This window comes from Panulirus ornatus, chromosome 16, assembly GCF_036320965.1.
Source record: "Panulirus ornatus isolate Po-2019 chromosome 16, ASM3632096v1, whole genome shotgun sequence".
Lineage (NCBI taxonomy): Eukaryota > Metazoa > Arthropoda > Malacostraca > Decapoda > Palinuridae > Panulirus > Panulirus ornatus.
The window spans coordinates 2,764,903-2,904,700 of record NC_092239.1 but is presented as its reverse complement, the minus strand read 5'-3'; the positions used below and the strand labels follow the sequence as shown (position 1 = coordinate 2,904,700).

General features: G+C 39.8%; 5 protein-coding genes across 8 annotated transcripts in view; 2 read left to right on the top strand and 3 right to left on the bottom strand.

Moving 5' to 3' along the window:
- Positions 1–2,997: 2,997 nt before the first annotated feature.
- On the bottom strand, positions 2,998–16,680 carry LOC139754037 (uncharacterized). The gene is made up of 11 exons (XM_071671022.1): positions 16,377–16,680; positions 12,645–13,693; positions 12,242–12,478; positions 10,312–10,482; positions 10,065–10,168; positions 9,192–9,350; positions 8,730–8,840; positions 8,173–8,323; positions 6,797–6,961; positions 5,266–5,454; positions 2,998–4,457 (listed from the first exon to the last, which is right to left on the bottom strand). Exons 2-11 carry the CDS (start codon positions 13,666–13,668, stop codon positions 4,300–4,302), a joined length of 2,469 nt encoding a protein of 822 aa, XP_071527123.1. The 5' UTR covers positions 13,669–13,693; positions 16,377–16,680; the 3' UTR covers positions 2,998–4,299.
- A 29,344-nt stretch (positions 16,681–46,024) lies between these two features.
- On the top strand, positions 46,025–68,272 carry LOC139754036 (uncharacterized). The gene is made up of 6 exons (XM_071671020.1): positions 46,025–47,435; positions 47,614–47,843; positions 63,282–63,462; positions 64,619–64,799; positions 65,715–65,844; positions 66,104–68,272. Exons 1-6 carry the CDS (start codon positions 46,085–46,087, stop codon positions 66,284–66,286), a joined length of 2,256 nt encoding a protein of 751 aa, XP_071527121.1. The 5' UTR covers positions 46,025–46,084; the 3' UTR covers positions 66,287–68,272.
- Positions 68,273–72,292: 4,020 nt separating this feature from the next.
- Positions 72,293–101,199, bottom strand: LOC139754035 (mediator of RNA polymerase II transcription subunit 24-like). Of its 2 annotated transcripts, none has more exons than XM_071671018.1 (22): positions 101,105–101,199; positions 99,456–99,611; positions 99,171–99,296; positions 98,607–98,708; positions 98,084–98,167; positions 97,659–97,809; positions 96,313–96,415; positions 95,946–96,120; positions 94,105–94,261; positions 92,894–93,080; positions 91,620–91,755; positions 89,732–89,863; positions 89,188–89,292; positions 86,894–87,060; positions 84,617–84,794; positions 82,680–82,789; positions 82,249–82,338; positions 81,316–81,550; positions 80,153–80,294; positions 79,672–79,775; positions 76,559–76,774; positions 72,293–75,568 (listed from the first exon to the last, which is right to left on the bottom strand). In XM_071671018.1, the coding sequence occupies exons 2-22, from the start codon at positions 99,564–99,566 to the stop codon at positions 75,215–75,217; spliced, it is 3,165 nt and encodes a 1,054-aa protein (XP_071527119.1). In that variant the 5' UTR covers positions 99,567–99,611; positions 101,105–101,199; the 3' UTR covers positions 72,293–75,214. The 2 variants fall into 2 exon arrangements, with proteins under 2 accessions (XP_071527119.1, XP_071527120.1); XM_071671019.1 differs by having other exon boundaries at positions 74,751–75,568; positions 81,316–81,517.
- Positions 101,200–103,870: 2,671 nt separating this feature from the next.
- On the top strand, positions 103,871–132,902 carry rb (adaptor related protein complex 3 subunit ruby). Its single transcript, XM_071671016.1, is given in 18 exon segments — positions 103,871–104,067; positions 105,231–105,314; positions 107,988–108,063; positions 108,629–108,647; positions 108,650–108,798; positions 110,995–111,155; positions 112,610–112,712; positions 114,484–114,630; positions 114,843–114,995; positions 116,153–116,305; positions 117,994–118,071; positions 119,255–119,370; positions 120,135–120,208; positions 121,179–121,399; positions 122,348–122,606; positions 123,086–124,233; positions 124,480–124,619; positions 127,023–132,902. Coding segments are annotated over 18 exon segments (3,342 nt in total). The 5' UTR covers positions 103,871–103,963; the 3' UTR covers positions 127,180–132,902.
- A 3,420-nt stretch (positions 132,903–136,322) lies between these two features.
- The window catches only part of LOC139754033 (protein FAM169B-like), a 10,957-nt gene continuing 7,481 nt past the window's right edge, over positions 136,323–139,798 (bottom strand). For 2 of the 3 annotated variants that reach the window (XM_071671013.1, XM_071671015.1), the window contains one exon: positions 136,323–139,798. This exon is cut by the window's right edge and continues 18 nt beyond it. In XM_071671013.1, coding sequence (XP_071527114.1) covers positions 139,524–139,798 — 275 coding nt within the window. In that variant the 3' untranslated portion in view covers positions 136,323–139,523. The other variant, XM_071671014.1, reaches the window with a different exon arrangement.

Below are 139,798 nucleotides of genomic sequence, written 5' to 3'. Positions count from 1 at the left end.
TAAAGGTACATAAACAATTCATGATTTAAGTGGATAAATTACGTTGTAAGAAAGAGACCTTAGTTTCTGTAATGCTTCATGAGTAGGCTATCAACATTCAAAGGAAGATAATCTATGCAACATGAAATGGTAATACTTATATAAATGTTGCAAAGACAACCCATCCAAAGTCTCATTCTTACTAAGGATATGTAATAGCATTGAATATCCTTAAATTTTTAATCACTTTCAGACATGAAATGGTGCAGTCTCTTCAAAACTTTCAAAGTTCAGCTGTCAATCCTATAGGAGGTTACTAATAATTCATTACCATATTTTTTTTTTTTTTTTTTTTTTATACTTTGTCGCTGTCTCCCGCGTTTGCGAGGTAGCGCAAGGAAACAGACGAAAGAAATGGCCCAACCCCCCCCCCCCCATACACATGTACATACACACGTCCACACACGCAAATATACATACCTACACAGCTTTCCATGGTTTACCCCAGACGCTTCACATGCCTTGCTTCAATCCACTGACAGCACGTCAACCCCTGTATACCACATGACTCCAATTCACTCTATTTCTTGCCCTCCTTTCACCCTCCTGCATGTTCAGGCCCCGATCACACAAAATCTTTTTCACTCCATCTTTCCACCTCCAATTTGGTCTCCCTCTTCTCCTCGTTCCCTCCACCTCCGACACATATATCCTCTTGGTCAATCTCTCCTCACTCATTCTCTCCATGTGCCCAAACCATTTCAAAACACCCTCTTCTGCTCTCTCAACCACGCTCTTTTTATTTCCACACATCTCTCTTACCCTTACGTTACTTACTCGATCAAACCACCTCACACCACACATTGTCCTCAAACATCTCATTTCCAGCACATCCATCCTCCTGCGCACATCTCTATCCATAGCCCACGCCTCGCAACCATACAGCATTGTTGGAACCACTATTCCCTCAAACATACCCATTTTTGCTTTCCGAGATAATGTTCTCGACTTCCACACATTTTTCAAGGCTCCCAAAATTTTCGCCCCCTCCCCCACCCTATGATCCACTTCCGCTTCCATGGTTCCATCCGCTGACAGATCCACTCCCAGATATCTAAAACACTTCACTTCCTCCAGTTTTTCTCCATTCAAACTCACCTCCCAATTGACTTGACCCTCACCCCTACTGTACCTAATAACCTTGCTCTTATTCACATTTACTCTCAACTTTCTTCTTCCACACACTTTACCAAACTCAGTCACCAGCTTCTGCAGTTTCTCACATGAATCAGCCACCAGCGCTGTATCATCAGCGAACAACAATTGACTCACTTCCCAAGCTCTCTCATCCCCAACAGACTTCATACTTGCCCCTCTTTCCAGGACTCTTGCATTTACCTCCTTTACAACCCCATCCATAAACAAATTAAACAACCATGGAGACATCACACACCCCTGCCGCAAACCTACATTCACTGAGAGCCAATCACTTTCCTCTCTTCCTACACGTACACATGCCTTACATCCTCGATAAAAACATTTCACTGCTTCTAACAACTTTCCTCCCACACCATATATTCTTAATACCTTCCACAGAGCATCTCTATCAACTCTATCATATGCCTTCTCCAGATCCATAAATGCTACATACAAATCCATTTGCTTTTCTAAGTATTTCTCACATACATTCTTCAAAGCAAACACCTGATCCACACATCCTCTACCACTTCTGAAACCGCACTGCTCTTCCCCAATCTGATGCTCTGTACATGCCTTCACCCTCTCAATCAATACCCTCCCATATAATTTACCAGGAATACTCAACAAACTTATACCTCTGTAATTTGAGCACTCACTCTTATCCCCTTTGCCTTTGTACAATGGCACTATGCACGCATTCCGCCAATCCTCAGGCACCTCACCATGAGTCATACATACATTAAATAACCTTACCAACCAGTCAACAATACAGTCACCCCCTTTCTTAATAAATTCCACTGCAATACCATCCAAACCTGCTGCCTTGCCGGCTTTCATCTTCCGCAAAGCTTTTACTACCTCTTCTCTGTTTACCAAATCATTTTCCCTAACCCTCTCACTTTGCACACCATATATAATGCTAAAATCTTCTCTGCATGCTCTCTTGATGTTTTTTTCAAGGCCCACAGTGATACCCATGGTAAAACTGGAAATAGCTGCTTGCATTAGCTTTGTTCATACCAGTAAAGATGATATGGTAATTATATACTCCCTTATGCCACTTTATTCATGAATTTATGGAATTATTGCTCATGATCATTATTTCTCTTTCAGTATATGGTTTGACAAACTTTTCCCCATATTCATTTGCACTAGAAACCCCATTTTCCCAAACTATTCTCTCCATTGCTTCAAGACCCTTACATTCTGATACCTAGACACTCTGATTTGATATTTTACATCAAAACTGTCAAAGCATTCCCTCAGGTCCTCCCATAATGAATTTTTCTTCTTGACTTTTCTTTTTAGTGCTTAAACACTAACAATCACTTTCACAATATATTTTCATTCCAGCCCACATCAAACCACAGTATAATTCCTCGCATAGTCCTCATTCTACATCAGAAATGCCACCCTATCCTAGACTACTGGCCTCTTACTAATCCTGGATATCATTCACTGAACATTTCTGCACCACTCCACCTCATTAGTTTCTGTCAGAGATAGAATATCAGGTTTTCCTCATCAAGCATTTCTGCCATCTCCCTTCTTGTCATTTTGGTTACAACCATGCTCATTCACAGCCCTCACCCTGACCCCCCCTGAGGAAAGATCCTGGTTTGGCTCCTTCCTGAACTCCTACTTTTAAAAGTAACAATATAGAAGAGGATGATTTTTGATTCCCCCCCCCCCCCCCCCCAACCTCCTGCCCTTCACAGTCACCTTCTACAACATGCAGGTGACAAGTGAGTAGCATTCTCTCCCCCCTATTTCTAGGGTAAGTGTGAAGTGTAAAATGGATATAATTGACACAAAAAATTAATGTAATAGGGAGCAATTTAATCAGTTTGATTCAGTTAATGTTATGTAAGTTACATTCCATAGATTATTGGTTCTATCTGTATTTAAACTAGACTTTCTGAGTTATAATACATAAATCTATAGTTCGATGCAAAAATGTTTTCAATGGAATCAGCAGCACAGCCAGAGTTTTTCTGTATAGGGGAAGGTCCAAGACAAAACTTTCAAACAAGTTAATCATTACAATTTTCCATATTTCTTCCAAGTTTTAGATAAGGAGAAAAACCTTTTACATGAATGAATACTTTCAGTTAGGGAGATTCCATGCCATTCTGTGGTTAAATATGATCCCCAGTTATTCTTGGATTCACCACAGGACCTCTTTCTTTATATTCAGTATCCAAAACAGAATAAGTTTGTTCATGCATTACCCTGCTTCCAGTGCAGGAAAAAGGTGAACATTGTAAAAAGACTTGAAAACTTCCCTATGTAATACTACACTCAACATTTTCTTGCATTTTGTGGTATTCACCAGATAACGTTTAACATTTATAAGATGTTCTGAACAAGATATAGGAAGCTAGAATAATTTCAAAACCCCTACCTGCGTGTTATATGTAAGTTATTCAACACTCATCAAACATCATTCCAATTTCATAATCCTTTATCTAATTATGGTTGGAAAAGTTTTGATACTAAACTTGTGTTTGAGATCCTTCACTTAATGAAAAATTCTCACTATATCAACGATGAATATATAATTTCAAATAATCATATACTAACAAAACAGTAAGTGAATCATTATCAACACCAATTTGTAAATGATAATCCACACTGCATTCATCAGGGATACAGTTCTTCACTGAAAATATATATAATTTCACCCTGTAACAGTGACAACCAAATGAAAACCTCACCCACTCTGTTAAGAGTGAATAAGGTTTGTACCTGAACCTGAAATATTTGTTCACCAAACATTCTTCACCACCATCACTACACAGTAGGATGGTTTTCTAAGGTTATGGGCCTATTGGATTCTAAACAGCAATATCCCCAAAATACTAGATGCTTCTCTATTGACTCATAAGACTGGTGCATACACAGACACTGCCAGTATGTAATAGGCACTTTGTTTCTAACCTTGTCATTATGTCATTACACATGTTTGGTCAAGATAAGGAGCTTAATGTCTGTGTTAACTAATTAAATCCATTAGTTACTGAGGCAAGAAGAATCATCTGCAAATCTTCTCAATGCATAGTGGGGAGGTGAACCACCAACAACTAACCATACAAAAGTTCATGTTCACCAATCTACATATTAGTAAGGCCAGGAACAACAGGAACCCATCTTGACACAAACAGAGGAAGCTGGTCGTGCTCTCAATGACAGCCATAGCTGCTGATTTGGGACATACATTTCTGCTGGGATGTCATCATTATCTGGACTTAGTTTGACTTCTTTATCATGTTTCCGTCCTGAAAAAGAAACGTGTGGTATGTATTTGGTTGCTATTTTCAATAAAAATGGTTTCAAGTCAAAAAAATATTTTCTGGGCCTTAACAGGCTATCAACCACACCCTAATAATCCTGATCCCTCTCAAAGACCCTGGACAATACATTATATGGCATATCTTTTGCATATTCAAAGCATTACTAATGATTGTGTAAGTTTAATTCCCCATATTCTAAGCTGCATTCAATGTTGGTTAGCTGAAGAAGAATCTTCCCCGTACATTTCTATAACACTTTATGTCACATATTCTTGATCCCCATCTACGTGTTGAATCTAATAACAAAACTAATCATATCTATAATATGCAGAGCTCAATTTTCTCTGATTAAGGAGCTTTTGATACATTAATTGTTAATACTAATAAGGGAGGCAATGAAAAGCATATAGAAGGAATAATCTTCAAGAAGTTATGAGACTAAGGTGGGAATGGTCAACAAATTTAAAGATGGAGTAACACCTGTTTTATGGAGATGCTGAAGTTCGGTAAATGATTAAGATCTATGGTTAAAACAAAATGTTAAATGGTTTTAACTGAAACTCTGTTGTTAACAAATTGGATATAAAAACTCACAGAAAGTACATGTAAAATATGATGTGCAAGTATATCACCCAAACTTGGAATATTTTCCAAAACCAACATCTGGCACACCAAATGGTCAAGGTTTGATTAGTAAGACTGTATTCTGACCTAGGTTCATATTCATTTATCAACCACAGTTCAGATGGTAGTAGTTAAAGTGAAGGTAAAGAAAGAAGATTAATGTTCTCACCTGCACTGATAGGACCCATGGGTGCCACTTGGTTTTGTGAGGTATACCCTACAACTAAAGGAGGTTGTCTCATGAGTAACCTTGCCACACCCTCACATTCTCGTAACACATCCACTGCTAAGACCTGAGTACGAGCTTCCGGTGCCAGACCTGGGTATTTCTGCAACCATTCTGCTAGTGCATGAAAATCTGAAAAAGAACAGAGAGCAAGACAACCACATCTTGAGATCAGAGACCAGGATTATGACACACTAGAACAATACAACTGAAAGTGGTAAACATGAATGCAGTGGCAGAGAACTAAAGTTCAGAAACTGCACAGACAAAATCAAATCAGATATTGCTAGGGTGTCAAGACAAAACTTATCAAAAAGAAGAAAACACACCTGACTTTTCATGAATTATAAATCCTGACAAGAAAAGAAAAAGAACAGAAAGGATGATGGGGTTTAGCTCTTGTAATAAGGGATGACTTGATGGCTCAGGGACTAGTAGCAGATAATAATCCAGTAAGAAGTATGCGATGGGAAAAGAGACTGTATCAAAACAATGCACTATGGTTTTGATGGTAGACTCCATTAAAAAGTATTCAACTACATCCATTATAAAAGCTCTTCATAGCATTCAAATGTCTCCCGTGAACATATGTAAAGTAAAAAAACTTTCCTGTCTTCCTATTCACTTTATCATAGGCCTTTCCTAAATCCATAAATGCTGCACACACCTTCTATCTATGTAAGATTTATCACACTATCTTTCCATGTGCAAACATCTGATCTACGCACTCTTCCCTTCCTAACCCTCAGCGTTCCTCCACAGGAAGGGATCCTTCTTAAATGATCAATCAATATCCCACAAGACACCTTGTAATTGGCACTGTGAGACAATCCTCTATACAGTAATACTTATACTCTCTTTTATTCCACTTTCCTTTATACAATGTGACAACTATGGCCTTTGTCCAGTCATCATGCACTTGACAACTTTTTTCATGCTTCCAAACACACTTTCCAGATCCATTCCACAGCAGTTTCACCATCTTACCCATCATACCATCTATACCCTAAGATGTTCCACTCATTTAATGCTTTATTGTTCTTCTTGCCTACACCTTTGTAAAATCATTCTTACCATGATAGCTATTAATCTTTCTCCTTACCTCTAATCTTAAAGCACCAAAAGACATACATGTCTGCCTAAATATCATTTTCAGTCACCTCAGGATTATTCAACGGCATTGCAGCAGAGAATCTATTAAAATACTATTTATGACATATTGTAAACTGCTTTCATGGAATACAGCATGAGACTAATGATAAATAGTTACTTTCTAATAATACCAAATAATATTCAAAAACAATGTGGATTGGGATGGTGAGTAAACACAGGAGAGGTTTTGAGTTTTACTCTTCTAATATTTTGGCTTATACATAAACTTTTTTCAGAGAAACTGTTTCTCTTTTAGTGGAAACCAAAGTGTTAGAAGACTAAAACTCAAATGCCCTTACTTGTGTTTAAAATATTCACATACCTTTCAACAACTGTTGTGCACCCCAAAGGGAAAACTTTATCTTCTGAATTCTAATGTGTTCCAACCATGCATAACAAACAACTTTTAATATGGTAGCTCCTGCACGTCGCTGCAACACCACACCGAGTTTTGAAACAGCATCCAGTACTGGTTCTAATACTGCAGCTGTGGAAGATGCTTATCATAAGGGGAAAGCATATTAAATCATAGAGGTGCTTGTTAATCAATATGTGTGAGAAAACTCCAACAAAGGCATTTTACTTTGAATACATAAAAAGGTGAACATGATACAAAAGCTGAAAAAATTTATGTTGCTGTGAAACTAATCTTTTAAAATTTTTCAGTTGCAGTGTGGCGAGTTACAAGTGGAGTATGGTTATGCTTACACATACAAAGGAGGCACAGGAATTTATGTATTTGGGAGCTATCTAGTGTCAGTTAGGTGATTTGGACAGAGTGATACGAGAGAGAGAGCAGTACAGAGTAGAAGAGCTGATGGGTCTCTTAATAAAATATTGAAGGGAAGAGGTGTAAGTATGGAAGTGCAGAAAGGACTAAGGGACAGCAGAGTCCTCCTGAACCTGACCTATGAAGCCAAAACACAGACATGGGATGAGTCAAAGACGTCAAGAATCCAGGCTGTGGAAATGAGTTATTTGAGGGGAACATAAGGTAAGACTAGATGAAAATGAAGAAAGCAATTAAGGGGTGTAAGAGAGATTGAGTATGGCAGGGAATGCATAAAGAGTGTGTTGTGGACTGGTATAGTGGGTGAAACATAATACTTTGTGGAATTATTCCAACGAGCACCAAAGAGCCACCCCCCCAACCCAGTCTTACACACCACTACCCCAGACATACATATGCCTGACACTATACTCATTAGACATGTGCAAGTTACTGTTCCTCATCTGCGTCCTGAACACCACCCACCTCAAGCATTACAAACAATGATTCAGCATAACATAATACCCCCTCATGCCTCAGATGCAACTTCCCCACTGAACACTTAAACCTCAGCTGTCCTGTGCTCACTCCACATGAACATGCACACAACTTCACCATACATTTTGACCTGTGGTCCAACCTGATGGATGAAGCCAGCTTCCTGAGTGCTGCAGAAAAGGGAATCCTGGGGCAGAAAGGTAGAGGTAAAAGTACATATATACATCCTAACCTACATTAAATACCCATTCATCAAAGAGCCCGAAGAGAAAGATGAACAGCTAGTTTGGCTCTGAATTAACAGTCCTGTCCAAGATTCATACCTTGGCATGTCCGCATGTGATTCATTATCAGCGATACTAACTACTACATCACAAAAGCTCACGAATACATCAACACATAATGCCTTAAAACACTGTCAGAGATCATACCAATATATTCATAGACATAGAAATGTGGTTCATGAGGAATACGGCCAATTCCCCGCCATATCTGTGGTTTGGGCATGGAATTTTGTAACTGGGCCAGACTCACAGTTCGACAGACAGCACTAACAGCTTCCACTGTCTCTGCTTCATAGTCCTGAAGATAGAATAAAGTAATAAGAATTATTCTTTGTAATATCATGGAATTTCAAATCTATCACAAACTATATTTCTCACTTGTAGACAGACCCCTAATGAACATCTGAGAGAACTCTTGCCACAAGGGGGTTACAACACTAGTTTTACCACAGAAAATAAGACATATCCATGAGAATTCATCCTCTTTGATCACCTTTAAACATATGAAGTAAGCAGATGCTCATAACCAGTGACTAAATGACTTAAGGTAATCTTGGAGGTGGCCTCTCCATATAGGGAAAACAAAATGTAAGTGAATTACTGAGATAAATGATAGATGACATTATCTACATAATAAAAATGGTGGAAAACAAACAACACCTGCAAGTAACACTGAACAAAAGAAATGCAAATGAAATTCCTACCTTTGTCTTCTCTACAATATCTTCAATAATTTTCACAAGTTTGTCACGAGACATGGCATACAGTAGCCGAGCCATATCATCTGTCTTGATGAGGTTATCTCTTTCCTGGATCTGTAACATTATGAGTAATACAGTTGCAATAAAAAATCCACAAGATGTTAATTCAATGTCATCCACACGAAAGAGTCAGCTTTAAGCTTGTGAAAAGAGACCGTCATTGTCTGATTCCTCATGTCAAAGATGCATTTACAGTAGTATCTCCATAACTAACAGGAAAAGTTAGAGTATATTTTCCTAAGCTTTTATCTATTTTCTAAGCCCTCTTTGGGGCAAGCTGAAAATAAATGAAAACTTGGGAGAATGGGTTTAACTCTTCTAGTGAGTTGTCTACTCACAGAACAATGAGGATCAACACTATCATTAGAGTATTGTTAAACTTTAATACAATTTTCATCCACTTACCCTTAGCTTCTTTAGTTCTTCTATAACTCTAGGTAAGTCAGCTTGAGTGAGGAGGTAGTAGGGGGCTGTGTTCCAGGTGTGCAGAAGGTGAGTCGAATGAAGCTGTAGCCAACAAAGCATTGAATTGACTGTTGCTCCTAGCCTAAGAAGCAGCCCTACCTGTTGAACGGAACTGTGAATTTTAAAAGCTGTTCTACATTATATGTACAAATGAACAGCAAAGAGGTCATGAATAACAAATTTTCAACACATCTGTAACAGAGTAAGCACAAGTCTAGTTAAAAGAAATGGAGAAGTGGATTTCATGTTTTTGGATTGCTAGAAGACATGTGATACCTTCCCATAAAAAAGATGATAAAGAAATTGGACTTCCAAGCAGGAACAAAAGAGGTTCTTTACTGTGAACCAAGTTAAGCAGGATGTAAAAGAATAATTTCTAATTGTTAAATAATCTGGAAAGAAAATATTTACCTTTACTTTAGGGAAAAGCTATTGTAACTTTCAAATGGAATTTATAGAAAATCCTAAAGTTCTTAAAGGGTAATAAACTTCCGCTACAAAGTTGCAATCCCTAAGCCTCAAAACACCATACCATACTAGGAACTTGGATGGAACAGTGGTTTCTGAGACTCGACTGATGATATCATACTGTAGGTTTGATTTATTGGAGGGATCATATTTCTTTCTTTACATCTCAAATTAGCAATAATGTTATCCTTTTCATACATCTTTCCCTAGTTCCTCTCATGAAATCTTCATATTACAACCAAAAGATGCAATCAACCTAAATCAGAAAGTGATATCTTTTATGAGACTGTTACAGACTCCCCCAACCAGAAAGTTACAGCCTATTCCAAACACACAATCACTTACTTCATCCCCTACAGGCCAGTCTTTGGGTTCCTTCTCCACCTCAGTTTTTTCTATTTCATTAATTTCCCAAACTAGTAACTGAACTACATCTCCAAAGCCATCACCTGTACAAAAAAAAAAGTTACTTGTTGCATCTCAAATATTTTCTGTTTTTGGTTGTCTATATAAATATTACATGATCATAAGCAGGCCTCACTGATCTTATGACATTTTAAGAATTCATGGAAGTAAAAATACAACCTCTTACCACCTACAGTACAGAAATTCGCATCAGGTAGTTGGTAAGGTTCAGGGGATGAGCGAGCATATGCACCAACTCCCCTTACCATACCCCTGTCTATAAATGAACTTGTGGCTAAGTGTCGACACTCATCTACCACGCCCTCACAACTTGTAAAACAGGATTCAGGTATAAGAGCTGAAAAATATGCACATCATACAATATGATAGGAAAATAGTGTACAATTGGTATAACAATGAAAAGGGTATATAGCAGAATCTGTTCAGATATCAAAAAGTTATTTACATACTTACAATATTGAGTGTACAGTTTTCAGATACAGATAATGCCATCCGTATACACTGCAATGGTGATCATGAGTAAAAATCACTTATGAACTGGGTCCTCAAGAATAAATAAAAGCATAAACCTCCTTCATATTTCATTTAGGTTAAGGTTCAACTGGATGTATGAGCTACCCTTTAAACCAGAAACTCAATCCTACACTACATCTAACATGAGACTAAGTGAGCAGTTTTTGTACGAAATTTTCTGTAGAGTCCTTAAAAATGAGAGAATCTTCAGGCTGTATTCTTCAAGAGTTAATGGGAGGTCATATAAGAAGACATTGAAGAGGGTTGGAGAAACAACTGCTCCTTGGGCGACTCCAATATAGACCTTAAAGATTCTAGACATTAAGCTTTTGTGAGTGATTCCGGCTTTATTGCCAACTACAATTTGACCACCTGATTTTTTTTCTATAACTGTGGAGGGTGGTGTCAAGAATCTTTTTTATGAGAGGATGTGTCAGTGAACAGTGTAAAACAATTTACTGTGCGACAGTGAGGCTGTGGTTGGTGGAATCCACCCAAGATATGTTCTGTATCATCTACCGTAATGTGGTAGTGGAGTGATTGAGTACAAAGCCAGTTGTGTGGGGGGAGAGTGGGATATTTTGCTAACATTTATGTATCTATTATACTTGATTGCCGTTTCCTGTGTCTGCGAGGTAGTGCCATTCTTATCATCTCCTCTCAGTCATCATTTTTAAATAATTACTTGATCCTTCAAAATCTTATGCATAGTATCCATCATTCTCTTACAACAAAACATATCCATCATTTGTTTCTCTGCCCTGAGATCTCTATACAGGGAAAGCTTTATCATCCAGGACTTTGGATCACGGCAGTTGAGTATGTTACCGTGCCAGTCACAAGATCAATTCATCAATACTGTATATACTACAAATATTTTTTCAACATCATGCTCCTGTTCCACAGTACCGTATTTCCTTTGCTTAACTTGTTCTAATTCTGTGAAAAATTTGAACCGTTGTCCTTTACTTTGGTCATGATATTACTATTGAGTGATTAACAACAACTGTATTCTCTCATCAATCTGGTACACCTTTCAACTATCTATGTGCAGTATGAGTACTACTGTTTACATTTTTCTCCTTTGTCAGAAGATACGTCCATTGATAAATTACAAGAACTGAATGCCATAACTGGATGATGCAGAAAATATCCAAAGATAAATTAAGTCCATGTGATGAGTGTGAATTACTGTGGAAATCAGGAACTGAAGCTTGGATAAGAAAACTGTAAACAACATAGCTAAGCAACAATGGTGGGAACTACTGCAGTATTACGAACTTTCAACAAATACCAAGAGTAGGCTAAGATATGCTGAATAAAACTGTACTGAGATTTTGGATATTCCAAACATAAGAGCTTTATGTTTAGCTGAATGCCAGATAAAAAAACTGTACTGATAACTAATGCAGCTTACCTAATCCCTCACAAATTCTGTACCAAGGTCAATACTTTAATGTATTGTCTTCTAACAATAAAAGGAATATACATTTTCCACCCTGTCTTCTCTGTACATAATACACTATGTTTCAGGACATCCTTGCAGCACTCACCTAATATCATAATCTAGACATGTGACATACCTTTACTGCAGTACTGTTGGAAGATAGTCAGTACTTGGAAAAGCTTGAGAGGCATTAGGAGCGCTGGAGGTGGGAATGGTGGGGGTCTGACTGGTGGTGGAACCCACAGCACCAATTCCTCAACAAACTCTGATCCCTCACCCCAAACTCTCTCCACATAGTATGTTTCAATACGGGTTCTAGCAGCTTTACTTAGACGTTTCTCCCCAGACTTACTTTGTTTGACCATTCCTTTAACTGTAAGACCACATTCATAATCATATTTAGAACATATATACTGTAGTTTACATTCAAGCATCTTCCAAACTTGTTGAGTATTTCAAATAACTGATGTAAAATGCAGTATATAATAACACTGTATTACAGAGTGAAGGAACTAAAGTACTTTACATCCAACACTTACCAAGGACTCCAGTAGTCTTTGTAAACTTTTCAACCAGTAAGTTGAGTAGCTCAGAGTTAGTCTTAATTAGACAATCGACTTTAGAACAACATACAGGTCTTGTAACATCTCCAGCATCATTAGCGGGAAGATAATCTGTGCCTGGAAAGTCTTCTCCAAACTCCATCCGCAAAGCTAAGTCTAACTTTTGCTGATTTATCTTATTTTCATCTTCTTCCTTAGCAATTGCATCTTCAAATATATCACCACTAATCAAACCTGATTTACCACTATAATTCACAGGCTTCCAAGGCAACAATGTTCCATTTTCAGTTGGCATTTTGAATTCAAGCATTAAGGTATCTGCAATGCACTTAGTTACATGAGGTGCTCTCTCTCTACCTACAATCTGAAGAATCTTAGATGCTGTCATTTGTTTCAGACATGACAGTGGAGGAATCAGATTATCTGGCATTACAGTTCTATACATTGAATCATCATTTTCTTCCTCATCTTCAGCTTCATATTCATCATCTTTCTTAGGCTTGATGTTCTTTAGTTTTATAAGTATCTCATTGTATGCTGCTATAACTTCGAAAACACCGGCATCTGACAACACTTTTGATTTTTCATGGAAATTTCCCCCCATAATTTTTAACTGAGCTTTTATCATACTTTCAACTGAGAAAAGAATTGTGTCCCGTTGTACCTCTACTTCAGTATGTCTCTCCTCTACTCTACTAAAATGAATTTTACAGAACTTACTCCTAGATTTTAAGAGTTCTCTATACTGTTCTTCCATTTCCAAAAAGTTTGCTGCATAATCTCTAAGGCCCATAACAACTTTCTTTAAGGCAGCTTCATGTCTAGCCAACACTTTTGCTTGTACACTTGACGTCTTTATATTTCCCTTGAGTTGCGCATGCTCTACTTTTATTCCATGATGTATCCTTCGAATTGCTTTTACCAGCACTCGCGTCACTTTGTGGAAGTTGGCCCATTCTGTGCAGAACTTTTTACACTCAGCATTCACATCTTCCATCATCTTTACTTAGCACTTTTATCTAAACCTGTAAGATGTAAAACTCAACAGCATTTAGAATTTGCCACATTAGATCAATGACAAAGAACCACCATAAACATTACATATTGAACAAAACTAGTATGATTTTTCAAATCTATTATATCTAAGCTTTGACATATTAAATCAAGACTCATCCTTGGATACTCTTTCCTTAACTGGATTTACTCCTTCACTCCTCTTCATTCCCATGCTTATCAAAGCCTCACTCCCATCCTTTAATGCCATTAGCCCTCTCAAGTACTCCACCCATTGATTAAATGCTTCACCTGACACTCAAAAGGTATCCCCCAGCATTTCTTCTAATGCTACCACTTCTCTCTCTCTCTCTCTCTCTCTCTCTCTCTCTCTCTCTCTCTCTCTCTCTCTCTCTCTCTCTCTCCCTCTGCATTTCCTTCCAAAAGATTTTGTTGTTTTCTACACACTTTTCACACATCACTCCCCTAAAGTTTCCATCTTCCGTTGTTTTTTTCCTTGTAGTATCATCCTCTTGATTCTTATCTTTTAGTTATTCTCCTGCTTTATCACATCCCTAACTTGCTTGGGCAAAAAACTCCTTTACAGACCTCGTCTATATCCATTCAACTTTTTCATCCCAACACTCTTGTAAAGCACATCCTCTACTGCCTTCATTATATGCCTCCCAGAGGAACCATTCCAGTCCTTCCACAGTACCCTCACTTCTGACTCCACTATCTACCAATTTTCCATACCTTTTTCTAGTATTCCAACCTCATTTCCTGTTCATTCAGTCTCTCCACTGTTACCCTTATCTCTTTCATTTCTATTCCCTAGATTTATATACCCACTTTATAGTGGCATATGCATACATACCGTACATGTGTGTTCCAGTCTTACAGTGCAACTAAAAAATCCTAGAATTTACACATCTATACCACATAATGCCATTTTAGTCAAACTCAGTCACAGTAAAAGGGCCTCACCTTCCTAATCTTCCCTTAAAAGCCTCCTTCCAGCATTAATCACATTTATCCCCCTCCCAATCATTCCTACACCTTGTCATATTGTTTTTCAACCTCTTCCATGCTTAACAAAAGAATCCATCCTCCTATCCTTGAACCCCTTTATGAATTTTTCTCTCTCTTCTCTTCTTCTCTCATGTCACTCACATTAAAGGAACCTACCCTTATAACCTCCTTTGCTCCTCCCCTTCCCTAATCCTGCCCATGAGACCTTACTGCTAAGTGAATTGCAACTAAGTGCACAGTATCTCAAAGGACAGCAACGTCAGCTCTTCTGGCAAACACAACAACTATACATTTAAGAAATAAGATATGAAGTACATAATCTTTTACAATAAAAAAACTTGAAGCAAGTTTAAAGGATAAGACATAAAAACTAGTAAAGGTAAATATTTGAGAGAAAGAAATAATAACACAGTAAAAGATAAAGGTAACAAACTGGGAATCCCTGCTTGTATTCATTTCATTGGTTCCACCCTTGAAGAGGTGTACAAACAAGTTTACCATGAGAAGGTGGGGTCAAAATTGGCTACCCAACCATTCCAATGTGCTTTTCACTTGCATCATCTAATACATAAAGCTTTTATACAGTAACCTTTCACATGACCTCACTGGTCACAATACAGCTACTGCAATGTACATCGAGTTTCAAGCAGACATATGACATTAGCTTAAAGAATAGACAATCAGCTATCTACTGACAAAAACTACTACACATTAATTGTCCTATAGATATAGGAATTATGCATACTGACTCAGTAGTAATTGGATATGCCACTGTAGAACAATTCATTCCAATACATATTATATAACTTGTTCTACACTATGATATAAATAGTCACTGAGGTTACTATGTCCTAATTTTGGCTACCATTTTAACAAACCTACATTCAATAGTGCACTGGTTTCGATAAGCCGCTCTGACCTATCTTCACCTTTGTTGGTGTATAATAACCTCAAACATATGAGTAAGGATTCTGTGACATTTGGCCAAACTGCAGTGTGATATACTGCTGCATATCCCTGAATTCTTTCACAAAGCATAATAATGGTGGCACTAATCTATGCTTGAAAATACTCCTCAAAATCAGCTAGACAGATCAAAAACAAGAATCATAAGTCAGCACAAACAAGTTCTAGTGACATTCACATTTCTCATGAAAAAACAGCAAAAGGTATTGGTGACTACAGGATATTCATAATGTTCATCAAAAAATCATTTACAGCATTTTGTTATCAAACTGTTCTAAAAATGGGAGAGCATGGCAATCTCTAGGAAGAGAACCCTTCTAACACGAAATCACTTGCTCCAAATTTACATATCCCATAATTCAAAAAATTTAACTCCGTATACATCAGAAAGACTAATACCAGCAACGAATGTCCCATGGCATGCATTATTTACAAAATTTCTGTTGACATACGAACATGGCAGGACTGATTATTTCCTCAGGAAGCTACTGAATATGTTCTTTTAGATATCTCAGTTTACTAGCAAACATATATGAATAATGACATGAAACACTACAAACTTTATCATTAAAATGCACCAGTCGGCACATCTCAATTACCATCTTTGAACAATGGTATCTGATTTCGTAAAACTCTACAAGAACTACAGTTTAAACAGAAGTATATGAGAATGTCTTTCTTTACCTATATCATCCATAGGACAGCAATATAACCTACCTTTGACTGCTAGGATATTCCCCTATATGGAGCTGAATATCTTTCTGAATAAGGCTGGCTGATTACGGTCACCAATTCAACGAGGAAGGCGCCTTCCCGCTTCTCTTTCTTCTCCACATTTGAGCTTTCCATGGCGAGACCCACATGCATTTTAACATTACTTGATAAATTTTCACTTATATCACAGCAGTAATATATATATATATTAGGCCTACCCTTCAATATGAAACATTATCATTTGATACATTCCCTGAGATAACATTGTTGTGTTGCCAGCATTGTTGTTTACAGTGACGCAGCTACACCGTTGCCATAGCAACGCTTCTCTACCAGCATTCATATCTGCTGGTTATTGCGTAATGAGAAATACTAATTGGAAAAAAAAGATACGATTTCAAGTATAGGGGAAACATACAATAATTGCAACCCTGTAGAATGATTGGGGCTGGAAATTGAGAACTCAATCTATATTCCATATCAACATTTCATTTAATCTAGGTACGATTTCGTCAATTCTACCTGAAACTGCCTTTTCTAAGAAAGTTTCTCTTTCTGCAATGGCTAATGAAATTGTACATAGAGAGTGCGTCACTCTGTAACATTATATCAGTGCTCTTAGTCTCAGTTATCTGAAAACACTTAAATTCCACGTTCCATTGTCCGCCACAGGGTTAATTCGTTTGTTATTAATCAAACTTATCATAAATCAACCCGGTTCCTGGCCAAGTTAGTGTCGCAGAGGCCAAGGCCTACACGTATACCTATATTTGTCTCCTGGGGTTCTGTCTTCAGTTCAGCAGGTAATGTGTCAATACACCATTTCTGGCGTTGACAAAATGAAGAAGCATTAATGCTTCCATTGGATCTATGTACGGAGGACCGATGGTATAAATAAACAGGTGCTTGGCCACTGCCATACAGTCTAGTATAAGATCAGCTTCAGCGTGAAAGAGAACGTGATAGGGAACGTAATATACAGCGAATCCCGCCAATCAGTATATAATTTTGGCTTTTTTTTAATGTCATAATGATATGCTCCACAAACCCAGCGGGAACGCTTTTCTCCTGGTCCATTACGGACATTTTTGAGGATAGTGTACCTCCCTGACCCCGAGCCCGGAGAACCAGTACAGATGCAGACGGATGAGTGGTAAATGGTTCAAAGGTGGAACTGTGCCCGATGATGTTAAGAGATGTGAAGACCAATGTTACTCGATAGATAAGATCTCATCCTCTGACCAGAAGGATTCACGGTGACAAGGGAGGAAAAGGGAAGACAAATCAGGAGGAGGATTAACTCTCTTAATAAGAGACAGCCTCAAGTTTAAGGAAATAATGGAACACGACCTGTTCAAACATTACCTATGAGGAAGAGCAACTGTATAAAAGAAATGTATAATTGCTTTGATGTTATGCAACCCTCTAAGGAATTTTAACGAACCAGAACGAATAACAGTGATAACATTAAAGGAATAATCACCATGGCATAAGCAACAGTCAAATATGTACTTCTCACAGATAGTGTAATTAAAAATAACGGGCATTTCTGTCATAAAGAAACAAGACTGAGGGAATCTGGATGCTTTTGAAGACCAAAAATCATGCAAACACATGTTTACAAAAGAAAATCTTTCATACAATTATGTTACTGAGCACCCCAGAATGGGAGGGAGTAATACACTAACATTACAAAACTTAACACATAGTAGCATGGAACAGACTGTATTTGATTTCATGGGAAGACTAATATTAGTCAAATTATATTAACATACTTCTTGTACTTTCATTTGAGTCTTGTTTTAAGCTTGTCATTATTATCTTAGTACGTAATTCACCCTCTCCCCCCCACTAAACTACATCCTGGTTATGCCCCTGTAAGTATAATTTAAGTAATTCACAGACGTGTACACTTGTTATCCATCATACGTTGCAGTAAGTTTATTCTAAAAACTGTGAACTATATATCTTTGATATAATACAACAAGCCACAAACATATTTGTTTTTAAGTGCGCAGTCGAAAGTAAGCATACAAATAGACTTCCTCTCCATCGCCAGCATGAAACCATGCATTTTGTTCTCTCTCTGCATAATCTACAAGAAATCGCGGACACTCATAAGCTTTTATAGCAGTGAAGACATAAACTTTCCCTAAATGAGCTCATCTACCCTCCTCACAATATCTTTATTCTCTCTCCCGAGCCTGTGAGAGGGGAGCGCCGTGGAAGGTTGACGCATGCGCAGCAGGGCAGCAGCTGCCGCCCTGTGGCCGCGGCGGACGGCCGTACTGAGTGTGTGGTGGTGTGCGCGAAAGTCCGTCAGTGCTGCTGGTTCAGTGGCGCGCTTCACTGGGGTGCTCCCTTGGGATAATTACAACGGGCTGGAAGCGAGAAGGTAAGGCATGGTGTGTTATATAAACTGTCCCTACACTACCAAATACATGTTGGTATGAGTTCATGGCGCGAGTCAGGAGTGGTCGTGGAGCGAGCGTTTGTTTGGAAAGCGCGGGAACAGATCCACATCGATCGACCGCTGGAAAACGCGCCAAAACAGATCTCATCCACGGCTAACTCCTGGGGCATTTCTATTTGTCTTATTCTTACAAACAGACGAGATCAGTTTGGGTAATGTCTGCTGATAACACTATACACTGTCTCCTACTACCGTGTCATGATGAAGGGTCACTGCGACACTCCTCGGATATCATGAAACACGACCCGGGACAGTAAAGCCTCAAAACAGGGTTTCTGAGGAGGCGCGTCAAGTGGCGTCGAGCACAACACCGCAAGGGGGGAAAGGGGGGAGTGGGGGGTCTGTGATGTTAAATTTACTGCGCGTCGATATTCAAGGGGATGAAGGTCGCTTTTATATTACTGGGAACATGTTCAGTACGTGCGCTGAATAGCGATGCATGTTGTGTCGACTGAACCTGAGATTTGAACAGGTGGATCATAACGCAGGTCTTGTCTGAATTGACGATTTTTTTCAAATTCAACCCAGATTATCATTTTTTCCATCGATATCAGTTTGGGATATTGATATACATCGTACCTTTCAATTTTAAGCGCTTCCGGGAAAATACCCGACTCAGTAACGGGATTAAGAAGGATTTACACATATATACTGGGTTGGTTGTTTATCGTAGCTTTAGGCCTATCAAATGCCAGGGGTCATCAAGGCCGACAGCGTCAGGTTATAAACACCAAATCGAAAAACCTTGAACATTTGTTTTCAACCCTTGCTTGGACGTTGGGCTCTTCCCCTTAAACTTCCACCTCATCTGCCTTTCATCCAGCCTTTTGAGCTCGCACAAATATTTATCTTTTATTTGCATATTCAAGGGAAACAAACTCACTTTTTTTTTAGACATTTATGCAGCGTGTGTATAAACATGATCAGCTTGAGTGTGTGTTAAACTGTAGGTCCTGACTACTGGAGGGAGGGGTTGTGGTTACCCCCACATTACTAACCACTATTCCTGACTCTTGATGATGACACTGGTGGACTCCCGTTGATGATGACAATGGCGGCTAAACCTCAAGAGTTTGACTCACAATCCCCCATCAACCTATAACGGTTTTTTTTAAACAATCTATGACTGAAGATCCTGACTGAAGACGCCTTATTAATCGCTTAGACATTCACCACCGCTTTCACCTTTGGCCAACCAGTAGGAGCATGACGCGGGCACGGCTCCGCGCGGCTTGCGTCACCACCTGTAATACCCTCGCTGACCTGACGCTGAGGAGGCGGGGGCAAGGTGAGGCCACACCTGTGTACTGATAGGGGAGACCCGGGGGTACTGATAAAGGTCATCTATGAGCTGATAGAGGGGCGTCCGTGAGGTTTGTGGTGCTTGAGTGATAAGGAAATACGGCACGCTGCAGCGGCTGAGGTGATTTAAATAATATGGATGGGTGGTACTGTTTGACTGACAGAGGTGCTGGAATTGTGTCATGACGGACGGGGGGTCGGGAGGTGGTAGCATGGCGTGGGGAGGTGAGTCGGTAGGTCAGGGTGGAAGTAGATGTGTGAGGTTGTAAGTGGACGACCTATCTGCTCAGTGACAAGAGAGGTGGTACGTAAATACTCTGTATCGGGAGGAAAAGTGGACACCAGGAGCACAACGGTACGACCCTCGAGCACGACGATACGACCCTCGAGCACAATGGTACGACCCTTGAACACGACGATACGACCCTCCAGTATGAAGGCATGGTCTTTGTCCTCATCCTGAGGTTTCAGGTCAAGAGCTAGGATATCATACCCAAAGGTCGTACTGCCGTGTCCGGAAAGTTAAAGTCCGGCAACACCGTCTCCATTTCCAGAGGAAACAGGCATGATATAGTGTGGCATGAAAGGATATGGTAGGATACAGCATGGCATGGTATTTTACTGCATGGCATGTTATAATATTCAGCATGGTATGATGTCATGTGTATTATTGCCTATAACATAAATCACATGATAAATTGTACATTCTGATATAGTGTGGCACTATATGATATAAATGTATCAAATGGCAAGGTATGTAATATAATATCGTATATTGTATAGAGTGCAAAGTTGATATAGGACATGGTAAAAGCTATGGTGATATATATATATATATATATATATATATATATATATATATATATATATATATATATATATATATATATATATATATATATATATATATATATATATATATATATATATTAATGATATACGGTATAAGACAGAATAAATACCTCTTCGTTTGCATTTATTTCAACAAACTATAATAAATCATGAAGTTTTCCACTTTGTAGCAAATTTAAACACAGTTTCAGGAAAGATCTTAACAAAACGCAACGAGGCTGCCTCCTGACCCTGTTGATGTTACGAAGTGTGTTTAAATCACAGAAGAGATGTTGTACGAGGTTCTCAGAGGTGCACGTCAACCGTAGACCAATGTACAGCAAACCCGTGACGGAAGGAAATCTTCTCATACTGGGGTTGGCGAGGCCACCTGGCGAAGGCAAACCCCTTTAAATCCGCTTCGTGATACGGCTTGTACGCCGAGGGCAGCGGAGAAAATAGAAAATATCTTGTAAAATCCATGATCTTCATCCTCTCCCCTTCTCTTTACTTCATGTACATTCTCTCTCTCTCTCTCTCTCTCTCTCTCTCTCTCTCTCTCTCTCTCTCTCTCTCTCTCTCTCTCTCTCTCTCAGTTACAGCGTTTCATGATAACAGTCAAGGATTGGGTGGCGACCGCAGAACCACCCGTCCGCCCGCCTGCCCGCCGCCGCAGAACGCGCCCACTCCCTCCTTCCCTCTCTCCCTCCCAACCTTACGTTCGTTTGTTGCATCCTTTGCGTAATTTCCTGTATAAAGTCTCCCCACCGCCCCTAGCATGCATAGGATCTTTTAAACTATATATAACGTTCGTTCCTCATGCCATAGCTTTGTATTTCCTTGCATACTCTTACTTATCACCCCCGCATGCATGCATACCTATGCTAGCAGCCTTTCGAGCATTCCTTCACAGTTGTGCCAAGACAGCCATGCGCTTATCTTATTCATTCCATCAGTGTTCGTGACTCTTCATGGAGTCCATGTGCAAACCCCTTTCTACCCCCTGTGTTCATGACTCCTTTTGTGTGTGTGTGTGTGTGTGTGTGTGTGTGTGTGTGTGTGTGGCAATTGCTATCCTCGGCGTGCGTGCCGTCCGTTGGGGTTACGGCTCTTTAACTCGCCTGTGTTGACATGTTCCGGGATTTCCTCGCCAGCACGCGACCCTCGCTAACTGACCCGGCACGCCACTCTCTCTCTCTCTCTCTCTCTTAGAGGAAAAGAAATATCTTACATCCTTAGGTTTATTCATCACATAAGCCTTCACCCAGGAGGAAATATTAGAAGACTCTTCCTCTGGAAGGTTCTTCACCTCACCAGTGCCGGATATCGTCTTTCGAAGCGCGACGGTACGACCCCTGGGCACGACAGCCATCGACAGGCGATCATCCTTAAGGGTTTCGTCCCACAGTGATCAAGGGTCGTACCGTCGTGCTTGAGTGTTGACACATATTTACCTATAGACTCATTGTATCAGTATTGCTTTATTGAGCAAAGTTTAATATTACAGAAGTAGGAAGAGGAGGAGACGTGATCTGGAAGGGTTGTGCTGTACCACAGCATAAGGTATGATGCTCCTCACAATCTATAAATTCAAGAATTAGCATCTTTATCTTGATCATGCAATCTGTGACTCACAGATCACGTTCTCTTAATTCTCATGTATTACTTAGACATTAAGGAGTTTGGGTGAACACTATGAACAACACGGGCGGTGGTTGTCGCTTATCAAATCCTCGTTAAGATAAATACCTGAAAATTAATTCGACTGTGGGCTCGCCACACGCCCGTGTCCTTCCCCACCACAGACAACAACCGTGCTAAGAAAAAAGGTAAACAAAACGCCCCAGCTGGAGGCCATATTCCCTTCCTTGGTGAGTGGGCGCCTTGGTAGCTGCCAAGTGTCACCTTCACAGAACTGAGGAAAGAAAAAAAGCCCCTCGCGTCTCTCAGCAGGTATGAAAATTCATGAATTAAACTTTTACTTTCACAATTAACATTAACCTCCCCCCCTCCCCTCTCCCAACCCAAATAAATGACAAAATGCACCGGAAATTAACTGTCATGTTGTGTACTAACTGAATATATATTAACTCGCCGGATTTTCCCCACAAAGTACCATTATAAACAAATGATTTAGTCAAACTACACATAAAGCTCGTGCGGATCAGAGGCAGATGAAGCAAGAAAGAAATAAAAGCGGCAGCCAGGGGTGAAGATTTAGTCTATAATTTAAAGGTAATGTAGCGGTTGTGTCGCCTACCGTCAGTACTCTGCCGCACCTACACATTCTCAACGTACACTACCGACGACCTACACATTCTCAACGTACACTACCTACGACCTACACATTCTCAACGTACACTACCTACGACCTACACATTCTCAACGTACACTACTTACGACCTACACATTCTCAACGTACACTAACTACGACCTACACATTCTCAACGTACACTACCTACGACCTACACTTTCTCAACGTACACTACTCAAGACCAACACATTCCCAGCAAACAATCAATTATAAATTTCCAACTTAAGTAAGACCTACACCTTCCTGACTTACCACTAACCTAACCCTAACTTACCAATGCATTCCTCACCGTCAACCTACACATTCCTACCTCACCTACAAGCAACACAGTCCTAGCTTTCCCTGCAACCTGCACATCCCAAACTTATCACCAACCTGCACATTCACACCTTCCCGTCTCTCCTACCCTCAACATCCCTTACCCATCCTGCTCCACATTCTTCCCACAACAATGTAACACTTCCGGGAAGTAGAGAGGGGCGGGGCTCGATAATTACAAGCTTTGCCCTTCGTCCGTGTTTAATTACAACTGAATGAGACGTCATTGTCAATCTGTTGGTGGGGTCTGGGGGCGGCGGGCGCAATACATGCAGCCGCCATGTTGACACCATCTACGGGGATACTCAGTCAATGACGTCATGAGCTTCATTGCACACAAGACGAAGAGAATGGTGTTGTCACGATGAGAGTCAGGCCATGAGGGATGACATGCATGTACGCCATGTCAGGTGGTGATGCCGTCAAGGGCTCAGGTGCAACTTTGAAAAACTTGTCAAGTCACGCATCTCAAGTTGTCCTGGGAGACCGTGGGCTCTGGAGTTGGGTTCAACTCTCGTCTGGTTTTATATTTACCCAAAACTTTTGTTGTTCTGGATTTACTACGGTGGGATTTGCCACTCTATTTAAGGACGTTTCAAGGACGTAACGCAAAGGTTACCTTTTAGTTACTGATGCTGGGCTATTCTTCCCTTATTTCAAGCCGAAGACCGTATATGATTCAGACAGACAGACTGGTAGACACGCATCATGTCGGGAAGATATATAGTCTAGTGTGTGTGTGTGTGTGTGTGTGTGTGTGTGTGTGTGTGTGTATGATATTTCTGGCGTGCTGGGACTCCCGCTCGTCACACTCTTCCTCTTACATTTTCATTTGTATGACATTCTTTTTAGCCTTATTCAATGCGTATTAGTGTTTAGTTTCCCCCTCTTAGTTGATCCTGTGTCTCTATATATATCTCTCTTCTTTTTTTTTTGGCACGTATGTTTGTTAAAGTCCGCAGCTTTAAGGTATCTTCTTTCTTCCAGTGTGGGTAATACCATGGCAGTTGGCCACTTCCCGTGGCTCAGCTCCCTCACTTTTGGCACAGCGTTGGTTGCCTTCTCCTGGACCCTCTCCAGCACATTACTCCGTTCCTCCCCGCCCACGGGGGCGGACCAGACTGGTGCTGCTCCCACGGCTGTGTGGGTCTTAATATTTCCTGTAAATCCTTTCCATAACATCCACGCACATGAATATTTACCTGAGGGAGATTCTGATTCTAATCAGAAATTTTCCTCTCTGAAAATTATCATAATATCCCATTCTAAAGACAGGTTGGGCTATATCAGTGACTTAAGTCTTTCGTATGCTGATACCTGCAATTTATATCCCACAAAGACGGCTGTCATGACTAAACCTTCCTTCACTTTTGTCTCGTCCTCTTCATCTTACATTTGGTTGGGTTCCACTTCACCCGCTGTGTATATGAACACACTCGGAACCTGTTTCGTACAGGTTGAGGAGAGAGAGAGAGAGAGAGAGAGAGAGAGAGAGAGAGAGAGAGAGAGAGAGAGAGAGAGAGAGAGAGAGAGAGAGAGAGAGATACACTAGCACCTTAGCCACGCATGTATTTCAGAACCAATCGTCCAATCTCCAAGACGTCCACTTTTGTCTGAGGTAAACAGAGACGTGTCCAGCAATGCTCCTCCTCTCCATTTTCTCCAATGATCAGAGAAGAAATAATGATTACAAATTATCATATAATCATTGTATTTAACCCTGATATAATCATGTTCAGAGGGTCCTCGGTATTTCTCTCCTCAGATTAACAAAAAGAATACCTTTTTACAGACTTTTTGCGTGGTTGTATTCATAAAAATGTTTATGGATCTGTGAGTAATGATATATCATTAGAGAAGTCGAGTGATATTTGGCCAGACAGACTTCACTAATGGAATTTTATGAGCCCCTTGAGCACGACGGTGCGACCCTTGAGCACGACGGTGCGACCCTTGAACACGACGTGCGACCCTTGAACACGACGGTGCAACCCTTGAACACGACGGTGCAACCCTTGAGCACGGCGGTACGACCCTTAAACACGATGGTACAGCCTTAAACACGGCGGTGCGACCCTTGAGCAAGACGGTACGACCTCTGAACACGACGGTGCGACCCTCAAGCACGACGTCGAAGTCTAATCCTCCTTAACCAAGGTCCCTTACTGCCGTGCTCTAGCGCCGCCCGTGCTCCCGCCACGCCACAATCCCGGGTGATTACCAGAGGAGATAAGGGGATCCCAGGTGTCATAGGAGGGTTGTCATTACCTCTGTCACATGACGAGAAAATTAAATCACCACCAGAACGAGACTTAAATTATTGTAGATGTCGATGAAAAGCGCCCCCCCCCTCTCTCTCTCTCTCTCTCTCTCTCTCTCTCTCTCTCTCTCTCTCTCTCATACCATGTCAGGGAAGGGTATTCTTCCTCCTTCTGAAGTGAGAGGGCTTTAAAGGGTTTTACGTTCTTCTCGCAGGGTCTGTAGATCAATGGTGTGCGAGGGCTGTAGGAATGTATGGCGCCACTGCATTGTCGCATCGTGGTTAAGCATCGTTTTTCTTTTTGACATCATAGGAGAGTATGATTTAAACTGCTTCTTGGGTACACTATATGATAACAAAAGCACAACAGTGCGACCCCTGAGGACGACGGTACGACCCCATGAGCACGACGGTACGACCCCCTGAGCTCGACGGTACGACCCTCGAACACGACGGTACTACCCTTGAATACGACGGTACGACCCCCGTGAGCACGACGGAACGACCCCTGATCACGACGGTACGACCCTTGAGTAATGATGGCCTGGCCTTTGACGTGACTGTAAAAGGTTAGATGAAAGGCCAGACCATCATACCGAAAGGCCGTAGTGTCGTGGTCAAGGATCGTACCATAATACCCAAGGGTCGTACCACGGTGCTCGATGGGTCGTAAAACGGCACTATCGTGCTCAAGGGTCGTACCATCACGACCAAAGGTCGTACTGGCGTGCGAACAACTCGCGACTTCTGGGACCCACGTGAGTCCACCAGGTGTGCGCAGGAACAGGTGTGTCGACCAGGTGTATACTGTACGCACGGGTTGTTTACCAACCCCCCCCCATCACTCCTCCCCACCCTCCCATCCCCCCCTGCCCCCCTCACCCAGGGTCCCCCATACCTCCCGCCCTCCTCCTCCTCTCTACCCATCGACTTATACAAGAGAAGACTGGCTTCCCCCGCCCGCTTCCCTTGAGTTCGGGGTGAATGAACGTAATTTAGGAACCGTAAGTGAAGGACCGCAGCCAGGTTGTGCATCTCTCTCTCTCTCTCTCTCTCTCTCTCTCTCTCTCTCTCTCTCTCTCTCTCTCTCTCTCTCTCTCTCTCTCTCTCTCTATCTCTCTCTCCATTTCCTACACAACTGATATCTCGTTTTTCAACTACTTTCAAAGCTCAACCGTGTCCTATATATTATTCAAATATTTAATACACCTTATAATCACGCTCCTACGTGCCTAATCGTATATTAATTATAACCATTATTATCCGAGCGAGACATGACACGCCAGGAGAGAGAGAGAGAGAGAGAGAGAGAGAGAGAGAGAGAGAGAGAGAGAGAGAGAGAGAGAGGTGCTCAGGTAATTCAGCCTTGTATGTCATGCCTGTCAGACAGACGTGTGTACACTTGTGTAGCATCGGCCGGGTGTTGCCTCACCAAGGGATGAATGGCTCGAGTGTGTGTGTGTGTGTAGATACACACGTTGTCTGGGGTGAGCAGCGGGACGTGCACCTCTGCGGGAGCGGAACTGTCGTTGACGCGACCAGTCGTCTGCATCAGGGAAGGTCTAGGAACTTCTGTTCTCCAGGATATATAATGTGTTCCATACTGGCAGCGCCAGTTGACCTTCCGCTTCGTCTCCTAAGATCCCGTATGTCTGCCAATTCACTGTTTTTAAGCCGAGTTTCACTGTTGGGGCGTCCATACGATCACTGCCCGCTGCCCCTCGCAAGGGCTCTGTCGTTCCTCGGTGCCACCCGGATCATCATCACCTCTGTCGTCTCAGTGCCTCTTGCTTGCGCGGTGTCCAAGCTTCCCGAGGCTGTTCACTCCACAAGGCGTTGCCTGATGACCTGTACAACAGAGGGGCCCCTCTCCTCCGCCTGGAGCGTCAGGCTGGAGTCATCAGCGAAGGAAGGGCTTTACGCACCAGATTTAGAAGGTGAGTAAATTAGGAATTCCAGAACATGGGGGGGCCCAAAGCAGACCCCCTAAGGGACGCCACAACCTTTTGGTTAGGTTTCAGACACCGTCCCGGTCAGCATGACCTTGAGAAGACGTCTATGAAAAGGCTGTCGCCATCGAGGTGCCCACAGCCTGAAGGGTTCATGACGGGGCACGTCGGCGAAGAGACCATCGAAGCCAGTGACACGGGTGACTTACTGAGTCAGGCAGCGAACTGAGTCAGTCACGGGTGAGACTCGCAGACATCACCTCAGCTGCTCACAGTTCCTTCCTGGCTCAAGAATGTCGATACTGAGCCGACAATGATCATTATAGATCTCTCTCCAGAGATGTGTAAGATTCCTGGACGTAGAAATATGGGAAGTGCTTTGACTATTATTTTGAAGTGGAGTAAAGCCTGCTAGATACAGTGGGGATGGGATGGCCACAGTGGGATGCGGGGAGGGCTATACCAAGTGACGAAAACGCACAAATTCGTAGCTGTAGTCTGTTCTAACTTAACCAGGATCTTTAACTTGGTGATATCAACTTTACAAGGTCTCGTAACTTGGTGATACCAACTTTACAAGGTCTCGTAACTTGGGTGATATCAACTTTACAAGGTCTCGTAACTTGGTGATATCAAACTCGTCAGTTCCTGTAACTCGTTGACAAAGCCCTGTTGACTCCTTGACGTCAACCTTATCAGGCCTCGTAGTTTGCATGAAGTCAGCTCTTGTCAGGCTGTTTTATCAGCTGCTTATCTCTCTCTCGTGTTAAGGAGGAGCAAGCCTGCTCCCGGCCTGCCCGACCGTCGGTAGTGTCAGCTGGGACGTGGTCAGTGCCGGTCGGGGTCTGCAACCTACGAGTGCTGGCTGGAGATCGACGCTGTGTGAGACTGCACTTTGTACTTGTTCTGCCAACCGCAAAGCGAATAAGGTTTGTGTCTATGTGTGTGTGTATATATATATATATATATATATATATATATATATATATATATATATATATATATATATATATATATATTTTTTTTTTTTTTTTTTTTTTTTTTTTTATACTTTGTCGCTGTCTCCCGCGTTTGCGAGGTAGCGCAAGGAAACAGACGAAAGAAATGGCCCAACCCCCCCCATACACATGTACATACACACGTCAACACACGCAAATATACATACCTACACAGCTTTCCATGGTTTACCCCAGACGCTTCACATGCCTTGACTCAATCCACTGACAGCACGTCAACCCCTGTATACCACATCGCTCCAATTCACTCTATTCCTTGCCCTCCTTTCACCCTCCTGCATGTTCAGGCCCCGATCACACAAAATCCTTTTCACTCCATCTTTCCACCTCCAATTTGGTCTCCCTCTTCTCCTCGTTCCCTCCACCTCCGACACATATATCCTCTTGGTCAATCTTTCCTCACTCATTCTCTCCATGTGCCCAAACCATTTCAAAACACCCTCTTCTGCTCTCTCAACCACGCTCTTTTTATTTCCACACATCTCTCTTACCCTTACGTTACTTACTCGATCAAACCACCTCACACCACACATTGTCCTCAAACATCTCATTTCCAGCACATCCATCCTCCTGCGCACAACTCTATCCACAGCCCACGCCTGTATATATATATATATATATATATATATATATATATATATATATATATATATATATATATATATATATAGACAAGCAAGGAACTTACATATTTCTTTCTCCTAATGACCCACATGACTGCCCATCTTGTCAATGGTATTGTTGTTGGAGTCATCCCCGAATACAATCTGGCCCGACCACACAACCCGACATCCTCCTCCTCCTCCTCGACCTCATTTGCCACGCCTCATTCAGGTAGTAATACTGGCCACCTTGTCATGGTTACCAGGGGTCGTTTTATCCTGTGACTAACAAGTGCAAAGCTTCCAATTCGTTAACTTATACTTTTTCATATAAAGTGGGCAGACTTAGTGCAACCCTCCTCATACATTTTTCATATAAAGTGGGCAAACTGAGAGCTACCTACCCTCGCTTTGTAGTTCATTCCACTTAGGTCCGGTACAATGATTGTTGTTGCGTTCCTTTGGGACCTTCCTGCAGCTGTGTGTGAGTGGCTCCCCGAGTGAAGAGACCAGACCTATGCGGTATATTCCAGCCTTGGATGACTGTCCGTCGTTCACATGTTCCTGACCGTCAGACTGTCTGTCTACTACGGTAGTTTCCTCACAGATGAGTCGTCTCCTCCTCATCAACTGGTCTTGCCTCTCAAGGGGTCTTTTGATGCGGCAGTTGTTTTATTGATCTGGCCTCAACACCTCCGCGCGTCCCGGCAATGTCCACCACGGCCCCTCGATCGCCACAGTCGTCACCCTCCCTCATAACCTCAGCCGCTATTACACAGACCAGCGGCGTGTGGCGTACCTCACCCCTGTAGGACAGGTCCTGTGGCGGGAGGCCCCGCTCTGGGAAGCAGCATATCTCCCACACAAAACAGTAAACCTACACCATATACCATGTACTCTCTGACTCTCCTTTCCCACTTCATAACTATTTCTTCTGACTGATCACTCTTTTTCCCTAACCACAGATAAAAGAACAAAAAAATGATGTTAGGTGTGATGGTGGTAAGCGGAAGAGTGGTGGAGTAGGTGGCGATAGGGGTGGAAGTGGAGGTGCTGGTGGCACAAGGTGTGGTGGAGGCGGTGTGGCAGGGGCAGGGGTCGTGTGCTGGAGGTGGTGGTGGTAGCGAGGGGAGGGGGGTAGGAGAGGTACATGCTGGTGGGGGGCGCGGGCGGGGTGTTGGTGGCAAGGGGAGGAGGTCTGGGGGTCCAGCAACCCAACCTATGGTAAACAAAACAATAGAATATAAATGCGTATTGACTGTAGGGTGGGCCAGCTTGACGCGCCATACCGAACACTATATCTGTACACCCATGAAACTTAACTGACTCGAAGGATACCCCCCGAAAAAAAATCATACAAACAAAGACTTAGCTACATCAATAAAAGTTACCATGAGAACGGCACCATAATAAACAAAGAACGTGTGTGTGCAGACAAAAGAAAGACACACACTACTCACACACACACACACGGGCCTGGTGTTGCCAATGTATTCGTTCATCAAAAGTCACGAGGAAATACCTTTGCAGTGTGGCACACGCTTATTAACAGTGTGTCTCTTGTCTTCCCACATTCCTCTGACACTGAACCAGAACCAGGTGTAAACAACAGACAGGCAGGAGAGACAGGCTCCCTCCCGACTAGTGACTGCGAGACATTTTCTTCAAACAACCATCGTCTGGAGAAGTAACGACCTAATTACTAACTTGATATTTACGACGATATTTTGCCAAATGGCTGGGCTAGCGCGTTGCGCTCACCTCTGCATGGATTTAATATCAAAATTGCTAAATAACATCTCTCCTGTAATGGATTCTCTTTGGAGAAGCAGAGATAGGTAATTCTGGTCACCGCCCGTGAACAACCCCTGAAGCAATGTAGAATATTCCCGGTATATACTAGTCTTAAAGAACGTCAATGTGGCACAGATTACATTATAAAAAAATACAATTACCAAAGAAGACAGGCCTTGATATAACTCAGATTACCTTAAATTGACCCAGATTTAATCCTGCCTATTTTCCTGTTTTGCATATCAGGATCTTTTTTCTTTCTTATTGTGTGGCGAAATCTGCTGCTTCTACTGCTGCAACACTGACTGCACAGCATATCATTATTTATCACCTTACTGCACGACGTCCCATCTGATAACATATTATCATCACACAGATGATGAACTCAGACTCAAAACTGTCGCTGCAGATTCAGGCTCTGTGTTTAGCTCACATAAATAAAGACATGTCTCGGAAACACAGACGCAGACTAAACCCGGCCACATAATATCCGGCCCCAGTGACAAACACTCTCCCAAGAATACAGATTAAAATTCTATATAAACGAAGCGTTGGTGAAAGATAAATTGAGTCGGTGAAAGAGAAATTGACGAGAAATTGCCGTTTTTTTTTTTTTTGCCTTTCTTTCGCGCACCATATTCGTGAAGATTTTCAAGAGTTCGTTTTCTTTACTGTTTCAGAATATATCGCACCGATTGTTACTGTACGTTCGTTCTTTCGACGTATAGCACGCCGATCGACAGTCACGCTATGTCGACGTATACCGCGCCGATCGACAGTCACGTTATGTCGACGTATACCGCGCCGATCGACAGTCACGACGTCAATGCTAAAGATCTGAAGGGTGGATGACGATGACCCACATGAATAAGTTAATTGGAAAATATTGATTGTGAGAATATTTAAATAGAAAAACATCATTACGATGTATATGTTACGTATTACGGAAAAAAATATAAACAATACTGCCATCATTTTTGTAACAGGACATCAATAGATTACGGCAGGTCATTGCACTTAAGAGGTCATGTCCAGATTGGGACAGGTCATCATCACTCCTGTAACATCATCAACAGGTCATAACGGGTCATACCACTAGTAACACAGGTTAACAGGGTATAACAGGTTAACTTGCGAGCGACCAACGCCCCTGCCTTACCCTGCCCGCCCACTGGGTCAAGGATCGTAATGACAACACTGGTGTGAGTTCCACTTTAACTCTGCCATGAGAGGTATTGACAACTTTAAAAGGAACAATGGCTTTACAGGAGACTGCTCAAGATGAATTCGGAAATCAATGGTGACATAATAGACCGATCATTCTCTAAGGAACAGAAAGATAGTTAGAAAAAAAGAAGACCTCCAATGATAGATTACAAATGAGATTGTATTTTATGGGAGGAAAAACGTAGTATGATCCGTGTGTGGCGGCCAGCCAGGAAGTGCGGCGCCTGCGTCCCATGTTTACATGTGACGTCATGGTCGACAGCAGGCTGGCTGTACGCATCTGGTGTATAAATACTGCCTCAACCAGCGGTTGCCTCTGGCTCAATCTTCACCACTTTCTTATCTGGTGAACAGCCAGGGTGTTATGGAAATAAGAAATTTACCCATAATTTTGAATGGTACGTATCTATCAAGAGGATTTGTATAGTTTTGGGTCAACAAGGAGGGGTGAGTAACCTTTGGTACTGCTGGTAGTACTGACGCCGCCAGTGTTACCAACAGGACGCGCTGGGTGCCTGTTGAGAAGCGTGTGTGTGAGTGTGTTTCTGTCTGTACCGTAACTCAACAATGGCTTTCATTAAATTCAGGCCACAGTCAGACCATTTAATTTTAGAAGTTTAAAATTAGTCACCGGGTCAGCTGGTGAGTTATAGGATCCTCTGTATTACTTAATAAAACTCCAGAGTTGTTTCAACATGCCTTTTGACTTTTTCTAGCCCCTGACTAACTTAACCGTCCTGCTTTAAGGATATCAGGCCAAGAGCTAAGGCTGGTGTGTGAACAACTACGTTTTGTGGTCTTGCTCCTGTGTTAAACCTGCTTCTCCTGCTGCCATGCATAGCCTAGTTCTTATCATTACTTGTTGCTAGCGATGCTCGAAAGCGTCGTTGTAGTTTGTGTGTTATAGGGAGAGATACCAACACTCGTGTTGTCCCCCGTCTCTCATCCTTGTATATATGTCTCACGTCTTTATTGCTCCGTGTAAACACATCATTCATACAAATCCCAGCCTACGCTGGGTACCCAGTCATCAACTAGCCCCGAGGGGAGGATGAACACAAAGGTTGGGTGTGGGGTGATTGCCGCGGCCAGGATTCGAACCCAAGCGGGCCCATGGTGACTCATGATAAGTTCCGCTAATCGCTACAACATGGAGGCGCGCATGTGTGTCTCTTTAGCCTGGCGGCCCCACGCGCCCCCTTAGCGACAAATTATGATATAATCACAGTCCTTTAGGCACCTCTAAAAGTGTATATATAATTCCATCATAGACACTGTCAGCCCAAGGAAGTATTATATTCCTGCCTGGAACCATCGTACATACTTCACAAGACATGACTTTCCAAATATCTTTTCCATACATACATCACAAGCTCACACACATCCACATTTACCCCGACGTATTTTTCTCCTGATCCTTCTTTTTCTTCCCTTAAGTTTGGTCTGTTTTTTAATCATTCCAGACCTGTGCTTAACGAGGACTCTATCCGTAGTTGGAGACTGTGTGAAATATCAGATCTGGAGGTACAGTATAGCCCCCTTGACGAATGATAATAGCTAGAGCACCTGGAGGGAGGTCAGTTATAGGAACCGAACGCGCAATGTTGGCTAGAACGCCAGGGAGGAGGAGGGAGATAGCTTTTAACCCCCCCGCTCAAGCCCCCCACACAACCCCTGATGTCATCACTGACAATGGCCTGGTGTGTTTTGCTGTCAACAATGATTTAATAAGAGTACCGACGCCCAACGTTATCAGCAACAGCGCCCAACGCGACCCTTCCTCTCTGTCATGACTGAGAACATATTCCCGCTAAGGGTCACCGCTGCTACAAACCGGTGAAGGAGAAATACTTCTGCAGCGGAAACGGGGTTTAAGAAAATAAATATGACGATGGATGAGACAGACACTAATGTTGCTATTTCTGGTGCCTGACTAATGATAAGTTATCATAAGTGTGTGGGTGCCTGTGTGTGAGCAGGAGGGGTAATACATGCTTATAAGATACTTCACCTTTAAAGAGATATAAACTAAATGGGGAATATGGTTATGCCTTGCAACTGGGATGTCAACACTTACAGCTGAAAATGGCCGCTGGGTAAAGTGTACACAGATGCGCGCGCATGTTGAGGGTATGATAACCTGAAAGAGGAGCCTGATGAGGTAACCTCTGTGGCGGGGAACATCTGATCATCTGGGTGTGCTTTCGTCACGTGGACACAGTTAACATGTGGGACATTACCATCATTACTGTGTATAAGTTAGAGAGAGAGAGAGAGAGAGAGAGAGAGAGAGAGAGAGAGAGAGAGAGAGAGAGAGAGAGAGAGAGAGAGAGAGAGCACTAACCTTCAAGGAGGCTATATAGTTTGCCGACATAAAAGAGTATAAACATGGTTGAGTATCTTACTACCTTGAACCTACCTTACTCTTCAACCACGTGGAATATATATATATATATATATATATATATATATATATATATATATATATATATATATATATATATATATATATATATATATATCTTTTTCTTTCTTTCATACTATTCGCCATTTCCCGCCTCAGCGAGGTAGCGTTAAGAACAGAGGACTGGGCCTCTGAGGAAACATCCTCACCCGGCCCCCTTCTCTGTTCCTTCCTTTGGAAAAAAAAAAAAGAAGATATATATATATATATATATATATATATATATATATATATATATATATATATATATATATATATATATACATATATCATTAAAGGTATATGCATATTGTCTATGTATCAGCAACGAGCATATAATGAAAAAAAAGACTATAATAGTGAAAAGGAAATCGAATTTCCGTATCTTCCGTACTTCCGCCTCCCCATACATAAAGGCGATGGCACGCTTACATTTAAGTACTCTGTCATCTCTCCTCTGGCCTTGATTACCAGCTGCAGATGTCCAGGCATTAAAGTGACGATGTTCCTGGAGTATTATACGTCCATGTTTTGGGTCCACAGGGTCTTGATCTGAATGAGGCGACGTTCTGATAAGGTGCTGAAGGAAGCAGCCGCCTGATTGAGCGTTCTGAGCGCCCAATGAGTTTAGAAATCTTATGTGTACCCATATTTTCCTGCTTCCAGGAGATAATTCTAGCTTCCCATATTTTCCTGCTTCCAGGAGATAATTCTAACTTCCTTCTCCTTAGGGAAATAAAAGCCAACCATCTTGAAGCACTGGTGGAAGAATACGGCTCCCAGAAGTGCCATTTCCAATACGAAGTGACGGCCTAGAAGAGTAACATAAATAATACCCTTTCCTCAAGATAGCCTGAGGCACAGTGAGGCAGGATGCTGGTGCTCACACCGTTAGGAACACTAGTCTCAGAAATTATTTGTACGTTGATTTCCTATTTAACCCTGAAAGTCATGTTTGTATCCATAATAAACCTAAACCATGTGTCGCCTTTTAAATTATAAGAGGTGGGGGGGGGGGGAGCAGACAATGTTTTTGTGGACACTATATATATATATATATATATATATATATATATATATATATATATATATATATATATATATATATATATATATATGCTAGTTTTCGTAAAACGGTAAAATCCCATTTTCTGTCATCATCGACTTCCAGTTTTCTGTAAAGACGTACATGATAACCTGGTGTAAAAGAGTATTTTTAAATACGGGTCACAAGGGAGGGCCAGGTGAGTGGTGGGCTGTTGTGGGCGGGGCGCCGGGATAACAGGCAGGGGTTGCTAGGAGACGCATGATAAACACTCGGGTACTTCACCATGATTTGATCAGTTCTCGTAATGTTCCATTACTTACGTGCACATCTCTCGCCGTGAACTCCAATGCCGACAAATAAGGCAGTGGAAGTTATAAACATGTATCACTTCGCTAATTAAAGCAATTAACTTAAGTGGAGGACTTCATTATTAGAGGGTGAACAAGCAATTTTCAGTTCTTTTTTATCTAGACATATCTTCCCCGATATATCTATTTATACGACAAATGAAAACACCGCCTGAATATAAGACTCAAGACGCCATCCTAGAAAGAAAAATGAATACAGGTTTTTTTTTCTTTCCCCCACTTATTCATTTCCACGAACTTAGATGCCCTACATTATCATAATACATTGCCCACCTGAGATTACCTGTGGACTATCTTTTTGCACGGTACGTGACCGAGGCGCTGGACACGTTCTTCTGGTCTTCGTGATGGCGAAGGACCAATTATAAAGATGATGGCGATATCCACTTATCGTGGAGTTGCCATCTATGTATTAATATCATTTCTATCCCTCTTTTTTTTCATCCCCAGCCCTCCCCTACATTGTGTATTTCTTTGGTCAATAAATTTGGCGAAGCTTTGAAAGATACAGTTATTACCCAAGCAAGACCAGTCATTAGAGCGGGAGGAGTGTGTGCCCTAATTAACGCCAGCGTCCGAGGGTCATCATAGCCTAGTCTCCCACTCTGCCACCAGGGGGTCAACAGGGATAGTTCGTCCTCCGGCCACCAGGACTCCGCTGCCCAGTTTTTATCGTGAGGGGCGTGAGGCCGGAACCCCCGACCTAGTGAATCACCAGTTTCCTGTGTGCTAGTGGAAATAAGGAGATCTTTGGTGCTGATTATAATTAATGATATGTTCGCTCGCGCCGCTTACGCGTCTAAAAATATATTAGTAATTAGTGATATTAACGTGAGACTGAACGCAAGTTCGGCACAGTGTTGGAACGTCGAATTTCAGTGTCAAGATACTTATGAAAAGGAAAGTTTATGACGTTAGCTTACAAGAAAGTTTACAATGTATCGGCCTTATAAAAAGTAATTATATGCTTTATGTAATCTATTACTGAGGTTATCTCTTTTGATACTGTATCAATATATATTCATATATATATATATATATATATATATATATATATATATATATATATATATATATATATATATATATATATATATATGCTCGTCCTTTTTGGTTTAGTGAGGTAACTACAAGAGCTGTGTCTCTCAAGAAAAAAATCTTCGCTTTGCTCCTTTTTCTCTACTACTACTACTTGAAGAAAGTAATAATACAGAAGGGAAGGATATCCAGACCCCATGTCCTGCCCAATCACTGGCTATTTTTTTTACGACACACAGAATACTTGGGTCGTATTCTGTCTCTCCTATTCCTAATGGGTTTGTCTGCATATACCAGGCATAAAAACCTCTAAGACACCCACTATGTAGAGTAAGAGGAAATAGTATATACATTGCAATGTGTTCAGGAATCAGAAATTTATATAATGCAACGACAGTGTACCAATTTCTATTCAAATCTGACCAGAGTAATTAGAAAGAAAAAGAGGGCATGAGTGTGAAATTGCGAAATATCAAAAAAAAAAAAAAAATTGGGAGATGATTCCTAGCAATGTGGCTGATAAGTCTGTCTAATCATTTCAATCAGAATTGAAAGGACGTGTTCCATACAGAGTACTGCTGGTTGAGCTTGTTTACTTCACGGTCAGGTGAAAGGTCAGGACCCGAGATGAAGCCAAGGGCAGCATCTTCGTGGTCTAGGGTATGCATGTTGTCGTGCTCAAGGGTCGTACTTTCGTGCTCACAGACCGTACCTTTGTGTTCAAGGTCCATTCCTTCGAGCCCAAGGATCTTATCTACTTCCTCAAGGGTCTTACCATCGTGCTCAAGGGTCGTGCCGTCGTGCTCATGGGTCGTACCATCGTGCTCAAGGGTCGTGCCGTCGCGATCAAGGATCGTACCGTCGTGCTCAGGGGACTAATATCCTTACACAAATCCCCTAAATCTTCTTAAGGAAAATCCACTTATCCACTTCTGTAAGTCCCCTAAATACGGCTTTACTATTCCTGACATATTACCTATGAAAACATGGAAATATGTCTTTACTGACATTCTGCTCTATTTATGGTCATCACTTTGCTTTCACTTATGGTAATTACTTATTTCCAATCACGGTAATTACTCTGAATGGTTCCCGTTTTGGCAATTACTTGGGTTCAAGTTACGGCCATTATTTGGGTTCAAAGTTACATTAATCCCACTGACTGAATCAGGTTATGTTAATTACACTTAACTGGTTTAAGTTAAGGTAACTGAATTGACTTCAGGTTACGTCCATCACAATGATTGGTTCCTTACGGTAATTGCAATCATTGATTCAATGTCTCACGATTGCTTCGACGGGTTCAAGTTCCAGTAATTACTCTGGTTCATGGTATGGTACCACACTCAACACGAAGCACCCAACCTAACCCTGGTGCTGTGGACACCTTCCCCAAAGGGCTACAACATGATCACCTGGACCATGCAGAGGATAACACACACACACACACACATACTACATACCCTACACTCTATACATACCCACATATGCAACACCGACCCCATGTGCATCCACAACATAACCTTGTCAACCATGTCTTGCACACTCCCACACATGTCCACGCAGCCGCTACTGTAATACACCGCTAAACATTCCCAGACAGGCAGAAAATTAAGTTGAAAGCATCGCAACATCGTATAATTCCCCTAACAGTTAGCAAGGACAAGGTTTTTACTTGTTTATGTCCAGGAGTGACATGTCGTGGCCTGGGGCACGCTTGCCATTGGTGGGAGGTCCACAGGGCGTGTCCTAGCGGGTTTCCGAGGTCGCTATTGGTTGATCCAAGACTACTAGTATCGTTCAAAACTGCTGGCGACATTGGCCCACTCGCCATCAGTCTTCGTGATCATTTCGTCTGTTTTCTGGCTGCCTGGAGGGGGAAGAAACACAGTAAGCAAAGGAGAACAACTTCTTACGCTAGGATGAATAATGAAAAAAATTAACAGCCGATTCCCTTCGAAAATGTGTCGGTCATGAGTGAGTGTTCGTCTGGGAGTTTAATGTCCCTACGTCTGCGAGATGGATCATCTTTTCGTTAAACGACTGTTGACCTGCAATGGCCTGGAAATGTTACAAGTGTTGTTCCGCAGCGTCGACTGTTAACAAGCGATGATTCACATACAAATAACAGTGTAGTGATTCTCTGAATAAAGTCGATAAACGATGAACACCCCAACAGTGTAGTGTGTCTGTGGACAGATTCCCAGCAGTTCTACTTCAACAAAGGTGTTGCGTCGATGATTCTCTGGAAAAGTGAATGTCACGAAAATGGCAGAACAGATCCCCTACAGCGATGAATGATGGTTCTGTGTCACCGCAGAGGGTCGATGAGTGATTATTTCTCGACAGCGTAGAGCTGACTGCCGATGACTCTCCATAACCCATGTGTTGTTGATGGTTGTTCATCCTTTTATAACGCCGTAGTAGATCGATGTTCACTAGCGCAACATGAATGAACAATTATTCTCCATCAGCTCAGTATGTGAATGAGCAATGACTTCTCCCACAAGCATAGTGTTAATGAACAGTGATTGTCATAAAGCGTCAGTGTATCAGTGAACGACAGTCCCGCTCACCCTCCGTGATACAAGCTGTTCAGTAAAGGAAGATTAGGATGCGACTCCTGACCAGCAGCAGTGGCGGTCGGGTAGCCAGCCTAGCCCGGGTGTGCCTTAAACCCCTTCGCTGTGCGTGTTGCAGCCAAGGGAGTTTTTCTTGTCATCTTCCTTCTCTGACCTTGACCCTCTGATTTACATGATAATCAATACGTTTCCATCAAACACAGTTTTCAATATAACTTCTGGATTCACACGAACGGATTATTCATTTTTTACTACAAATGTCACACGAATATAAGTGCCTTTAAACCTACATATTTTCAAACTGGTCGGTTATTTAGGCTTGAGGCCTGTTGACTGCCACCGGGGCCTATATGGTCGTCAACGTCGGTGTAATCACTAATCGAAATTCTTCAACACCATCAGGTGCTGAAAACAGAAATATAAGACAATTGGATATGCGGCCTCTCATGTTCAAAACGGTATAGAAACAAGGTTTTAAAGTCATGACAGTTCTTGGAAAAGCTGAGTGCGAGCAACAACGGTAGTATACCTCGGCTCTTCCAAGTACCACACAACTCTTAGGAGGAAAGTTGCGGGTCCTTTTTCCCCGCCGACACTCGACACGAGGTCAACAGACGCCAAGGACAGACCGGGAGACACAGCCCTCCGCCACAGCGGTTAGCTGGCACGGGAACCTGTGTGTGTGTGTGTGTGTGATTACTATTTGTGGCCCCCATCTCTTACGGCAGGCGCCCATTTATCGACCAACCCCAAAAAGGGGAAGATGAATAAGCTGAGCTGGCTGCCTTGTCTGGGACTCGACCAAAGACCCGCGGGACTGTTGGCTCCTAACACGAACCACTACACCACGGAGCTTTGTGCGTGTGTGTGTGTGTGTGTGTGTGTCTTACACAACCAGGTGTGGTGATGCCAACAATAGTAGATTGTTTTTTCAGGGGTGTCTAAGTAAATTCCAAAAATCATACAAGCTTTTTTTTTCCACACGCCAGGTTTCTGACGAAAAAAGAAAAAAATGAAAAATATATTTGTCCTTTTCACGGATACAGGAAATTTTATTCACTACGATGTTAACATAGATATTAAAAAGATATGCAACTGATAATGACGTGAAAACAGACTTCTTTCTTTGACAGTTTACGAGAAAGATATAACAAATTTATTGTAGATAAGTCACAGTTACGTGATAAATGATATTCTAGCGAAGATATATGAGAAGATAACTGGAATAATGTTCATTTGTAAGAAATTTCGTACGGGCTGCATTTGGGGGGAAAACAAATATATTCCACGTTGATTTTACATAACAATAAAGATAAGTTGTAACAGAATAAGAAAAATGGAAAAGCTTTCAATTAAAATGAAAAATATGACGCATCAACTATAACAAAAGTCCCTCAAAAATTCTTGATGTATTCCTATCAAATATTCGGGTCCTTTCCCCTGTGTTTACGATCAAAAAGGCACTTGAACCCCCCCCCCCCAAAAAAAAAAAAAAAAAATAATTGAATGAATAAAAACAGGAAGCAAAGGGAGGGCAGAAGGGTTTTAGAACTTGATAAAAGTAAATACGTCTCAAAGTCAAATATGAATAATACAATAAGAATGAAAGGACTGAAAATAGAATTTTACTCACTGACATTAATGTAAATGGACTTATACATTTTTCAAAGGAAGCCAAATTGTATGATTTTATCTAAATTGTTTAAATATTTCAGATCTCTTTTATCTTTTAAAGGAAGACAATATACTTAATTCTTAGTTTTTAGATATCTTTTTCATCCCAAAAAGCGCCTTATTAGTTCTACCGTTTTACGAAACCACTAAATTGATTCAAACACTTATTTCTAGATGATCTAGAAATGAAAATATGAATTAATGTCAGCCTAACAGGACCAGTGGAACTAAAAAATACTGAACTCCACTTCCAAAAGAACTTGCGAGAACACACACACACACACACACACACACACACACACACACACACATACACACACACTACACTTCCTTGCACCAAGTGGCGTCCCATACTAATCTTGGGTGATGTTGGGATGGAAGATGGAACAAAATTCCTCCACACTCGTAGGGTGCCTCACCGACGCGAGCCAAAACAACTATATTATTTATTCTCCATAAATAATAGAAACGATATTAACTAGTAACGTATCAGACGAAGAGGACCCTTGTGTCTAGGAACGGTTTTCTAATGTGATCCGACAACGTAACCATTCAGACCTGAGCTACGGCATTCGTGTGGCGTAAACTGGAAATAAAGAGACAAGATGCGTGACCCAGTTTGTTGTGTATACGAAGAATATTTCTTTTGGGGAGGGAAAGAATAAAGTGAACCCCACGCTCGGCCGGAGACGAAAAGGAATGATGTATAATGGCGCCGCGTCTGCAGGAGCCTCGCTGACTAGGTTCGCCGGTCAGAGAGGAGCGTTAGCGACAAGTCCTCCGCTGCGGCGGCGCCCCGGCGTCTGCTGCAGGGGAACCACACCCTCCTGGTTCCTCCCTGCCAACTCTCTCTCTCTCTCTCTCTCTCTCTCTCTCTCTCTCTCTCTCTCTCTCTCTCTCTCTCTCTCTCTCTCTCTAACGTCTTACTAAAATATCAGTAAGAATAACGTGTCTCTAAACCAAAGTTTCGTGTAGGAACTTTAAATTCTTTTTTTTCTCGTAAAAGACTCCAGTCATGGAGAGGTCTCAATTGAGGCCTGGCGCTAAATGAGGAGAGCAAATAACGAAAACAAAAAAAAAAATACAGAGAAAAAGTGAATTCCATGTCTAAAAGGAGGAGGAAGAAAAGGAAACAAAGTGTGAAGACGAGGATACGAAGGACAAGTGGACAGTGTAAGAGAGAGCCGTCAACTCCAGCCCGGGGGGAGAGACAGTTTTTAGTGACAGGGAGTAAGGCCGGCAATCCTGACCCGAGAGAAAGTGTTAAGATGTGTCTGGGCCGTCACTGGCACACTCGTAAACCAAGGACAGTTATGTATGGAACCTGGGTGCAATGCTGACATTTGTAGGGCAATATACCACCTCTCTCTCTCTCTCTCTCTCTCTCTCTCTGCTGGTTTTTGGGAGGAGGGAGGGAGGGGGGAGGGAGAGCCATCCATTCACCACACTCTGGCCTAGGCTGGCAGGTCCCGGCTCCAGCCCTCCGCCAGACTTACGAGCATGGGACCGCAAGATGTCTCTTTCAACGTTCTTAATCTTATGAAGACGACGTCACGACTCTTGATGACAACGTATCTAAGGGTCGTCCTGAAGTGTTCAGGGGTCGTGTACCAGTCATCTACCTCGATCATTCTCCACCAGGGTTATTCTTAAGACTTGTGATGGTTCAACTCGTAGTCGCTAGTGTTGCTGGTGTGTGGGGTGTTCATGAGGTAGATGTCTGTCTGTCTACTCTGATCTCGTGTGATAGTAAACATTTTCATCAATTGGCACATAAGGGATGGAAGGTTTACGCCCGTAAGGTCCCATGTCTTATGTCTACATTTATATGAAATATGGTTTTGGATTTTCCCGTAGAAGATGCATTGACTTGTTCTTAACTTGGTTCGTTCCATGGGTCCACTCACAACTGTTGCTGAAGAAATGCTTCCTCACGTTCCTCCGTACACTCCTCTTGCACATCTTCCATTTATTTCCTTTTCTTCTGTACTCTTTTTGGACTCCAAAGAACTATGCTAATGTTGTCATTGTCTCTTAGGAATTCATACATAGTTCTTATCACTTCCTTTATTATTCCTTCCTTTAGTCTGGGCAGATTCAAGGCTTCTCGCTTCGTCATCATTCCACTCGGGTCTGGCGCCATTCTTGTTGCTTTCCTGTGTGTACCCCTGTCCATCAGATGTACCTCGGCCCTTCAAAACCAAAAATGAGACGAGCATCAGATCTAATTTTCTCCTGCATGTCCAGACGAAAGGCACAGTACCATAATTTCTCACCAGTGTACACTCGTACGGTGAAACATAATGCCTCAAGAGCTTAGAAGGAGAGGCTAGGTGTGTGTGTGTGTGTGTGTGTGTGTGTGTGTGTGTGTGTGTGTGTGTGTGTGGACGAAGCCCCAGCCAGCCACGAGCCACTTCACGAGTGGAAGCGGATCATGATACGAGGGAGAGTGAGAGAAGCAATCAGATGTCTCAAGCACTGGTAGCGGCGGCGTGAGGGATGCCCCTCGCCCACCAGGCTCACGACCAAGTCATGTGTCTGGCTCTACACGTGATATTCATGAAGCAGCTTCTCATGAAAAGGTCGCAACTGGTCCGGTTCCGAGATGAGCTGATCTTTATCCACACCTGACCTCCTCTGATGGTGGGTCCGTACTCTTAAGAGGTCTAATGGTGGAGCCAGTGCCTGCACCACATACGCACAAATTATATGTATATTTCTTACTAAAAATAAGACCAGCCCTTTCTGTGCGTGCTGAGCATGAGCCACTTGGATGAGTCGGGTTGCGAGGGCCATTTCCTAACCACTCGCCTGCTCTACTGACACGAGAAGGAACTGCTAAAACCTATTTGTATTAAGATCCTCAGCCCAGCGCCGCCCCTCCCTGGTGCCCCTACTGTGGGACAGTATCATACACCATCTTCTCATATGTCGTATTATAATCCATATCTTTCCTCTGACGCTGACGTTACTGAGGAAACAACGTGCATGAAAGAATGCATGCGATGATAATGTTTCTCATGTGTTTAATTTTCTATACGCCATGCTGGACATTATCTCCCCGGGTAGAGACTTTCTCGTATATTCTCTCGGGCGAGACGTGTGTAAGCCCGATTTCGACTTGCGATGATATTACGCTGGACTGTAGATGAGCGAGGCGGTGGTGCGGCCGCTTGCAGCTTAACACAAACGTACTGAAAATTGCGTGTCAAGCTGGTCGTCTAAGCTGGTGCCGGATTAGTGGGGGCGATGGCGGATCCATACTTCTGGCACGACGATGTGGCGGAAGCGGCGGGTCACTTCAGGTCACGTTAATACCGAGTCAATGACCTCTCGTGACATCCCCCCCCCCCCCCCCAACCCTTCTCTCTTACCCAATATCTTTTTCTTTCACGACTCAACTCCTCCTATATTCTTCGCGTCGTCCTGCATGGCGCTCTTTACTCTTACCTGGCCGCACTCAGTAGCGTCGAGTCGTCTGACATTTACGTCTCTTTCTTCTTCCTTCCCCACCTGAGGACACACACTTTAGGCCAGCTGCCGCCGCACCCAGCTATAGGTGACGTCATGCGGGGAGATGAGTGGCAAGAGCCTGTGGGGGTAGAGTGCGTTCCTTCCCAGGAGTGTGGAGCTGCTGGGGGTCGCAAGGGAGGAGGGTGGGTCAGGTGAGGCAGGTGATCCACTGGCAGTATCACCTGCATCCCTCACGAGAGACGGAGACGAAGGCAAAGGGATGTGGCGAGTCCCCAGCTCCTCACACACCCCGGCCTCTACAAAAGGCAGTGGTTGGCTCGTACTGTACATGACAGAACGTTGGCTTTGGTGTAATTATGTACAAAGTATAGTGTGCGTGAGGCGGTGTAGTGCGGTGTGCGTGGATGGTACTGTAGCCTTGGACGCTCCTCGAGTAGTGTGCCTGAGGAGGCCAGGCCGTGTGGCTGGTGGGGAGAGCCAGGTCCTGCAGCTCAGGGCGCCAGGCTGTGTGGCTGGTTGGGTGCTGGAGGACCCACGCACGAACAAGACCAAGGCTGCGTGTATCGGTCGAGTTATATAGTTTATCGCCACATCTGGGTCAGAGACAAGGAGGGCGTCAAGCCTTGGTACTATAGGGTTTAAAAGTAGTGAGTGTGGCGGTATCAGCCAGGATCTGCCCTAGTGGTTGTATAACGGGGATGTTGAGGCAAGTCTCTAATACACAAGACTTAATGTACTCGAGACGTAAAAGATATTCGGTCGTATGTAATCGTTAGGCGGTAGTTAAGATCCTTATCTCGTGTGGTACGCAACTAGCAAGGTGTGGTGGAGTATCCCTCCCGCCACCTGTGACACACCACAGCCACAATTTTCCACCGAGCCGATCAACACACGTGTACACCTGCCGCCCAAAGCCTCTGTCCAGGCAGTTAAGTTTTAACATCATCTTTCAAAACCATATCATTGCGCCTGAAATATGGATGTAGTAGAGTATGTAGATGTGGCGCGTGATGACTTCCAGTGCCAAGTCGGTCAGGTCTGACATCATCAGTGCCATCAATCGAGACGATCGTGTCCGGGGTATCGTGGAGAACGGGCCGACGCGCGTCGGAGGGTTCGCTAGCAAAGGCAGCGCTTCAAGGGCCGATACTCCCGACAGAAGCATCACCGATGACGGCATCGGTTCCCTTGGCGAATCGGCGGCGTCCGCGACGATGCTCGACGCCTCCCTAGTCCAGACGTCTGGAGAGGCCGACGTCGGGAACAGCAGGTTCTGCTCGGCATCTGAACCCAACATCCGGGAGGCCTGCGAGTTGCAGGGTGACCGGCCCACGCCCCGCCAGCACTCACAGCTCCTGCCACCGGAGGAGATCCACTCCCCAGGCAGGGCCGGAGAGGCCCAGCCGCCGCTCGCGGTCACCAGTAACAAGCCGGAGGGTGATGATGCGACCACCTCCCACAGGAGACACGGAACAAGGTCAAGGTCAATCAGGAGAGAGAGCAGTGTGCCGGTGAAGAGTGAGGGGCAGCACCTGACACCTGAGGCCGGCCAAGGAGAGGGTGAGGGACTCCGGGAACACCGTAGCCCCCGGGAACACCGTAGCCCCCGGGAACACCGTAGCCCCCGGGAACACCGTAGCCCCCGGGAACATCGTAGTCCCCAGGAGCACCGTAGTCCCCGGGAACACCGTAGCCCTAACAGGTCACAACCTAGTGTCCGTGGCGATCGCGACGTTCTCCCAACCGCTGTCGCAAAGTCGAAGGAACCAGACGACAGTACTGAGCCGATCGCCACGCCTGAGGTAAAGGACGAGGGTCGGACGACTACACAAACAGCGACGACAGCGCCTGGGGATGACGGCACGACCCCTGGCCACGACCCCCTCCATGCTGACTGCCACTCTCGCACCAGCAACATCGACATCGAACTTGATATATTTGTCGAAAAGTCAGTTGAAGAGAACCCAGGGCCACAAGACTTGTCTGTAGGAGACACAGCTGGCGAGGGCGCCGGAGATGAGAAGCAGGACCTCCAGGAGACACCTGGTGACGCTCGGGAAGTGGAGGAATTCAAAGAACCTCCTGCGTCGCAGCCGGTAGGCTCCATCCACATCTCCGGCTCGGAGGCCGAGCAGGGGAACCTCGAGGACCAGCTATTGACCTCTGTTTTGCGCTCGAGGGAGGGGCGGAAGGTGAGGTCCTCTTCCGTGGGCCACAAGGTCAGGTTTGTGGGTCAGTGTTGCATCGGTGAGCCGACGTGTGACCCCGTGTCACAGGAGGTGTGCCCCCCGCTGTACCACACTACGCCCAGGAGAAGCCGGCGACTCAAGAGGAAGATCTACAGATCAGGTTAGCTTCTTCGTCTGTTGTTCCCATTGTGTCGTGCAACACATGTGCAGTACTTGTCTGTCTCTCTGACGGTGAGTTAGTAATGTGAAGTATTGGCTCATATAGACGCGGGAGTGACCACACCCCGTTAAGAGGGTCGTGGAGGGCGTCCACTCTAGCTAACCCGATCTGGACGCAGCTAGTGTGTCCAACATGGCGGCGGGCGTGGGCAAGGACGAGGAGGGTCGCCAGGACTACTCGGCGCTGCTCAAGGAGATCCACGCCCTCATGGCCGAAGTCCAGCGACAGCGAGAGGACTTCCGCACCGAGATGCGCTCCCTGGCCACCAGTATCACCAGGAAGCATACCTACATCCCCAAGAACTGCGTCTGTTCCGCTGCCAGGAGGACCTCTCGCCTCCCCGTCATGGTAGGCCAGGCACCTCCTACACACACACACACACACACACACACACATGGCGTCCATGGTTCCTCTTGATAAAAGGCAGAGGAAAAAAAAAAAACCTACTCCCTCCTTGTGAACAATCTGCTTAGTTCAAGTCATCAGCGATGTATGGGCGAATATTCTCGTATCTGCCACCCATTTCTGACTGTTTCACATGGTTTCTACATTGGTTCACAATATAGCATCCGTTTGGGTTTGGTCAACACACGAGGGGTCTGCCCCCCACACACAGCACCTGCACGTCTCATATCGTCATCCTCCCTGCTTGCCTGCACTGCACTGCATGTCCACTGCAGTTCGACCGGCCCTGCAACTCCACAGGTATGCATATTGCAAGGAACTGAATAACACATATATTGTCCGTCAATATATGTCCCACCACCACCACCACCACCACTGAGCCAGACATTCTCGAGTACTACAGGAGGCTGCCGACCAAGGTCGACTTAGGTCAGCCATCCGCTGCTCTAATTAGTGACCGGAGGGACAAACGCCAAATGTCTGGTTAGTGGCTGACTATCAGAGCACGACAGTACGACCCTTGAGGACGACGACAGTACAACCCGTGAGGACGACGACAGTACGACCCGTGAGGAGGGCGGTACTATCAAGACCCGAGCCAACATACCTCAGAGAAGGAAAGTTGTGGTCAGTGGTTGTACCGTTGTGCTTAAAGGTCACACAGTTGTGCTCGAGATTCAAGTCGGTTCAACCGTGTACACTCCTCTCTCTCTCTCTCTCTCTCTCTCTCTCTCTCTCTCTCTCTCTCTCTCTCTCTCTCAGCTCTTCCCGCTGAACCGCAAGACCCCGTAGCACACCAGGAGTCTGATGTCATAACCCATTCGTGTCGTCAGATGCGTCTCCCTCCCCTCCTCCCCCTCCCTCCAACACACAACCATGTAAAGAAGCTTTCACTCAAAACGGAAATTAGCTTTTCGGGTTTTCCATCTTACTAGGCTCCCCTACTCCCCCTCCACCCCCGCACTGTGGACCCCCACAATCAACCAGACCCCTCACACCCCCCACACACACCCACCCACCCTCCTTACCCACGAGGCCCCCGTACTCATCACTCACCACAGCGTTGCTCGCTGTCCTCACCTCCGGGTACACCAAGCCCCGGATATATAAATATATACGTTTAGGTATATGAAGTCAGAGAATCGCACGCTCAGGTAAGAGAACGGTACGTCAGGCTGAAAGAAAAAAATAGGCACAATAGGGTAACAAAAAAAAAATGGCACAGAAGGATAAGGAAAACGGAATGGTTCAGTCGGTGTACGCTGATGATGCCGTCGAGATGGGACACGGAAAATCGGGAGTCGGCGATTTCTTGGGATGAATATACGAGCACTGTTAGAGAGAGAGAGAGAGAGAGAGAGAGAGAGAGAGAGAGAGAGAGAGAGAGAGAGAGAGAGAGAGGAAGCAGTTGATGACGTGAGCCGGCCCGGTCTAACCAGCTTAGGAAGGCACACACGCACGCACGCTCCCCTTGCCCCCCACCTCCCTCCAGCATGTCTGTCCAGAAACAGAGGAGGGAGGGAGAATCTTGGTACCTCCCCTCCCCTGGATCACTGGCTCCACCCCTTCACCTGTGGTTGACCAAGGGAGGGGGACTCCGTTCCCCTACCTTGGGTGAGGAGCTCCGCCCCTTCACCAATGGTTGACCACGAGGATCGATGACCCCCCCTCCCCCCAATCCTTCCCTTGGTCACTAGCCACGCCCCCTTCACCCGCGCTGACCTTGGGAGAGTCCCGTGGAAGGTGTGTGAAAGCGTCGGTGGTGTTCAGCCTGACCTCAAAGCTGCCAGGTCATGGGTCAGACATGGCGGGGGAGGGGGGGGGTTTAACCTTCTCCACACCCCTGGATAATAACTGTGACTTTGACCCACCTCAACTTGATGTTAACTCCTCGAGCACGACGGTACGACCCTTGAGCACGACGGTACGACCCTTGAGCACGACGGCGTGACCCTTGAGCACGACGGCGCGACCCTTGAACACCGTGGAACGACCCTAGTGCAACACAAGACCCTTAAGAACGACGGTGCGACCCTCGAACACAACGTTACGACCCTTGAACACGACGGTACGACCCTTGAGCACAATCCGTACAGGTCATGTCTAAGGCCAGGCGATCACACCCAGAGGTCGTACCGCCGTACCTAGGGTGGTGCGAGCGTACCCAGGGAGGTTAAGGATATACAGATCATCATGAAATTATTTTGAGTCAAATTATTCGAGCGACTAATTATTGTTGGCCCCAAAAGAGCACTTACTTACCGGTAGTTACGATGACGTTTTGCCAGAAGGCAGACAGAGCTGGGGGAAAGGCTAGGGCTAGGGCTAACGCTTAGCGCTCACCACTAAAAATATATATACAATTCTGAAGAACGAGTGTCGTGTGAGTTGCGTGTTATCCAGTGTAGGATGGAGAGACTCTCTCTGTGTTTGTGGACTGAAAGCCAGCAGCCCACGTGTTGGGTGAGACAGAAGGGGAGTGACGCTCGACAGCCACTGAAGTGCTAGGCTCACTGCGCGTCCGTCACTTGCCCTTCTGTCATCCAGGCGAGCAGAACCGGTAATATACCTCCATGGTCGGTAGCTGCCTACCACCCCACCTACCACGAGAGAGAGAGAGAGAGAGAGAGAGAGAGAGAGAGAGAGAGAGAGAGAGAGAGAGAGAGAGAGAGAGAGAGAGCTATCGATCAACGAAAAATAACATCATTCATTTACTAATTCTTCCGTAATTATATACCTGATAAGTCCTGGGAGAGGTAATGTTTTGTTCTCTGCAGGAGGAAATGTTGATTCTTCCGTTATCTACGTAATTATTACCAAGCCAAATTTGGTCTGTAATTGACTTGATTCTGGTAACATGTCTTGTTCAAGGACGTGTGGTCAGTCTCTGGGAGCACGACTGTCTGTACGACCTTCTCAGCACGAAGGTACGACCTCACCAGCACGACGGTACGGCCTTTGAAAAGGCATGGGTCAAAGATCACCTCATCATACCACAGGACTGTATCGTCGTGCTTAAGGGTCGTACCGTCGTACTCATTGGGTTGTACAGTCGTTATCAAAGGTCGTATGGCTACTCACTTCCACCAAACTCCCTACGAGCAGTTATAGGATCCCCCAACCACTACGCTCCCACTGTACAGTATTCGTGAGGTTCCTCCTCCACCACTGCGATACCACTACACACCGACGGCAGTGGGCGAACGTCTCCACAGTTCGTCCAACCAGTTTATGACGACTGATAATGACAACGAACGACCTCTGTAGCGTTTGGATAATTTCACTTATCGCGATGGAAATCATCTTTATTGGCGTTAACAAAAGTAACAAGGGAAGGACTAGTTATTTCGTTAGGTTGTATATAATTTGTCCCACACTAAAGAGTAATTCTGAAATGTAATTATGGAGTGGCGTAACTTTAATTACCTTCCTTACTTTTTCTGGCGAATGATACAAATGGTCAGGAAAATAACAGAACGGTGAAAATAGGATGTGATTGCCAGATTGTGCGAGCGGTAGATGGCAACGTCACTGGAAATCGATTGATGGTCAATTAACACATAAACAAATTCCAATTATGTAAGTACGGAAGGTATGGGGATGAAACTGGCATTTGTGGTGGTAAAAAAAAAAAAGTCGGTCTTTTGCACATAATACTACCAGTCTATGAGAGAGAGAGAGAGAGAGAGAGAGAGAGAGAGAGAGAGAGAGAGAGAGAGAGAGAGAGAGAGAGAGAGAGAGTCAAATTACTTCCAAGAGAAACGAGGAAATAACACGTAAAGAATACAGGAAAAGAATTACATCGTCCCATTGAATTACACTGCACGTGACGGTACGACCTTTAAATAGAACGGAACGACCCATGAGCAGGACGTTACGACCCTTGGGTATGATGACCTGGCCTTTGACCAGACCCTTCCCAAAGGTTGCATCATCCTGCTGAAAAAAAAACAATAATATCATAACAAAAATATGTACTTCAAACACGGACACAATGAAGAATTTATTCAATACCCTGTTTTGAGAACGCAAGAGTTTGACAACTGCCTGAAAATAACGTAATAACTGTCTGTGATAAGTGTGATTGAATGCATGATGTCGTGAATACTTTACATTACAGTAGATATGATCAACAGTGTAAAAAAAAAAAATGTTACACATTATTAATGACTTCTGGCGCCCTTGAAGAGCTTACGTAACCTTGGGTGCTCTTATTGAGCAGGGAATCCGCGCAGAAATCAATAACCATCAGGTCAAGAAAGTTTAATGTATATAAGAATTGAAAAATTATACCCATCTGATAAATTGTCAGCCAGTTTCACGTTCATGTAACACAAGCCGGATATAATATGACGCCCCTGGCGAGAACAGGTTCCAGGCGTGTGTGCCACTTTGTTGCTTTCTTTTGTTTAGCAGTCGATGACACTTGTTTAAAGAGACAATAAGCGTTACATTACCAAATCAATACACGAGGTATTCTAAAAACAATTTCTTTATATCGACTTTGATGGTATTCATATTGTGGAAAACGACCCCGTGAGGGAGAAAAGGGGTATTTAGCAACTCCTAGCCGTCGCTTTGCTGTTTGTTTATGTTGACGTCACACCTCACAGTCTTTCATGGCACCTTATGAAATATGTACGAGAAATGTGCCATATCTAGTTGGCTGCCATTCATCATATCAATATCATCTGTTCTCCCGGTTATGTACCGAGCAGTGGTACAATCTGCTTCGCCACGTTCGTGCTGGGAGATTATATTTCAACTCCCGGGTGATGTGTTACAATGAACCACTGTTTATCGAGAATATCCCTCAAGAATAGCGCTACGATCCTTGAACACGTAACATTGTATTCGGAGATCGTACATACCGTCGTGCTAGAAGGGGGTAAAACAGGAAAAGCAGCAGACTAACGGAAACTCCACACAACAAGTGGGGTCCGGAAGAGGGTAGCGGAAGCGGCCTTTGCTCACGTTGCTGTCACGGTGGGCAACCGACCCGCCGGGGATCAGGTTCATACCCGACTCCACTTTGATTAATGCTTTAAACTTGAAGATAATATTATCCCGCAAATACACGTTAACGAAAGGTATTATGACGAAGAAAATTAATTCCACGTACACTACTTTCAGTTACATAACAATGTACAGACGTAATCGTGTAATGTTTTCCGAATATACTCGTACGTTTTCAGAGGGTATATCCCACTCGCTGTGCATTGATTTCCGGTTTCCTGGCCAAATAAGCCGTCGGCAACCATTGAATACAATAACGTGGATATTGTGTAGCGGTTAGCGTTCCTGATCGCGGTGCATTCACACGCCGCACGGGGTCGAGCGCAGAGGTTCCAATCCTGGTTGCGGCAGTCGGTTCACAGTCAACCCAGCGGTTCATCCACCCTTAGTGGTCGGTCGATAATTTTGTGGGAGGGGTTTTGTCAGAGGGCTCTCAAACATTCGTAAATACTTTCCCTTGTCCTTCCTCTTCCCATTTCATAATATTCTATATTTCAAATAAGGCCTGGCCTTGATGTGGACTTTTATCCGTGACTGGAGCCTTCAACATAAAGAACAACAAAAGGACGGTAACAGTTTTTCGGGTTCAGCGTAAGTGTTACATTGTCCATCACTCGTCACATTCCTCTTTTCTGCTTCAACATTACCAAAATGTCTTCACCAACGGTACACTTACGTTGTGTTGCTTAAGGGTCAGGTCACAGTGCCAAGTCGTCATATACCCGAGGGTCGTGTCGCCGCCGTACTCAGGGTTCGTATCGTATTGTTCAAGGGTCGTACCGTCTGGTTCAAGGGTCACACCACTGTGTTTCATGGTCGTACGTCCTTCACAGGGGCTCAACACCACTGCTGCTCCTCCACAACGAGTGCTGGCGACCCCGGCCGGAGCCAAGCAGACGTTCTGATTTTCCTGTCTTTTGTTTTTGTTCTTTCTCTCGTGAGGACAAATGCTTTTTTTTTTCTTTTCTTAAATGGTTTGTCTTCCTCGTGCCGATCGAAATGTAACTTGCCGAGGGATATTATTTCGACTAAAAGACACGCAGACAACTGGCGGTACAGGATCTGAATTGCTGGGAACGACTGAAATCTCTAAGGCTGTACTTATCTGTAATGCAAGACGGGAGAGAGATACATCCTAACCTACAGTTGGATGATCCCAGAAGTGATGTACAACCTACAACCCAAACACAGTTCCTTATCAGCACAGCAGGCATGGATGACTCAGAGGCATTATTACTTATGGTCGAAAAGGGGTTACAGCAGTTTGATACTCTACCAGCAACAGTGAGAGACACTATAGACTGCTGAATACAGAAAGATGAAAAAAAAAAAAGAAGATATAGACAAGTACCAGCCAGAAGGCGGTGGTTACGTAAGCTTACGAGGCGCGGGCCCTAACAGACTGATTGAGCAGAAGAGCAACACGGTGTCTGGGGGACTTGCCGGTGCTGGTGGCAGGGGAGGGTCGGTGATTTGGCCCCGGAATATGGACACATGGACGGGGTGAGGAAGGTTAGGGAGGAGGGGGGTCGTCTTGGGTCATCAGGGGGTCGGTGGCGTGTGTGGCCTCGCAAAAGCTGTCTTGCTGATTATTTTGACGATCGGTAGTGGCGCAAGGGTCTGGTGGAGTGTGTGTGTGTGTGTGTGTGTGTGTGTGTCGAGGCTTTAAAAGCTTTATGAGTGTGATGGTTTGTCCCTTGAGCATAAAGGTTAGACTGCTGGGTATGATACGAAAGCCTTTGATAATGATCATACCGTCGTGCTCAAGGGTCGTAGCGTCGTGTTCAAGGGTCGTCCCGTCGTGCTCAAGGGTCGTACCGTCGTGCTCAAGGCTCTAAACTCACAAATGAGGAAAAGATACAAAAACAGCTTCTTTCCCAGACAGCATGAGACAGAAGTCAAGAAATTTCGATCCTAGACAGACTGTCACAGCGACTAGACAGACGCCAAATGACACTGAATGACCAATCATAGATCCTTCTTACTCGGGCAGGAGCGGACAATAAAAAGAGAAAATAACTCGTATGTAAACCGTAATAACAGCTGGCAAGAAAAATGGCTCACTTGCCCCCCCAAAAAAAACAAGGCAAGAAAGAGCAATACAAAGATTGGAAAAATTCTTAAGAAAATATAAACTCTGATTTCAGAAATTGTAATCTTGACTGGTCAATGTAATCCTGATTCAAGACAATATAATCCTGATCTAAGACAGTATCACCTTTCTTCGTGGTATCATAATCTTGATTTAAGACAATAAAATCCTGATTCAAGATGCAAAACACAACATAAGAAAATGGAGGTCCTGATTTAAGGGTTTATTACCCTGATTTAAGACCTAACAGCCCTGATCTACATGGAGATGCAGTCTTCGGATATGAAGACCCTGACCTCTACGGTCAACACTTGTCAGTTACCTTCGATGACCTTAATTTCGACTGACCCATTTTCTTTTTTCCACACTGGATGTGCAGGTTTATGTTGCCCATCGTGCTGTAAACTAGGTGGGAGGTGAAGCGTCTTGAACAGGCTTCAGAGCAAGCACTAGTATGCAGGTTAATATCTAATATAGTGACAGTTGATGGTGTTCACAGTGACTGGGATGAGGCTGTTCTCAGTAGAGGTGTTTACCATAGTGGCAGGGATGAGGCTGTTCTCAGTAGGGGTCTGTACGAGTTCGAACGAAATCGATGTGGCTATGGTGCCGCACGTGCAACTCTGGGACGAGGGATCTTAAGCGACGGGAGATGACGGTGGACAGGTGGTTCAGAAGGCGCATCTCGAATTGTCGGTTGTGTTCCATGTATTACAGCCTCCTGATACATGGTGTACGAGGACTGAATATGATCTAGTAACTCCTTTTCTGTACCTCCCCAGCAACCCCCAATGTGTGGGGATGCAGAGGAAGACCAGGCGGGGGAGGCGTATGTGAGGCTGGTAAGAATGACAGTGGTGCATTTCATTTAAGCTCAGGTGATGGGCGTCCAACACTGATGCTGGTACTGGCGTGTTCCATCCAGTTCAGGCTATTATCCGGGGTAACTACCACGAGGCTAGGCGGACTGGACAACCTGAAGGGAGCCTAATGGGACAGGTCTGGCTGCTGTTTTAGCCTCTTAATGCGGGGTGTGACCCAGGACTCGTCAGGAGGGTGTGTAGTGAAGGTGACGTCTACGCTGTAGTGAAGGTAAAGCCAGTGAGAATGTGATTTGGAATGGAGAGATAGTGACAAGTAAAGGTATTGAGGTGGGGGTCAGTCGTCCGGCTTCCCCAGCTCACCACACCCTGGTGGGGGAGGCTGGGTAAGGCAGCACACCCTGGGGGAGGGAAAGGGGTCAAGCGTTCCCCATATATTGACATCCAGGATAACTAATGTTCCCGAGGTATAGGGAGAGGGGGAGGGTTGGCCACATTACCCTTCCCTCCCCACTAACCTAATCGTCTATAAATTTCCAGACACTGGTCCCCAGGTAGTGCCTGGTCCCGGCACGCTGCCTGGATATGGGGAGGGAGAGAGAGAGAGAAGAGAGAGAGAGAGAGAGAGAGAGAGAGAGAGAGGAGAGAGAGAGAGAGAGAGAGAGAGAATACTTAACGTTACCCTTCAAGACGCGACCCTTGAACATAATAGTACGACCCGTGGATATGATGATGTGACCTCTGAACTGAGTATGAGAACAACACACACACACACACACACACACACACACACACGAGCTTCCGTAGTGTGGGAGTTTGCGACCCATCAGTCTACCGAGCCTGGGATCGAGTTCCGGAAAGGGGTACCGCTGGCTCACAGCCAACTCAGCTGCTCATCCTTACCTTTGGGGTTGGTCGATGAAGGGGTAACTGGCGTAAGCTGGTGTGTGTATTTGTTTAAGTAAACATCAAGGTAAAATATGGTCTACAAATAAGGTTAAAAGATGGGGGGAAACAGCAATGTAAAATTCATTCAATAAAAAAGTAATCACAAGTAATCACAAACTGGTGAGAAAATAAGAAATTAACGCAATGATGCTCTGTTATTCTCCTTTCTCTCTCTCTCTCTCTCTCTCTCTCTCTCTCTCTCTCTCTCTCTCTCTCTCTCTCTCTCTCTCTCTCTCTGGAGCTCCCCAAAGCGGTAAAGTAAAAGGCGAGGACCTGCAAGAGGAAAATGTAAACAAGAATTGTCGCACGGAAAGGTGGAGTGGAGGACAAACAAAGATCCACAGACCAGTCACACGCTGGCGCCATGAAGTCGGAGAGATATAAAGAAAATCACAAATAACAATACTTGCATACGTTTCCTGGGAAGGTTTCCGGAAGACAAGTCAAAGCAGGTGTCTTGATCAAGACATTAAACCATCGAGCATGAAGGTACGACCCTATTATACGAAAGCCTGGCCTATGATCTAACCCTTGAAGCTAACGACAAGACCAGACCATCATGAACAAGGGTCGTAGTGTTGTCAAGAGTCGTACAGTCGTGCTCTAGGCTTGTACAGTCGTGCTTGATGGTTGAATCTCCTTGTCTGAGTGAAGTGATTAAGTTTATCATGACGTATGTTCAAACCATTACCCTCTCCTTCACGACCAAGTATTCTAGGAACCTTGATATCTTATCTATCCGGTAGCTACGACGATGACGATGAAACTTTTATAGTTGTGTACATTTGATTTGGCAGTAACATTATAAGCGGTAGGCAGTCTCAAGACAAGCAGGTTAACGTCCACCTTGAGCGCTTTTCTCAGTATAGTAGCGCACATTTCCATGCAATCGACTGAAAACATTATAAACCTATCTAAAGTAGATGAGCGTCACATATAACCTAAAACCACTTTGTATCAATGTGGCGAAATTCCGAAAAAAAAAGATTATTGTGCCTACTGTTGTCAACACACGCTGCCGGAGCACGATGTCGGCCGTACGATTCACTTTTAATTGACAATATAACGATAAAAACAAAAATTCACGTACTTCATTACTTAATTTTTTGATAAGCTTGTGCAATGACATCTTATCCATGGAAAAGTATAACGTAATGTCAAATAAACGCATAATTTCCTATCCACGCCCAAGCCTAATTTGGCTAAATTTCCAAGAGAAAACTAAAATAATAATAAATATAAATACGAGGCCGGGTATCTTTATGCCTACATAATTCAGTTTGTTCTAACAACCGTTTACACAATCAGAGCAAGTTTTCCGTAAACCTAGTTAAGTCGAAAAACACAGAATTATCGGATATCGGAAGCGCTGGCAACTAAAAGATAAATAAATAGTGATGTCATCAGCGCCGTGGGAAGGATGAGGTGATGAGACTGGTGGTGGCTATGGGCGTGGCATATGAGGCTTGTGGTAGTTGGGCAGTTGTACGGTAGGGTTAAAGAGAGGGAGGTCTTGGCGGGGAAGGCTGTGGCTTCATGGATAGGGTTTGTCGAGAAGGATGATGGTAGGGTTAAACAAGGTTGATGGCAGTATACGTGGGAAAAACATAACAGGAGTCTTAGTGGTACATGATTTTGTCTGTTGGAGTACAGTAATATGGTCCTGAGATCCTACTCTTATTACAGATACAGACAGGATAGTAAGACATCTCGAAATAACCACTCCCAACGCCACAACAGCTTTCAAAAAGGAAATTTCATGAGTGTCAATGGGAAAAATAATCCTAAGCCAGTCTTCCTATAAATTAAATTTATTTCCAAATTTCGTGTCAACAAAATTTGAAAATCTACTGGTGAGTATTGTCTTAAGTACATTGACAAATATGAAAAGTATAGGTCAAGGCTACGATTGAGCCTCGTACCCTGCAGGTCACAGATGCTGCTCAGTTAAATACCACTCGTCATTTCTTCTTTCGTTCTGCCAGTCTGATACCCAAATACGGATTCGATTTACTATGACGTAAGCTTTACTTTTCCGTAACAATCTCTCCTGTGATAATTAGTCGAGGGGATCTGTAGGGGATGGAGAGAGGGGTGATGATGTGGAAAGATAAGTAAGGGTGGTGAGTAACGCATAGTACGAAAGGGGTTAGAATGCAGTGGTTGGAGTGATTAGGTGTGGCAGGCAGTCACGATCACCTGTATGTGGGGAATTACGTGGGGTTGGTGCTTACCTGTACCTCAGGTAAGTCCTGGATCTGGCTAGTGAGGCTCCCTGCCCGACGTCCCTGGTGACCGTTACCTTAGGTTACCCCACCAACCGTCCCTGGTGAATCAAGCCAAGCCGGCCAGTGAGGTACAGGGTTTAGCGTTTGTCGATAATAAAGTAGTTGAATAAACCGTTTGAAAGCCAACTTGACATAGTTACCATGGTGTACAGAATCAATGCAGCTATATTCCATTAACGAACTGATGGGTAATCTAAAAAAAATAATTTTCTAATCACTAAATTGTTGCATTCTAATATCTACTTCGCTATTTTCCTTCCCCTTAAGCAGTTGTTATTACTACTCAGTTAATCTTACCTAAGCACCTAACATTGTCGCTGGGTAGGCCACAAAGTGTCAATTAACCGCACACACAAAAAAACTGACCTTTAACGTTGCCAACATGAAGATAGTTTGCATTTTTGGCGTTGAAGTTCCTTGAATACCATACTAATGAAAATAATTTACCTAAAAGCAAATGCTGAAAATACGAGTTTTTTCACAACATTTATGGTGTTGACATAAACCCAATAAGGCTAATGAGGGGGTCAATCATTACTAATTACAGAATAATTAAATACAACAGCCAATTTTCAATGTATATGGAAAAATAAAAGTGAGATATATAAACACACCTTTTGGCAGCTAATCAATTACAAAACCTCTGGCATTTATTAGTATCATAGGATGTATATCATAATAATCGATGTCACTGAAGTGTAATATAACTCACCGTGTTCCCGAGCGGTTTAAGTGGCCGGCTTCCTGGGCGCTGCAGGAACATCATGTAAAGGTTCCTTGGGCTGGAAAGTAAGATGAGGTATGTATCTCACTCATGAACCAGTAGAACAAATTCAAAACACTGAATAAAATGACGTCGACCTCGAAGGCAGTCAGCTAGGGAACGTAAACATTACGTTGGTAACGTTACACCAAGTTGCCCACAGATGGCAGCACACACGGCGGTATGTCGAATCCACTCCAATTGCGAATTCTTTTTCTTTTACTACAACTGACAATATGCTTATTTCAGTTTAAACTAGTCTTACTGGCTTATTATGTAAACCACAGCTATTGTATTTTAGCAAGACGAAGCAGCAGCCGGTTGTATATTGTTGTTGTATATATATCCGATACAGTCCATTTGTACAGAACTTCTTCAAATAATTATTACACCTCTACAAAATATTGTACACTTAAACTTGTTTTACTATCGACAACCTTTCAGCACCAAACCAGTTACTGTTAAATACGACATTTACTGTACGATGTACTTCGCTCCAAAAGTTCTTTGATTCTTGTACTTTGTAGTAAGCAACTTACGAGCACGGCCACAATTGTGATGTACACTATTTTCCAGTTATCACACGTTTGAATGTTATAATATTTACCAAAATGAAGTAAATACATTAATGTCATTCAATCTACGTCTGGCTAGCGGTCATGGTAGCAGGGAGTCACCTCTCCCGTCCAGTCTCTCCAGACTTACGGCCAATTGTTTTGACGTGTGACCGAGTGTACTTGACCAACTTACTTCCTCCTCTTTGATCAAGGCTGGCTGTAACTGAGAGGGGGGGGGGGGGGGGATTTGTGTAGTCTTAGCTTCTGCGACGCGCAGGAGATACATGGGTTCGATATCAGTCAGGTCAGCCGAGATCGACTTAGGCTGGGAGTCAAGAAATTACCCACTATTGGGGTTAATTAGCTATTGGTAGCGTGCTGGCCCAGGGGCAAGTCGGCCAAGGGGAGCGAGCCTCCAATATCACCATATCTTGGCTGCCACTCTTCTCTCCATGTACTATACCGTCCTATGTTCTTTACCTTTTGTAAGTACTACACCTGTCGTAATGATGCACATTCCTTTGTGATTTTGTGTACAGCCTAGGTACAATCCCGCACATGGAATTGTACGTTCCCAAATACAGCCCATGAGTACATTCGTTACTGTACTGCGTGGCATCCTTGTATTTTTAATATGGCTGGATGTAACCGTAGACTTTACCATGCCAATATGGTAGGTAGCTATTGAATGGTTGTATGATGGGTTCCTGCATGTATGGTCACTCATGTATCATTATATATTTATGTACGTATACTTATGGTCGTTCATGTGTGGCATATGAATTATCAAACATGATTGGTCAATCATGGGTGGCTATTCATGTATGAAAATACACTCATGTAAGGTCAATCATCTGTAGTCGCATATGTATATGTATGTTTGATTATGATAACATGGTTGTAGTTAAGTGTAGCCTTACTGTACGGGTATACATGTATGCTTAGTATGATCACGTATGCATTATGTTGTGTATGCATGGTGCAATAGCAGTTGGAGGGAGGGAGACACCGCACCTACATTAGCCCATTCAACTATTCCCCGTCATCACTGACATCACTAGTGTTTATTAAACTAGCACATAGTGGGATCCCACTAGCCTTTCCCTGGCCTGACTAACTGCACAGGAATTCCAGTAATGGCCTCGGGCCTCCTATGGTGACATTTCAAAGCGTTAAAGTGACCTTTCAGGTTCGCGCAGAGGCAAGTCTGCCTAAAACTCTGTCAGAAAATTTCTCACTTGTAAATGTTCTTGAATGTTCGCATTAAAAAACAAGGCCTTAAAACTCGAGATTCCTTTTCCAAACATTAGTTTCATCTAAAAATGTCATGTTGTATGTTTCAGATTTGTTTTCAAGACATCATTCCGAAAATTATACTCGTATATGTCTTTAAAGCATACTTTTCTCTCAACAAACACATGCACCGTGCATTCTTATAATCCTATTAATGTTTACAAAAAGATGGATCTGTGAATGATAACCTAATGCTTTATCATCGCACCTGCGTACCTTCTATTAATAAATTAATCCAACTATTCGAGTAACATCCGCAGGGAATAAAGAGGTTGGAATAATGAGAGTTGTGTGAAAGGCGGCCACAGGGATAGAGCTCTGTAAGATGCCAGAAGTTACCTACACTGACCTGCCTGACTCCCACTGTTGCTAGACGTTGACAAGGCCAGCCTGACTTCCACTGTTGCTAGACGTTGACAAGGCCAGCCTGACTCCCACTGTTGCTAGACGTTGACAAGGCCAGCCCAACTCCCACTGTCTCTTAGATGTTGATGAGACCAGCCTGACTCCCTCTGTTTCTAGATGTTGATGGGGCCGTCCTGACTCCCACTGATGCAAGATGTTGCCGGGGCTAACCTGATAGACCTTAGATTTTGACGAGGCCATCTGACTCTCACTGTTTCTGGATCTTGACGAGGCCGGCCTGACTCACACTTCTGCCAGATGTTGCCGAAATCAGCCTTGCTCACACTCTTGACGAGGGCGACCTGTCTCACTTTGTGCCAAAAAAGGCCGACCTGACTCCCACTGTCACCAGATATTCACGAGAGCAGTCTAATTTCATTTGATTCTTCTTCTACAGTGTATTCACTTGATATTCACCAAATGTAATTCGTTTGCAGCAATAAAGCTTATTTCGGTTTATGTAAATGCAAGAGATGCGGAGCATATGTTAAGAGGTATGTTTTGGCTCAGTCCGTAAATGGGAGAAGAGGGCACATACGAGTATGACAGGATTATCCAGAAGCCACCAATCTTTTCAGAGAAGTTAAAGCAACATTCTTCGTTTTTGTTCGTCATCGACCTTGACCCACCGCTGCTGCTGCTTCTCGAAGATCTTATCTCTCCTCCCACGTTCCATGAGCTCCATAATGCATCGGTGGTTTGCTTAGACACCACAGACCGGGGAGTTCTTGAAGGCTCTACTTGTAAGGAATATTTCTTTCCCATACAAAATAAAATGACAATTACTTTATTCATATATGTTTTGATTTTGGATGAAGCCTTGGTGTGTCTCTCAAATAAGTAGATGCAGTTATGCTACGAATGATCCTCTGGCCTTTCATCTTTTTCTTATGGTTATGGTTTTAATCACATGCCAGGTTATCAAAGGGTCGTACCGTCGTGTTTAAGGCTCGTAACGTATTGCTCAATGGTCGTATCGTTGTGCCAGGTTTCATACAAGAACCTTTCTCGCTAGATTTCTTAACATTGCTCATTTACTGCAGTGAACATTCGATTCGCAGATGTCTATATACAAATATTTTACGTCGTTTAAATAAATCAGTTCAATGTTTCGGGACCAACACACTGCAATATTGTACAATATTGTGGGCCAAGAAGTTATTTGATGTTTCTTGTAACTTTTTAAACTCCTCCCTAGATGTCGACGGATCAAGAGGCTGCGAAGGAAGTAAAGGAGGAAGTGAAGGAAGAAGTGAAGGAAAAGGATACTGCAGAGAAAGAAGAGAAGGAAGAGAAAGAAGAGAAAGAAGACGGCAGGACCTCCGCCGAGGCCAATACCCCGGAGCCCAGGCCTCAAGAAAACGGTGATGACACGCCAGGTAGGTCCTCACAGGCCACATGCAAAAAGGTGTTAGTGAGACACATAGAGAGTCTGTTTTTAAAGTATGAAAGCTGCATACCACATGAGGCTTTCACAGGTCACACAGAGGCTGTTACAGGTCACAGAGGCTATGAAGGTCTTAGAAGGCTGTTATAGGTCACTGAAAAGCTTGTGCATGTCACAGTTTGTAGAAGGCTGTTATTAGTTCCCCATACACTGCTGCATGTTACAGAAGGGTGTTACAGGTCACAAACGCTGTTACAGTTCTCACAGGTCACAGCAGAGACTTATACATGCTGCAAAGGGGTTATAGGTCACAGAGAAGGCTGTTAAAGGTCACAGGTTGTTACAGGTTACAGAAGCTGTTCATGTCATATAAAGGCTGTTAACAGATCAAAGAAGCTGTTGCAGGTAACACAAAAGCTGTTACAAGTCACAGTGATTGTCACAGGTCACAGATAGACTGTGACAAATCACAGGAGACTATGGCAGGTCACATAGGCTGTTATGCATCACACAAGAGGTCAAAGTTGGATGTTTTATGTCATACAGGTGTTACTGGTAACAGAAGGATGTTACCTGTCACCCAGAGGCTACTATAAGTCACAGGAAGATTTACATGTCACAAGGTGATACAAATCATAGAAGGTTAAGACAGACGAAGAAATGAAATATATGCTCAAATTTGATGAATGTTAGTGTTTAATGTACAACAAAAAAGTCCATAAATGGATAACAAGCATAAAAAGAAAGAGTATCATGAGATTTTGTGAATACTTTCTCAATGACATAAAATGAATGTGAATAAAGAAAAGCAAAGACTAAAGAAACTGGATGAAGAAGAGAACAATTAGCTATAGTTAAATGATAAGACAATCAAACAGATGGGAATAGAATCATATAAATACACTAACCATTTAAGCATCAGAAATATGTTGTAAAAGTTAAATATGATAATCACAATAAAACTTTACCTATCATACAAAATGATATAGGTTATAAACATCAGGGAATACCTATAGCACCCAGTGGGAGGAAATAATATGGTATCCACCACAAAATTGTACCTAAAATGGGTCAAGATGTTGGATGTTAGCTTTAAACAACACTTTTAGTAGTACAAGGCACCTATGACCGACCGGTCTCATCGGCAGGCACACCTAAGGCCCTCACCCTGCGTGAACAGTTCCGAAACTTCAGTAAGTTTGGCGACACCAAGAGTGATGGCAAGATGCTGACCCTCTCCCAGGCAGACAAGTGGTTCAAGCAGGCCAAGGTTATTGATGGGAAGGTTATAACCACCACTGACACTGCCATCACCTTCAACAAGTTCAAGTGAGTTGCTAACAAACATGTTGAGAGAGACACAGACACAGTTGCTGAAGACAGATGCACATTGAGACAGAAACAGGCCCTACAGACAGGTGCTCTGAAAGAAATGTAATAGCCAACAGATAGATATACACAAGACATTTACAGGAACTAAAAACATGCACAGACAGAAAAAGTAACTGAGAAACAGATACATTGTGAGACAAAAATAGAAGATAAAGACAGTTATACAATTAGACAGAAACTAGCTAACGACAGGTACAAAAAGACACAGAAACATCAGCTAAAGACAGATATACAAAGAGACAGAAAAAAACAGCTAAAGAACAAATACAAAGAAATTTAGATAGCAGTAAAAGACAGATACAGAAAGACACAGACACAGCAGCTGAAGAACAGATGCACAGAAAATCAGACAGTAGCAAAGAGAGATACATGAGAAACAGAACAATAAATAAAGACAGACACAAAATGAAATTGAGAATAGCTATATGAAAACAGTAGTTAAAGACAGATACACACAGAAATAGAAGCAATTGCTAGTAGACATATACCAAGACACAAGTATCTTAAGACATACATGGAGAAACAGATACATATTGAAAGACAGAAAGATGCTGTTAGAGAATTCTTTCATCACTATTAGATGTATTGAGTGGTTTAAACATCCTTAAATACTGTGATATATCATTCTTTTAGGAATACTTCTACATACAAGAAATCAAATAGTAACAGTTGGAAAATACAGCACATTTTTGGTTCACAATAATTTTCATGCTTAACCTGAACAATCACTTCACCTTTACAAGACATGAATCAAGTACAGGTGCCTGTAGACATTTTAGAAAAATAGTTTGCTTTCACTTATTGCTGAAAAAAAAAGATGTATCAGTTATTACACTCACTTATTTTTTGTAGAACGAAGAAAATCACATTTGTTGAGTTTGAGAAATACCTGGACGAGATTGCCAAGTCTAAAAAACTGGAGTCAAAGGACATCAAGACGAAGTTGAAGGATTGTGGGGCCCCAGGAACCTCAGGCACCACGGTGCGTGAATATTATTTGTGTGTCACAAGGAGCAAGTCTTACATTCCTGTTGTCTCATCCCTTAACCTTGCATATATGTATGTGTATATGTATGTGTGGATATCATACCCTATCCAAGTACTGGATACTTTCATTAGTTGAAATTATAACCAGCAAATAATACATCATTTTAATAAGTTTACAAACATGTAGGTAGGGAGGGCATGCGTAGTTAGAACTGCCAAAGTCATAATATCTGATCACCATATCATCATTACAGAGTGTCGTGAAGAGCAGTGCAGTCAACCGCCTCACAGACACAAAGAAATTCACTGGTTCCCACAAGCTACGTTTTGACTCAACAGGACGGGGTAAGGGCATAGCTGGCCGTAAGGACCTACCTGACTCTTCTGGCTATGTGAGCGGTTACAGGAACAAGAACACCTATGACAAGACCCACTGAAACACCTAAGAAGAATTATTTAAACACTTGAACACAAGGATATGATCATTAAGCATAACAATAGGAACCTTGAATACAACAATATGACCACTGAGTGGATGGATTAGCCTCTAACCTGAGCAAGGGTCAGGTCAAGACCTAAGGGTCATTTTACCATGCTAAAATGGGCGTACTGTTATGCTCAGGAGTCAAACTGTCATGTTTAAGGATCATACTTTTGTGCTCAAGGGTTAAACCATTTACATCTAGTTTCCCTGAATCTGTCAACCAAAATTATTTGCATTTTTCAAGTACTGTATAGGGACTGATAAAAAAGTCCAAGATTGGCAGAATTCACCAACTATGAGGCAGTGATACAGATCTATCCTTTTGTCAAACCCATTCATATCACAGATTCTAACTAACATCACAATTTACTCTTGGCTCCATTTTCAAGCACTCAACTGGTCAATACATCTTATATATTTATTAAGCATTCAAATTTTAAACCTGTGCACTGCACACATTGGAATATATTCTTTGCCACACTTAGTAACATATGCAATGAGGGGACTACATCTACATATTTACATTTAAATATTGTAAATACCTGAAAAGTTACATTTCAGCTTTAGGGACTGGTAAACACTGTCAGCACTTCTTATTTAAATCTTGTAATTTTTTCTGACATTATTAACTGGAGCACTATGATATACCATTAATCACTGACCAATTTACATGTTCCAGAGAAAAAATTCAAGACGTGTTTATGTGACTGTTTTCAGTAAGAAATCAGATTACAAGTGGAATTTTACTAATTCAAGTTAAAAATATTCTTAAAAAAGGGCCACCTCTTATCAATAAACTTTAAATAAGGAAATATGTGGCAGTGACATTATAATCAAATGCTCCTTCTTTATCAGGATGTAAGTATATATTATACTAAATATCATTCTTGGTTATAAACAGAAGTGGTGTTGGTTATTTGTTTGTGGTACTGCCACATGAGAACAAGACACGGTAAACTGTAAACCTTTGGTAAGTATGAAGATCTGACGGGATTGTATCATCTACCCAAACCATAGATGATACAATAAAATACAATACTGTACTGACAGCTGGATTGGCTGTTAGCTGCATTCTGCACAGTGAATGTGCTTTTATATGTAATGTGGGACTTCATAGAGTATTTGCCTATACCGTACAAGGTGCCTACTTGTGATTTTTCCATGAAGCCTTTCTTAAGCATTAGTATAGTGAATGGATAAACTGTACTTCATAATTCAAAGTCCCTTTACACTGTCATATACACTTTAGAGTATATGACCATGTAGTAATGTCAAGACAAGCTAAAATCATGCATCATAACTCAAACCACAGTACAGTACTGGGAGTACTATATGCACATGTTTCCACAGACTGTATCCTAAATGTACTGTTTAACCCATTGAGTACAATGGCATGATCCTTGACCATTACAGTGAAACTTGAGCATGATGATGTGACCCTTGCATATGACAATGTAGCTTTGACATGAGCATTAAGTGTCAGGCTGAAGGCTAGGCCATCACACCCAAGGGTTACACCATCATGTTCAAGAGCCATACTGTCATGTTAAGGGGTTGTAACATTGTGCACAAGTAGTTTTACACAGAAATTCTTGGCTGAGTCTCTACCAGTCATCAAGCTTTTGCATGTGTGGATATTTTACTCTATATCTGTAAATGTAGTTTAAGAATAAAATTGTGTGAGTTACAGAAAAATACTAGTGTTGTATTATACAAATTTCTTGAAACATACACATACTTATGTCTGTAAAGTTTCCCATCACAGAGCTTTAGTTTATTACTCACAGGACAAACTGACACAAAATGTTCATAAATGAATAATTTCTAATAGTAATAAACCAGTTATATAATAAAAATTTAGGTCACATACATAATATTGTCTAACAACCTATACGCAGTACATCTCATATATATATATATATATAACAGAAAAATCAAACATGCAATAAGCAACTGAATAATAATTATAAGTGATGTTTTCTTGTAACAGTCTTCACTGCCCTTGATTCACTACCACTTAACAATCTACTAAAGGGTTAAAAAGAAAAAATAAAACCTTAAGTACAAGACCACCAGCTGTTTACATGACACCCATTCCATGGCACAGACAGCTACTACACTGTATTACACATTATTCACTGTCATATAACCTAAATAACCACAAACTATGGCTTTAATTTGGTTGACTGTTCTCTCTAGTTATAAAAAACATGTTTCATATGGTGATAAACTAATTTCTTTTATAGTACAGAGAATTTTGGCTAGATGAATGAAATATGAACCATTTGAAAATGAAAGTATGAATCATGAGCACAGTAGTAAAACCCTTGAGCAAAATAGTATGAGCATTAAGTAAGATGTCTTGGCCTATAACTTGACCCTTAAGGTTCATACCATCTTACCCAAGGGTCATTCCATCATGCTCAAGGGCCATGCCATCATACTCAATGGACATACTTTCACACTCAAGGGGTTGAGTATATATATATATATATATATATATATATATATATATATATATATATATATATATATATATATACATATATATATATATATATATATATATATATATATATATATATATATATATATATATATATATATTATCAGTACTCTGTAAAATACAGAAAATGCCAGTACCAGTAAAGATAACAGCATATGAAAAGGTAACTTCTTTCATCAGTTTTCTTAGTTCAGTCTAACCTAACTGGAAATACTACTTCAGTAATATTATGCTGTGATTCATCCAGTAACCACCCCAGTTTGCCCAAGATCTTGTAGCTATTCCCTTGCCTATCAGGCTAGATTAATTAGAAAAAGGGTTATGTGAAATCAAAGCTGCACCCTCCAAGATACTCTCCTCATCTGGCACTAAACTTCTTCATTTCCTCTTTATCAGAAATATAACCTGTACTGATAGAGTTAAGAATCAGGATATGTATATAGAAAGGTGGAAAGCACAGAGCAGAAGAATGATAATAATTGATAAAATATAGTAATGGCACAAATAAAGTTCCTTGATATAATAGGGTAGTGGCTGCATGTGAGCTGGGGATGACTTAACAGAGTCTATATCTATCTGCAACCTCCCAACTCTTGCTATCTTTTCATTTACGTCACTCCACAGTTCTCCTGCTGGCAGATGCATGTAAAGGCTTTGATTTGCAATTATTAGCAAAAACACAAAGATTGTGATATAAATTTGATCTCAATTACTTTATTCCATTTGACAATTTCTTATTGATATATATATATATATATATATATATATATATATATATATATATATATATATATATATATATAGCAGGGAAATGAAGACTCCTTTAAAAAGTTCTTTGATGAAACTGTACTCCCTGTGCTTTGCCTCATCAAAGTTGACTTTTCACTTGTAGTGTAACCTCAAGCAAGTGGAATCCAGTAACATATATATATATATATATATATATATATATATATATATATATATATATATATATATATATATATATATATCAAATATATATTTCTCATTAACTGAGCCAGCATTGGCCTAATATAGAACAGTAGCTTCTGACTGCCCATGGCAGAGGGATGTCATATATTTTTGCTTGTTCAGCTCTAAATACATACATTATATATATATGTATATATATATATATATATATATATATATATATATATATATATATATATATATATATATATATATATATATAAATATATATATATATATATATATATATATATATATATATATATATATATATATATATATATATATATATATATATATATATGTAACCACTAGACCCCTTTAAAGGGGCTCCTGCAGCTTCATTGCTGCACTCATTGCAGGAAATGGGATGTGATGAACACCTGGATGATACTGCACTCCTTTCCATACATCAACAATGATGAAGCTTCAATAAGGGTGAAACTTTAGTGTCATCAGTTGATGAGAGAGAGTGCAGTCATATCAAAGAACTTCTTGCTTCAAAGCAGTCCATCCTGTCTCTGTTACTGAGTGTGTACTGTAGACTTGGAGCCGCAGGAGCTCCTGGGTTATATATATATATATATATATATATATATATATATATATATATATATATATATATATATATATATATATATATATAATGTGCATATCTGTCTGTAAGCATATGTGTGTGTGTGTGTGTGTGTGTGTGTGTGTGTGTGTGTGTGTGTGTGTGTGTGAGCATCATAAGCTGAGCTAGAGTTGGCCAGCTACAGAGCATTAGCTTGGGACTCCCCTGGGCAACAGGATGTCAGTATATTTTTACTTGCTCTACTACTATGGTAGTTATATTGTGTGTTAGATATAGCTATGTAGGCTGGCATGAGCATCACCACAACCATCATGTATAATATTTTTGCACTTGGTCACCATTGCCAGTTGTTGTCACTCAAGTCTTTATGTTCATCCATTTAATATATTTTTTTTTAATCTAGACCTGAGATAATTCTAATTACAAGATTATATACATGTAGCTGAAAGACAAATGTGTAATAAAAGATTTAATCTCCAACAGAGGAATTAACTTTCTTTACTTCCCGTAAGAACTATAGCTATATATTGATGATGCACAATTTGTTATGGGTGTTTTATATACTGTACGTGTGCTTTCTATAGCTATATATTGATGATGCACAATTTGTTATGGGTGTTTTATATACTGTACGTGTGCTTTTATGTCCTATACTGTTTGTATATTTTTATGTGAGCATAATTATCTATTTGCAATAATATTTTGCAATAATCTATCTCCACAGGACAGGATGGGAGTTCTACACACACACAGTTCCATCTTTTGGACTCTCTCTACAGACAAACAACCTTTTATACTTTTGTACATATACTGTCATTATTACAATCATCACTTAATTTGTTTTATTCATCCACTACTCTGATACTTTGAAAGTACTTCTTTACATTTTTTGAACAATTTTCTTGCTCAGTTTATTATCATGGCCTCTGGTTATTCTATCTTTAAATATTCTGAAGAAACTGTACACTGTCAACATCATCAAGCTGGTTAGAGACTTGGAGTTTGTCATCAAGTCACCCCTTACTCTCTTCTCTTCCATGGTGGACAAATTCATGGCTTCTAATCTCTTACTGTTATTCACCTATCTTAATTCTGGTACCATCATTGTTATCCTCCTGTGAATCTTCAAATGTCTTGGCAAAACTCGAGAAGCATATTCCAGTTCTGGCCTAAAATATGCTGTGAATCGATTGCTGAAAATCTTATCCATGCACTCAAACACCTTTTAAAGATCTGCCAGTAGACAGCTTTTATGCTTCATAGTTCTGAGATGGAACTCTGGAAATAGGTTAGGTACATGTCTACTTCCTTCTCACTTGTAAATATCTGCAGCTGATATCCAGCTTTATAACATTTGTACTAGGGCCTTTTAGTGTCACAACTTCATTTACTCATTACTTTGCATAGACTCGAGTTGAATTTTATCAATCATGTAACAAAACTTCTGACTGTCTAGATCCCTTTAAAAGCTGATGCAGTCCTTATCATTCTTTGCGTCTCTCATACATTAGGCATCACCAGCAAACAAATTCAGATATGAGTCCTGTTCTTCTGGCAATTCATTTATGTAGATGTGTCTGTGATTAGCAATTTATGCATACAAGGAGGGAGTTTTACATTTGTGAGGCTATCGCGTAACCTTTCTCCTCTGTCATACATTCTGAATTTCTTTGCTATCAACGTTCCCTTCTTCACTTTATTCCACTTGTTTTAATCTATTCATGCAGCTTTGTTTTCTCCTATGTTCTCTCAGTGATCATTTCCTCCCCATCTCATGAACTAGTCCATGTCAACATCATCAAATCCACAGCAGGACTCACTACAGTACACTACATTCTCAGAGATTTTCTAATAAAGTTATGTGATACTCCTATTCAAAGGATCTCACAAATAAACACAGCATAAAAGGACAAAAACAGAAACATTTATTTGTAAACAGCAAAAAATACAGCACTAAATGCTCCGTAATCATAATATATAAATATATTGTTAACTAAAAAGTGCACATGTCCATTTTTGTTCTTTTTGATGTTTGCTTTGATGCAACTAAGCGCAGTAAAGTCAGGAACAAAAGACTATGTCTTTGAGTTCTTACTTAACCTTTCCTTGTGATCCTACTTTTAAAAAGTGTTAATACTGGATGGAAGAATTTCCAGAACCCCCAAGGCTCCCACCTGTTAGCTGTCTTCTGTAACATGCAAGAGGTAAATGAGTAGTAGCATTTCTCACCTACTCACCTGTCCCTATCACAATCCCATATCTTCAAAGATTTTCCTTTGATGTAGGTCATACAACAGTCATACCATATACATAAAAGATTTTTGAAATAAGAAATATATTTACTGCATGATATAAGAGAGACATTCACACATGCATGCACATATTCCATGACTCATTTCAGCCTAATGGTTCCATATGCCATCACATCCATTCCCTAGTGCCTAAAGTATTCCACTTCCTTCTGGTGTTCTTCATGTAATTTACCCACACCATCCTAGATCATCCCCTTGCTGCATCACTTTACCTTACTTCTGTTCACATCTAATCTCAATTTTCTCCTTTCAAACATTCTCCCAAACTCTTGAAATCAGCTTCCAGAGATAATCTCTGAAGTCTTCCACAAAAACTGTCATCCTCAACAATTAAATCACATTCCATGCACTCCCACCCCCAGCATACTGTGGAACTGCCCCTTGCTTAAAGACTTTCATATTTACCTCCCTTTCCGCTGCATCCGTGAACAAATCAAACAGCCAATCAGATGCTCTGACTATGCCACTATCCTCTCAATCAATATTTTCCCATACAACTTACCAGGTACACTCAAACACTTATACCACAGTAATCCAAGCATTCATTTCATTTGTGAACAATAAGAACAATAGCAAACTTATTTAGACAAAAAGTTATAAGAAAATAAAAGGTGTCTCCACTTTTCTTTCTTTAAAGGTAGGTAGATCAGGGACTTTCCTCCTCCCTTCGAAGTTCATTTCACTCACTTCTGATAACATTCTTGTTACATTCCTTTAGACCCTTTCCAGAAGTTTTTCGTGGATCCTTAAGTGAGGAGATCAAATTCCTGTGGTGTACTCCAGGTTACGTCTAAAGTAAATTATCCATATCTTCCTAAATATCTCGCGGTCCATTTTATTGAAGGCAGTATTGACAAAAATGCATTTTACCTCCCCCTTGGTCTTTCTCTTGATATGCTAATGACAAATTCATTATGATTCAAACTCCTACATCTCTTTCACAGTACGATACTTGTAATTTGTTTCGCCTAAAATAATAATCAATGTCTGGTCTGTGTAAACTCTACCTATCTTCAAAATTCTCCCATAGTCAATTAGCCAATTGTCTGATTGCTGTTGCATCTTGCCCAAATCTCTGTGCAATAATTAGCTAATACTTAATATTTCTTTTATAATTTTGGTATCATCAGGAAACATCCAAGTATGAATATGCCTCAAATATTTCATAATTCTTGTAAATTAGAAATAATGAGTAATAAGCTAATTGGAATTTCCTTTTTGTACTGTTTGGGGAGATAGTTTTATGCTCATGAAGCCCCATCTCTAGAGCATTCTTCATCACAAAATTCTTAAATCTATGTATTCTATTTGCATTACCCATGCCTTCAGTCATTTCATTCCATTCATCCACAACTTTTGTACTATAGTAGGCTTCTCTTTTCACTGGAACTCATCATTGTTACTTTATATTTACTGGGACTAAACTTCATCAACCATGTATCAGGCATGTGTAGAGTTAGGTCTCATTGAGGACAGATCTTTTTCATTCATCATGCAGTACCACTATCACTTGGTGGTAAACAAGAAGCAATTGTTTGAAAAATTCTTCAAATTTCTGGCTTCCATTCAAATCTTAGGTTTTCTATTCTTTCTACTCATGTGTTATGCTTCTTAACTTTCTTGGAATATGAAGCAATTTCACATCATTCTATAAAGTTGCATACATTTTAACAGCACAAGGCATTTCTAGTGCCATACATCCATGGTTGGCAAGTCAATGTAAAAAAGAATTATATACATATATATATATATATATATATATATATATATATATATATATATATATATATATATATATATATATATATTTTTTCTTTCTTTCAAACTATTCGCCATTTCCCGCGTTAGCGAGGTAGCGTTAAGAACAGAGGACTGGGCCTTGGAGGGAATATCCTCACCTGGCCCCCTTCTCTGTTCCTTGTTTTGGAAAATTAAAAAAAAAAAAAACGAGAGGGGAAGATTTCCAGCCCCCCGCTCCCTCCCCTTTTAGTCGCCTTCTACGACACTCAGGGAATACGTGGGAAGTATTCTTTCTCCCCTATCCCCAGGGATATATATATATATATATATATATATATATATTTTTTTTTTTTTTTTTTTTTGCCGCTGTCTCCCGCGTTTGCGAGGTAGCGCAAGGAAACAGACGAAAGAAATGGCCCAACCCACCCCCATACACATGTATATACATACGTCCACACACGCAAATATACATACCTACACAGCTTTCCATGGTTTACCCCAGACGCTTCACATGCCTTGATTCAATCCACTGACAGCACGTCAACCCCGGTATACCACATCGCTCCAATTCACTCTATTCCTTGCCCTCCTTTCACCCTCCTGCATGTTCAGGCCCCGATCACACAAAATCTTTTTCACTCCATCTTTCCACCTCCAATTTGGTCTCCCTCTTCTCCTCGTTCCCTCCACCTCCGACACATATATTCTCTTGGTCAATCTTTCCTCACTCATTCTCTCCATATATATATATATATATATATATATATATATATATTATAACACAGGTTCTAAAGCAGATTCATTGGCTAAAGCTAAGCTGCGCTGCACACACAACAATTTTGCTGCTGCTCTCCTTGCTCCAGCTGCCTGAGCTGGAGTCTGAGCTCCAACAAAATCACTTACAAATTCTCTAGATGGATCAGGCTGAGATGGAGCCTTGGGGGCAGTTATAGCTAAGAGCTCAGCATAAGTAAAGGCATCAGGTGGGGACAGAAGTGGCACCAAGTTAGGCAGCAGTGCTGGTGGAGTGAGGGTAAGAAGAGTGTGGCTATATGGGGCAGCAATCAACTCATGTAGAATGTTCACTACCAGCTGGGATACTGGGCTTACAACTCCAGCACGGCTTACCTGTGAGAAAATCTTGTTCAGAGAAATTCTTTTCTTAACCTAGATAGAAAGAAAATGAAGCTAAAACAGCTCTTATGTCATGATCAAACATTACTCTAATCTAAGTCATTATGTAAGCCTAATTACAACAGTACAGTGGTCTCTATACCAACACAAATATGTGGTTACTGTTGATTAGCTTTAAACATGTCATGTTAATATATAGAGACTGAGTGTGAATGAATGTGGCCTTTTTTGTCTGTTTTACTGGTGCTGTCTCACTGAAGCACAGGGTAGCGATGCTGTTTCCTGTGGGGCGGGGTAGCGCCAGGAATGGATGAAGGCAAGCAAGTATGAATACATACATGTATATATATGTATACGTCTGTGTATGTGTATGTATATGTGCATGTAAGGGCATTTATGAATATATATGTGTATATGAGTGGATGGGCCATTCTTTCTTTTTCTATATGTCATCACCATTTCCTGCGTTAATGAGGTGGTGCCAAGAACAGATCAAGAAAGGCCACATTTGCTCACATACATGCTCAAGCTGTCATGTGCAATGCACTGAAACTACAGCTCCCCATATACAACAAGGCCCCACTGACCTTTCCATGGTTTGCCCTGGCCACTTGACATGACCTGGTTCAGTCCACTGACAGTAAGTCCACCCCTGTATACCACATAGTTCCAGTTCACTCTGTACCATGTATGTCTTTCACCCTCCCACATATTCAGGCCCCAGTCACTTAAAATCTTTTCCACTCCATCCTTCCATCTCCAATCTCTATATTGTAAATATAATTTCCTGCATTAAAAGCAAATGCCACAAGCAGATTGTTGAAATCTATCCTTATATACTGAAGCCATAATGAAGTTAACCTGTCTTCTTGAATAACTTAAATCTGGACCAAACATCATGAGTGCATGAGAAGAAAGGATGGAAGACATTTGGAAACTTTATGTTATCTAGGTACTCATTTGAAGGCTTACTTAATACATTACCTGTGTCATAAGCATGAGTAAACTTTGGACTGCAACCAACAAAGAAGTTCCATCTTTGGTCAGGCCTGGGGTGCCCCTTGGAATAGCTAGATCTACAGAATGCAACTGCAGATTACACTCTAGGTCCTCCAGTTCCCGGTCATGGTAAGTCCTCTTTCTGCTAATGTTTCCTCCACCTCCTGCACTTCCTATCATCATGTTTATTGATGCTCCAGGCTGAAAATTTCAAGCTAGTAAGATGATGAAATGCACAACATACTTTGAAAGTGAAAAACAGCACATTTACGTGAAATATTTCAGCTTTATAACTCTACTTTTATCTAAAATTACATTTATTCATAATGCTAACAACGTTGTTGAAAAAACAAGGCCAATCCAATTTTTCATGAAGTTACCTTATACATGTTTCACTCTTATTCAAAATTTTCCTATAATTTTCCACCTTTCCCTCCTTAGAAGGTAGCAACATGAACAAATGAAAAAAGACCTCATTTGTAAACATTCATACCACATTTAAACTTTAGCCACTAGGCATAAAGCACTAGAACCAAAGCCTACCACTCACAGTTAAGCCCCACAGATCATCACAGGGATTATCTTCAATGATTCATCTATCATGGTTCAGCCAAGTGACAATACATCAACCCCCATATAGTGGATTAATCCAATCAATTATATCTAAAGAATGCATCTCACCCTCTTGAAATTTCAGGCCACATTATCCCAACGCTCCACCACTCCATCCTTCCATTTCCTCCATGGTCTCCTCCTTCCCCTTGTTTCTACCCCTGTGATGCAAATATCATCTTAGTCAATCTTTCCTCACTTATTCTTTTCTATAAGCCCAAACCATTTCAGAACATCCTAGCTGATCCTCTCAATCAGACTGCAATTACCACTAAACCCCATTAACACTCACTCCTTACCAAATCAACCTATTTGACACCACATGCTATCATAAGACATCTCATTTCTGACACATCCATTATCTCCTTTTCACTTGCATTCTAGGGATAAGATGTACATTCATAAAGCACTGCTAGGGCTACCATATCTTCAAATATACCCATTTTTTTGCAAAAAGTGACCTTTCCTTCCACATGCTCCTTAGTGCATCCAGGATCTTAGCCCCTTCTTAAATCTTTTGTTATGTCCACCCCTAGGTATCTAAAACACTGTACTTCCTCCAGATCCTCTCCACTCAAAAAATCCTGTCTTGCCCCTTTGCGGCACCTTGACTACCTTACTTTTATTCTCATTAACCCTCAACTCCCTCCTTTTACACACTTTTATTCCATTCATCCTCTGGCTATTCTATAGTTGATTCTTTCAAAGAATTTTTCACTACTGATTACATCTAAATAGTTTAAATATTTAAAGGTTTTTATCAGGTCAGTCCTTACTCTTCTGCATTCCATGGTGATATCACACACACTTGACACACCCAAATGTGTGTGTGTGCAACCACCAATCTGTAATCACCTTTTCGTACCCTATAGGGAAGGAGTTTTACATTTTGGGGGTCCCATGTTTTGAACATTCTCTACTATCATACAACTTTTTATATATCTATATGCTGTCCACATTATCTATGTCTTCATTAATTTCCTTACATTCACTCATCACTCATACTATAAAATTACTTCACATGTCTTTATAACCAGTTTTTTGCTTAATTTCATGTTATGTCCTCTGGCTGCTCTATCCCTACATCCTTGAAGATCTATTCCCTGTCAAAGTCATCAATCTGATTTAAAAGCTTAAAGGTTGTTACCTAGTCATCCCTCACTCTTCTGTCTTCCATAGTGTAAATAAGTTCTCTTAATTCTGGTAACATCCTCTGGGCAGTCTCTATTGACTCTTTGTGTTTCTTTAGGTAAAGTTACAAGACTTGAGAAGTATATTCTAATTTTTGCCTTATGTAGGATGTGAACAGTTTGCTGAGTAATTCTTTTTCAAAGACCTTGAATGCTGTTTCAATATTTGTTAGGAGATGGCTGGTCTCCTTAAATGTCCTCCAAAGATGGAACTCTAGTGATAGGGTAGGGATGGTGGTGACTCCCAAGTTTCTTTCACACTAAGATTCCTGCAGCTTATTTCCTGAAAAATATTCCTATTGCTGCCTTATTGGGCTAACTCATTCTCTATATCTTACATTTACTTGGGCTAAATTTCATCAACAATTCATCATACCAACTATGGAGTCTGTTAAGGTCTCCTTGTAAAATAATATGTGTGTGCATATACGTATGCAAGTGCATGTGTATGTGAAAAAGAGAGCAGCCCTTACATTGTGAGAAAGAATCTAGGTTTCCTTCCAGACAATTTTACTTATCAGAGAATTATTAGAAATGGAAATAATTTAATTAACATTCTGGGAGATTTTCTATCTATCTATCTATATCTCTGATGCTTGTTCCAACTGGAACTCCCTCAAAAGGGATGGCCATGGCAACAGTCTCCATAACTAAAGAACTCCAATGCCACTTTTTAGCCTTTAGTGCCTCACCCTTAACAGGCCACTGTCAGAAGGCAAGTCTATTGCAGTGTTTGCAGAGGCTCCTACCTAATGTTCCTAATGACTACTATCTAATGCTTCTACTTACTACTTCTACCTATGTTTCTATCTATCAATCCTGCCTAAATGTTCCTACCTACTACTCCTACCTACTGCTCCTATCATTTTGCAAAAAGGCAGGGCTAGCAGAGAGTGCTCACCACTGGTAAATCTAGAGTTATGAAGAATGAGCTGTGTGAGTCAAGTGTTACATATGACAAGGAGAGATTGTATGTTGTAGACAGAATGCCAGTAGTCCCCATGTCAGTGAGGCAGAAAGAAAACACAGCTACCTGGGTCAGAGTAGTGCAACTTAACAACCACTAAAGTGCTGGCTCACTAAGCAGATGTCATTAACCCTCCTGATAGCCAGATGGGTAGTACTGGTAATATACCTCCTTACTTGTTAGTTGTCTACCAACTACTATCTACAGAGATTTTGTGTATCCAGTTTTCAAAATTCCTATGGCTGATCAAATATGAATACAAACCCAGCATATAAAATGACTTAATATTTTGCACACTTCTTTTTCTTATAAATACTGTGATCACTAACCTCAGATTTCACAGAGGGTTGCTGGACAGCTAACCAAGCTGATACAATCATCATGACAGTTATACGCGCCAATGCTTTGGTTCTTTGCTTGCTTATAAGCTCACCTTAAATGAAAGCATTTGTTTAAATTTATTAGTTCCCACCATACAGCTATGATTTTCTCAGGAGATTGCATAGGAAAGGACTTTGGAGAGTTTTATGATCAGCAAGTATGAATATGAATCCATATATGACTTTTCCTTGAGATCTTAAGTGCAAAACAATGAAAGAAAGTTCATGCAATTTACCTATAACTCTTCTCTGTGAGACACAATGAAACATAATATGCAAAACGTGTGAAGGATAGATGCAAGAAATATATGGCTGAGTAAATCCAATTAATACAGTATTAATGGGACTTCGAGTTTTAACAACAAAAATCAAGGTTGGCTACTTGATGAAGTTAGTCTGATACCAATGCAGAGACCTAATAAAATCTTACCTGAACAAGGTCCTGATATGAACATGGGTAGAGCATGGACCAACAAGCAGAGGGTACAACCTACGACATCCTGGTGCAATAGACCATAAATCAAGTCCATGGCCCGAGTTAGATCAGAATGGAAAACACTCTGCATCCCAGACTGGAAAAAAATAAAAAGTTTCAACTGATATAGTAAAAAGTAATAAGCATTTTACAAGAGAGATAAAATGAAGTAAAATAAATACTGCATTGCTGATCATCTTTTGGTTTGCATCTCTAAATTTCTATCCTGTCTTTCTTTTTCTTTCAAACTATTCGCCATTCCCCGTGTTAGCGAGGTAGCATTAAGAACAGAGGACTGGGCCTTTGAGGGAATATCCTTACCTGACCCCCTTCTCTCTACCTTCTTTTGGAAAATTAAAAAACAAGAGGGGAGGATTTCCAGCCCCCGCTATCTATTAATATTCTACATGTGTTTTCCCATCACTGAGAAGGTGGAGTTTATGTCAAACCTCTTACACACAACCTTATTTTGCCATGGCACACATTCTATAAGTGATACCCCCACCCTAACACATATTCCCTTACTCTGTCCCAAATGAATCTTGTTCAAAAACATTCACAGAGATTTCAAATGAACATGAGTAAACATGAATTATTAACCTGTCTCATATAGTGTATCCATTTTTTTTCACAGAAAAGAAGCGCTGAATATCTGAACATAGAAATATAGAGAAACCTCAGTTGACATGCAATGTGGATGTGGCTAAAATTACAGAACTATCAGTTAATGAGAGGTCATCCAGTCTCCTGCAGTTTCAATTATAACCTGCTGAAAAGTGGCTGGTCTCTAACCAGCCAACAATTTAGTTTTCCTGTGTTCTTGCAAAATAAACCTTGCATGAAAACTAACTTTCAATGCATGAGAGATTAGTGAATTCATCATAGTCTAGATTTGTGGTAAGCAAACAGCTACATATCAGTGAGCATAAAAGTGCACAAGAACTTCAAACCTTTCTTCAACAATCTAAATAAATACCATGAAGTATCTGGAAACCAACTCTTTTTAACATTAGCATTTGAAATATTGTAAAGAAGGCAAGGTTTTGGATGCAATCAAGCCTACAAACAAATAGCATTTAATTATCTCTTATAAAGCACAAAAACTAATATATGCTGACCTTAATGAGATCACACACGAACCACTTGCTTCCACCAAGTCTAAGAAGATCTCTAAATGTGGCCAGTGCCTGATGAGAAATGACACCAGTAGGAAATACTTGGTTCCAGGTCTCCCTCAAGAGGTGAGAAAGTGGCTCTTGGGAGGACAATAGGGACTCACAATTAGCCTCCCCAGGACTGTTGTTGCCACTTCTGTTGTTGCTGGAGGCACACAAAAAGTCACTGACTAGTGCACTAAAAAATATAAAAATGAAATCAATAAATCTGTGTAGAGCATTAATATCAATATACTACTGGTCTCCCACACTTACACCCTTTCATCACCTTACATTTGTTCTCATTTACTCTCAACTTTCTCCAAATTCCTCTGGAGTCTGCAACCAGAAATGAGTCATCTCCAAACAGTAGCTGAATCTCCTATGTTCCCTCCTCCCTACCAACAGCATACTGCAGACCTGCCGTATGCTCTAAAACCATTGCATTTGCCTCTCTCACCAACCCATCCAAAAACAAATTAAACAAGCGTACACATACCAAAGCTTTGGTTCTGGTACATTATATGTGACAGTTAGAGTGGATAAGTGCACATGAGGCTGCTGTCTGTCTGTTCCTGATGCTGCCTTGCAAAAGTATGATATGTGATTGTGTACTATGTGATATCAAGAAAGAATAAGCTGTAAGTAATTGAAAATATGTCATCTACCGTCAAAACAAAAATTTCAATTAATCTGATAAATCTAAGTGAGAATATACTAGTGAACACATACAAAAACAAATGATAATCAACAGGTAAGAAAGATGTAAATCTCAGACAGGGTATGCCAAGATGCAGGAATTTCTTATTAGCATGGATCCTTTACCAATTCAAACCATATTGATTTCAGTCACTCCAATTATCAAATAAGTAAAGAATTTTACATTGTATACTTTACCTGCTATTACTTGTGGCAGAAGATGCAGACTGGACACCTCCCTTCATCACTTGAACCATATTTTCCACAATCTGTGCCATCAATGTTGACCTATGGACACCAACATGTAGTAACTACAAATTACTCAATTCAGGATCCAACAACTCAACTGTTTATCTGTTGATTTATTTTTCCACAATTTTCACAAATAATATTGATCTGAGTACATTAACATATAGCAAACACATGATAATACCAAATTATAGGAGAAGTTGCATGTCTGCATCAATCATTTTCAAAACTTCTTTTTACTGTCGTCTCTCACTAAATAAAAGATGACTAATACAAAGCTATTTCAATCTGTGCACATATTCTCATATTCCTTTCATTTTAACTAATAACCATGTCTTTATCATTTTCTTTGATTTGCTCTCTGATTATCTTTGTATTACCTGTCTTTAAAGTTATCAAGGGTGGGTAGCGACGGGTCCAAATCTCCAAGAGAAGTCTGCATGTAATGTAGAAAACTGAGAGGTTCAGCTGCTTGCTCTGCATCGACAACCTATAAATGGGTGTTTCTGAGTTATGATCTATTTACAGGAATCAATTTACCCTGCATCACCAAAACAGTCAGAATCAAAATCAAAAACTACCAGTACTTGTAAAGAGTTTAACAAAATAATCTATCTGAAACTTTAATGGGCATAATAAAATATAAAAAACACAAAGCTTATCCTCGGGAATGAGAAAGAAAAAATACTACTCACATATCTCGAGTTACTGAAGGTGGCTAAGAGGGACAAGAGCAAGGGAGTGGATATCCTTCCCTTCTGTATTATCACTTTCTAAAAGCAGGAACATAAGATACAGAGAGAAATTTTCCTTAAAGGCTCAGGTCCCTTAGCCACATTACTATGGCAGAACAACTGAATGAAAAGTTTGCTTACATCAAGAGGCTTATGCAAAGTGTTTCTGACCCAGAGACTGCAGAACATATAATTCTTAACACACTAGTGGCCAGAATTTTGTGTCTATCAGGCACCTTGAAAATTTAACTGAAATTGCAGTATAATGTATTTTCTTACAAAGAATGCTGTATTAGCAAATCAGAGTATGTAAATAGTAGGCCCATCAGTAATGCTGTTTAATCACAATTATCTCTTAAACCCATTCACTGCAGATAGCTTGTATACATGACAGAATTATTTTCTACACAGTGTGGCTGTCCTGTATACAGCCATTCATTTCAAAAATTTCCCTGCCTGCAAGTGAGCATATTTATGGGCAAAAATACATACCTGAAATATGGTAATAGTTGCTGAAACAGAAAAAGCTGGGAGTGACAAAGAAAGAAAATTCCTCCAACCAATTCCATTTGAGCATCATGTCAAGGTGTCTTTATAATCCTTTCCATAAGTATCAATTAAGTTCCGTCTTCATTACCTATGATATGGGAACAGAAGCTGAATCAAATAATTCAGAGGGTGACAATGACATCCCTTGCACTTGCCTTTTCTCCCAGTAACATCCACTCCACCTCATGGTACCCCACCCCACCAGCACCTAAAACTCTCATCACCACATTTTTCGGTAGGTATTCAATATATAGTCTCTATTACCTATGATATACCAACATCAGCTGAATCAGATAATTCAGGGAGTAATGTAAACAAGACTAGTATCCCTCCCTCTACCTCCCAATAATCCTCACTCTATCCTATCCCACTCCAACACCATCTAAGGCCCTCATCACTACCTCTTTTGGTTGGTATCCATTAAGTATCATCTTCATTTCATGTAATGTGGCATCAGTGGCTGAATCAAATAATTCAAGGGGTGATGTAGACAAGCCTTCCAGTAACCCACATTCCTCCCTTGCCCACTCCAGTAACAACTCAAGCCCTTCAGTACCTTTTTCAGCAAGTTTTCATTAAATATTGTCAAAACTATATACCACATCATGGTGTATGGATGGTAAGCTAAGCTGTGACAACATGGTGTATGGATGGTAAGCTAAGCTGTGCCATGTAAAGTCCGTTCTTAAGGGATAGCTATGGAGAGTTTTTAGTCAGGGATGTAATACTCTATAAACAGGGTTTTTAATTGCTCAATTTGCAATGTTACAACTTGTGTTGGGTTGTCCTGGAACTATCATGGTGGATTAGGTGATATGGTTCAAACAGTTATGCTTTGGAGCTAGGCTCCAGTATCTTTAAAGAAGTAGGACTGCTGAGGATGGGCTCCAGTATCCTTGAAGTGGGAGGACTGCTGAGGATGACTCCTCCAAGTAATGTGAATTGCAGATGATATGGATGAATGTGAAATATCAATATGTAAAAAACTGTGAAACTACATTGAAAGGTAAAATCACCTAAATTACTATACCAACCTGAACATGGGAACACAGCCATGTGGCTACACAGATTGGAAGACAACACAGGTGGAAACGCAGTCGGTCCAGCAATTCCTTAACATGCTGAATAGGGAGTGCTCCCTGTTGAGAAGCAGTTACCACCTCCCTCAATGCTACTGCAGCTACTCGGCACACATCACTCCACCGTACCATGCTATGGACACAGCATCATGGTCAGGTTAAAGCAGCTTATACTGGCTTATAAAATAAATCTTGTTTAATCATCAAGATGATTGCACTCCACATATCATATGCATTAACAACCTTCTCATACACTTACTTCATCATTGCCTCTTTTTTTTAAGCTTCCATTCATGTGAGAAACTGCAAAAGCTGGTGACTGAGTTTGGTAAAGTGTGTGGAAGAAGAAAGTTAAGAGTAAATGTGAATAAGAGCAAGGTTATTAGGTACAGTAGGGTTGAGGGTCAAGTCAATTGGGAGGTGAGTTTGAATGGAGAAAAACTGGAGGAAGTGAAGTGTTTTAGATATCTGGGAGTGGATCTGGCAGTGGATGGAACCATGGAAGCGGAAGTGGATCATAGGGTGGGGGAGGGGGCGAAAATTCTGGGGGCCTTGAAGAATGTGTGGAAGTCGAGAACATTATCTCGGAAAGCAAAAATGGGTATGTTTGAAGGAATAGTGGTTCAACAATGTTGTATGGTTGCGAGGCATGGGCTATGGATAGAGTTGTGCACAGGAGGATGGATGTGCTGGAAATGAGATGTTTGAGGACAATGTGTGGTGTGAGGTGGTTTGATCGAGTGAGTAACGTAAGGGTAAGAGAGATGTGTGGAAATAAAAAGAGCGTGGTTGAGAGAGCAGAAGAGGGTGTTTTGAAGTGGTTTGGGCACATGGAGAGGATGAGTGAGGAAAGATTGACCAAGAGGATATATGTGTCGGAGGTGGAGGGAACGAGGAGAAGAGGGAGACCAAACTGGAGGTGGAAAGATGGAGTGAAAAAGATTTTGTGTGATTGGGGCCTGAACATGCAGGAGGGTGAAAGGAGGGCAAGGAATAGAGTGAATTGGAGCGATGTGGTATACCGGGGTTGACGTGCTGTCAGTGGATTGAATCAAGGCATGTGAAGCGTCTGGGGTGAACCATGGAAAGCTGTGTAGGTATGTATATTTGCGTGTGTGGACGTATGTATATACATGTGTATGGGGGGGGTTGGGCCATTTCTTTCGTCTGTTTCCTTGCGCTACCTCGCAAACGCGGGAGACAGCGACAAAGTATAAAAAAAAAAAAAAAAAAAAAAAAAACAATTAGTTATTCTTTTGAACATTAAGTTTCACGTGCTATAACACTGACATGAAGCATGTCAGTTAGCAATATTAAACAAGAACAATAAAGACATTTAGTGATACATAAACATCATTTATATGAGTTATGGAATATGTTGCAATTTTATCCTTCTTGAAATCTACTGTCATATCTCCTCATGTATAAAACAGAAGTGCAAAATCTTCCCTAAACTTCATATATCTTTGGGAAAGATACTGCAGTACTATTCTGTTTTATAAGAGAAAAAATATAAACCTTTGGTGGGCATCAAAATTTTTTTCATCTTACATATGTACATTTAGATACAAAAAAAACCCTCAGATGATTCTAAGACAAAAACAAAACAAAAACAAATAGTAGTGGACTGACAATCATAACAAATTCTGCCATGTTGTGGGAGCTGATGCTAATGTTGGCTCCAGGTCCACTAATTCCCAAGATACAAAGTGTTTCAGAAGTATGTCAAGTTAAACCCATGAATGTAAGACAAAGATACTCATCTAATCTCCTGAAGACTAGAAATGAAAGAAAAGGCACTGCACAAGCTGACATCAAACAAGTGTTAACAAGTCCATAACAACACCAGCTAGCAAGTGAACATGAACTTGGGTGAAAGGTCAGCAGGTACCATCTCACCTCTACAACATGACATGGCTTTGACACGATGCAGTATGGTCTTAGAGGACTGTAAATGATTATCTACCAGCCTTACAAGTTTTATGATTGTCAAAAATGGTGAACCCTCATGGATACCCCTCATTTTGGTGTTTTTACCCCATCAGACAAGCGCTCACTCTGATGCACAGAGGACTCCATCTGGAGGAGAGAAAAGTGGGAAGAATAGCACACCTTTCACTTTTTCCAATGTAGCACTTCAATGAATGACTCAGGACATCTGCAAATAGTGATATCTAATACGCACTATCAATTAATAATACTGTCTGTGACATTTATGGATTTTTCACTCACTTGTACTTCAAGTCTAGCTCAGAAACATTGACTTCTCTGATGAATTCTTCCACAGCATTCTGGTCAGTACGGATGGACATCAACGGGGCTTTAACACGGCCCAATTCAGGCATATTCTCCTTCATCCACTGCTCTACAAAGGTCTCACATTTTTCTGAAACTACGACCTGAAAATGACATTTTAACAGCTGCTCAGAAATTAAGAGGTTCATCATTATTCAGTCACTAAATACCATCTTTCTATATCTAATAAGCCCTTCCCTGTAATAAAGCATGATGAATGATGTAAAACTTCCTACATAAATCACAAGTCCTGGATATTTCTACAAATTATTCCATAAAAATCTACTCTCCCACAAATAATCTCTCTTGGTTTTCTCCCATCTCACCTTCAATTTTCTTTTAACCCAGACTTATCTATTCCAGACACACCTGCACCAGTTCCCTCTTAATATGTCTACATCGCAATGGTATCATATTTATTAGTCCATCAGTATTTCATTACTGTTCTTAACAATCACTTTTCATAATTTTTTTTTTTTTATTATACTTTGTCGCTGTCTCCCGCGTTTGCGAGGTAGCGCAAGGAAACAGACGAAAGAAATGGCCCAACCCCCCCCATACACATGTATATACATACGTCCACACACGCAAATATACATACCTACACAGCTTTCCATGGTTTACCCCAGACGCTTCACATGCCTTGATTCAATCCACTGACAGCAAGTCAACCCCGGTATACCACATTGCTCCAATTCACTCTATTCCTTGCCCTCCTTTCACCCTCCTGCATGTTCAGGCCCCAATCACACAAAATCTTTTTCACTCCATCTTTCCACCTCCAATTTGGTCTCCCTCTTCTCCTCGTTCCCTCCACCTCCGACACATATATCCTCTTGGTCAATCTTTCCTCACTCATCCTCTCCATGTGCCCAAACCACTTCAAAACACCCTCTTCTGCTCTCTCAACCACGCTCTTTTTATTTCCACACATCTCTCTTACCCTTTCGTTACTCACTCGATCAAACCACCTCACACCACACATTGTCCTCAAACATCTCATTTCCAGCACATCCATCCTCCTGCGCACAACTCTATCCATAGCCCACACCTCGCAACCATACAACATTGTTGGAACCACTATTCCTTCAAACATACCCATTTTTGCTTTCCGAGATAATGTTCTCGACTTCCACACATTCTTCAAGGCCCCCAGAATTTTCGCCCCCTCCCCCACCCTATGATCCACTTCCACTTCCATGGTTCCATCCGCTGCCAGATCCACTCCCAGATATCTAAAACACTTCACTTCCTCCAGTTTTTCTCCATTCAAACTCACCTCCCAATTGACTTGACCCTCAACCCTACTGTACCTAATAACCTTGCTCTTATTCACATTTACTCTTAACTTTCTTCTTCCACACACTTTACCAAACTCAGTCACCAGCTTCTGCAGTTTCTCACATGAATCAGCCACCAGCGCTGTATCATCAGCGAACAACAACTGACTCACTTCCCAAGCTCTCTCATCCCCAACAGACTTCATACTTGCCCCTCTTTCCAAAACTCTTGCATTTACCTCCCTAACAACCCCATAATACAGCCACTTAACATTAGATACAAAATGAAAATCACAAGACATAATCTTTCCTTTCACTAGGGAAACAAAAACTTCAACAAAATACCTACAATTCCAACCTATTACTGGTATGCCAATGTTTCAATGTCCAGCTATGTATACACAGCATACATTCTTAATATGGGTTGAGCAACCCCAATCCAAAAATAAGAAATGCTCCAAAATCAGAAACTTTTTGAGTGGCAACATGATGTTATAAGTGACCATAGCTTCTTGTCCACTACCAGGCCCCACAGACCTCTCCATGGTATATCCCAGACACTTCATATGCTGTATATGCCCCTTTTCTAACACAATAAATGTTCCATACACTTTTTCTCTAAAACCTCCTTTTTAATACTTGTCTGAGAAAAAATTATCTAAAAACCCCTCTCCCTTCCTATATCCACTCTATAATTCACTAACATGGAATTCACTAATCCTTTTAACAAAACTGGTCATTATCCTACCACACATCATGCTAACTGTGAAATGGAGACCTATTCCGCTATTATTCTTAAAATCTCTTTTGCTTGGGAGTAATAAGTGCTATCATTATTGTAACTTCATTCAACTTATCAAATCATATGGAACTAACACATTATGTGAGTATTTATTGCTTTTGTCAAAAATTAATACTTAAGTTCACGACAACTCTAAATACTTGACTTACATCAATACCATACAGCTGTACTATGTGGCAGAGCAAAAGGAAGGATATGTCAAACATCAGTGCACGGTTGATGGCCATCTTCGCAGTCTCACCCTGTTGGGGGTCCTGTGGAAAGCTGGAAAAATGAGGAAAACTGACCCAAAAAAGAAAAAAAGTAATATAACTTCCAAAGTCTTTTCAATACAATAAAAATTTCATCTTCCTGATTATATATCCACTCATATACACACATATATACATAAATACCAGGAAAAAGACAGAAAAGGCCACATTCGTTTACACTCAGTCTCAAGCTGTTATGTGCAATGTACCAAAACCACAGCTCCCTATCCACATCCAAGCCCTACAAACCTTTCTATGGTTTACCCTGGATGTTTCTTTTTTTTTGTTTTTTCTTAACTAGTGAAAGAAAAGAGTACAGTTTATGAACATTAACTGCAGGGAAGGAGTATCACTGACTGATAGGAGCACAAGAAACACGAGTGGAAGGTCAAGAGAAATGTACAAGAACTGAAAAACACAACATGAACCCAAAAGAACTTACCATACTAAGCTCATTGAATTTAACAAATTTCTGTGCAAATATGTGCAGACTTCCTGAAGCTGCAGCAGCTGCCAGAAGTAGGTCTCTGCTCTTGCCACTGATCAGAAGATTCATCACAGGTAACACAGATTCCTAAAGTACAAGATAGCTCTCTGTTTTAAACAAATATATAATATGAATAGAATTTAAAAATAACCACAGCACAGTTCACATGCAATAATCACAAATATCAGTTTTGGGACTGGTATATTTCTAAATGAAAAAAAAAATATATACAAACTTTAAACACACATTCCTACAACCTGAATAACAGATATGCACCACAGCCCCATCAAACAGAAAATCAAAGTGCCTATCAAAATAGCAGCCTCTGTAAATGACAGGCCAACAAGAACTTACCAAATATTAGATGAGTTTTCATGCAATACATATGTCACCTGCACAGCATGGCAGGCACAAGGCTGCTTTGTCAAGTCATCCTTGTCATCTGTCCATCCACCCATCAGTGGGAGTCAAGGAAATGAATTTGACTTGAACCTTAACATCAATAGTATACATTATACAGTTGTTTCTCAGCATCTTCAACACTCTGTAGTATAAGGACCAAATCTCTAATATGAATTTTGCCTGAGGCAAAAGAGCCTCTATTTATCCTTGTACTTACATGCATCCCTTCCATACACTATCTCCCATATTCTTCCCTCTTATAAAGAGGTTTATTGTGAAACCTAATCTGACTCATAGCTTATGGGTCTGACCTGAGTTAATAGGGCCAGGTCAAATACATATATGCAGTGGACTTTATACAGAATTGAATGTCAAAAGACACATAACATTAGTCTGGATTTAGTTTCAGTTATGCTGCTGACCAAAAGGTTTAACCTAGAATATAATCTGGCTTCTAACTTGAAGGAAAATTCCACCTTTGGCCTTTGACTTAATATTTGGGAGTTGCAAAGGACACTTGTGTCACCTGCAATGTAACTTAGACATTGCATGTGAAGTAATAAGTGAGAATACAGTTTGGAATCCATCAAGAAACTTATATATGAAGTTTCAAATCATCTCAAAGTTATGACTCAGGTTAGGTTCTACATCAAACTTTTCTATAAAGAACAAAATTCATGAAAAATTGCTTGAAGTTCTACATCAAACTTTTCTATAAGGGACATAATTCATGAAAAATTGAAACGAGACACATGGGTTTTAAGCCATTCAGTCTTAAGATGCTGGGAAAAAGCTGTGTAAAGTATCAGTTGACGCACTGCACTTGATCCTAACTGGTTAAGCCAAACATATCTTCACTAAACTAAGATGTGACTCACAATGACAGAGGGACAGACAGACAATAACAATGGGCAAAGTGATCCCTTAGTGTTTGCTATGTTATGCAAGTGATAACAAACTGAGCTGCCTTCAATCTACACATCAAACACTTTTTGCTCCAATCATTTGTGTGCTACTAGCTCTTCAGTTAAACATATATACTCCAATGGCATCTCATAATTCAGATTATCTATAATGAAAACAAATTGCAGAGTCCAATGGCTAAAAATACATTGGGAAAGCATGTACTGCTTCTCACCCTTTTTTTAGCAATGAAGTCCTATACATCACACAAAAGACCATTTTCACTGACTACTGTCTAACTAATGAGAATCACTGGCATTTATAGTAGAAATATATGAACTCTCTGGAACTACATGAATCATGGTCAAATGAAGGATGGGAAAGGTATAATCTACAAACAATATATTTAATTATTTCAACCCAATAATCCACAAAATCAAGGAATCCTTGACCTACATTTAACCTGTATAATGCTGCCAATCTTCAAAACCAGTAGATACACATACTGCCCTACAAGTTGGACATGGTAGTTCAATACCTGATTCTTATTACTGAGGGTCTTCAAGATGCTGGTCACGGTAGGCTGTGCACGAAGAATGAGGTTTGGGTTGCCTGGGTGGGAACCCTGGGCATCACTATTCTGAATGTTGGCAAGCACATTAGATTCCTGAACTCTGTAATAGATGAATATCATTTAAGCATCTATTTATATAAACACCTCAGCTTTACTGGCCCTATAGCTACTGAAGTGGGGAAAAAAAGGGATGGGAAGAAATTCTCTTCATTTTCTCTTCAATTTCCACATACATATCATAAAAAATTCTCTCAAAAATAATCTCAAGATCAATGTATCCTTGAAATCAACAATACTTCCTATCTATCTAACTGTTATTTTCCTATTCAATCAAACCCTTTTCTCTCTTGGTGCAGGTAAAGTATATGGACAATGACAAAGCTAATTCAAAAAGGGAAGGAGTTCATGAAGTAAGAGATCTATATATGATGAGCGACTACATATGAGTAATGAACAACTAAATATAAGTCACAAGGCTCACAGATTTTCATTAGCCCACATATGCCCAAGAAACATGTGTGGAAAGAAATTATAGCCACAAGCTTATAAGAATTCATGGGGTGCTTAAGTTTTCTCCAGGAATACTTGCATGTATCCCTCATCAAATTTCAAGCCACTGAAATGAAAATGGCTCTGCAACAAACAGAACTTGACTACATTTGTGACCCCATAATGGAAAGCAATGAAAATGAAAATTACTTCACTATATCCCATGATTGTTTTAAAAACAAGGGCAAGGAAATAAATTAACCCCTTCACTGTAAAATTATTTTTGGTCATGTGTGCAAATATTGTCAATGAGAAAAATCATTACATGACGTGTAAAGAAGTAAGAGTCTATCTCTGTGTTCATCATAAGATGTGTGGAGCAGTGAAGGGATTACACAGAACTATGTACATGCTTTCAAATGCTTCCAAATTTCTGCCAAAAACAGTACCTAAGACATGACAAGTTCAATAAACAAACATTCATATATTCCCATATGTGCGGGTATCTACATTTGTGCATCCCATTTATCATATACTTAACAAAAAGACGAAACCTCATCATATGAAGGAGCCTACAATTTTTCATCTACTCTATGCAATATTCATGTTGATATCTGATTTGAATTGAAAGACTTTTTAAAGTACAACTAATTAGCATGCATAAACAAACACAAGGAATTTTAATTAGGTGAAAACACAGTACTGATATGAAGTTTGCAGATTTCACGACTGATTATAATTTCATTAACCTTACTGCAATGATGGCTTGAGCTTCTCTTTCTGATATAAGGCTTGTTTTATTGACAAGCTCATTTAGCAGATATTCCAAGCAGTTGCAGTTGATTCGTGAGTCCACTTGGTCTAGAAGAACTGTAAGCTGGGCCAGACGTTGTACTGCTGTGAGCAAGTCCTCAGATTCTCCACCACTTGATTCACCTATGATTAAGAATTTCCTATAACTGCAAGGAACAAGGGGTTACATCTTTCTGGGGAAGGAGGAGTTGGAGTAGGCCTAACTACAAGACTGATTGAGATTTTGCCAAAAGAAGGGGCTAACTTGTGGTGCTCAATACAAATCTTGCTTCTTTCACAATGCTATTGTCCACTCCTGTCATACACACTGTATAGTTTTTGATCTTAAGTTCATCCATAATCTTTTGTAGCCACTTGTTCTGCTTTCCCTTAACACCTTACCTACTTGAGACGTTTATTTATGTGAGGTGAACAACTATTCCATATGTAAACTTATGCATCAAGTTTCACAGCTGCATTTCAAGGCAATGTACTGAGCCAGGCTGGTGGCTGAGATGGCAAAGTACAATAATTTCACCCCACAATCAGTCATCCTCCAGTCATACCAATGACAACACAATTTTGTCTTTTCTATAAAGGAAATTGAAGATTTTTGGCTGGATTTAGAGGACCAGGCAGAAGATCCTGAATTACTTGAAGATAATGAAATGTCTTCAGATCATGTGGAGAGTGATTTTATGGACACTAGCTCTTCCAGCATTGAATGCTGACCAAGAAGAGGCAGGAGGTGTTTCTATCCATTAATTAATTAATTGCACTGAAGACTCTCCTTCACAAACAATGGCAATGTTTAAATGTCCCCAAGTAAAAAAAAATATCAGTCTATGTTCTATCAAAAATTCTCTGGTAATCCTCTTATTCACCATCTGGTATCTCCTGGTTTGCTTCCTGCATATCTCTTCACTAAAAAAATGGGGCAATTAGCATATCAATAACACATCAAACCTAATTCCTACCTGAAACTCTATATTTACTACATTAAGCTGACATTATTGTAATTCACTTTGTCATCTTGTATACCAAATAATGTGCTTTTCCCTAGCTGTATATTCATTTGGCTGATCCAGAAAGAGAAAACCACAAATCACAACAAACTACTGAAGACAATTCTTTTTTTCTTGTGAATTTCAAGGGAAAATATACTTACCACTAAGCATGACATGAATAGTATACAAGATGGTGGGAACTTTTATGAAGGTAAAGCCAACCCATTTAAGTTCTTGATATGGTTGATATTCTGGACAACTTAGGCCCAAAAAACTACTTCTCAATAGTTCTAGGTAAAGCTCCATGGTACTCAGGCCCTAAAATAAAGAATGTACATAAGACTAGGTAAGCAGAGATAAGTGACTGCAAAGCCTACTTAAAAAAACAAAATGGAAACATATCCATAATCAAACACATATACAAACAAATACACACTAAAGAGAAAATGACAAAGGGAAACACGATTACAACCTAAAAGTTTTTGAATGATACTAGTAATGTCAAGAATAAATAGTTATCTGATATTGGTAAGGAAAGAGTAGCAAGAAGTCACAGCAAAAAAAAGTTAGAAATGATATGAAGTCCTTCTATGGACACAGTAGCTGATGACAGGATTAGTAAGTAATGGCAATGCAAATGCAAACAGTACAAAAATTTTTGACTTGCATGATGATTGTACAAATAGTTTAAGAGAAGACCCCACAAGCACAGAACTACCTCACCATACTGAGCGAGTATGCAATTGCACAAAAACACACACACAAAAAAGAAAAAATGTACCAAAACTAGAATATGCCTGCCACTCAAATCTAGTCACCTAACTTAAAGAAGCATAAAAATTTAATAGGGTTCAGAGAAAGACAACTATTATGGTACCTAATTCATAAAACTGTGCTACAGTGATGGGCTGATGGCTTTAAATCTGCCCACTATGGAAGAGGAGAGGTAAGTCTGGAGTGACTTATCACAAACTTCATCTACTCAAATCAGCTAGATAAAGTAGACAGTGAACAGTTCTTCGGGAGATGCAGTGACAAGAGAACCAGAGTTCATAAAAAGAAGCTAAATCAAAGCTTTTTAGAATGGATGTGAATAACTTTCTTGTGTATAAGGGTGGAGGATAACTGGAATAAACTTTGTGATGAAACAGTGAATGCTGATGGCAAAAAAATAAAAAGCTCTTTTTTAGTTGAGAAAGTTCAACATATGGAGCCCCATACATGTACAACTCCTTTAGTGCTATCATCATACAGCCCAAGGATCTTCTCCTGAGGTTCCTGTAGGTTCAAGGTTGCATTGCAATCAACAACAGGGAACAGATGAACTCCGTACATATAAGTAATTACCTGAAAACACTGAGGATGAGGTTAATGTTGGCAACATACATAAATCTAAGAAGTTGTTTGAAAGCAAAGATTGCTCAAGTTCACTAACAGTACAGGACAAATAGATAATCACTTACACAGAAAAAGGGACAGAGAGGAGGGAATAAACTGGAAATAATGGATGGTTTTATACTGATAACAGGTAAGTAAATGTACAGCCATAATTTGGAAAATATACCAGAAATACAGAAGACTTTCCTTTCACAGTCCATTCAACCATACATTTCATCATAAACAACCATAAGCATACAACCTACATCCAAAGCCATGTACATCTTGCAGAACTGGGATCCCCATCCCCATCAAGGTTGGTAAAATGGCTGGGATGTCCAATTCCCAAGGTAGTCTTGCTGCCATTCTACCCTGCATTCTTTTAATGTAAACATAAGTTATTCTTATGAAGTATGGTATCATTACTTTCATTATTCACTTTATTTATTGAGCCTTTGTCAGAGATGTCAGTAATTACAAAAATATACTTGAAAGGCACCTAGTGTATTTGAAGTTTCCAAAACAATATTCCTGATATAGCAAACTAGGGTAATAATGAAGAAAAGGGCAAAGCATTCGAGTGGAATTAATGCTCTCTGACTTAACAGAACATTGTAAAGAATACCTGGAGTTGCTGTAGGAGGAGCAGCTGGTGGGCAAAAGTGGAAGCATCACGTGTGGTGTGGGTTATGACCTCCAGCATCACAAGACTATGCATGGCATGACATAGTGGTACGCTTCTGCTGTCAAATTTGTGCTTGTTACCGATGCTATCCAATGGCTGATAATCCCTCAGCTGACTGCACCAACAAAATATGTGTAAACAAATCACCTGTATGAGCTTACATACTAAGAAAGTAAAAACTAACAATTAATGTCCATTTGACGTGTGTAAGAAACCTATAACATGAATGCTCCATTTTACATTCTTTGTGCAAGGAATCAAATCTTTATTTAGTCAAACAATTTCCACAGAGCAAACCCATGCTTACCAAACAGATTTGATAAGGATGTCTTTGTTCTCCACAATGCCACCTGCACCAGCAAGGACTGTCTCCACTTCCACCATTTTTTTCATACAGCTGCCCCAGGTGCCTGAAAGTAATGAATGAAACCAATGTGCTAAATGACTGTGTACAAGAAAGTCATGGTAAAAAGTGCAACCTCATTGAGATAGCAAACAAAGGTGAACTGGAATGGTTCAGACATATGGAGATGATGAGCAAAGAAAGACTGACTGAAGGGATCTACATGTCAGAAGTGGAGGAAGAAGAAGGGGGAAAAAAAGAAGGAAAAGGAAGGAAGAGTGAAGGAGGTTTTGTGGTACCAGGGAATGAGCATTCTAAAGAGTGAGAAGCATGAAAGGGATGGAATAAATTGGACTGACATGGTATATGAAGGTGGGGAACATACTATCAATGGGCTGAACTAAGGCACATGAAACAGTCAAAGAAAACTGAAAAGTCAATGGTTATAGTCAGTAGGCTCTGGTTTTGGTTCACTATACATGATAGTTAAAGGCTGGATGTAAGCAAGTGAGGCTGCTGGCCATTTGCACCTGATGCAACCTTATGCTGGTGTGAAAAATGAGAAATGAATTGTAATGTATGTACGAGAAACTAATCAAAACCTAGGATGAATAACTTAATCATAATATCATTGTGCAAAGATGTCCTCAGAGAGGAAATGTACTATGTTCCTGAGCCCATAATCATTCTTTAAATCCCTTCACTAAAAAACAAATACACCTGTCACACAGTGTCAGCACATCTACATCATTCCATTATAGTCTTGTCCTACTTCTTTCCATGAAAATTAGAATTCTCTGGGCATGAAAATGCTTGTGGATGGCTGTAGCCAATATCATCATCCATTACTTCATTTCCATACTCACCTTGGAGTATCTTACTCCCAAAATTATCAGTTCATCATCATGCCTCAAAAGGTGAAGTCAAATACTCTTTTACCTGACCAGATAAACACTATTTTGTTCAGTGATAGTGGTGGGATAAGAAAGATGTTGATATGGGGAATGAAACTTATGATGACCTGTGTGTGCAATTAGATTCAGAAGACAGTGAAAGTAGTGGCTAAGAGGATATACATTATCAAGATTTTAAAGTAATATGATAAAAAAAGGCCATGAATATTAGTCCAGGATATACCTTAAAATAACATATAATCCATAAAAAGTCAACTGTAACAAAACCAGCCAAAAATATTGGAATTTCAGGTGAAAATTCAGGGGGAATATGCAAGTAAGACAAATAAATTGATGCCACAAATCATAAACTAGAACAGACTGAGCTGACTAAAATCCACAAATATCCTTTCCCACCTGGTTCTTCTCCACGACCAATCTCCAACATACAAGTGAGGAAGGGACACTTGAAAATGTCCAGCATGATGGTTGCAGCCAGGGTAAGGTTGGTAGAGTGTTCAGGGGCATCGCCTAGGTCCAACAGTTGTTGTGCTGTCCAACCCATGACCTGTTACTCAAAAAATTTTTGTGTTTTGCTTTCAAGATCCACATAATAGGCCACACTATAAATACAGCAAAACATATGAAATATTCACTATCAAGTTTATTCAAGCACTTTACATGTAATCAGAAAAAAGTGAAAAGGCAACTTGAACAACATTCTTGGATATTCTTAACATATAAGTAAGTGGTAACTCCTGGAGAACTGATAAAACTCCAAACAAATAGTTTTGTTACTACAACGATTAATTCTCAGCACATAGGATTCTTATATGACCCACCTGCACCAGCCATTTCACCCCACCAACAATGGATGTAGCTAACATTAGGCAATCTTCTGGCTTTCCTCGGCATGATACACTTTTCTGGAAATACAACAGAAGTGGATTCTGTAATGTAATGAACTTAATGAGCTTTTTTCATGATAAATTTTGCATCGATGCTAACTGTCAGATTTATCATAATGAGTAACACATGTGACTGCAACATTGAAAAACTTAAAAACTTAGGAATTAAATCTATCTTAAGTATAAGAAAGCACAGCTATGACCAGTGAGAACCAACATATAGGCAATGCAAAAAGGAAAGGCAGCAACCTGGGTCAAAGAAGGTAACATGACAGATACTACTGTGTTGGCTCTAGCATATTATCATCATTTACATTTACTACAGTTTTTATAAGAACATGTTCATTCCCAAGTTAATCATTTATCATATGTGATTCTTTTTAATATGAATTATGTACTCAGTCCAAAAGTTCTTGACTTAGCTTTAAACTTTTTACATATATACAAATTGCTTTACCATCATGGACTGCATTAGTGTGAGGAGTGCATGTACACAGTGGGGCTTGTGAAGGCCATCATATTTACTAATACTCTCAATCACGCCCCCATATGACACGATCTGAAAAAGCATGAGTATTCAGATATGGATATAATCAAGGATACCAGGCATCTATGCAAACACTATCAAGATCTACTATGCCTTGTCTGAAAGTGCTCAGTTCTAAGGAACTTCCTGTATATACATTCAATGTCTGAATGAATGAAAGCTTGATAATAGCTGTAAGATTCCATTGGACTCTTGTAAATGTGCTTATTCCTATAAAATTCCTTTAAGCTTATATGAATCAGATCTTAGCTTAAACTCTTAATACCATAATACCATTAATTCCTGTGCAAACAATTAGTCATACTCTTATAGATTAAGAAGACAGATATCATTTAACTGTATAATTAATGTAGTATACTGTCCCAATATTATTACTAATGATTCAGAAGTATCTTATCAAACTCCAATCCTTTACAAATGTGTGAACATCTGACATCCAGTTAAAAAATAGGGAGACAGCCTATGCCAACCAACCTGAGAACTAAGTGAATGTCTGAGATAGGAGAGGATAAGGCTGTTTGGTAAAGGACCCATCAGAGCCTGTTGTAGAATGTAATCTGCTAAATGGTATATGTCACCACTCACAGCTCTTGGTAAGACCTGAAAAACATTTTTATGTATTAGTCACTGCTATTCATATTTCACTTTAGCTTACATAAGGTGTTTTACATTAATTTTCACTTTAAAATCACACTGCCCTATTAAAAAATGTACCTATATAATTGTTACGTGAAAAGAAATTAATATGGAATTCCTTACTGTTTTTATATGAATTCCCCATTGAAGATCTGACCATCGTTCTCTCCAAGCTCGAATCAAAAGAGAACGAATAGTGCCAGCTTTACTGCTGGTTACAGGTTCCAGAACCATTTTTCAAGCCTCTTCTGATCAACCTAAGTCTGATGTTGAGTGCTCCTGTAGTGAAGAGAACTCATCAATAATTCCAGGCCTTTAGAGGAATGGAGAAATGGTTAACAATCTTAGTTTCTGAGGAGGGAAAAACTGCACTTTAAAAATAGGATGTTATAACTGTTAGAAAAAAAAGACGTGATTTATACTGAAGAAAATATGAGTTCAAAAAAATTATAATTCTTTTAATCTTGCCTAAAACATAAGCAAACAATTGGCCAAGAATCAATCATTTACTGATTAGACTTATTATAAGCAGTCACATCCTCTTTTGAAATCAATTTATCAATAACTTCAATGAATTTTACAGAACAGTTTTATCATTCCTAAAATATGTCTTTTAAAACTTTTGTCCCTTTTATCATGTAATTCAAAAAAGCAATCATACACTAAGATTTTCTCTCACACAACTAGTGCTGAGTGACAAACAAATACCTATGATGGACTGGTTTTAGTGATGAACTTGAAAGTCACTTAGCAGTTGTTTTAGTCTAGGCAAGTCAAACTGCTTACACCATGACAGATATGGGTAATGGTTAAGCTTATAGAAAAAAAAAATCTATGAACCTCATAATGCTCCTTACCTCAAACTGTAAACCCCAACTTAATCGCACTGAGGTCTGTTAACTACCCCAACATAAGTCAAAGTGCTCTTATGGTCTGTCAGCAAAAGGCCATACTGCTGTTTTCAAGTTGGCCTACTGATCACTAACAGCTTTGCTCATTGTCTATTACATGACACATGTGATTTGTTCCTGCAGTTGAAGACCACATTCAGATAGACTAAACTGACCTCTATCTGTTTGTTGTAACATAAATAAGTAATTTCAAATTGATTCAGTAGCCATATCAACGGGCAGTACAGTACTAAACTCCCCTTGAAATATAAATTATGTACCTCAGCCATGACATTCTGTTGTTTTCTCCACAAAAAGAGGGTGATGTCAAGTAAATGCCCTGGGATAATATCATATGAATTTTGAAGAGTAGAAAATCTGCGTTCAGTTCACCTTAATTCATTCATAATTTCTTCGGAAATCATTATAGTCAACCCTCGGTAAAGAAAAAAGGGAAAACTCACATATGACTTACACTGGGATTGGCTGATTTCTTTTTATGAAAAATTCCATAATCTTAATCTTCTAACTCCTGTCACAAATTTTGGGCGGCCTGTTGGGCCAACCATTGGTACTCTCCATTGGCAGTATTTACTCACACCATTGATACTGCCTTTTTCTTTTCCATTTACAAGAGCTACCTATAACTTTCCATTTAAGAAGGTCTCTGCAGAACTTATCGAACTAATATAATGAGAAAATCAAATTCATAGCAGTAATCATTAAGAAACTTTCTTAACCATGCAATCAAAGGAGGAAAATGTTTCATTTATACATTTTTTATTCTCAAATCCCATCCAAATTCCATGAGGTGAGTCAAGCTGAAAGTGAGCCTCTCGAAGCACTCATATTCATACAAATTACAGATATAATTTGCCAAACCTTCTCAAGTAATTGTGATCTTCATGAAGCCGCTCTGCTTTTGGTTATCGTAAACAAATCATTGTTGTCCCTCTGAGGGCGAGTTCAGATCGTGCATCTTTAAACGCAGCCATATTCCCATCACTAATTTGAATTCAGATTTCTTGGGTCGAGTTGCACATTTCGTGTATTTGAGTCCCCCTAAGAAGAGAATTTTCAGTCCTGCACTCTAAAAAGGTCTTTTCCTTATAACTTACTAATGTAGTTCACAGTTACTTTGTCGATGATTCTCATGCACACTTTCCTATCAAACTCATCTTGTTTTACATTTTGATATTTGTGTTTCGTTGCCTTCTTTGTCAGACAGACTCAATATTTTGACCCAAAAGATTTCCTGGGGGGGTTTATGGTGCTCAGTCCAACCTTCTTAACCTCTTAAGCACAACACAACCTTTGGGTATGAAGGTCTGGCCTTTGATCTGATGAGCTAAGCTTGAACGTTGTTAACGAGAGCTTCAAAAGCAGTCATATACCATCTTATGAAATACGAAGATATGTAGAGATGAACAGTCATATTTCTATCGCTCTTTCACTAGGACAAATGTTCTATTCAAAAGAGGCTCTGTCTGAAGCTACTCATTTGCACATTTCAATAAACGTAGACAGTTCTCGAGAACTTTTACGAGCATTTATAACTTATGCCACAATCATAAAAAGAATTTAGAAAACAAAACGCATATACCTTAAAATTTGGCTTGCATCATCTGCAGAACAGAGATGATACTCGTAAAGATAACATTTATTCATTATGTGGGCGGACCGCTATCATGTTACTCACATTATCTGGTGCTTCACAATGGTCCGGGCCAGGCGCTATAAGGTACTGCTGCTCACAGCCTAACAAACTCTTGGTTGCCATACTTATGTGTTCGGCAACCACCACACCCGTTGTGGTGGAGGGCAAGTGGAAGTTTGTACCCGGATCAACGGAGGTCACCACCACACCACCACCAGCAGGGGTTGGCACCCTAGATGTCAGCACAGCAGTACCAATTACCTGCGTGCAGGATGACAAAAGGTACACTCACCCTCTGGTCTTATAATCATAATCGGCTATATGAAAAAAATACTTGTTCCCGTGTAGGATTGTGTATATATATTTGGCGATTGATGGCTTTTTATGCATCAGTTTTACGTGTTGGCCTGTACTAGCGAGGCCCCAAAATTATTTCCTGGCATCCCTTCCACTCCTTTCTCAATCACCTTAAAAAAAAACCCATTCAGTTGAGCATCATCCACTAAGATATATTATCCAATTATGAGATCATGCTGTAAACCTCTTGATTCTAAACCAGCTTTCTCAAGCTGGAATGCCCTGCAAGAATCTATTCCCTCCATGATTCACTCCCCTACTTATTCGAGCTCAAAATAATAATCACATATATAGTTACTACGGTTATCATGATGCGGACAAAAGGGTTATGACCAGGGTGATAACCTCGTTAAATCTACCAGAGCTTCCACTAAACTAGATATAACAATGGTTGTAGTTCGCACTCTCATTACCGCAAAGGCCCTTCTGGACCGAAAGCCTAAAAGACGCATATACACCTGGCAACAGGTGTGTAATAAGACAAAACCCAGGAAACTCCGTCATGGAAAACACCGTAATTGTACCAAGCAGTGCGATTATATCAGCCAGAATACTTCCAAGTTACAGGTTTCGCCTGCACGTTACAGAAAACTATGCACCTGACGTGAAAGCATCACACTGGTGAGAACCCTAAATTCGTAGATTTCAGGCCTTAAGGTCTAGAGTTTGAGAGCTTTGTGATAAATGAAGCAGATGTCGTGAATTGACTCATATTCAAAGTTGACTTTACCCAGTTACATGGGAATGACAAAAAGCGACGCCAATTCTAGTTCTGCTTCACACACACACACACACACACACACACACTGCCATCATAAAATAGTCACATTCAATTCGTTATTCACTCTATTTTTTGCATATAATACACTATGTACTTGCACTCAGCTCCTTTTTTCGTAATAAACTTTGCCAATATGATGTTAAGGTGCAGTTCACAGTAGGATAAATTCGTATTTATAGAATAAGTTAGTTGCTATTGATCTTTTCATTTTTTCAGTAATGGTGCTATAACTAAGCTTAATTCTTTCGTGTTAACTTTTCAGTGATAAAACAATTTTGTATTTATGTGGAAATCACATTCTAAATAAGTGCTCTACACCTCTGTATCATCCCCGGCAATATTTCATGCATCATTTTGATTTACTTTAATTGTCAGGTCATCAAAAGCAGAATCAAAATGTGCTTTTCCAGCGGGATAATAGTGACTCATGAGGTATTGTACTCACCACTCGCTCCATGATTGCCTCTACCAACCCGCTCCCGTCATGGAAACTTCAGTTAAGAATCATCAAACTACTTTTCGTGTATACCATTACGCGCATGGATAAAAAAAAAAAAAGATACATTATATAAGTCAGACTTGCGGAAAGTCTGTTTACATATATATTATCTGTTGCAACCGATAGATGACTCTTCCGTCGGTGCTTTCCCATACCTTTTAAATAGAAGCTTAATTCAACTTTTATACTGTATGGAATTCTCATTGGCGCACAGTTCATAGTATCTGATACAGATGGCACTATCCAAATACAAGATTATTGACAAATAGGAATGCGGCATATCGTCTTCTCCAGTAAGACTTGTTTTCATTGGTCGGTCGAGGAGGCTTAGGTGATAGATTGCTTGCTAACGAACTCGACTTGTTGATGTGTCGGCCGCCAGTCCCGTCAGGTGATCCTCGACAGGCCATCCTTACTGTATGGTGATATATTGAATATACTGAGAGGATGGCGACACCAGGGTCCTACAGTAATGAACGGCCGCCGTCTGTAGACGTGGACTACGCCGCAGATCCGGCTTCAGGGAGTTTCTTCAGTACAGAGTTTAAGAAGTGCGTGTAGAACATACGGGTCAATCAAATTTCTACCTTTTTAAGTTCCCTACAAGTTTTATGCATCACATCGTTCACAAAAATATTCACGTTAGCTGGAAGTGATTCATGAAGCCCTTACAGTTCACAGACGTGAATGTAAAGTAACTGGTAAAGTGTATTTATGAGCCTGTCAAATGGCTCGTTGCTATTAATTGACAGATCGACGAAAATCATAACAAACATTTTGTTCATTTTGTATGAATAATTTTCATTTTTTACTTGCACATGTAAATTATGAGTGCTTTTTGTTTACTTGGGCCTGGGTATGTCAAAGACAATAAAAAAATATCGCGCGTCAAACCTAAAAGGTTAAAAAAAAAAAGTACTCTGAATTTAATGTGCGTATCATGAATAATTTCAAATGAAACAAATTGTATGATATGATTTTCATCAGCATCAGTCAGTAAAGGCATACCACTAAAATGCACTTCATCAATTCACCTCAATTGATCCTACCACAGCCGAAATAATGTAAGTAATCCAGCCTCACTTTACGTCATCTCATGTATCCCTTCATTTCATTTCACCTCACTTTACATGACACTCTTATGTTAATGGGGATTGGTGTTGACATTGTAGAAATTTCAAAATTCTATCCAAAAGTAGCCTGGTAGAAGTGTATCTTAGGGGCAATACCGTAAATTTTTTACTGTGGATGAAAGTCATATCGAGCAATTTATTTCACTCAGAAAGATTTTTGTTGTGTACACTCAAATTTGGAGTACTCTTTTTTTGATTAGATCACAAAGGCCTGATCGAAAAGCACAGCTTACTTTAAGCAAGTAGATGCATGGTACATTGTTGGGTCATCTGTAAGTGACTTCTGTGATGCTGTGATGCTTTCTTTTTTATTTTCTTGCAAAGAAACTGTTTTGCTAAGCTTGGAAAATATAGTCGGCACCACAGTGTTCCCTTTCCGTATGACAAGCATGAAAATCTGTAAAGTATCATAGCCAAAATCAAAAGGTGCCGTAGATATGATTAGAGAATACATTGTTAACATCCAGGGCCTTAGTCTAGTTTACTCACTACCTGCAAGTATTAGAATATTATGGACCGCCCATTGGAGAAATAACGATTCTCTATAGACAAATATCTACAAAGTTTATCCAACTAGCCAGGTTGTGGAGGGGACGTAGGCCTATGGACTGCGGCCTCAAACAGCCTGTCTTAGTTGTGGAGGTAGATGAGCCTCATAAATCAAAGTAAGTTATAAGTAAGGTAAGGTAATTCTTTTGTGATAGTTTGAGCTAAGTCAAACAAGCAGACATAGGAAGAATTATTTCAGAATTTTTGATGAGAAAGAAAGTTCCTGTTGTGATAGCTTTTTGTAAAGTGGAAGAGTTCTCATTGGAGATAACATAATGAACATTATTGCAGTCACTGTTGCTAGCTGCCAGGAAGGAAGGGGTGAGAGAGTCGTTATCTGTGTGTTTCTTGTTGGCTTTCGTGTAATCAAAGAACCACATTTTTAATGAACAGAAGTCTCAAGACTTGGAAGCTCAGAACTCTGGAAACAGCCTGTCAGGAAGGATGTCAGAGGAAGTGAATGCTGCAAAAATTAAAGTCATTAATTTTGTAAAGTCAGGTTGTGATAGGGTACCATAACTTTTTTCTTATAAACGCCTCTAGTTTGATACACCTTGAGCTACATCTGCTTTCCACCAGACATTCATACCCCCCAGTCTTTTCTCCCAACTCTCATTTCTTAATTTTAAAAGAGAATTGCAAAATTATATATATATATATATATATATATATATATATATATATATATATATATATATATATATATATATATATATATATATATAATTTCCCGCGAAAGCGAGGTAGCGTTAAGAACAGAGGACTGGGCCTTTGAGGGAATATCCTCACCTGGCCCCCTTCTCTGTTCTTCTTTATAGTGGTTGTATATTTATATATTTTTTTTTGTTTATCCCTATAAGAAAATAGCCCTCTAATTCTCATCTGTTCATATATTACCATTTGTTTTGTTTGATATATTCCACCATTTGATTACTATATTAATGTTGTATTTCATAGGCTGTATGTTTTGTTATTTATTGCATGCACGTTATTTGATATTCATTGAAGATATTAGGTACACTCCAAATAGGGAGATACTATTTTTAGTGTAATACTTAGATGTAGGTAACTCCCTAAGTATCTGTGATATGTTAACATTGGTAGAAGTTTCTGTGAAGATTACAACATTTTACCTAAAATCTGATGATCTCTTCATAGGGAGGTCATAGATTCAGTGCACTCCTAAGTGTCATGTTAATTATTATTTCTAGAAATGTGAAAGCATGTATTTTATTTTAAAGACAGCTTTACAGACTTGAAAAAGTAAGGATTAAGATATAGGTAGAATAAAGTTTTTGGTTTGCAGTTTGATTTGAAATCTTTGATATGTGTGTGGAAGTTTGGTTTCTTGACTCCTCAGTTACACATAAGGCAAAGCTTATGTATTAACTTTGTGACTTAAAGAAATACATCTCTGAAAGTATAACTTCATCATACTAAATGAATAAATAGAAAAGTTGTGTGGAAATTGTCCATCTTTCTGAGATTATGTATCACCAAGGATTGTAACTGAAGATGCCATGGTCTCATTGAATAGTGCTCTCAGCATATTGAAGAAACTATATTTTTTGTGTCATGGACTCTTGGTTTGGTGTATTATACATATCAGCTAGAAAGTGGATGTGAGCAAATGAGGCCATTCTTCATCCGTTCCTGGTGCTACCTCATTAATGTGGGAGATGGTAAGCAATTGTAAAAATTTTAATGATTCTGATGCAGCTTTGCATCCCTGCTGCTTGCAGTTAAGGTTATACGGTTAAATTAAATAGTGAACTTGGGAAAAGATTAACTAAATTTAGAGGCAGTAACTACCGAGTCAATACTGAAACAAGTCATCAAACCACTATATGGAAAAGATTTATTCTCAAGTGTTTGTAGGAGGTTGTTAATCTAATTTATTATGAAATCTCTCTTGCACAAAGTTGAGAAGACAAATTTCCAGGCAATTTAACTTTGTGATTTGAGCTTCCTATCATTCAAATTTCTGATTATCTGGATTATATTATGCAAATTCATGAAACAACCTACATACCCTGAAATTTCCTGCTGTTTTATCAAATATATGAAAATTTATCGGAGTGAAACTAAAAGGGGCTCATACTCTTCTTTGCCTAATGGGAGTACAGTACTATGATTTATTTTTTTATGTTGAGTAGGGTATGTTTTTCTGATATTGCAGATGTTGAGTATGATTGCTTGTGTTATTGCGCATGTATTGAAAATCAGACCTTAAGAATACTTCTTTTAAGTGTTTAGTTGTAGGATAGCAGCTGTTATTTTGCATATTGCAAGGTAATATTCCTGTCCAGTTCATGTTGAATAAATCTTAAGTGCATTAGCTTTTTCCTTTATGATAGGTCCTTTTTGCTATAATTTGAAAATTAATTTGAAGGCAGCTCAACATTATACATGTGTATGTGACATCATCAATGTAATGTAAACATTAAATTTACATTTTTTAAGGTATTTATGTTAATTTATATCTATTAGACATTGATTTAGTGGTTTACTGTTGTCTAAGGTAAGAGATTTAATTGAAATTTAATTGTCTGATGTGTATTTCATTTTGTTGGGGTCTGTCTAATACTGTATTAGGTAAAATACTAATCTGAGATCCTCAGTGTGGAACCTTTTGGTCTTTGTTGGGATATCAGTTAAAGCTCCCATTACATGATTTTTTAGACATGCATTTACACCAAAAGGATGCTTGCAACAGTTTTTACTAAATTGACTTAATGTACCATAAACTTTTGGGTAATTGTTTCACACACACATATCTTCCTTTCCAGGCATGAAGATCTTAAACAGATGCTTGACAGCAACAAGGATGGTCTTAAATTGGAAGCTATGAAAAGAATAATTGGGGTAATTATTTCTTTTATTTGGTTACTACAGTGTGGTAGGCAGCTTAGGCTCTTGTACCATTTGTAATAAGGCATTGTTTTTTCATATCTTGATTACTGTACAAATGTAAAGTAATTCACTTGAGGTTTTGATATTCACAGTCTTATAAGGAAAAGCTGATAGTAGAGATGTCATTGCAGTTATATGTGAAGTAGAAGGTGTTTTGTGCCCATATCTTCCCTACAGGCATTACTGTAGTTTACTGCTAATTGTATGTTTAATTTCATCCAGTTTTTGTTTTGGTTGGGTATTACAGTAGTGGGATTAGGCAATACTGTAAATCCTCAATACATGAGCTTTGAATAGCTGATAAAAGTGAATTGGTCTTTTGCCATTTTTTGACTAGCCATATGAACTGTAGTTCCAGGTGATGCCTAAACAAGCCCTGCAAGTCACTAAACTTGTCAGTTGTTTTTGTAAAGGTCAGAAAAGTTACATTGAGATCAAGTGTTTTTAGGAGCTCTGATTGTGTATTTTTTCCAGATTATTTGCTTTATATCCACATATGTATTTTTTATCTTTTCAGATGGTAGCAAAGGGTAGAGATGCTCAGAACTATTCCCAGCTGTAGTGAAAAATGTTGTAAGTGCCAACTTAGAGGTGAAGAAGCTAGTGTATGTATATCTGGTGCGATATGCTGAGGAACAACAAGATTTAGCCTTGTTATCCATCTCCACTTTTCAGAGAGCTCTTAAGGTTGGTACCAAGGGTGTTTTGGTTTAGACCCTGATTGTCATTTGATCTAACTCCTTAATCAATATCCTATATGTTATTTATATGGCAGGTGATGTATGCAGAATTTTGCTCTCTTAGTTCAGTCACAGCACATCTCTGCACTACCTAAAGGAAGTTTGACTTTACTGTTGTTCAGAAATCATTTTCCATAAGAATTAAAGTTAGCTTTTGTGTAGGATTTGCAGGTATTGTATGCATGAAAGACATGAAGTTAGGCGAGAAAGTATGAAAAGAGTGATGGTATGACTAAAAGGTAGTAGAGTTTAAGTAGACAGCTAAACAAAGCTGATCATTTGCCCTCATATATAGGCGGCTAGTTGAAGCTGCATTCCAGTTTGTACATACCATGGTGCATGTGTAGCTATTAGGTAATATAAATGCAAGTTGAATTTTGTTTTTGGTACAGGCTCTCATGGCATCCCACCAAAGTGGGAAACACCAGCCAAAGGTCAAGGAGTACAACCTTTCTATCAGCAGCATAAACATCCTTGGAAGCAAGGAGGCTGGTTTAGTTCCTCGGGGCACTCCATGGGTGATTTGTTGGATAACTTGAGGAACATTACGGGAAGAGATACTGTAAAGTATCCCCATATGTTCCATGTATGCCAAACATTCAGGTTTAAGTAGAAAGTTGCTATGATTAGTGATATCAGATGCCTGTGAGAGATGCAGGATTTTTTCCTAAATACTTAATAGCATTTGTCTTGGAAATTATTGCCTACTTGTTACTCCACAACTTGACGACATTCTGTTTCAAGAATTAAGTGAAGATCAGGGTGGATTGTTAAGGGAATGTAGTTGATCACTTACAGATGGATTTTACATGATATTTAGGAATTACTGTAATAATGTTCATCTGCTCAAGAGATATACCCTTTGTTTATAGAGTTATAATAAAAGTTGTTTTGGGAAGATGCCATTGTTTGTCACTCAGTTAAGTAAGTGGGGTGAGTTTTCATATCCTGCAGTAATTCAGTTTTGAGATTTAAGGATGCTTTTGACTTGCTTTATGTGACTTTGTCAAGATAAATTGGAAATGGTGCTGTTCGTGGCATGAACTAAAAATCACACAATGCACTGGTTATTGCTTAACTAGGGCTTAAGCATTTCATGTACATTTCACATCTAAGTTTTCAAAAGTTTATTCTTAAGAAAGAGATCCCATCCACAATGTGGTGAGCATTGATAACATTGATTGTTAAATATCTGTGCCTTAGCTTTCATGGCTTTGGGTTTTCATTATTGGCAGTATGTCTGTATGATGAGTTGGTTATTACCCAGGAGGGCTTGGTATTGTCTTCACATGCCTCTAGCTTGTTTTTTCATTTTTTTATGAGGGCATTTAGTACATTATGATATTCTTTGAGGTGCCTGCCATATACCTTTTGTCACCCGTAAGCACAGTCCCAAAGTAAGTTTCTTAATCATTTATAACTTTCCAGGCTATTGATATATTGTGCCTTTATCTGTTGTTTTATTAAAGGGAAACTCATGTTGCCACACTCTCTGTTGTTTAAAAGAAAAATTTTCTTTATGATATATTGGAGTCTTGACGCACAAGATACTTAATATTCACCTTAAAGGCTTAGACTAAATTTAGAAGTGATCTAGTGCATTTGTTTAGATTATTACCCAAGCAAAACATTATGTCTGTTGACCTGATGTGGTTTTTATTGGTATCATTAGATTGGTTCTTCAAATCCACAAGAAGCAGCTAGACAGTGTCACAACTACTGAATCTTTATGGCATTTCCCATAAGTCCAGGTTTTAAAATCTTGTAGGATGTGACTTTTTTTTTAGGTGTTTAATTCTTGGTGTAGATTTTCAAATATCTTGGATAACTGGAAAATCTGGCGGGGGGTATTTGGTATCTCTCCCCTTTACTATCCTGTGGATTTGGCATTAGGATATGGACCTCAGTTATGTTGAATTGTGTATTTGATATTTCATTTTGTGAATAACAGATGTTCAGTATGAAGCTATTGTAGTCAAAGCACCTCAAATGAAGGTTTATATTTATTAGATATAAGGATGATAAAAATTACCTAAATTTATGCTGGTAAATAGGCTATGGTGCATGAAGGGAAGACAAAAAGCATGAGGAGCACAGGAAATAATTGGATACATCTTTAGTTCTAAAATCATTGCTTTTTCAGGATCCTAACCAGCTGATACGAGCATGTGCTCTACGTGTTTTATCAAGTATCAGGGTTCCTGTTATTGTGCCTATAATGATGCTGGCCATAAAGGATGCTGTGACTGACATGTCTCCATATGTACGCAAAACTGCAGCGCATGCTATACCAAAACTCTACAAGTAAGTATGAAAAGAAATTTCATGAAAGTTATTAAACTTCTCCAATATGTATTGCATTTTTCAAGACTGCCATAATTGTCACATTTAGATAATTTAATACCTTATAGTGTAAGAAGACAGAGTAGGGGCAGTGATACGTAGGTAAGGGATCATATGCGAAAATGGCATCAGAGATGATATTTGAATTAAGTGACTTAGCAAGTATGGATATAGCAAACATCTACTTTCAACATATTGATGCCCACAAATGCATATGGTGTGGAAACAAAGAAGACATGGTAGATGAGTATGTTTGATTTTCCTTGAATGAAGGAAATACTGTAGGTAGTATGCCTGATATGACATTTGTTGGATTAAATAAGGGCTTATCAGACCCTAAATGAATGAGGCCAGGCCTTATACCAAGATATGGTTAAAGAAGAGAGATGAAAAGAAGAAAAGAAATAGAGAGTGGGAAAGAAAAAGAAGTAAAAAAAAATGTGAAGACAAGATGAAAAGGAGGATATATATGTGGTGTATGTAGTAAAAATATTTTAGTTCTGATTTAATTATATAGGTGAAGTAGTCCTGAGATGGAAAGCTAATAATTATATCACCTCAGCACTTAATGAGTCAGGATGGTTGGTAGTGCTTTCTTGAGTGGGGTCATTTCTTGTTCAAACTTGCTGCATTAAATGTATTTTAAGGAGACGGGAAAATGCATCATGAACATTTTCAGTTGTCATACATGTACAGTTATGATCGTTAGCTCTGTCATAGTTGAATTTTTGTAACGATATGGTCCTCAGGTTTTTGTAATTAAAACTTTTTCTATTTATCTTTATGAATCTATCTGCCAGTTTTGATTTTCTGTGTTACTTGACAGTGCTAATGATTTATTTGCTTATTGTATTAAATTTTACCATTTCAGTTTGTAAAGTTTGTGGGCTAGTTTATATTTTACAACTGCCCCAAAAGTTACATGAATGAGTCAAGTCTTGGAGATGGTAAGCATTGTAAATGAAGGGAGTTATTATGTAAAACATACAAGTTTAGATCACCTGGGCATTTAGAAAGGTTGACGTAAACATAACTAAGATTAAGAGTTTATTTGAATAGGGATGTGTGAGAGGCAAGCTGTGGAGGCTTTGTTGGTCTATGGATTGTGCTTCCAACAGCTTGGTTGATTAGCGACCTGACCCAGTAGTCTGGGGTCAGCCTTGTCTGTGGGGGTAGAAGCTCCATGAAGATTTCACCAGGTATTCACAAGGCTAGATGCAGGGGAAAACTCAGATCAGGATGATAGGATAAAATACTGTGATGATTTGTAGTTAGAAGTGTTTGTTGGTTTGATAGTAGAATGATGTAGCATGATAAATTTCTGCTGAATTTGTTTGTATTGGATGGATATGTAGATAGAAAGTACATGCTGTAGCATATGATTAATGTTACTTATGATTGACTTAAATTTTCAGCCTGGATCCTGAGCAAAAAGAAGAATTAATTCAAGTAATTGAGAAACTCCTTTCAGACAAGACTACATTAGTAGTTGGATCTGCTGTGATGGCTTTTGAAGAGGTTTGTGTTAACATAATCTTTTCACCTCAATAACAAACACTGTCATATTTCCTCCATCCATCCTTTCCCATCTCCATATCATTGTAGAACTCCATTCTTTACTCCTCTCATTATTGTAACTGGTATTCATAGTTCTCTCTTACATCAAGATGCTCTTTGCATATTTATTGAAAGAATCCACCTTAACTGCAAGTAGTCATAATATTTCTGTTGTTGTAAACCCATATGATATCTCTTAGTCTTTTGAATTGAACCTTAAACCAGTTTTCTGAACCAGTTGATTTTCTCATTTTTATAGATCACTACACTTAATATGTTTGGTTGGCTAGGTTAATTTCCTGCTGCAGTAAAAAGTTTGAGCACGATAATGGAAATAAAGATGTGCCATAGATACTAGTGATCATTGACTTTTGGTTCTGCCCAAACAGCAACCTTGTGTTGCAAAATCTACCGCAGAATTCTCTCTTTTGTCAGATTATGAGATCTCCAGTAATAAGTATCAGTTGTTTTTAATCCTGGTGCATAATAAAGAGCTGTAAAACCAGCATTTAATTGGATAACCATCATGTTTTATCTTCAGCTTAGTTATTGTATTTATATTTGCTAAGATAGGATATACTTTCTTTTTCTAATGACAGCAGTCACCATGTTATGGTATTTTCCAGGACGTGCATCATTCATCAGTGGCCTTTAAGCAGTTTATCATATGACCATTTTTTTCTCCCACATAGTTTACAGTCTCTAGGATTACATAAAGTCTGTCAAGGTGTTTTATTCTTAAACAGTTTGCTTTGATTTCCAGTATTCCAGATTGTTTTTGCTCCATTTGTGCAAAAATTTGCTTAATACTAGGGATTCTGTCGTTGGGTGCCTTATCACTGTGTTATTTAACCAGTTGTGTTTAAATCTCATAACTTTAAATCTCTTGATAGGAAGGGTGATTCTGGTCGGGTATGGTAGTGTCTCATGATTTGTTTATAGTAGGCCAATTGCAGTATTTGTGCACCAATTATTATAAAGTGCAAGATCTATTGCAATTCTGTTAGGACCTCTTTGAAATGTTAATGGGTAACATATTCAGATTGTCTTGCAAAATAGTTTTGGAATCATCTTTTCCCAGCAGTCTTAGATGAGAAGTGCTTGCTCACTATGTGCTGAATACATTTGTGGTCATAGGTTTGCATTATCTTTTCATTTGAATATTCTTCCTTGAAATATGATTGAAGTTGTGTCTGTCTGGTTCAGATATATGTGAATGCTTTCTAACATCAATAGTGCTATTGTGTGCCATCTCATTGATGTAGCTGCTCCCTAGATAATTAACCATTTTTAGATTGGTTGAGTACAGGTAAGTTTTTGTTGATAGACCTGTTTTGTACTTTGAGAAGATAAGGTTTGAAGGAAACATTCATCTGCTGTTCAGTCATTTTATCCCAGTTCTTTTTAAGAGTAGTTGTAGCTTGTTAGTTTACTGATCTAAAGTAAGCTCTAAGCTGCAAACCTTGACGTGTGCTGTGCTTGACTTTTGATTGGATTAGTTTGGGATGGTTTAACTAACATGTTTTAATGTGTTGACCATCAATGGCTAGCCCTTGATACTTGGCAATTTAAGTGTAGTGTGCAGTTAAGTTAGGTGGTTTAAAATTACCAAGAAATAGTAGTTTAAGTACCCATCTGGAAGCATGTGGGCAAATTTGAAAGTATGTACTGCTCTGACCATGTTCTACAAGATTTCGGAGGCAACTTTTTAACTCAACACTGGTATTCACAGGTTTGTCCAGAAAGGATCGACTTAATTCACAAGAATTACCGAAAACTTTGCAACCTGCTTGTGGATGTTGAAGAATGGGGCCAGGTCATTATCATTAATATGTTGACACGATATGCTCGCACTCAGTTTATTGACCCTAATGCTGGAGTAAGTACTGGTGCTGTACATTGTGCTTATTAGTTTTTACCCATGTTACTATATTTTGATTTGTTGTAAGAAAGTTTTTCAAGAAAAATTTATTATATGAAATGATATTGAAATAATACAGTTTTGTATGGTAAGTCTTTGATGACTTTTAATATTTCATTGTCATGTAAGATGTGTTTTTTTTCTTTACAATGAATTTCCTTACCTTGTAGGAAGAAGTTGATGACAAGGAGAAACCTTTTTATGAAGATGAAGAGGAGACAGAAGATCAGGAGGTTCTTGCAAAAAGACCCAAACCTATGGATCCTGACCATCGACTTTTGCTTCGGAATGCCAAGCCACTACTTCAGAGCCGCAATGCTGCTGTAAGTTAGCAGTGTGACCCATAAACTTTTTATGAATATGTTTATTTTTTTGTCTCTCTTCCTCAGTAATTTCCTTCTATCATCTGAATTATATAGCATAAGTAGATTTTTTTCATACTTATTCACCATTTCCCTCATTAGTGCAGTAGTACCTGGAACAGATAGGGAAACAGCACTCAGTTATTTGCATCCACTCTTTAGGTGTCATGTATAATACACTGAACCTTAGACCCCATTATCCACAGCCAAGCCTGACAAAACTTTCTGTGGTTTCTATTTCAGCCCCATTGACAGCACGTTGCCCTCTTGTGTACTACATTACTCCAGTTTGGTCAATCCCATGCATACCTCATATCCTCGTGCAAGTTCAGGCATATTCCACTCCATCCTTCCATCTCATCCTCAGTCTTGCTCTCCTTCTTGCTTCCTGCTCTTTTAATGCATATATCCTCCAAGTTAGTCTCACTTCACTCATCCTCCTCTTTGTCCAAAACATTTCAGCTGACCATAGATCAGTTTTCTCAAACGTACTCTGCTTAATACCACAATCAAGCCTCCTAATACCATGTATATTCCTCTGGCATTTGATTTAGGACATTTCTTTACATTCATCCAAATACCATTACAGTCTCAAGTGATCTCTTTCACTGTGAACTTCCACTGAACATATGGGCTTACCTGTATCTGTTCCCTTTCACCTCTACTTTGCAATTGCTTAGCTTGCTTAGCTTATCCAGCTAAACTGGAATCCAAGTTATCTTGCAGAATTTTTGTGGAATTAATATTATTTTTTATTATACTATGTCGCTGTCTCCCGCGTTAGCGAGGTAGCGCAAGGAAACACGAAAGAATGGCCCAACCCACCCACATACACATATATATACATAAACGCCCACACATGCACATATACATACCCATACATTTCAACATATACATACATATACATACACAGACAAATACATATATACACGCATGTACGTATTCATACTTGCTGCCTTCATCCATTCTCTTTGCCACCCCGCCGCACATGAAGTGGCACCCCCTTCCCCCCACGTGCTTATGAGGTAGCCCTAGGAAAAGATAACAAAGGCCACATTCGTTCACACTTAGTCTCTAGCTGTCATGTGTAATTTTATCATCCAAAATTTAATTCACAGGTAGTACTGGCTGTGGCTCAGCTGTACCAGCACATTGCCCCCCGTTCGGAAGTTTCACTGGTGGCAAGGGCTCTGGTGAGACTTTTACGCTCTCATCGAGAGATTCAGGCAGTTGTCCTTACCAATATTGCTTCAATGTCTACACGACGGAAGGTATGGACCTATAAAAGCCATATACAGCATTATGTTGTTGAATAAGATTAAATTTGTTTTTTAAGACTATATTGCAGCATGTATTAGGACATGGTAGTATGTGAAAATTTCATATCCTGTAATAGTTTTTTTGGACATGTTCTTCTCATTTATAGATCCATTTCATCAAGGGCATATCATTCTTAGACTACATTGGTATTGGAGAAGTTTTATCTTTTTATCGTATTAGAGAAAAAGTTTGCCATATATATAGATGACAGTATATCCCATGGACATTTTTTCATTCATAAGCTTTTACTGTTTGAATTTGGTTTAAATGAAATAGATATGATTGTTCTGAGATATTCCTGAGATCTTAGAAATTTAGTGCATTATTTGCTTCGAATAGTAACAATTATGAATTCCTTCACATTAATGTTGTAAGCTGTTGTGTACTCCTGTTTGTTGTATTTCGTATTTTTTATGCATTGTTCATAAATATTGTAGTTTCTAATGAGTTTTAAGTACATTGTGGATTTCTTTTCATATTTGACTGCCGTTTCCTGTGTCAGCGACATAGCACCAGGAAACAGATGAAGAAAGACACATCCACTCACATAAGCATATATACAGTATATACATATACTCACATACACACACATATATATATTTTATTTTCTTTTTTGTTATACTTTGACGCTGTCTCCCACGTTAGCGAGGTAGCGCAAAGAAACTTACGAAAGAATGGCCCAACCCACCCATGTACACATGTATATTCATACACACCCACATACGCCCATATACATACCCATACATTCAATGTATACACGCATATACATACACAGAATACACAGACATATACATATAGACACATGTACATATTCGTACTTGCTGCCTTCATCCATTCCCATCGTCACCCCGCCACAAATGAAATAACACCCACCCCCTCCCACGTGCGAGGTAGCACTAGGAAAGGACAACAAAGGCGACATTTGTTGACACAGTGTCTAGCTGTCATGTGTAATGCACCGAAACCACAGCTCCTTTTCCACATCCAGGCCCCACAAAACTTTCCATGGTTTACCCCAGACGCTTCACATGCCCTGGTTCAATCCATAGACAGCACGTCGACCCCGGTATATCACACATTCCAATTCACTCTATTCCTTGCACGCCTTTTATATATATGCATGAGTGGATGGGCCATTCTTCGTCTGTTTCCTGGCACTACCTCTCTGATGTGGGAAACGGTGATCAAGTATAATAATGATAATAATGATGATAATGATAATAAATTTTGGAAACCATTAAGAGATAATGCTTCTTAAAAATCATTGATTTTTTTTGCTGTGTATTCAAGTCATTAACTGGTATGTCTTATAGATAAGGTTATTGTTTTGCAGAACCGTAGAATCACTATGAATACACAGATGTTAAATGTCTTGCAACTTTAAAGATTACTAGATGGGCAAAGGTGCAAATTTCTTGATCTCGGTATGCTGATTAAAGATATGTCATCACATAAGAGTAACAAAAATGTGGTTTTCCGAATATTTACCATATTTTTGTTTTTGTGATAGTACCCCAGTACAAACTTTGAGATGCCATTTAGATATTGTAAGCCTCAGTTTGGGAGACTGACAAGGGTAGTATCATCAGCATCATTTTCAGTTATTATCCTCAGCTGTTATCCTTTTCTGCTTACACAGGACATGTTTGAACCATATTTGAAAAGCTTCTTTGTCCGTTCAAGTGATCCAACACACATCAAGGCACTGAAATTGGAGGTAAATATGCATATTTTTGTAATTATGCAATATGCCTTTAATGTGTTACCATTTCATTTTTTCAGTTATTGTAGATTGTGAGGATATACTTTTTACATTTAGCTGATTATAATTAGTTAGAGGAGAAAAGATAAATGTTTTTAACCAAGAGGAGAAAAGATAAATGTTTTTAACCATGTTGATTGAGAAGATATTATGTTCATGTTTGGGTATGTTAGGAGGAAAGATTAGATAGGTAGAGATAGAGATAATTTTCTGTCTGCATATGGCCTGTCACAGTTGATACTATAATAGCAGTTACTAGAATTTCTTAAGAGAGAGTGCTGTTTACCTTGATATATTGGACGGCTGTGTGTAAATAAAATATTTATATTAAGAGGAACATTAGAATGCATGATTTTTTTTATATGAAATGGTTAAATGTACTGTGCTAGAATTTTTCATCTGTACCTAATGTAAACTAAGCCATAGACATGCTTGTAACCTGATAGGCAGGGTATTAACAGAAGTAGGATATCAAATTGCCTAACAAAATAGTCATCTTCTGTACTAACTGGCTGATGGTGAGGGAAGGGAATAAGCTGAATGCACTGATTAGTAGTCATATTCTTAATTATTTTGTAAAGATATGGTTACTAGAGCAATTTATTGTGAAATGCAGATCACTGTTGCAGTCTGAGAGATTTCACTTAGAACTTTTCCAACACATTTTTTTTTCTTGTAGTGGTTAACATGTCATGGACAATTATGGACAAATGATATGCTCAAATCAATGCCATCTTAGGTTAAAGAAAAAAGTTGAAGAAAAAGAAAGTAGAAATTGATTATGGCTTCACAGTTGCAGTTATAACTGAAGAACAAGCTAATTGGATACTGGTAGTTGGGCTTGCTATTGTTTTTAGTGTTCTTAGAGCTGGAATGCTGGTTAGAGATAGTGAGTGTTTCTTGTATCAGTTTCAGACTGACTTAGCTCATTACTGGAGAGAGTCCTGTAGCTGATGAATTAGTGTCATAGTCTTGTGTTTGTGTGACATGTAGTGTAAGTGAAGGAACAATCTCATATTGCTTTTTCAGGAATAATTTGAATAGTATTTCACTTTGTCACTTGTTGCTGTTATTGATATTTAAGAATATATATTATAATTTTATATTTCTTGTTAAGCTGCTTGTCTTTGCTCTGTAGGTCTTAACCAACTTAGCTACAGACACCAATATATCTGTCATTCTACGAGAGTTCCAGACTTACATAGGGTCATCAGATAAAGAGTTTGTGGCCGCAACCATCCAAGCAATAGGAAGGTAAGTATATTTCAGTCCCATTTGCACATTTATTAACTCTTCTTGGTTGTTGATATATTTTGTAGATGACCATGTTTTTGACAAATTCATTGTGCAAATTGATATATATAAGGTCATAGACAGCATCTTTGGGGACTACATCCTTGTTTCATAGGTATGATACTTTTGTGTGTCTCTCTCTGAATATCACTCTTGGTATTACATTTATGTAATAATCTTAGAGAAGTTTTGTGATTTGTTTATTGTTTAACATTTATTATGATTTAGGTACATTTTTGCATAGTTCAGTGTATGTGTTGTTTAGAAAATATTTTTATGTTTTTTATTTGAGTATGGCAGTAACCATTATTCACAGAAAAAGTTGCTATTTCTCATATTGATTAAACAGGGTTTCTCCAGCATCAAGGCTACACTTCACACAGGACTAGGGAAGTTAATGGTCTGAACCAGGGCATATGAAGTAGTCAACTTAAACCATGCAATGGTTTGTGGAGCTTGGCTGTGGAGGTTAGGTCCTGGTATCAGTACATTTTACATGATAGCTAGAGTATGAAGGTGGACAAATTAAGATGTTCTTTGCTCCTGATGCTACCTTGCTAAGATGGGAAATGTATTTAGGCATAAAAATGTGAGTTTATGCATGTATATGTGGAAGCCAGTGGGATATGGTTATTCTTACTTGGTGATTTTGAATGATAGTGCAGGAACTGACAAACATTATAGATAAACATTAGTGGCAATAATAAGAGTTTGTCTTTTATCAGATGTGCATCCAACATCAGAGAGGTGACAGATACATGTTTGAGTGGGCTTGTCACACTTCTATCAAACAGAGATGGTAAGTCACTGCTTTTTGAAAGTACACCACCCACCTTAGTTGCAAGCTTTTTAGGTAAAACCATTCTTATGAAGGGACTGCCTTTATTTCACAGTCATCCAGTCTTCAGTTATGTGGTATTATAAAATTTTCATTTAATTCAATTATAGGATCTTTTGATGTAAATTCTTAGAACTAATTTTGATTACTTTTCTCCTGTAATATTCAGTTTGTCCAACTGTTATTTGATTCTGATGTTCTGTCACAAACCTTTTTTATTTTTGTGTATATTTATATTATTATGTTGCGTTGCTGTTCCCCATCTTGGCGAGGTAATACCAGAAATAGACAGCTAAACCTTTGAGAAAAAAAATGCTCCTTTAGTTCCTTCCTGTGTTCCTTCTTTTGGAAAGTGATGATACCGGAGGGAAGGATTTCCAGTGCCCCTTCACCCACAGCCACACACACTCACTCTGATAGCAATGTATATCAAGGACTAGTTATATTTGTTCAGTGATGTAACTGTGAAACAACATTATTCAGAACAATTTTGATTAGGGGCATCCTGTATGCTTATACTATAAACATAATTATGATTGCAAAATAAAGATTTACTTTGTTGAATTACAGTCCTGTAAGTAATTGCATGTATTTTTATGCTGTCCCATGTAAATACATTTTCTCATTCACACCTGAATTTTATAATTTTATGTATATCAACAGAAATATGTTATACTGTATTGTATCCAATTACAAATTATTTTGGTAACATTGATATAAGTTTGATATCAATTTGAATATAATTTTCTCAGGTAAAGATAACAATGATATTGATAATTGGTAAAGATCTCATATTCTGAATTTTTCTCTTGCATGCACTGTATTTTATACAAAATTGTGTGGCTTTAACTCAGAACTTTCATTTTATAATATTTTATTGTAAATATGCTGAAAGAATATGAGGTTTTCAAAGGGATATTTCTTCACTCAGAATCTGTTGTTGGGGAGAGTGTGGTGGTTATTCGAAAACTTCTGCAGAGTGAGACAGTGGGTCATAAAGATATTATTAGCCACATGGCTCGGCTGATGGACAATATCAAGATTGCCATGGCACGGGCTAGTATATTGTGGCTTCTTGGGGAGTACTGTGACAAAGTGCCCAAGATTGCCCCTGATGTTCTTCGTAAAATGGCCAAAACTTTTGTATATGAGGTAATTTATTTCATGTTTTTTTTCTTTTGAGATTACATTGCTTTTTGTAAACTTTTCAACAATTTAGATATGTCAGTACATTTGCTGTTATTTTTCTCTCATGTGGGTATGGTATTTATATATGTCCTTGAATTGACTGTAAGATGTTACTGGACTTGGTCTCCCTTTAGTTACAATGTGAGTAAAAAGTCACCTTTGGCAAGGTTGTATCATTGCCTGTTGATGAAAGGGAGAATAGACTTATCAGAGAACTTCTCATGCCAAAGGAGTTCATCATATCCCTGCTACTGGAAGTAATACAGGATTGGAATTGCAGGTGCTCATAGGAAAGTGGTCCCGGAGTAACACCAGGTTCTCACAAAGATCCACATTCTAGAATATTTGTCAGTGAAAAGTTATAAATTTCTTTAAACATTTCTTAATCCATGCCGGTGTTATCCATCAGTTTTGAGTATGATATTATTCTTTATAATTTACAGTTCATCTATGATTATAGAAAAAAATTGTTTTATCTATAGCATTTACCTCAAAGTTTGTATGATATTTTCTATGACCCTCTCTTTTTAAGATGTTAAAGTAATATCATGCTGTCACATACCCTTTTTGGTTTTTGTCTTACCTGGCTTTTGTTTCCTGTATCTCATACAAGATAGATATTTTTCTTTCTTTTGAATGGGTTTCATATATTATCATTTTGTAATTGCCTGTTTTTACTTTATAGGGTGGGAATTAGAGTTGGGACTCATCTCGTGAGCATTCTGGATGATGCAGCCTTTTAAAGTTCTGTACATTGTCCACGTTTACCACATTCTCTTATGTTGTGTTTGTCTTGTGAAAGTATGGGTGAGGGATCTGGGGGTTAAATATTAGTTTGAACTAATGCTTTTCCTGTGACTTTGATTTGGATTATTGAGCTCATTATGTACTTTAATGCAAATATCTTTACAGGAGGACATTGTGAAACTGCAAATCTTAACTTTAGCAACGAAACTATATTTAACAAACCTCAAGCAGACTCGCCTTCTCTGTCAGTATGTGTATAATATGGCAAAGTATGACACCAACTACGACATTCGTGATCGTGCTCGTCTCACAAGAGCTTTAGTCTTCCCTCCTCAAGGCCATGAAGATAATAAACTTGCAAAGCATGCTAAGAAAATATTCTTAGCCACTAAGCCTCCTCCAGTGCAACAATCTAGTTTCAAAGGTTTGTGTTGCTAGTGTTAGTAGAACCATTTGGTGTTATTTTTCAATTAATGTTTTAAATGAAGGTTCCCCTGATAAATTTTGTTATTATTCATTCATTATTACATGAACAAGTTGGATTGGGAAAAGACAGATTACTTGTAGACATGATTTGTAATGATTCAAAGATATAATTCAAACTTATATAGTAAAAAGAAATGACGACATTCAAGTCATCTCACATACCTTTCTATATTCAGGAAGTTTCTTTTTTCACACTTGTTTGCTGTTTCATGCCTTAGCAAGGTAACGCAAGGAACAGATGAAGAATGGCCTCATTTTCTCACATCTACTCTTTAGCTTTCATGTATAATGCACCCCTCTCCGTCCATAGCCAAGCCTCACAGACCTTTCCATGGTTTCCCTTGACTGCTCCACTTGCTCTAGATATTCAGATAATAAGTGCAGTCTTCATATTATGCAGTGCATTTTCACTTTCAGATCGTGACCAGTTTCAGCTAAGTACCCTGTCTCACCTTATCAATGCACGAGCAACAGGATATCAGGACCTTCCGGCATTCCCAGAAGAGGCTCCGGACCCCAGTGTACGTTGTGTGGAGGTTCCTGTATCGTTTACACCTGAGAATCACCACAGACCTTCTCACCAGAAGAACAAGCCCCAGAGGGTCAAGTCATTTTACTCTGATGAAAGTTCTCCTGAAGATGAGAGTGAAGATGAAGCAACTGACAGCAGTAGTGAGAGTGAGAGTGACAGTGATAGTAGTGGAAGTGACAGTTCAGACAGCAGCAGTGATGAGGATAATGGATCTGAGAGTGAGGATGAAGAGAAGAAGCCAAGAATTAAGAGGAAAATGAGTAGTGGTGGGAAGAAGCATTCAGAGAAACATGAAGCATCAGAGTCATCTGGCAGTGAGGATACTGATTCATCTTCCTCATCCTCATCAAGCAGTGAGTCATCAAGTGATGAGGAATCGGAAAATTCTGAGACTTCTGACGAGGATGCAAAAAAGAAGAAAACAGCCAATGATCAGAAACAAAAAAGTGAGGTAACACAAGGGAAAGGCGATCGTAGTAACTTGGATCTTCTTTTGGAATTGGATGACACGCCACCTACTATGGACACCCCACTTCTTACTCCTTCACTTGGTGGACTTTTGACACCCTCACCATCATCTCAACCTGTTCAACCACTACCCCCAGGTGCTTCTATTCAACCTGCATCTGCCAAATATATACCCACAGCTACACAAGAGTTGTTGAACAGACTTAGTGGTGGGGGTTTATCATTAGCATGCCGTTTCACACGCTCTCCACATTTGTATTCCCCCCGCATGACATCAGTTGAACTTTCATTCACTAACAGCAGCAGTGAGGAGATTCGGGATATCAATGTTGGAAGTAAGAAGCTTGCACCAGGAATGTCACTTCATGAGTTTGCAGGTATTGCTGTCTTGAGTCCTGATACTACTCTCTATGGGACTCTAGGGGTGGATTTCAATGATACCACTCAACCAGCAGTTTTTGATTTGGTAGCAGGGGGTCGAACTTTCAGCATTAGTATCACAGCACCAATCGGAGAATTGTTGATGCCATTAGCAATGAATGAAGCTGATTTTAATCACAACCAGGTAGGTGACATTTTTTAGTTATGTATATTGAATGAGCAGATACAAAATCTTGATGCTGAATTCAATTTTAATAATTTTGAAGAAATTCTAGCTGTATATTTTTTTGTTAAATTTGAGCGGTTAGGCAATAAGAGTGAAGTTCCAGTTGATTTTACTTATTAGTTTTACACTGTAGTTATCCTTCAAACCTTCAGATGAAAAGCACCAGTGTTTTCATGGCAATATTCATCACTGTGAATATTACAGAGTAAGCTGCGGGGAATGAATGAACTGAGTGGCCAGGTGAATCTCTCAAGTGGCAACAAAGAAGTTGGGTGCCTGGTGGACCGACTTTATGAGACTGCCAACCTCCTTCAGGTTCAGTGTTCGAGCAACAGCATTTTGAAGTAAGTGTTATTTTGTTTTTATGATATGTCATATCTGTCAGGTGAGTGGAAAAGTACCCTCACAAGAATATAACTTGCTGAGGTACATGATTCACACTATGGCTTTGTGACAAATCAGAAAATGAAAGGGAAGTGAATTTCACAGCTTTGTTTTGTGAGGAAAGAAAGGGTCCTCATGTGGCTTGTTTCCATACAGAACCCATATGAATTTGAGCAGGGGAATATTTGAACTCACTAATTGCAATAGATCTCATATCCAGGAACCCATAATCCAAAAGATAATCAAGAAGATGTAAGAGTTTATGAAGAATGCAGTTCCACTTTCCATGTGCTGCCATAACCCATGCCACTGCTTCATCATTGTTTTTCCCATTTGAATTCACGGTATTAATGCTCTGTGGCTTTATCAAGTATTTCTCCTCATTTCTGTGATTTCTGCCCTTACTCTTCCTTTATGATATATGCATACATCAAGTTTCCAAGCGTTAGTTCTCAATGTAATGGTGCATGGAGGAAAGTTGTAACCCTATATAGAATACATAACATAGTGAACTGCACTGATGAAGCTTTTATGGTCAGCTAAATGATTGATGAAGAGTATGCCACTGGTTTTTGAACTCCAGTGAAGACAGTGATGATGACAGTAATAGTGAAAGTGAAGAACCATAAAGAAACAGCATGAATTAGGGGTTAAAATTAGATAAGCACATACATCAAAACACCCTCTTCTGCTCTCTCAACCACGCTCTTTTTATTTCCACACATCTCTCTTACCCTTACGTTACTTACTCGATCAAACCACCTCACACCACACATTGTCCTCAAACATCTCATTTCCAGCACATCCATCCTCCTGCGCACATCTCTATCCATAGCCCACGCCTCGCAACCATACAACATTGTTGGAACCACTATTCCTTCAAACATACCCATTTTTGCTTTCCGAGATAATGTTCTCGACTTCCACACATTTTTCAAGGCTCCCAAAATTTTCGCCCCCTCCCCCACCCTATGATCCACTTCCGCTTCCATGGTTCCATCCGCTGACAGATCCACTCCCAGATATCTAAAACATTTTACTTCCTCCAGTTTTTCTCCATTCAAACTCACCTCCCAATTGACTTGACCCTCACCCCTACTGTACCTAATAACCTTGCTCTTATTCACATTTACTCTTAACTTTCTTCTTCCACACACTTTACCAAACTCAGTCACCAGCTTCTGCAGTTTCTCACATGAATCAGCCACCAGCGCTGTATCATCAGCGAACAACAACTGACTCACTTCCCAAGCTCTCTCATCCCCAACAGACTTCATACTTGCCCCTCTTTCCAAAACTCTTGCATTTACCTCCATAACAACCCCATCCATAAACAAATTAAACAACCATGGAGACATCACACACCCCTGCCGCAAACCTACATTCACTGAGAACCAATCACTTTCCTCTCTTCCTACACATACACATGCCTTACATCCTCGATAAAAACTTTTCACTGCTTCTAACAACTTGCCTCCCACATTCAGTACATATCTACATAAAAGTAGTTCAGTTTTTATAGTGGAACAGAAGAGTTTCATCACCTGCAAGAAATAATGTGTATAATGTACCCAGGAGAAAGTAATGTAGGAGAAGCCAAACTTCATGAAGCAGTTGACTTTTTTTAAAATAAGTTCAAGAAAGGTTTATATATTACATTCATAAGATGTAGAAAGGAGGAGGAATTTTGGGTAAATACTACAACTAAATGTTTATGAAATGCTTTATATAGCATATCTTTATATACCTTTGAATTACATACAAATAGAAACTACATCAGGTATACAAAAATGCCCCAGTTGAAGTTGTGAAGTGTTCGTACCTTAGTTTGGGCCTTCAGAAAAGTCGCAAGAATTTTTTACTTCTCTCCCACAACTCTTTTCCTTTAAGTGTTTAAGTAAATAGCTACTTGAGAGACTGTCACGTGTACATTGAACGGCTGGTAGCTTTTGCAGGATTATTATTTTCATTTTGGTTCTTTTTGACATGCTTATTGCACAGGCACCTGTAAGGGTATACTATGATAACAAGTTTGTCATTTTACTGTCTGTCACAGGAGTAACAAGAAACCTCTGCATGAAGAATGATATTGAAAAAATCTACATTATGAACAACAGAGTCATAGTCTGAATGAGTGTAAATGAAGCCATTGTACATTTGTTCCTGAAGCTACCTTGCTGAGGTAGGAATGCAGTTAGGCATAAAAAATGTAAAATTTCATATTGTGCTAAATAGCCAAGTCATACATAGTTGAGTCTTCTCTATTTCTCACTTACTCTTCCTTCCACGTAATATTACCACTTGCGCACAAACATATTCAGCTCACATTTACAGGTTATTCATGTAAACTTGTTTTTTCACAGATTTGGTGGCCAGACTGCCTCAGGGAAAGCATTAGTTTTGGTGTCTGTATCACTACCAGATGATGGACAAGCATCTACTGTTACTGTAAACTGTGAAAAAATGGTTATATCTTCCATGCTTCTTAAAGAAATTCAGTCTGCCCTCAAAAGAGATTAATCCATGAAACTTAAATTTACTATCAGTTGTTAAATAAAGTAGTGATAAGATTAGTAAATAAATGCATGACTAGGATAAAAAAAATTCTTGAAACAGAACCTAGGATTCTAACTCATATTATGGTGACAAATTGAAATGAACGTTCATTTTTGTTATATCCAGTCTGAAATGAAACTCGGAAACCTGTCATGGTGCTAAGTTTGGTATTGGATGTTAGACTTTTTTTTTTAACTTTTCTCACTTAAAGACAGAATCCCTTGAGCACTTTGTTGGGAGGGGATTAATACACCAGTTTACCCACCCCCAAAGGAAGTAAAAGAAATTATTGTCATCATTATAATTATTGTACTTAATCGCTGTTTCCCGTGTCAGCAAGGTAGCGCCAAGGGATAGGAAAGAAAGGACACTGCTCAAGTATTCCCAGCGTGTTGTAGGTGACTAAAAGGAGTGCAAGCGGAGCTGGAAATCCTCCCTGTTTTACTTTTCCAAAAGAGGGAACAGAGAAGGGGGCCAAGTGGGGATTTTTTCCGCTAAGGCTCTGCCATCTGTTCTTGATGCTACCACACTGACATGGGAAATGGCGAATATATATGGGGGTTGGCAATGCTGTTTCCTGTGGAGTAGGGTGGTGCTGGGAATGGATGAAGGCAAGCAAGTATGAATATGTATATATGTAGATATGTATATGTATCTATATGTATATGTTGATATATATAGGTACATGTATGTGTATATATTTATTTATCTTTGTTTTGCTTTGTTGCTGTCTCCCGCGTTAGCGAGGTAGCGCAAGGAAACAGAAGAAAGAATGGCCCAACCCACCCACATACACATGTATATACATACTCGTCCTCACACACATATGTACGTACTTATACATCTCAACGTGTATATATATATATATATATATATATATATATATATATATATATATATATATATATCTTTCTTTCATACTGTTCGCCATTTCCCGCATTAGCAAGGTAGCGTTAAGAACAGAGGACTGGGCCTTTGAAGGAATATCCTCACATGGCCCCCTTCTCTGTTCCTTCTTTTGGAAAATTAAGAAAAAAAAAAAAAATATATATATATATATATATATATATATATATATATATATATATATATATATATATATATATATATACATACATATATATATACACACAGCCATATACATATATACACATGTACATAATTCATACTGTCTGCCTTTATTCATTCCCATCGCCTCCCCGCCACACATGAAATAACAACCCCCTTCCCCCGCATGTACGCGAGGTAGCGCTAGGAAAAGACACCAAAGGCCACATTCATTCACACTCAGTCTCTAGCTGCCATTTATAATGCACTGAAACCACAGCTTCATGTTCCCTGGGTCAGTCCATTGATAGCATGTCGACCCCGGTTTACCTCTTCATTCCAAATCCCTATTCCTTGCACTCCCCTCCTGTATGTTCAGGCTGCAATCACTCAAAATCTTTTTCACTCCATCCCTCCAACTCCAATTTGGTCCCTACTTCTCCTTGTTCCCTCCACTTCTGACACTTATATCCTCTTTGTCAATTTTTCCTCATTCATTCTCTCCATATGTCCAAACCATTTAAACACTCTTCTGCTCTCTCATCAACACTCTTTTTACTTCCACACATTTCTCTTTCCCTTTCATTTCTTACTCAATCAAACCACCTTGCACCACATATTGTCCTAAGACATTTAATTTCCAACACATCCACCCTCCTTTGTACAACCCTATCTATAGCCCATGCCTTGCAACCATATAACATTGTTGGAACTACTGTTCCTTCAAACATACCCATTTTTGCTCTCCAAGATAATGTTCTCTCCTTCCACACATTCTTCATTGCTCTCAGAACCTTCACCCCATCCTCCACCCTGTGACTTGCTTCCACTTCCATGGTTCCATCCGCTGCTAAGTCCACTCCCAGACATCTAAAACACTTCACTTTCTCCATTCAGACTTACATCTCAATTAACTTGTCCCTCAACCCTACTGAACCTAATAACCTTGTTCTTATTCACATTTTATCTCAACTTTGTCCTTTCACACATTTTTCCAAACTCACTTGCCAACTTCTGCAGTTTCTCACTCGAATCAGCTACTAGAGCTGTATCATTGGCGAATAACATAAATCATTTGAATCTGCTGAAGTATGAAGGGTGTTGTTATTGGGTAAGATTAATCTGAATAAAAATTTCTTGAAGAAAATGTGATTATTGATCTATCCGTATCTCTGATGCTTGTTCCTTCAGGCAACTCCCTGAAGGGGGTGACCATGGCAAAAGTCACCAAAACTTGTGAACTTCACTGGAGATTGTTAACTTTAGGAATAATTTTATATTAATCCAGTCCTGGATTATTTCTAAGGACATCATCCTTTATGTCCAGCCAGGACTTTGCTAAGATTTTCTTGGTCTCGCAGAACAATTAATCATACTTTTTGTTTGTTCTTTATCAGCAAGGTACATCCTAGATGGGTAAAGAAGTTGGTTATTCATTCACAATCAGGTCTCTATTCTAGAGCCCATGATAGAAGGATAATGGCCTCTAACGAGACTTTCTTAAGGAACGTTTCGTTGATCATGATTATAAAAAAGGTCTTTGGCATTTGACAAATACCACTCTTGAATAATAGCCTGGTTCAGATATAGTGGGCTAACCTTGTTTGGCTGTGAGTATGCAGCCAACAGAAATAGACTGACCAAAACAGCAATTATTTGTTATCAGAATAGGTCCTTTTTTGAATTTTCAAAGGACTTTTTCTAGTTTCTCCTCCTTCATGCAGGTATGCTCCTAAGTGCTCATAGGTCTCCCTCTGTAGGTGAGAAATGTAAGTTTTGAAGGATGAAAACAGTTACCATGGATAGAGCCCTCCACTATAGTATTTTTTTTCTTTTATGAGTTTTTTTTTTTTTTTAATACAGTAATGGGCCTGAGGCACAGATACCAGTGAAAGGTGAATCAAAGTGAGCGAGTGATCACTTGGCACCATCTCATCTCAATGTTGTAATGTTATGAACCTGGATTAGTTACTGTATGGTAGTCAAGTACTGTGAACAAGCATTTACCAACCTTTGTTTTATGATGTTTGAAGGGGATGAATCATCATAGATGCATTATGTTTCAAGAGATGGGATGATATTTTAACCCCATATAAAGCAAGTGACTTCTCATATACCCTTGAAATATTACTAACAGTAGAAAAATGCTTTCATTCCTCAGAAATTGTTTCACTTAAATTTGACTGGAGGTATGTACAGAAAATTGTTCCCACTTTTGTGTCATTACAACTGCATAGCAAAATATGTTGATTAAAAAGCTTATACAAAATTATGATTTTTCATAGTTTTCTTTTGATATGAAATTATATCAGTCCTTTCTCTTACTCCATACCCTTGCACACTACCTTTGCAATAAAGTACTTTACTGCTCAGATTTCATTCTCATGGTTAAAGTACTCTAAAGGGGAAATGGGTGAGAGAGAGTATGGGGTATAAATTCATTGCTTGCAAAGGAGTGCATTGTTAAATGTGATGCATATTTAATATTTACAAGCCACATAGACTAGGGCTTTAAGTTTGGTAGTTTGATATTCTTTATTGCCACAAAATTTCATAGTGTTCAAATTGATTCATTCATATAACTTTTCCCATTTTAAGATGCAATATAGTGGGCCATGTTTCTTTGTTTAGGCAACAAGAAAGTTTGACTACTGTTACAGGACAGTATAAGAGTAGGTTTTTTCTCTATGAAATGGAAAAATCAACCTTTAAGGTTGATAGTCATTTTGTAATTATAAGTGGGGTAAAATTTGCAGCTGAAATGGCTATTCTTTGCAGGATTGCATATAATTTCTTTTTTCATGATCAGTCATTTTATCCATTTACAAACATCCTATCTAATGTACATTCTCATTCTTCATCTTGAAGCATTCCATAGATTACTTTAGAATTATTTTTTAGTTTTTAGGATGCAAGGTATGTTTAAAAGTAAAGTAGTCCCAACAGTGTTGTATGGATATATTTTAGACTTTGAATACAAAAGAAAGGAAGAGGATGACTTATTGGTAATTAAATCCCTGTGGATGATATGTGGTGTAAGGAAGGTTGATTATGTAAAGAATGACACGAAAAGATGTTATAAGTGTAATCTGATAGAGAGTGCCCATCAGGGCGTGCCAAAATGGTTCTGACATATGAAGATGAATGAAAGAAGACTTCAAGGATCTGTGTCAGAAATGGAGGGAGCAGGTGGGAGGGGAAGACTGAGGAGATGGAAAAATGGATTTGAATGAATGTCTGGGTGTATAGAAGCCTGAACGTTCAATTCAGGAAGGCAGGAGGCAAGCACGGGATAGAATGAATTTGGTTGATGTGGTGTATGTGGGTCAACTCCGTCACTGGGTTGAACCAGGGCATGTTTAACAGTCAAAGGAATCCATTGTGGTTACGCTTTTGTTTTAGTGAATTATACATAGCACAGAGGGAATGGATATGTGCAAATGTGGATGTTGCTCATATGTTTGGGATGCTTCCTCACAGGAGAGCAGATTAGGTATAATATGTATACAGGCAGTCCCTACTTAGTACTTTCAGTTGGTTCCAGGAAAAAAATGGTGACCCCTTTTTCCTAAATATTAATGTAAACAGGATTAAATTAAAGTTTATGAATGAACCTGGTCATATGAAGCTGATGGGGAAAACCATGGAAAGCTTTGTTGGGCCTAGTTATGGATTTGGGGCTGTGTTAGGTGCTGTGCACATGACAGCTAGAGAATGGATGTGAGTGAATGAGGCCATTCTCTGACTATTCCTGGTGCTACTTTGTTGTAATGAAGCTATCAAAGGCTTATTTCTTCTCATTGTGGCCAGATTCAGTAGACTTTATAGTGGTACTGCAGGACACTTGGCCATAGGTTGGTGAAAAAGGTATATGATGATACAGATGAATGTACAGAGATAAACTTAAAAAGAGATGGATGGATGTAGTGAAGTGAATTTTGGTCAGATTAGGATGCCAGAAGAATTATGACGTCTGATAAACATATTTTGTTTCATAGAGTGGTGGGATGGAGAAAGTAGTCTCATTTGATAAGTAAACTCAGTGTGCAAGAGAAAATGTAAGTGCTTATATTTCTGTGGAAGCAGGTGTACTTAAGTGGCCTTGACAGTTTTGAAAATATCTGTGCATGTGTGAATAGAGATGCTGTGTGCTGTTCATCATCCCCAGATTGAAGAGCCATGATTGCCTGTGGAGAGGGTTATACTTTATTGCCATTTTTGGAGTTTCTATAATGTGTTATGGTCCAACTGCCTCGACTCAGCAGGATTGTGTTGCATGTATCCCTCAAATTTTTTCCATGGGAGTTCAGTGCTGTGATTGGTATGTTCATTTTTTCAGCATTACTGAAAACTGTTTCACTTATCAATTTCACATTATAATGTTATTGTGTTGAATTTTGTCATTTTATGGAGCAAAAAAATTGTGCACAAAGTTAGTACTTTTAATTTTTAATTGTTTCCTTGCTTGTACAATTCGTTATAAACTGTCATAGTATATGTATGTTTCAAATTACACATCAGATGTGTTTGCTGAAGTTTTCTGGCATGGTTAACACTGGTTAATCTGTTAGCCAAGCTAGTAATGTAATTCTTATTTGTTCATTTTTGCACAAGTATGAATAAAGTTACGTGAATAAACATCATTCAGTTTGGGATGTCTGTCCTAAGTAATACTTTTGATTTTTTTTTTTTTTTTTTTTTTTTTTTTTTTTTTTTTATACTTTGTCGCTGTCTCCCGCGTTTGCGAGGTAGCGCAAGGAAACAGACGAAAGAAATGGCCCAACCCTCCCCATACACATGTACATACACACGTCCACACACGCAAATATACATACCTACACAGCTTTCCATGGTTTACCCCGGACGCTTCACATGCCTTGATTCAATCCACTGACAGCACGTCAACCCCTGTATACCACATCGCTCCAATTCACTCTATTCCTTGCCCTCCTTTCACCCTCCTGCATGTTCAGGCCCCGATCACACAAAATCCTTTTCACTCCATCTTTCCACCTCCAATTTGGTCTCCCTCTTCTCCTCGTTCCCTCCACCTCCGACACATATATCCTCTTGGTCAATCTTTCCTCACTCATTCTCTCCATGTGCCCAAACCATTTCAAAACACCCTCTTCTGCTCTCTCAACCACGCTCTTTTTATTTCCACACATCTCTCTTACCCTTACGTTACTTACTCGATCAAACCACCTCACACCACACATTGTCCTCAAACATCTCATTTCCAGCACATCCATCCTCCTGCGCACAACTCTATCCATAGCCCACGCCTCGCAACCATACAACATTGTTGGAACTACTATTCCTTCAAACATACCCATCTTTGCTTTCCGGGATAATGTTCTCGACTTCCACACATTTTTCAAGGCTCCCAAAATTTTCGCCCCCTCCCCCACCCTATGATCCACTTCCGCTTCCATGGTTCCATCCGCTGACAGATCCACTCCCAGATATCTAAAACACTTCACTTCCTCCAGTTTTTCTCCATTCAAACTCACCTCCCAATTGACTTGACCCTCAACCCTACTGTACCTAATAACCTTGCTCTTATTCACATTTACTCTTAACTTTCTTCTTCCACACACTTTACCAAACTCCGTCACCAGCTTCTGCAGTTTCTCACATGAATCCGCCACCAGCGCTGTATCATCAGCGAACAACAACTGACTCACTTCCCAAGCTCTCTCATCCCCAACAGACCTCATACTTGCCCCTCTTTCCAAGACTCTTGCATTTACCTCCCTAACAACCCCATCCATAAACAAATTAAACAACCATGGAGACATCACACACCCCTGCCGCAAACCTACATTCACTGAGAACCAATCACTTTCCTCTCTTCCTACACGTACACATGCCTTACATCCTCGATAAAAATATGGGTAAAATTGAAAGTTGATGGAGAGAGGTGGGTGATTATTGTGCATAGCACCTGCATGAGAGAAAGGATATGAGCAAATGTGGGATGTTGCTCAATATGTGTTAGGGATGCTTCATCACAGGAGACAGATTAGGTATAGTAGGGTATACAGCAGTCCCTACGTAGTATTTCAGTTGTTCCAGGGAAAAATGGTGACCCTTTTTCCTAAATATTAATGGAAAGGTAAATTAAGATTTATGTGCTGGTCAAAAGCTGATGGGGAATAACCTGGAAAAGCATTTGTTGCCTATTAATGGAGATGGGGCTGTGTTAGGATCTGTGACATGACAGCTAGAGAATGGATGTGATGTGATGAGGGCATTCTCTGACGTATTCTGGTCTATTATCTTGTGGAGGCTACAGAAGGCTTATATTCTTCTCATGGCAGATCAGTGAACTTATAGTGGGTAGCAGACACTTGGCATAGGTTGGTGAAAAAGTGTAAGAAGTATCAGAGAGATGTGTACAGAGAAAACTTAAAAAGAGATGGATGGTGTAGTGAAGGATTTTTTGGTCAGTTGGGATGCAGAGATTGCGCATAAAATATTTGTGTCATAAGAGTGGGTGGGTGAGAAAGTAGTCGTCGATTTGAAAGTAAACTCATGTGCAAGAGAAAGAAGTGCTTATACTTTTGAGGAACAGGTGTACTTGAAGTGGTTGAAGTTTTGAAAAACTAGTGCAGTGTGAATAGAGTGCAGGTGTGTACATCCAGATTGAAGAGCATGATGCCTTGGGAGGGTATACTTTATGCCATATTTTGGAGTTAAAAGTGTTTGGTCAAGGTGCGTAGACACGGAGCAGGATGGCTTGCATGTAGCCTAAATTCATGGGGGGTTACAGTGTGTGATTGGTAGATGTCATTTTTTCAGCATTATGAAACTGTTTCACTTATCAAGTTGTCACATTATAAGTGTTATTGGTGAATTTGTCAGTGTTTATGGAGAAAAATTGTGCACAAAGTAAACTTTAATTTAATGTTCTTGCTTGACAATTTCGATAAACTGCACATAGTTATGTATGTTTCAAATTACACATCAATGGGTTGCTGAATTTTCTGGCATAAGGTTAACATGGTTAATCTGTAGCCAAGCTAGAATGTAATTCTTATTGTTCATTTTTGCAAGAAGTATGCAAATTAAAGTATACGTGAATTAAATCCGTCAATTATATGGGAGGTATTGTCCTGAGAGTAACTACTTTTGATTATGTGCATATAATCAAAGAAGAGTGAGCTGGAAACCCTCTCAATAATGTTACCTTTTTCTAAAAGTTGGAGTAAAAGGAGCCACGCAAAGATTTTCCCTCAAAGGTCTGAGATCATCTATTCTTGACACTACCTAGCTAAGGTATGTATGTATTAATAGATGTGGATATCACCATGACTAATTAATGATTTCTTGGATATGTTACATGAAAGAGATGGGGTTACTGATGTTTACTTTTGAACCATGGCAGGATGTAATCAGCTTAATGATAAGAAATTATAGAATACGAATACTAAAAGTTCTATACTTTTACACTTCAATATATTGTATATGTTATATATATATAATGTGTTATATGTATATAACCATAAATTCATGTATATACATACACGTCCACACATGCAAATATACATACCTATACATCTTAACGTATACATATATACACACACACAGACATATACATATATACACATGAACATAATTCATACTATCTGCCTTTATTCATTCCCATCGCCACCCCACCACACATGAAATAACAACCCCTTCCCCCCGCATGTGCATGAGGGAGCGCTAGGAAAAGACAACAAAGGCCACATTCGTTCACACTCAGTCTGTAGCTGTCATGTATAATGCACCGAAACCACAGCTCCCTTTCCACATCCAGGCCCCACAGATTTTGTATATACATATACAAAATCTTAAGTTCTATCTCATTGGTATCACAGAGTCAAAACTGAGGCATTCCTGGGTTGGTCTTTCTGCTGCTGCCAGCCATCTATCCTAAAACAAACACTAATTCAATTAATGCCTTTACCTATCATAAAACAAACACTAATTCAATTAATGCCTTAAATTTCAAACCCATTTTCACCTGTGAATTTATGCATAAATTATTCATTAAGGAAAGAAATACAAAAATATTTTATTTGATCTTTAATTCCCTAAAAAATACCAGTTAAGGTTCCTTTGGAATAATATCATATATAAATGGGATATTCCAGTAAAACCTAATTACATACTCAAATGATCAAGATTCTAAAAGAAATAAGAATCAAAACAATATGCATAAATAAGTCCAAAATGTGAAGGAATTTTATTATCAGTTTTAACAATCCTGTAGAACAATGTCTTCTTTAACTGAAAACACAATGCAGGTATTTTCTACTACATAGAATAATACAAAAAGTAAAGTAACTATATGAACTGTTCCTACACTAACCTACAGCATGACAAAACAACTGGGGTACATTTTGTATGTGTTCCTAAATCAATCTACCAAAGAGGAAAGATAATTACCATTAAGTAAAGTTCTTGTTTATAAGCTTCATTAGCAAATCTTTATCAATCTATCTACATAATACCACTTTCTCCTACATTCACAGAAGGGTGGAGTATGCGCAATCCTTCTCAAATGTACCTTCAAGTAAACATAACCTAACAGCACTGCTTGAAATATCTGACAGAATTCTGTATGCTGGTTACGTTATCAAATAAAGGAGGCAGCTGCAGCTGCCACCTGCTTGCAATAAGAAATGTGTTTGAAAGACTGAAGGATGCTTTAACAGGTATCCACAAAAGAGAATGTAGATGTATAGAAGAAGTAAACAGAAATTAGAGGAAAAATATAGCCAGAAAAATTGAATATAGTAACATTTGTGGAGTAATGTGTAATTTAATATAGTAACATTTGTGGAGTAATGTGTAATTTAAGAATGTATGTCAAATCATCAAGTGGATTCTAATATGAATATGGCCAAAGAAATTAACTATAATGGGTAGAAAGTAAACTTCTACAAAAGGCAAACTTAATCTAAAGAAAATTCGTGCTCTAGATCTAGGCTATGTCTAGTTTTATAATTACCTTCCATAATAAAGGTGGCACAATATAATATAATCCCACAAAAGTGTAATTAGAAAACTAATGCTTAATACCTACAGGTAAAAATAAACCAAAACAGTTGAAGAACCTTTTGATATACCCTAAACTAGAACATAAAGAGCAACATATTTGGAGAACCTAGCCTTAACAGAAATGCATGCTTCAACACCATAAGACTGCAGCACCCAAGTTGAAGGCCTCAGATGAAAGTATTAGCACCTACAAATCTGTTCACTATAAGGTATATAATAATCAAGATAATTTAGAAACCTTAAAAATAGTCACAACCATCATTCATTACCTTCAAGCTGCATTTCTTTTTATCTAAAGTTTTTACTCATCATAAAAATCCAGATTTGTGGTTGACTACATCATTATGGCCTGCTCATCAGCAACATTCTAGCTAGGTGTGATATTTCACTTGTTTTCTTTAATGATGTATGCAAGACTTGTTGCTTTGCCATCCTGAGCCTCAGACTAGAAAACATTCTTGTCCATAATGATGCCAACTCAGTGTCATAAGAGACACTAATGAAGTAAAGTTATTGTAAAAATATCTTTTGTACCTATACTTTTCTCCAACACATATGTAGCTTCAGTTTTCTTAACTTAATATCCATATATTTGGTTCATCCACATTCTATTCAATACCCTAGATCACAAATTCATTTTGTCCACTAATCAAAAAATAAAAAAAAAAAACCATCACAACATACACTGGTCCTTGCCCATTCTCAGTCCGGTATCATATGTACAAGAGATGCAACATATGATTCTGTTATGTGACTTTGGTTATTTACTGACTTTAGGTTAAAAATCAAATCTATAATCTCCAACAAAATGCTTATCAAATACCATTCTACTTCCTCTACTGCAATATTAAGGAACAAAACTGTAGTTGAGTGCAAATATCAATTTAACATTTGCACATGAAGTTTACCATTTCCATGATGAAAATTTATCAACCTTGCAAGAACACATACATTTCACTCTTTCTCATTCAAGATATTCACTGTATTACACATAAATATTCAATAATTTGAAAGCATTTCATGCATTCTCTTGGTAACATTCTTCTCTCTGGCAATCCTGCTGGATAGTTCCAATCATTAATTTCCTAGTTTAGCAGAAGCAATTATGTTTTTACCCACTTAATCTTAAAAGTGTAACAGCATTAAGCTACTCCAGCTTCAATGGAGCATCGTATGCAGTTTTCCACTACAGGGTTCAAACTAATATTCTGTACCTAAAGTCAGGGATTTTTACTTTTGCTTCACTATGCTAGAGTTGCCCTCTGCCAGTGGCCTGTTAAGGCTGAGGCACTAAAGGCTAAGAAGCAGCACTGAAGTTCACCAGCTATGGAGACTCTTTTGCCGTGGCCATCTCCACTAAGGGAGTTCCTGAATGGAACGGGCATCAGAGATACAGATAGACAGACAGAAATATTATTAATCTTTAGATTCTTACAGAAAGAATATATTACGGTATTGTTGTCAGAATCCTTAATTTACTATTCCACATTTATAACTCTGGTATCTGATTCACACATGACCATGTTTAACATTCCTCACCACAGTATCTGAAAGATTAGCGTTTAATACCAATGTAGGATTAAGACCCGCATGCTATGCAATGGTTTTACAGGAAATTACTGTACTTTTCTAATTACTGTAAATAATGTATAAGGTCTCTAATTAGACAGCAGAAGTGCTTCAAAAACCTAAAGACCTGGAGTAGCTAAAGTACTTGCTACTAAGACCCAGTTAGTCTACCAATCAACATTTGTGGTACTCAAAGACATGGTTTAAACATAAAACAGTTAAAACTTGAACACATACACCTGAACAACAACCTCTCAATGAATCTTTTCTTCTTAACTCTGGTGTCCTTTTCCTTGTCCAACCCCACTATTAACTTCAAGAAAATGTCTTTCCCTATCAAGCTCGTAACTTTAAAACACAATATTTCTTATTTTCAAGTCAACCACTCTTTCTCTGCCATGCAATACCAGCCAGTTTCTTCCTATCTTCAATACCAACTCTCATTAAATCTACATCCTTCAGTTTGGAAGTCTGTTCAAACAAATTAAAAGAAATATCCATTTTACCTCTCTATTAACAACTATATTTAGATTGCAGATGCTTACAATTATAGTTTATACAAATTTATAAAAACGTCCCAGAGTTTCAACAAACAACAAATGAACTTCAATAAATAAAGAGTGCCCCTCCTACCTCAGCCCTTAAGATGTATCACATGGCTCTGATTCCTGTTGTTGCTGACATTCTTGCTTTTGCTGTTCCTGTGGCAGACTCATCTGTTCCATGGGATGATCAATCTGTTCCATGGGTTGGTGTAAATCCTCCATGGGATGGTGTGGTTGTGAGGAATTCCGAGTACCAGCTCCATGGAGGGCTCCACGCATCATCAGAGAACCAAGCATGAGTGTCACTGTACCAGAAACTTCACCATCCTCATCCAGTGTCCAGAGAGTATCTCGGAGCTCTGGATAAACCT

Coding starts and splice junctions, on each gene's coding strand:
- LOC139754035 (XM_071671018.1), bottom strand. CDS start 99,566: ATGGTTCTGGAACCTGTAACCAGCAGTAAAGCTGGCACTATTCGTTCT. Junction 89,293..89,731: donor AATTCAATGAGCTTAGTATG/GTAAGTTCTTTT, acceptor AGCTTTCCACAG/GACCCCCAACAGGGTGAGAC. Junction 75,569..76,558: donor TACTCATGCTTATGACACAG/GTAATGTATTAA, acceptor ATTTTCTCACAG/GTAAGCCGTGCTGGAGTTGT.
- LOC139754036 (XM_071671020.1), top strand. CDS start 46,085: ATGTGGCGCGTGATGACTTCCAGTGCCAAGTCGGTCAGGTCTGACATC. Junction 63,463..64,618: donor AAACGGTGATGACACGCCAG/GTAGGTCCTCAC, acceptor TCTCATCGGCAG/GCACACCTAAGGCCCTCACC. Junction 64,800..65,714: donor ATCACCTTCAACAAGTTCAA/GTGAGTTGCTAA, acceptor TATTTTTTGTAG/AACGAAGAAAATCACATTTG.
- LOC139754037 (XM_071671022.1), bottom strand. CDS start 13,668: ATGATGGAAGATGTGAATGCTGAGTGTAAAAAGTTCTGCACAGAATGG. Junction 8,841..9,191: donor AAGAACTAAAGAAGCTAAGG/GTAAGTGGATGA, acceptor ATAATGTTACAG/ATCCAGGAAAGAGATAACCT. Junction 8,324..8,729: donor ATATTGTAGAGAAGACAAAG/GTAGGAATTTCA, acceptor TTCTATCTTCAG/GACTATGAAGCAGAGACAGT.